Source organism: Coturnix japonica, unplaced genomic scaffold (assembly GCF_054131305.1).
Source record: "Coturnix japonica strain WE unplaced genomic scaffold, WE-NBRP24 Scf040, whole genome shotgun sequence".
In the NCBI taxonomy this organism is placed as follows: Eukaryota; Metazoa; Chordata; class Aves; order Galliformes; family Phasianidae; genus Coturnix; species Coturnix japonica.
The window spans coordinates 2,081,584-2,219,002 of record NW_028188943.1 but is presented as its reverse complement, the minus strand read 5'-3'; the positions used below and the strand labels follow the sequence as shown (position 1 = coordinate 2,219,002).

Genomic DNA, 137,419 nt, shown 5'->3' with positions numbered 1-137,419 from the left:
GATAGAAACCAGAAAACAGATCTTAACGCCAGGTTCTGTGAATGCAGCCAGCTGAATTTCACAGATATTGAATTTCAATGACCATTTCTTGTGTTATTTTACCCTCCAGCTCCACCCTGAACATGAACATGTCAGTGACAAGCATTACTCCTCCAGGCTTGACCTGACAGAGCTTTACTTGTACTATGAGCTAATGCCAGGAAGAGCAGGAAAAGAGTTTCATCCACGTGCCTTCTCCTTCCTTAGTAAAACCAGTGTGAAACTGCAGCCACGTCAGGCTGAAGGAGACGTCTCAGATGTCCTGCCTGGATGCAGGAGGTCACGTGTCAGAGGATGTCTGGCACGTCAAGTCTCATGGCAGTGCAGTGCATGACAACCTGCAACAACACTTTCCTGTGGGCTCCTTTGGGCACGAGGCCCAGCGGGTGACACACCTCTGGCTGCAGCTCTTCAGAGCCTCCCAGCAGCCACGTGATGCCCATGGGAGAGACACAGCTGACCCGCACAGCAGACGATTTACCAGCTAGCTCTGGTTTACAGCAAGAGAAGATACAAGTGGCGATGCTGAATGGTGAAATACTGCGAGTGTGTGGCATGGGTATAAGATTTGTGAGCCTGAGGATGTTCAAAGTCAGGCTGGACAGGGCTCAGAGCACCTGATGGAGCTGCGGTGCCCCTGTTCATTGCGGGGGAGTCCAACTAGCTGACCCTTCAGGGTCTCTTCCCTATCTATGAGATACACGAAAGCTGATTCTGCAGTAACCAAGCTACCAACAGCAGTTGTTTGTCTTACAGCTTGCCAACACAGGTTTTAAAATAACAGCATTGATTACTCATTTGATAGTCACATTACAGTGCAAAGCACATGGAAACGTCCATCAGCTAATTCAGTTAATTCTGGGGGCAGACCTGCCAGTATGAAATATTATGCTAACATGACTGAGAGAAGAAAAGCAAAATTAAGACTAGCTGACAAGCCTTGGCAGGAAGTTCTGCTCTCCATCAATTTAGTCCCATTATTCAGTTCTGTTTGGAGCTGTCTCCATGTCTCTCTGGAGTTTGTTCTTTGAGAAGAAGCAATTAAGTAAGCTCTCCAATGCCAAAGTGCATACACTACTCTAGGGCTTTGTTGTTTCTCCATGGATCAACAAGGGTGACAAGCCAGCAGAATATGATGAAGAGCCTCATGCATACTCAGTGTGAAAAAAAAAAGGCAATTGTTGCTGGGAAGAAGGTGCATTTGCATTTGTGTCATCTGCAGAGGGTACTGCAGAAATGGAAAGTCTTCCACTGGAGAAAACAAAGGGCTCTCATTTATTGCAATCAAGGCCCAGCGTGTGGATCTCAGAGATCAGACCTACACCCTGCAGCAAAACAGAGACCTGCGTGGGAAAGTTAAGTTTCTCTCTACATCTGTGCAAGAAAAAGCCCACCATGGAATGACAGCTAAGTAAACATCCCTGTGACTCTTCACAGGTCTCTTCTACATTTGGGATCACTGCTACAAAAAGAGCTGTTTACATCATCTCTCGTGGCCACCCTGGGAGAAGAACAGGAAGACTGGGATGCTCTTTTTCCTATCTTTCCCTTGATTTCCTCTATATCTTAGGGACGAATCACAGGACAGAACACAGAAATCAAATGGCTCTACAAAGCAGATTGGCCAGTTCAAGTCAAAACAGCCACTGAAAACACCCCAGATGCTGTCTGACAACAGCTGGACTGTCGGGGAGTCAGGTGAATGCAGTCTGCTGGCCCTGGGCAGGAAGAGGACAGCCCAGACTGTCACATACCTTTCACTGAAAGCTGATAGAGCATTTTATCCCCCTCACAGATGCACTGATAACTTGCAGCATCATCCATGGAGACGCTGTGAATTTTCAGGGTGTGTTTCTTCCCCACAATGTGCAGTTCCTATTTTTCACTGGCCTTGAGCTCCTTCCCATCCTTCATCCACTCCACAGTAGCACCTGTGTCTGAAAGCTCAGCCTGCAGTTTGGCTTCCTCACGCAGCGGAGCAGAGATCTTTTCTACATCTTTGCTCTTCTAGGTAAATCTCACTGCAGCACCTGTCAGGAGCAAAGGCCTCGTTATTTCAATTTATATCAGGCTAACGTGGTCAATGTTTGCTGCAAGATCTCTGAAAAAGTATCACCTTCTGTTCCTGCACTCATCATTGTGTAGGTGCTGAGCAATTCAAGATATTTAATTTGTTCTTCTTGCCGGATTTACTAAGTAAAAATCAACCAAACATCTCCTTCTACTGATTAATAATGCTCTAAACATGCTTCTGCGGAGGTTTCCACCCAATGACAAACAGCTCCTCCCATAATGAATCTTTATTTGTTTTATTTTGTCATGCAAAGCTGATTGATAGAGATATTATTGGAATGATTGCTCCCCTACTTCTAAACTATTCCAGTGCAATCAGAAAGGCTGTCTGAACCTGGAGCTGAAAGTACTGCTCTATGGTGATGCAGTGGTAAACCTGCTGACTGAATGCACTGGCCAGTAGCTGTGAACTGCAGACATTCATCAGCTGGCATGGAGCAATCTGGTTCACATACCAAGCAGCTGGGTAGATTGGCTTACCCTACACTCAGTGCTATCATGTTTAGGTCATTACCAGGACTCACGTCAGTCCATGGGATGCAATTTCAGGTATTTGGTACAGTCCGTGAATGCCTGCAGCCCCAGTTCTAATCATCAGATCACAGCAACTATGCCTTGACTGTAAGAGGAAAGGAGAAGGATCAAAGCAAATACCTCTCACTCTCATCTTGGTGCTGACATCAACATTTTTGGCAACAAATTTCACTTCTGCTCCATCCTCGTTCTTGGTGACGTTCTTTATGATTAGGCTGTGAGTAGTTTGGGTTCTCTTGATGATCCAGGTCTCGCTTTCCTGTAAGACTTTACCACTGAGGTACCAAGTGCCGCAACACGTTGTTGTAAGGTCAATAGTAAACATGGCATCCCCTCCAGGTACAGCTTCACCAGTTGTTAGGGGGGATTTCACAACCAGGACTGGTTCTGAGGAAGAACAACATGTATGTCTTAATGCTCTTTAGATGCAAGTCTGGTATCTCATTTAGAGATGGAAGATTAAATCATAGGGACATTTCTACTTCTCCCTTTGCATGAGTGCTGGAAGAAGCACTTCTATGCTTAAGATCTGTTACAGATCTTGCACATATGAGATATCAAAAGATAAGGATATTCATGTCCCTGTCAGAGAAACATAACTTGTATCACTTTAGTGGTAGCTGGAGGTTGATAGGAGATAGGAGAACTAGGAATAAGGGAAAGCCTTTGGTGTGTTAATGCACTGCTATCCTTAAAGTCAAAGGAAGCATCTTTAGGGAACCAACACAGCTGCTCAGCACACACTGACCCATTTCCACTGGGGTTTTTGTGCTTACCAAGGTGCACGCTCCCTGGGAATTCCAGAGACGGGCTCTGTCCATGCGCATTGACTGCAGACACTCGGAACTGATCATCAGCCTCTTCAGACAGATTGCCCACCGTGAACTCTGGGACGGGGACATGAGACTCGTGGCACCTCACCCAGGTGAAGCCAGTTAGTTTCTTGCATTCCACGACGTAGCCATTGATTGGAATGGGGCGGTGCATCTTCGGAGGGGTCCATGCCAGCATCACTGAGGTTTCTGTTTTATTTTCCACCACGGGGTCAGCTGGGGGCTGGGTGGGAGGTTTTCTGGGAGCTGAACAGAAATAAATACAGAAATATTAGCATAAGGTCATGTAGGCTGGAAAAGACCTTCAAGATCAGCAGACTCAACTTTCAGCATGACCTACTGAGTCCCACCATTAACTACTGTGCTACCTGAGGACATACATGACAAGCTTATTCCTGCAGGTATTTGCATAGTGAATATATTCACCCTCTGGTTGCTTTGGAACATTTTAGAGGTTAAAATCCCATCAGACTTTTTCACTGTGTGCAGCCACTGATACAGGCAGGAGGCTGGGAATTACCTGATGGGCTCTAGTTACAGACTACTGACACAGTCAAGGATTGATTTCATTTCATTTTGGCCATCAGAAAGTTTGGTGTCTGGTTTAAGTCACCCAATTATAATTTAAGACTCCAAATATAATCATATGGAGAACAGTGCATTTAGGAGAACTCATCTCATCTTAATAAACCTGAGTGAAATCACAGAATCATAGGATCATGGGAGGGCTTGGGTTGGAAGAAACCTTCAAGATCATTAAGTGCTAGATGCCAAAGGTCCCACTAACATAGCATGAAGCCGAAAGCTAGACGCTGGTATCAGATCTCCTGACCTTACCATCAGAAATTGAGATGTCATATTTTGCTCAGAGGTGCCTGCTTGTAGGAGGGACAGCTTCCGAGCTTTTTCTGCTCCAGGAAACAGCTCGAGCTTCAGAATTTAAACAGCAGTCAGAAATTAAACTGAGCTTTGTCACCTTCATCAAATAGAAGGAGTGGTTGGGTGGTACAGCTTTCCAAATAACTTAGAAACTGTCACAACAATCAGATGCCTACCTTTTCTTTTTTAACTTGTTAATACATAGAGCTTAATAGCATCAGAATGCCCCAAGCACTTCAGATAACAGGACAGCTGTAAACCCTTCTTTAAGGATTCCTTTGTTTAATCACTGAGTAACTGTAATTCAGTGGTGCTGGTGGGAGAAGTGAAGTCTTAATCTTCCCAGATGGAGAGTAGAGTTGATGTTCACATGCAGACTGGTGCTGCAGCAGAGCCAGAAACCACTCATTTGGGAAACACAGCACCAAGAAAATAATGTGAATAGCTTCATAAAATCAGGCAGCTTCACCCAAATTTCATGGCAGGTCCATTATTCTTCCTATTTTCAGGAAGAAATGTTTTCCCTGTTTCTTGTAGTTTTATTTTCTCTTCCTTTCCAGCAAGCATCTTTGTAGCTTACAAATTGTTTTCTAATCACCTCCTGGTGTGGACAAATCACACAGGTTTTACTCCATGTTTTACATAGTTAGCATTTTATATTTGTTCCAGTATGGAACTGTACAGTCATAGAATGGCCTGGGTTGAAAAGGATCTCAAAGATCACAGAATCACACAGAATCACAGAATCCTTCTGCAAAAGAAAACACAAAAGCTACAGGGACTTGGAACTACTTTGTATATCGAGATCAGAAGGAACTGAGAAGTTTTCAAGTACAAAGAACTTACTTTTCCAGATTGCCTTTTCCAGACTGCTGTTCCAGCAGTGACAACAAGCGCAGGCAGCCCGGAGGACATGGCAGACATCGATGATCGGCTGGCATGGATCAGCGAGGATGAGTTTGGGCACAGCACAGCTGGCAAGGGATGCTGGGGTGGCTGCAGCAAGACAAGAGCTCCTCCAGCCTGAAGATCTCCATCACCAGAAGAAAAAGGACAGGGTGAAAGTAAGGAAGACGCGCAGACGAGAAGAGCAGAAAGGGAGATGAGGAGGGAACTTGGTGCGGTGGCAATTCTGGGGGAGAAATTGTACTCTGATAATGTTACACTTGAAATTCAGTGTTGCAATTTGGAGGAAGGAATTATTGGGGTGGGAATCTGGGGGGCCGTTGTAATACCAGAAGAATTTTACAGAGCAGCAGCCATGCATCAAGAGAAGGGCTTCACACAGCAGCAGCTGTGGAGGGAGAAACAGCATGAGAACCAAGGACACCTCTAGGAAAAGAATGAGTAGCTCGGGGCTTTCAACGGGGGTTTTAGGGTTGTTATTGCGGTAGCTTTCCTCCAATTGGTGTCTGTGGTTTTTAAATGCCCTCGTCTGTCTGCTATAAAAGCATGGCTTTTCGGGCAGTCGATGGACGCAGCCATATTTAACCATACTGCTGTCTGGCTGTTTGTCCTAGCGGTCTGACCTTTTGCCTTCAGGTTCGCCAACTACTGTCTCAGGAACCAGAGTTATCAGGCATTATCCAGGTTATCTTGTGCTTCTACTATGTTAATAGATTGGATGTGAATCCAATGGGGTCTGATGTTACAAATGGTGCTGGAATCTGCGGCAATAATCATTGAATGTATTAGTAATGCTCGGTTATGATGCTATTACCTCTCTTATATCCAACTAATTTGGATTTTTCAAATATGACCACGCATCACTTGAGAGGAAGGCACACGCTCATAGAACTGAATGGGGGAGTTGATTTCATTTTCCAAGCAGGTGTTCCACTTGGGCTCTGTATCACGCACTGGCCATGCGGATATGGAGTACAACTGGAAGAAATCCCTCAGACCCTGAATGCAGGAGAGAATGTGTGGTGGGTGAGAGAGGAAAGGTGCACTTTGAAGCAGGGGACGCCCTGCTGGCACTGCCTGCCGCATCCACCACCAACACGGTTTGCTCTTTATCCTGCTCCACAGCTGCTGCTCTGTCAAGTCCTTCTCTTGATCCATGGCTGCTGCCATTCTTCTTGGATTACAACAGGGGGCTGGGAGGTTTTTGGCAGAGGGAGGGAAGTTGATTGGGGGTGGGAGTTTGAGGGGGTGGGATCAGAACGGATTGTTAGGATGGGAAATGGTTGGGAATACTGTCATTTCTTGACTGTTTGCTACGTTCAATGATTACATGTCTTTGCCATATTTCTGCCTGCCTGCGGCCGTTCCTTCAGTTACAAAGCCCACCTCCCCAGGCCCCCGGGCCCACCTTCAGGGCAATGTGAAAGGGCAGCAGAAAGGGCAGTGTCCCAGATCTGCCACCACCATTGGACCCATCCCTCCCCTCCTCAGTCAGTTCTGCGTGGGAATGGAGGGATGAGAAAGGGGGATGGACGGGGATTCTGGGAGAGCTGAGTGGCTCAGCCTGGAGTGGAGGAGGCTCACTGCCATCCCAGACACAGCCATCAGTCCCCAGGTGCAGAGAGGACTGAGCCAGGCTGCACCCTGCAGCACCCAGCAGCAGGATCCCAGTCTGAGGCCTGCCTAGGTCGTGTGGCTGCGCTGCAGGCTGAGCTGTAGAGAAAGCCCCACTTGGAGATTTCTTCGCTCCCTGAATGTTCCCCCCTTTCTCCATCTTGCTCTGCTCCATCCCCAGCCGCAGCCCGGCGTCCCCGACATGTTGCTGTGCTTGCCGAGCTGGACTTGGCCCTTGACCTGTACAGGCCCCTGTCCCCACCTGTCGGATATCCACCTTGCCTTCTCACCCCTCTCTCTAGATCCAGTTCATGCCCCATCTATCTCACCTCCATGTCCCACCTACGTCCTCTCTACGTCTTTTGGTCTCCCCCAAACCACCCTCACGGTGCCTTACCTCCTGGCAGGCTCAGGGAAGGAGCACCCGGTGCCCTGAGCCCACAGGCCCAGCCCTGCACAGCACTGCACACAGCACTGTCATGGCGGCGCCCGGTGCTGCCGCACAGCATCCTGGGAGTGGTAGTTCCTGCGGGGCCTGCAGCTCCCAGCAGGCCCTGCAGCTCCCAGCAGGCCCGGGCGAGGGCAGAGGGGAGCAGTGCTGTCAGCCGGGAGCTCGCCCAGAGAGCCCGATGTTCGGAGCACTTCACACCAGGAACTTTGGACTCGGCTGCTTCTGTCCACAACGTCCCTGAGCTGCTCAGGAAGCACAACTGTCTCACCCTCTGAGAGCTGGGCTGTGCAAAGGAGGCTGCAGTTGCAGGCTCAGCTCTGCCCTGTTCCAGCAATGCACTTCCTTACAACTGGAGCACTGTCACGCTTGCTTCTTGCTTCAACGGAGCAATCGCCCACCGCTTTGCACACCTCTGTGCTCGTGCAAATGGCCACCACCCCATCCCTGCACACACACACACACACACACACACACACACGTACCACCCCATCCCTGCACACACACACACACACACACACGTACCACCCCATCCCTGCACACACACACACACACACACACACACACACACACACATACCACCCCATCCCTGCACACACACACACACACACACACACGTACCACCCCATCCCTGCACACACACACACACACACACACACACACACGTACCACCCCATCCCTGCACACACACACACACACACACACACACACACACACACACACATACCACCCCATCCCTGCACACACACACACACACACACACACGTACCACCCCATCCCTGCACACACACACACACACACACACACACACACGTACCACCCCATCCTTGCACACACACACACACACACACACACACACACACGTACCACCTCGTCCTTGCACACCCTCCCACATGCGTGCACAAATCTCTGCAGTGCGTGGACACACCTGTGCACACCCACGTGTGTGCAGCCCCAGCACTGCCCACAGCTCTGTGCACGCTCATTTGTGCATGAAGAGGAACGTCTCAGTGGAAGCGTGGCTGTTCCTCCCCTCTGACGGGGCTGCTGTGGGACAGAAGAGGAAAGCAGAATGCGGCCACATTTTCCTCGTGGCTCCTAGTTCCTGTCTTACCATGGGAGACAAGATGAGCAACTCTCCCTCTCTGTGATGCTTAGCTCTGTACCTCTGCCATCATCTCTATACTCAGATGCTCCTGCATGTATTGCTGCACACAGTGAACCTGCAGGTCCCAAAGGAATCCTTGGCTGCTCTCCCTCACCTGGAGGTTGCAGGGTGCTGGGCCTCCTGCCTGTACCTCCTTCCAGGTGTCATTTGCCAGACCCTGTATGTCCAGCTGGTTGGAACTGCAGTCAACTAACACAAACAAGGTGTATGAAAGTAGTCTTTCCGTTTCCCAGGCATTCATCTTTATAAAAACACGTTGTGCTGTGAAGCACAGCAGGAAGCAACTCAACTGTGCAACAAATACTTGGAGCCTTGTTTCATCCCTCCCTGACCTCATTGAAAGGCTGACTGACACCTGCTTGCCAGCGGTGACTGTGGGTCTTTCCTCAGAGTCCAGAGCACATTAATCTCTTTTGAAACTCACACTCATTCGTGTTTCTTTTGTAGTTGCTGTTGCATTCATCAGGAAGGAAATGCACTGCACTTATTCTGCTGCATGTGCAGGCTCACTCTGCAGTGCCCAAGATGCCTTCATGAGGAGGAAAGGCAGCAAAGCCCTCTGCCAGCAGGGCCATGGAATCGTATGTCTACAGCATCATATCTCGGCAGAGCACTCACTGCGCCTGCTCCTCCCTGCTGAAATACATGGCCATCTCCACAAAGCTCGAGTCTCCTGCAAGCAAGCAAGAAACTCCAGTGCCAGTGGCTTTTCTGTCCCCGGCACACAAATGATGGCTGAGAGCATCTCGCTGTCTCCCTGCGCTCCCATCTCTTGCCCCTTGCCTTCTCCAAAACCTTCCCTGGAGAACCAGGTTGATCAAGTCCATGCTCATCAGCAGCTCCCACAGGTACTGTTCCAGCTCTTGCTGTCTTTTTGGCCTTCTCATCCACCGGCATCCCTCTGTCTGAGTCTCACCAGCTTTGTCACCAGAAGAGATTTCAACACTCGAGAATGAAGAACGCACATCTGGCTCCAAGGAATGTAACTCTCCTATCTCCCAGAGATCCACACCCTCTGTGTGCCATCTCACCTGGTCGTGAGCGTCCCTCACAGCCAGCCAGAAAAGCAAGCAGAGGCTGAGACCAAGGAACCCCTCCCTGATGTGCAGCTCTCTGACAGTTTCTCTTTACACAGAGTGCTGGCCGCAGCCGTGTGCATTATCACACACACTTGTATGGGCAGTTGGTGTCTAGACGTGAAGGAGACTTGCTAAGTGCTCTGCTGACATGTAGGGACAGAAAGAAAATTTGAATGGGGAGCTGGAGCATGTATATAAAGGATGTACGGACCTACAGTTAAGGATGTGGATTTGCATCTGAGTCCGTGCCTGCAGACGATGCAAGCGCTATGCATTGTCACCCAATGGAAATGATCAAACAGCTGCTTTGGGACAGACTGTTTGTAGGGCTCAGGAAGTGTGGCCTTCCAAGGTACTTCAGGTGTCCCAAAGAACAGAGGCAAGCAGTGATGATTCCTTTCTCTCTTGATTCTAATACTTGTAGGTAGAGCGCTTGAGAAAGACTTTGGAGGCTTTCCTCAGCCTCTACCTTTCCTTGTACCTTTACAAGAGCAGACTGTCTAAAAACAAGAAGACTGGACACAGATTTTGGGTTTGGTTATTTTTATTAGTTTTTTAAAAAATATTATAATATATACAATATAATATTACTTATTATTATATTATATATATTATGTATATAATGTATATTATGTATATTATAATATATATTATATAATCATATATTATAATATATATAATATATAAATAATATATAGATTTTTAAAAGTTGTTTTGGTGTTTTTGGTGGTTTTTGTTCTTTTAGTCCAGTCCAATGTAATAAATTCTCAGTCTTACAAGGGATGAATTTTTAAGGCCTTCCTGCTGATGGACCACACTCCACTTGAACGTCAAGTGGAGCATGAGGTAGCCTTCATCCAGAAAGGTAGAATCTTGATGGGATGTTGCTGTCTTATGGAGAGGAATCTCGGCGTCCCCCAGGCTGAGCCAACACACGGACACAGATTTCTGGATGGTGACCATCACTTTCTGCCCCTGCTCCTGCTGCCTGGTCTCTCTTCATCATCGGTATCCAGGAGGAGATAGGAAGCCCTGGAGGCACGGTGGTATCCAGGACATCATCTGAAACTTCTTCCACCAGATTGGAAGGTACCAGTCCTCTTGTGCCGTCCGTCAGCTCTCCCAGAAACCAGCCATCCTCATCCATGTCTCCACAGATGTAAACGTATTGTCCAGCTGTCAGTGGAAGCTCGTTTTCTGGGTCCTCATTAGGGCCCTCATAAGGATTTTGTAGCTGTGACGAGCTAAGAATCTTCGTTTTGGTGGTGATGGTCTGCGAAAATGTAGATGCAGACTGCCACTGCCCACTCTTTTGACTCCCCCGGCTTTTCCTGGGGATTGGGGCATTCCTGTTTGGGATTTCTGTGTGGCCTCAGCTTTTTCCCCATCTCCTGGAGCTGTGTGCATTTTTCCTCCAGACGCTTGCTGAGCGCTCCAAGCTTGATGTCAGCCTGCTGGAGGTCTCTCAGCAGGTGGTTCTGGGCCTTCAGGGCCTGGCAGTGACTCTCCAGGTTGCTCAGGGCTTGTTGAAGGTAGCTGCACTGCTCCAGCAGCTTGCTGCTTGTGCTGCCTGGGAACCCTGGGTCTTCCTTGGCCGTCTCATTCTCCTTTTCCAGATGCTGTCCCTGCAGCTGGTTGATGTCCTCTGCCTTCTCTGTGGCCTCTTTGGATGTGGAAGAGGCCTCCTTGAGCTGCCGGACTCTTTCCAACAGCTGCTGGGTACGGAGGCAGAGCGTACGCATCTTGTCCTTGAGCTGCTCTACCTTCTCCCACATCTGCTGAGAGCTGCTGCTCCTCAGCAGGCAGCACTTCTCTCCAAGGAGGCTGCACTGTCTATGCAGCTCCTTCAGCGTACTCAGCAGGTGGGTGTTCTGCTCCTGCTGCTCTCTGTGCTCAGGTGGGCAGGCCTCTTGTTGCTCTGCAGCCTCCTTTTCCAAATGCTGTCCCTGCAGATGGTTGACCTCCTCTGCCTTCTCTGTGGTGTCTTTGGATGCGGAAGAGGCCTCCTTGAGCTGCCAGACTATTTCCAGCAGCTGCTGGGTACGGAGGCAGAGCGTACGCATCTTGTCCTTGAGCCACTCCACCTCCTCCCACATCTGCTGAGAGCTTCTGCTCTTCTCTTCAAGGAGGCTGCACCGTCTCTGCAGCTCCTTCAGCTTACTCAGCAGATGGGTGTTCTGCTCCTGCTGCTCCCTGCGCTCAGGTGGGCAGGCCTCTTGTTGCTCTGTAGCCTGAACACCCACCTCTGCTACAGCCCGATGGCAGGCCCTGGCCCTGTTGAAGAAGACGCGTGGCTGCCCCTCCACGTGCTCCAGGATGTACTGCAGGAAGCGTCTTCTCTGCTCCTGCAGCTCACACTGGAGGCGCTTGCTCTCCACGGCCTGCTCTGCACGGGACTTCCAGCAGAGCTGCCGCTGGACTTCCTGCTGCATTCTGCGGCCCGCTCTGCTGCTGTCGCACCTCAGCAGCGCCTCCGCCAGCTGCCGCTGCAGTTGCCATGCCTGGCGGATGGTGTCATTGCGCTGCTTCTGCAGCAGCTCCTGCATCTGGTGCAGCTGGGCCTCCTTCTCCTGCAGCAGTTGGCAGATCTCTGCTTGCCACTGCCTCAGGCTCTGCTCCCGCAGGCGCTGCAGCTTTGACACCCGCACCCGCTCCCACTTGGAGCGCAGTTTGTCGGCCAGCAGCTGCCGCTCCTGCTCTGCCGCCTCCTGCCGCTCACGTCTCTCAGCAGCGCAGCGGCGCTGCAGCTCCTGGGAGCGGAGCCGCTCGCCCTCCAGCTGGGCCTGCAGTGCCTTCAGCTCCTGCCTCTTCTCCTCCCGCTGCGCAGGGCAGGTGGGGGGCTGTGCCGGGCCCCAGTGGGGAGAGGGTCGGCTGCCCGGGAGCCCCAGGTCTTCCTTGGCTGTGTCTGGCACCTAGAACCAGAAAATCATAGAATAACAGAATGGTTTGTGTAGGAAGGGGCCTTCCAGACTCTCCTGTTCCAAGCCCATGCCAAGGGCAAGGACAGCTTCCACTAGGTCAGGTGGCCCAAAGGTGCCTCCAGCCTGGCCTGGGGCACTGCCAGGCATGTGACAACCACAGCCTCTCTAGGCAGCCTGTGCCAGCGCCTCTGCCCCCTCATGGTGCCCCATCTTTTTTCTTATATCTCATCCAGACAAACAGTCCCTCTCCAGCTTTCCCCTCTTCTCCTTCAGGCACTGGAGGGCCACTCTGTGGTTTCCCCAGAGCCCCCCCTCCCCAGGCTGAACAATCCCCACTCTCTCAGTGTGTCATCTTACCTGGACGTGAGCGTCCTTCATGGCCGGTTGACTGGAGCCCTGCTCTGCACGGTGGCGGCGCAGAGCTCCCTCTCTGTCCTGGGAGCAGGACATTGCGTTACGGAGCACGTCTGCCCAGCTCCCCACGATGTAAAAGGTGAAGAGCCTCCTCTCCAGCTCCAGCTGACGCTGGAGGTGGCGGATGCAGGCGGGCTGCTCACCATCCGTCTCCCAGCGCAGCTTGCTGAGGACGTCCTGCAGCTGGGCATGGGCCGCCTCGCTGCTGGGGGGGTTCCTCAGCACCTTGGCCAGCTGCTGCTGCAGCTCCCGAGCCTGGCGCAGGGCTGCATCGCAATCACGCTGCAGCAGCTCCTTTGTCGCGCGCAGCTCGGCCTCCTTCCAGAGCAGCAGCTGCCGGGTCCCCGTCACCCGCTGCCGCTGCACCCACTCCTTCAGCTGCTGCTCTTCCTGGGCCTGCTGCTTCTCCCAGGCACAGCGCAGTTGGTCGGTCAGCAGCTGCCGCTCCCGCTCTGCCGCCTTCTGCAGTTCACATCTCTCGGCAGCCCAGCGGCGCTGCAGCTCCTGGCAGTGGAGCCGCTCGCCCTCCAGCTGGGCCTGCAGCACCTCCAGCTCCCAGCTGTTCTCCTCCTGCTGCGCAGCGCAGGCTGGGGGCTGTGCCGGGCCCCGGCGGGGAGAGGGCCGGCTGCACTTGGCTTGTCCCCGTCCCGCAATGCCTCGCAGCACAGCCATGGGAATCTGAATAGACCTTCGGCTTCCAAAAGCTGTAGCCAAAGGCCACCAACAATCACTCTCACTCTCACTCGTGGGATCTGCAAGGACAGATGCCCCTGACCCCGTAGCGCCCACTGCCTCTCGTCCCTGTCGCAAGGGTGTGCAGACAGTGAATGCCTTGGGGGTGCTGCGCCAGCACCTTCTGTGCTGTGTGCTGGCCCAGCTCATAATGGAGGGCGGGGCAGTGACCTTCAGTGCTATTGGACAGTGGGGCCTTCTGGCCCAGCTCATAATGGAGGGCGGGTCAGTGGTCTTGAACGCTATGGGGCAGTGAGACCCTGTGCCCCCTGCACATCATGGAGGGTGGGGCAGTGGCCTTCTGCGCTGTGGGGCAGTGCGGCCTTCTGGCCCCAGCACAAAATGGAGGCTGGGCAAAGTGGATTGAAGCGGTGTTGGGAGGAACCGCCTCCCACAGTGCTGGGCTACGTGGACTTCTCTGGCACTGGAGAAGAACAGCAGCAAGCCACCCGTCTCATTGTGATTTCCATTTAGATGGCAATAAAGGAAACATCTCACCATACCTACGAGCTAGTTAAGTTAAAAGAACCTGGTTGCCGGTGTACCCTGCTCAAGGAGCTGCTGGAGCAGATGGCCAGGCTGCTGCAAGAAATCAGCAGCCTGAGGAGCTTTTGGGAATCTCTGAAGGAGACAGGTAGGGGGAGGTGTGAGCCTACTTCCACCGCAGACAAACAGCCTCATCCTAAGTCCCCGCGAGTGGGAGGAGCCAATCCAGCTGCTCAGCTGCAGGTCAGAGACCTAGACAGCCCACGAGAGGAAGGGGGCTGGGCCCTCGTATCTGCTCAGAGCAGAAGGAAGCGTCTGCCCCCAAGCTCCACACAATACTGCCAACCTGTGCAGCGTCCCCTACAGCGTCCCTGAGTAATAGATTCCAGGTGTGAGAGGTAGGTTGTGTTTTTGCAGCATAAATTGTCAGTATTTCTGTATGTAGCATAGGAAAAGTTGCCTTTCACAAAGAAAGCTTCTGAACAGAGTAAACTTGAGACTAGGGCATTCTGACCACAGTAAAATTGGCATAGGCACCAGGTGAGGTAATTATGCAGGGCAGGGGCAAAAAGACAAAAAATGGACACAAAATGTACACAAATCGGACAAAGGATTAGACAAAAAATAGAGAAAATAATTGTATTAAGAAAGTAAAAAGGAAAAGAATTGGACAAAAAAATTGGAATAAGAAACTTAAAAGGACAAAGAATTGGACAAAAATGGGAGAAAGAACTTGAAAGGAAGAGAACTGGATCTGCAGCTTCATCACAGAATCACAGAATTGTAGGGGTTGGAAGGGACCTCTAGAGATCATCGAGTCCAACCCCCCTGCCAAAGCAGGCTCCCTACACCATGTTGCACAGCTCGGCGTCCAGGCGGGTCTTGAATAGCTCCAGAGAAGGAGACTCCACCACCTCCCTGGCAGCCTGTTCCAGTGCTCCGTCACCCTCACCGTAAAGAAGTTCTTGCACACATTAATGCGGAACTTCCTATGCTGAAGTTTCAGCCCGTTACTCCTAGTCCTGTCCCCACGCACTACTGAAAAGAGACCAGCCTCACCACTATGGCTCCCACACCTCAGGTATTTATAAACCTGGATCAAGTCCCTCTCAGCCTTCTTTTTTCAAGGCTAAACAGACCCAGTTCACTTAGTCTCTCCTCATAGGGGAGATGCTCCAGGCCCTTCACCATCTTTGTGGCCCTCTGCTGGACTCTTTCCAAGAGATCCCTGTCTTTTTTGTACTGGGGAGCCATGAACTGGACACAATATTCCAGATGAGGCCTCACCAGGGCAGAGTAGAGGGGGAGGATCACCTCCTTCGACCTGCTGGACACGCTCTTTTTAATACACCCCAGTATGCCATTGGCTTTTTTGGCTACAAGGGCACACTGCTGGCTCATGGTCAATCTGTCGTCCACCAGGACGCCCAGGTCCCTCTCAGCAGAGCTCCTCTCCAGCAGCTCTTCCCCCAGCCTGCACCGGTGCATGCAATTATTTCTCCCTAGGTGCAAGACTCTACACTTGCTTTTGTTGACCCTCATCTGGTTTCTTACTGCCCAGCTCTCCAGCCTGTCCAGGTCTCACTGAATGGCAGCACAGCCTTCAGGCGTGTCAGCCAATCCTCCCAACTTCGTGTCATCAGCAAACTTGCTGAGGGTGGTCACTATCCCCTCATCAAGGTCATTGATGAAGCCGTTGAACAAGACTGGAGCCAGTACAAACCCCTCGGGGATGCCGCTAGTTACAGGCCTCCAGCCAGACACCCTACCACCAAGGACAACTCTCTGCACTCTGCCAGTCAGCCAATTCTCGACCCACTTCACTTTCCGCTCATCTATCCCATATTTCCTCAGCTTTGTTATAAGGATGTCATGGGGAACAGTATCAAAAGCCTTACTGAAATCAAGGTAGACTACATCTACTGCTCTCCCCCCGTCCACCCAGCTAGTGACATCTTCATAAAAGGCCACCAGGTTGGTCGAGCACGACCTACCCTTGGTGAACCCATGCTGGGTACTCCTGATAACCTCCTTATCACCCAGTATTAAACCCAATACTACTCAATAGTAAAGTCTTACAGGAAAGCGAGACCTGCAGCATCAAGAGAACCCAAACTACTCACAGCCTAATCATAAAGAACGTCACTAAGAACGATGATGGAGCAGGAGTGAAATTTGCAGCCATCCCCTGCCATCATGGCAATGAATCTCAGTTTGGCCCCAGTGCACACCCGTCACTCACAACAACCAAAAATGGCCTTACTGGGAATGGCAACCACTGTCACCAAACCAGACCAATGCATTTCTTTCAGAAATACAAGGTCTGGTATCCTAACAGTTTTATGATCTTGTATCTTTCCCAGTTTTTATTTAAAAAAACAAATAAATTGTATTACTCATATAAACCATATATAATGTTGTATATGATGATTTGTTCCCCCTCTGCCCCCTCAACATAAACTACCTGTAACTACCCTTTGCTTTGGTTTCTATGAGGCCCCCTTTCCCTTTCAGTAGCAAAGTGCTCCCTTTACATTTATTATGGGGTCCTTTCGGCTCTTCATTGTGGCCCATGACAATTCATCTTCACACAGTGCAAACCAGATATGCCATAAGGTTGAACAGCTCTGTTGCACTAGAAAGCAAAGCACTGGCTTGCAACCACCCTGTTCACCCATCTGCAGGGCTTACACCAAGACACCCATCATCTCTCCTCCCTACTTTGACGACTTGCCACTGCTGTGAGGTACAACGACATTTAATTGCAAATGATAAACAAACATACTGAAAAGATCTGTCATGCTGCTTAGGCTGACCCCTGCTTTGTGATGCAACTCCATCCAGTCAGATCCACCACCGTGACTTTGACGGCTAGGAACAGAACAGCCTAAGACTGTCAAAAAGAAAATGATTCAGACACCCAGGTGCCACAGCTTTTCAGCACTTTACTCCCAGAACACTGAGACTCCAAACCCTCAGATGGATAACACCGAACTGGGTGCCAGCACTCTATGTAAAATGGCCTGCGTGGAGTTAGTTATTCTCAGCACCATCAGACCATCAGACTCAACTCCTCCAATAGGAACCCTTCCCTGGTGCCCATCTCTCCCCTATGCCCAGAGCCCCCATGTTGGGTGCCAGCTCTGCCTGCAGTTGCCCTGTTGGGGCTGCTGCTGCAAGCAGGGCAGTGTGGGGCTGCCAGGGAGGTGGACTTGGCACGGCCAGAGCAGAGGCTGCCACAGGAGCCCGATAAGACTGAACGTGCACGAGTCTACGGGGCGCCACAGACAACAGGCATCCCAGGGTCCCTTCCAACCCAAGTCAGTCGGCAGCTCCCAGCAATTCCAGTGTTTTGTTCAATGCCACATCTCATAAGCCAAAGCGTCAGCGAGGATGGAAGCAGCACATTTGGTAATGGACATTAAGCTGGATGACAACAGGTGACACCCAGCTACAACACAAATGATCAGATTCAACTTCAAGCACACTTTTTGGTTTCTACAACACTTCCCCTGTGCAACCAAATGAGGCCGGGTGGCCGGAGCTCCCACCAGAGGCAGGCTGCAGTGGGATTGGTTTGCCAGGCCTCAACTTTTCTAATCGGCTCCAGACAGGAAGTAAATACAGCTGCTCTTGAATTAAATACACACACTGAAATGGCACAGTGAAGCACCATGCTGAAGACAGAGCGGGTTTGGTGTGCACATGGTTTTGTGCAGCAGCACATGGAAAATTCAGTGACAGTAACTCCCACCATCGCTGTAAACAGCTTCCCTTTTGCATTGCAACCCACAGCCACACAGCCCAGCCCATCCTGCAGCCATCCCCTGCCATCATGGCAGTGACTCTGCCCCAACAAGCGGCTCATTACTGCCTGTAAGGCTCACCTGCCCATATGCTTACAAGCAAATCTCACACCTCTTGGTTCTGGATTCTAAATCAACCAGCACTTAAAAGGAGCCTAACAGGAGGGAGAGCAACATTTACCACTGTCAGGACAAGTGGAAAGAGTTTTAAGCAAAACAAGGGACAATCAGGTTCCACACAAAGGGAAATTTCTTTACTCAGAGGGCGGTGAGGCCCTGGCACTGCTGCCCAGAGAAGTGTGGGCGCCCCAACCCCAAAGGCTCCCAAGGCCAAGTTGGATGGAGCTCGTGATGCCTGAGCAGCTGCACGGAAACCCTGGCCATGGCAAAGGGCTGGAAGTGAGTGGGCTTTAAGGTCCTTTCCAACCTAAGCCATGACATGAGCCCAAGAATACAGAGAGATGCAGTTGTGCTTAGAATTGTTACCAGGAAAAAGTCTGTTGGGATTGGAAATATTAAAGCCTCAAGCAGTTAATACGTAGCAATTCACAAGATCAGGCCATGGGAGTGAAACATGAGTTTGTGACATGAGGCCGGATCCTGACCAAGGGAAACGAAGCTCAGAGACAGGGCTGCAAGCTGAGCGACCACACTCAGATGGCAGTATGGGATGTTTACATGCTAGCAGTGCCATCAGCAAGTGCAGGCGTTAGGGTGACAATTGTAACTGTGCCATGAAACAACTTCACCTGCACCTGGAAAATGACTCAGGGCAACATGCAGACAATGAAAAGCAGAGGCACCTGTTTCTCCTCATAACTCTACACCTCTGCTGCTCTGCCTGAATGTGGGAGAATTGCAGCCACCCTGCAGGATCATTGCAGGGGACAAAAGTGGGTCCAGACCCATAGAAGAGCCCCAAGGATGCTTTGGGTGATGGAACACAGCGTACCCTCACAGGGCAACGCAGGATCCCAAATTGGGAGCAGCGGCTGATGCAGCAGAAGGCCGTGCAGCCAGAAACAGCTTGAGGGAAATCTCAAGATTGCACCAAGGGAAAGGGCAAAGTTCCTCCCTTGGGGAGGACCTAAATAAGGCACCAGGGAATGTGGGGAGTGACCAGCTGGAAAGCAACCCTGTAGAAAAGCCCCGGGGAAGCAACGTTGGCAAGGGACACGGAGACAAACAGAGGCTACCAAAGTACATTGGCCAGAAAAGGGAGAGGACAGAAAATATTCAACCCACATCCCACCAACAAACAAGACAGGGGGACTGATGGCTAACAAATGACATGCAGGAGGCAGAAGTGTAATATTAAAGAGCAAAGCCCTGAGTAGGATCACACAATCCATAAGAACATGCTATAAACATGAGGCTGATGTTCACAACTCTCCATCCAAGTCATGTTAAACATCACCCAAAAAGGGAAGAGAGAAGGCTGGGATGTGAGGGATAGTACAGGAGGGTGCAGAGGAGGGGCGGGATGAGAGATTAAGTAGAGGAGAGAAACCAAGAAGCTGGGCTGCGCTTTCCTAACCAAGACAGGGATCCCTTCTTGGTAAGCACTGCCCCTTCACTTCCTGCTGAAAAACACCCAGGATAGCATTTGCTTTGCTAGCACTGCTACCAAATACCAGCACAGTCACAGCCACAGCACTGAGCAACAGCATCCACAAATCTGTTACATTTCTAGCTTCAATAGATCATTTATTCTCACTGTTAGTGAAACTGTCCCAGTTAAAGCCCTAGGGTGGACTCTGGCTGGAAAATGCCACAAATATCAACGCCACAACCACCGGACAGCAAACCTCCACCTATCTGTGCAGTCTGTGATGGCAGCGCAGGGTCACAATTGCCCCGTGACCTCACAGTGGGCCGGGTGCCTACCCATAGCCAGCGGGCCCAGCCCGCATTGAGTCTTGCTGGCGACTCTCGAGGTGTGAACGTCTCCTGTGGGAGCACGAGACACTGAGACCTTGCCAGTGCGAGAGACATCAGAGTCCTGCGAGAGGACTGCGAGTCACTGAGGATCCCATTGGAGGATCCCCAGAGCTCAGAGCTTCTGCCGGTGGCACACGAGCTGTCTGCCACAGGTAGGACGCCTGACAGGCGCTGAGGCCCGGAGGCTGCCGACTGCTCTGCAAGAGGCAGCTTCACCCAAATCCATCCTTGGAGCCACACAGCGCCAGGGCAGCCGCAGCCATGAGCCGGGAGGCGGCTTCCAACCGGAGGAGGAGGGAGACATGGACGTGGCCGGCAGAGGCCCACGAGGAGCCATGCCCCATCTGCCTGGGCCCCATGGAGGACGCCGTCCGCGCTCTGCCCTGCAGGCACATCTTCTGCAGGGAGTGCATCCAGCACTGGACGGCCAACACGCCCAACTGCCCCCTGTGCCGGGGGTTAATCACCGGCATGCTGCGCCTCAGCTGGCGCCCCTCGGGTCGCCCCCCGACCCGCCGGCCCCGGGGAAGGCTGCAGCGCACCAGGGAGCGGCGGCAGACAAGATCAAGATCTGCCCATCGCTCCCGCAGCGTCCCAGCACGGCGCACGCAGCGCAGCCCCTCCAGGCCCCCCCGCCCGCTGGTGCGCAGCAACTCCTGGCACGGGGACCCCAACCAGCGCAGCCGCTTCGAGGAGCCACCCCGCGAAGAAGAGGACGGGGAATGGCTGAGGCGGGTGGCCCAGGAGCAGCGGATGGCCGCCGGAGACCACGCGCGGCGCCACGATGGGCCCCAGGTGTGAGCGGGCGGCCCAACCTCAGCCGGGAACAGCAACACCCAGAGCTCAGAGCTGCAGCTGAGAGCTGGAAGAACAGAACATCATCACCACGACCATAGGGCTGGGATGGCCCTCCTGTGACACACAGGGTGCACGGGGAGCGGGACACTGTCAAGAAATTAGAGTGCACCTGAAATGGGACATAAAGCTCCCCTCGATTTTTGCCACCAGAATCTAAAAAAAAAAAATCGCCATCTCTTGCATTAATCCCATCCCTGCTGTTGATGCAACACCTGGAAGATGTATATAGCAAGTGCCACCCTACACATGCTATGGACTGAGCAAATCTTCCTGGATTTTATTGGCAACAAGAAATCCTACAGCTCTGCCAACTTCTCATGCTGCATTCAGTGACAGTCATTCCCACCGTCACTGTAAGCAGCTTCCCTTTCCTATCCCAACCCGCAGACAAACAACCCACCCCATCCTGCAGCCATCCCCTGCCATCATGGCAGTGAATCTCAGTTTGGCCCCAGTGCACACCCGTCACTCACAACAACCAAACATGGCCTCACTGAGAATGGCAGCCACTGTCACCAAACCAGACAGATGCATTTGTTTCAGAAAAACAAGGTCTGGTATCCCAACAGTTTTATGGCCTTGTATCTTTCCCAATTGTTTTTTTTTTTTTTTTTCTTTTCTTTAAATATATACTAAATAAATTATATTACTTATATAAACCATATATAATGTTGTACATGTTGATGTGTTCCCCCTCAACATAAACTACCTGTAACTACCCTTTGCTTTGGTTTCTATGAGGCCCCCTTTCCCTTTCAGTAGCAAAGTGCTCCCTTTTCATTTATTATGGGGTCCTTTCTGCTCTTCAATGTGGCCCAAGACAATTCATCTTCACACAGTGCAGACCAGATAAGCCACAAGGTTGAACAACTCGGTTGCATTAGAAAGCAAAGCACTGGCTTGCAACCACCATGTTCACCCATCTGCAGGGCTCACACCAAGACACCCATCATCTCTCCTTCCTACTTTGTTCCACTGGGCACAGACTGTTGGCTGCCCATCCTTCTGCTTTTCGCTCCAAGTCCTTACAGAGTCAGCTTCAACTTTAATTGCAACCAGTCAAAAGTAGCCACGAGTGGTACAAGAAGGAACCACAAGAAGTCCTACGGCTGGGACGAGCACATCTGCAGCTCGGGGCCTGTGTGAGCCCTGAATGCAGAGCCCTACATCTTTGCAAAGCCTCTGCCAGGAGCTGAGGGCAACAGCAGTGACTTGCAGATACAGGTGTGAGGGTGATCTTACCCGTCAGTAACAGCTTAGGTTAAGACTCTCTCATGCTGATTTACGTTTGACAGAGTAGTGATAAATAAGAAGCATGTAAATTTATCTGTTTGCTGCAAGTAGAAGGCATTTACACTTTTACTGATTATTAGAAATAGATAAGATGTGCTGAGGAGGGCATTGCTCCCTACCCTGTGAACGTACCGCCTCACCTCCAAATACCTGTGCTGACAGCATGTATAGCTTATCCTGCAGTCCATGGAGATAAAGGTAGCATCTGCTGTAACACAACACCTGACCCTTTTAGGGGGCAGGTTTGCTTTCTAACACACTACAAGGAGTTCCACCAGCAATTGTGCTACACAACTCCTTACATTATGGAGCCACTGATGTTTTTAAAGAAGTCAGGTTGCAGTTTCACAACTCCTCTTGCAGACCTTTCCATGGCACCATCGCAGCCACACACATTGACCATTTTCCACCGCCCGGCTGACGCGGTGTTGGATTCCCTTCTGCCTACAGCCTCATAACAGAGAGGGCAAGTAGGGAAGATGACTTCAAGGAGAAGAAACTGCTGAAACTGTCACTGAGGTCCCCATAAATATTCCCCATGGACCTCATTACACATTTGAGCAAACATTATTCACTCACACAGCTAAATTTCCTGTTTGCTTGGCTGATCAATTCCTCATCAAATTTTAATGCGGGGTTCAGGCCGTCTGCGGCGTTTTAATTAGGCCTAAGATTGCACAGCGTTGGAGGCAAGCTCAGAGCCACCCAAACCCCCTCTGCCTGTGTATTCAGGGGGAGGGGAAAGGGGACAGGAGGAAATGAAGAGGCCAAGAACTAATTAACTCCTGTTACTAGGCTAAGTCTGCTCTCTAGTGGTCACATCGCTCAAAACACAGTGCATGAAAAGGTTATGCTAAAGAAAACGTATCCAAAAGTAATCGAACTCCTCTCCATCGAATAGAGGGAAAAGGAAAAAAGCAAAATCTATCGTGCTTATTGCAAATGGGAACATTTACTTCCCCTGCAAAGTCTTATCTTTCCCCCCACTCCAGAATTCATACTCCTATAGGCACAAGAGCAACATGAGATTGTGACCATGTTCAAGGAAACTCTTCTCTCTACATAGTTGGAAACTGTTCCTGATGCTCAGAGCACTCTATACGTCCAGCTATCCATAACCATGAGCAGCTGCCTTCTGTCCCTTCGATCCAGAACACACGGACTGTGGCACCTCCAGCCTCAGGTTTGAGGAGTTTGCCAGTAGCATCCAGCCAAATTCCTTCCAAGTCCACCAGAATGATTAAGTTGTTAAAATCTCTATCTATTCATTGAAAGAAAATGGGCTGGAAAGAAGCGAAAACAAATCAAACACCTTATTTTCCTTTGCAGTTTGGGAGTGGTTGTTTAAAGCATTACTCCGCAGGGTGCAAAAGCATCATATGTATTTAAAACAGCTGTTTATTTCACAGACTCTACTCAACTTGGATTTTCTTAAAATCACAGTTTCTTTGAGAAGACATTAATAATATCAGCATCTGCAAGAGCACCAATTCACTGCTGAGTGGCATTGCAGCACGTATAGCAGTTGGTGCCTTAAGGAATGCAGTACTGTGTGCAGAACAGATCCCAAAAGTCACCAGGCAAGCATATTTTCAGGCACAAAATCTGATTCTTAACTGTATCTCTCTCTTAATAGATGTCAAGATGGCTGTCTTAAATCTGACAGACACGAGATCTAAATTTCTTCACAGCAAAGACCAAAATCAATAGTTAACCTGAGTGTAACCTCTCTGCTTGAAACCCATGTGCACTTAATTTAGGAATTACAAATTAATTAGTATGAATTATTATAATACAAATGATCAAAACACCATTTAGCATGAAGAACAAGCATAGCACAGGGCTTAAAAAAACAGCACAGCTTGTCAGTGAAGTATCACAAGGCTTGAACCATCCAATGTTTTTTTCCTGCACCAGGAGCTACATCATATTGTAGGTCTGCAAAAACCAACAGTGCAGGATCTTACTCCAGAATGTTGAGGGGTCTGAGCAAGGACAGACTTGCATCCTACATTTAGCATGAAATCACATCAGTTTAGAAGAATACTAACCGTGATCCGAAATTGTAGTAATTAAAGGAATAATGTCCAAATTTAATTATTGGGCCCCTCACACAAGTAAATGGAATTATCTTCAATGGTGTTCCAGTTACACTGCATAGCTGCAGCATTCATTGACTGGCACTGAGAGCAAATATCTGTGTACTTGTAAACGTGGCAGCATCTACAGCAGCTTTTTGGGGAATAAATTAGTGGGAGGAAGAAGTAACTTCCTTGGCTGTGCAGAATAGTATTGCCTTGGTGCAGAGCTTGTACCCCTTGAGCATCTTGGACAGGATCCCTGCGCTGCAGAAGGGCAATATTAGCTGCCCAAAGAGTCAGAATGATAGAGAAATCAGCAGCTCTTCTCAGCTCATAGGCTGGGCAATGGGGAAGAGGTTTGGTCTCACACACAAGGTCTTCAGGAGGGCTGTGGCAAAGCTGGGAGTGGGCTTCCTGTTGGCAAATCACAGTGCAAGCGTTAATTGCAAAACTGTCTATTTTAGGATTGTACACAGATTTTATTTGACAAGCCAAATTCTGACAGTTCACTCTTCATCAGCAGAGTTCCTGCTCTAAATTACCAAGTGCCAATGGCACTCAAGGTAAAGCAGTGCGATAGTAACCACAGATTGTTTGAAGGTCCTGCCTCACAACGTCTATTGAAAATTGAGCATATAGGGCAAGGAGAAAAAAAAAACTGCATCCGTAGGAATCATTTTGAGCTGACACAATGCACTGTTGTGGCTTTTTCCCTTCACAGCTTGCGTGCAGCAGTTCAGCTCGTTCTGTTTTCCCTACCAGCTGCTGTATGAACAGTGCCCCTGTCAGCAGGAAGTTACAAAGAAATGAATGAAGACTGATGATTAACGAAGAAAGAGGGTGAATATTAATCATGGAGTCAACATTTGATGGGAGCACTGATGGAATAGTGGTCCCACTGGAAGTTGTTAGGAGTTGATTTTTATGCCCCTGGGCAGTAGCTTTAAACCACGACTCATGATGGAAGAGAGGTAGCTCATAATGTTTTAAACAGGCCATGGTGGAAAACATACCTTCTCCCTCCCCTCCCCAGCTCCTCTCTTTTGTTGTGCTACAATGAGAACAGAGTTCCACCGTGCATCCTACATTTGCCCAGAGCACCCAAACTGTACAGATCAAACCCTTAAGCAGGCTCAAACAGGGACAGGACATTTCCATTTTTCCTTGCTGTTCTACCAGAAGTCTACAAAGTCGTCTTTGACAACACACTTCTATAGCGAAATAACTGAAGTATGAATTTTGGTTGTTTGCAACCTGATTCAAACCTCTTTGAAGGCAATAGGAGTCACAGCTCCACTACAGAGCAAAGCTCTCCTAACCTTGGCTGGAATTTCCTGTACCACACAAATTAATGAGCGTACTTGCAATCAATACTGCGTATGAAGTGCACAGCTGATACTCTCTTTCTTTGATATTATACAAAATCATTCATTATACCAGACCATTCATTTTTCTGATGAAAAAAAACAACTTGCAGATGCTGCCTTTAGGCAAGCTTCATCCACTTCCCAGACCCAACCACTGATCCAAAATGGAGATATCAAATACTGTTTGGATACTGCAGATTTACTGCACGCATCAGCTTTAATTGGACAGTCAGAAAAGACTTGCAAAGTCACTCGAGTATGGCTGCAGCCCAAAACTGAAGTTAATGTGAGTTGGATGCACACCAACATGCAGCTCTTCTAACAGTCCCATCATACAAAATAAGCTGTTACATGTGTTTTACAATTTCTCCTGCAAGTGTTTCAGGGGGTGTTTTGGAGGGGTGGAGAAACAGCAAGGAAGGAAGAGCTGATATCAAATGCTGTAATTCTGTTGAAGCTAACAGGATACTGATGTGTCACTACGACAGTTTTCCAATGTTTCTGTGGTCCTCATTAATCTGATCAGCACTCAGAAGGATGCATAAATCACTGCACATGGGCTCTTCCATGAACCCTGCTCTACAACTTAATCTGTGCCATAGGATGTTGTGTCCTCATTTGGCCATGCAACAGCAAGTGTGTTATTTGTCCAGAGAAAGTTCTGGATTTCAAAACACAGGCAGCTTTCCTATTGCCTTTCCTATTTCCTACTTGGAGCACAATGTCAGGCAGATGACAATAGAAACCTGATAGGGTTTGCATGCATTTTTCTGGAGATTTAGGCTGCGATCTCTTGCCATTCAGCAACTATTCATCTCCCAGAATGAAGTGACTGTTCACAGGATGGTTACAGTTCCACTTATGTGTCCTACAGGAAGAAGGACAAAGCCAGAAGTGTCCCTTTAATTTCAGCAACAGTAAAGACAGAAGGGAGCCACAGCACAACTACTCACAAAGAGTCTGAGATTCAACAGAGAAAGTCTTACAAGTGCACTGAGGCCATAAAGAGCTGAACAGTAGAAATCATTTAATCCTCAGTGCTGCATTTTATCCACAACATTGGCCCTTCAACAGCCCAGAACCCTTCAGGTGCATTTCCAGAGCTGATTACTGCTGTTCCAGGCAAGTAATCTGCAGACACGCAGGTGGGAAGCTGTCTGCTGCTGCTGCTCTCAGACCCTGCTCCCTTTTTTGCCTTTCAGTTTCCAGAGCATCCTCTGTGCACTAAAAAACGCTCCGTGCTTCTCCTCTTGCTTTCACAGCAGCTGCTTACAGAAAGCCAGCAGTATAAGAGGCAGCAGACACAGAGGCAGCCTTTATTCTAATACTCTTGCAAAACTGGGTGCTACCTTGCAAAGGGTACAATGCATCGCAGCTCCCCTACATAAATAACTTTTTAATGCACCTGTCATTTCAGATGTCACACCAGAGACAAGGTCAGGCTCGGAGAGAAATCAGCCTGCTCCATCCTTGACCCGTCATTCATCATGGCATTTGTCCACAGCCAAGCAGCCCAGCTGGTTAACAGGGAAAAAACCTTATCTGAGCTCTAAAAGGGTCCCATTTCTGATAGGAAGAACTTATTAATAATACTCTCTGGAAAGCAGCGGGAGTTCTGATGGACAGCTTTGCAGGGACATTTTTCAATAGAGAAGCTTAAAATCCTATATCTATGCACCAGATCAGCAGGCTGGAGGAGATGAGAGGTTAATTTTGCAGACAGCAAATGGTGACTGTTTGTAAGTTATTAGAGAGGGAAATATGCCTTCAGTGTTATGGGGATATACGAGCCTTGCCTTCACCTTTCCCCATGTATCATGCTGCGTGTCATCATAGGCACGTTAGCACGTTGTGCAGGTCCCCTCAAATCACCGGGCAATAATTAGCATTGCCAACTGCTGGTTCTTACCTCTTTTACAGGACCCAGCTCAGTTCTTAAAACACGCACCCCCTGAATTCACATTAACTTCAGGAAAAGATTCCTGGGTCCTGTGGAGTTAAGAATAAAAAGTATAAAAGCTTTAAAAATGGCAGCTTTATTCCTAATGCAGATAACTGCAGGCTTACGACAGCCTCAGAGGCTTCTGGCATTGGTGTCAGGGTTTGTGATTTGGGGGTGTGTGAGAGCAAGGAGAGAATGAGAAAAGGGAAAAGAGAAAGCAGGGGTAGATTCACAGTAGCTTAAAGAGCACTGACTGTGTGCTCGACAGCTCACTGACCTCGTTGGAGCGCCGAATGCAGGGCACAGGAGCCACATGGATTGGGTACGGACTCAGGCTGACCTCTGAAATCTGCACTCACAGCATTTTATGAGCTGATTGTTGTTAGACCCACAGACTAAGGCAGTTCATGGGCTCAAGAACACAGAAGCAAGTTCCCACGGCCTAAAGTTTCCAAATTGCATAGTAAAGGCTCATGTATGAGCAATTAAGCCATCGCAGCTCTAGAGTTTTCCACTTAGTTCAGCTTTATTTTGTTGCAAGCTGAATTAAACTGCTATATTACATTAGCAGATGTACCCCTAAGGAGCACTGCAGACCCTACCTACGGCTCAAAGAACAACACTGGGCTGGTTGGTGTCTGCTCTATCTGCCTTCTATCAGCTCTAGCATGGCTTCTGATATAGATATAGAAACTGTATTTTGAGATACAGCACGACCATCTTTACTTAATGTCTACTTAATCTCTACCATGTCTACTTAAGACACCCTGGTATGGGGATGTCACCTGAACTGGTGTTGCTCATATGCCTTCTGTTCTCCTTACTTAAACAAATTCTCACCTTGCCAATGCAGTGCAGTTATTCAGACTACAGCTGGGATTTTCAGATCCCAAACTCCTCATGGATGGTGCTGGCTGTACATACAGTCTCCTTTGAAACCCAGGGCCATGCACAAAGCCCTGCCTCACTTTCAGCAGAGCCACCCTCGCCCTCCAGCTCTTGCTATCCCCAATCTTTCCCCATTCCTCAGCTCAGCTCCCATCATCGCTCTCCCTGTGCCGACTCAGCGTCTCCCTTAGAACTCATTTGTTTGCTCCGAAATGCTTTGCTTCCTCTGCTTTGTTTCCCTGGATCTAACATTTTTATTTTATTTTATTTAATTTAATTTAATTTTATTTTATTTTATTTTATTTTATTTTATTTGCCTCCTTTCTCCCTCCACAGGGTGACAGCTATTTTATCACCTACAACAAGAAATGCTGAGCCTGTTGTGCAGGCAAAACATTTGCAAAGGGGCAGGGGGTACACAGAAAGCAGTAGGAAATTGATAAGGGTTGTAAAGTACCTTTATAGAAATGCCGACAAGCCTGCTCAGGGCACAGAGCACCTGCACCTCTGCCCCCGGCAGCGCTTCCTTCAGATGCTCCTATTGTTTTCATTACTATTTGTGACTTGATCATTAATAAATTACTATTACTTTTTTTTTTTTTTTTTTTCCTGTTGGCTCCAGCCACCAAGGGAGCCAGCAGGTGCACCACTTTTACAATTAGCCCTCTGTAATGCATGGTTGGCAAGAAAAGTTGTCCGCAAGCTGCAGACTTTACCAACTGCTCGATGGCAGCAACTAGAGGACAGTGTGCAGCAAAGCACCTTCATGTGGCAGCTCACACAGCCAGAGGGGTTCAGTCTCAAACTTGGGGTCCTGCTTGTGAAGGTGAGTGGTAGAGGCAGGGGAAGAATGTACACAGGCCATCTATGGGGTAATGAGATCACAGTAAGTCTTACTGAAACCATTATTTCCATCATCTAAGATAATGTCCTGGTTAGAGGCAGCAGTGCAACTCATTAAACAGGAATCTGACTGATTAAACTGTTTTGGTTTGAGGAGGGGAAGTTTAGCAGTGAAATCAGAAAGTTGCTTCTCTCCATCTGCAGATTGTGCTCACTCACAGGCAGGGCTCTGGCTTTTCAAGATCAGTGCTGTTCTCTGCGTTTGTGTTGGTAAAATTATGGTTGTAACAAATTCCCTTTGTGATAGAATATCATTCCCTCAAATACCACCATCACTGCATTGTCCTGTCCAGCAGCAGCTAAGTGGCACAGGCTGGGTGTTGTTTCAGTTCAGCCACATCAGGGATTATCAGCACAAGGAGTGTGCAGAGCTGTTGTGTAGTTTTTCCCCCAAAAAAGACAGTGCAAAGCAGAAAGCATAAACCATTTGGTGATACCTATACAAGGCAAATGAAAAGTGAAAAATCCATTGCAAAGTAAATGACCACAGACCTCAGATCAGGCACGTAGCCAGCAATCCAGGGAAGCTGTGTATCTTTGTCTCTGAGACAGTTTTCTTCCAGTCCCAATGAACTCAGGTGTTTCACGTAGTTCTGATGGGAAAGCATGTTCCTCTCTTGGAGGAAGTCAGCTGGAACATGAAACTAATAAAGAAAGAGAAAAGAAAAAATATATATATTTAAGATGACATGCTGCTGAAAATCACCAGACTCAGAGCTTGCATTGAGCAGAGCAGGTTCCATTGATGCTGCTCTTCTGCCTTTGATAGCAGCTGTACAGGGTGCTCCAGAGAAGAACAAAGCAGCAACCCTGTGACAATCTGCCCCTTTTACTGCTGCAGGCACAGATCCAATCTGGGGACTGATTCATGCTTTGAATCATAAGATTAGAAGTCTTCTCCAGTATTTCCTTCCATAGAAGGAAATCGAACATCTCATAAGTGGCTTCCAAACAAGCATCCAGATTCCTTGCATCCTGCTAATGTGAACTGGACGTTAAACCAGCAGCCAAACAAAAAGACTGATTTGCTTTTCTCACACTACTTAATACCAGAATCAAAATGCATAAAATCAAAAACATTTCATAAGAACGTCTTCATTTGCAGACTCAAGTCACTATGAATTGATCATAACAAATACAGGAGACATTGAAAGCTCCTCTCCTGTGGCTCTCAAGGTCCAAACCTCTAATCTTGGTCACTGCATTTTCAGGCCACTGCAACCCAACAGGCACTTCTAAAAGAGCAGAAAAAAACCTAACAGGAGAATGCTGTCATGTCAATAGCTTTTCTAGTGAGTGTAATGAATGCAGACAACACAAGAGTACTTTGATAGAGGAATCCCATCTGTGTCTAACCAGTAAATCCATGCCGTGCAGTTTGCGTTCAGTGCAACCTGTTTCCTTCCTGAGAAAACAGAACACCAGGAGACTTTGAGGTAGAGAATTTAAGGCAGAACCAGTTGGTACAGCCTTATTCAGGATAAATATGAAAGCTCAAGGCAGATTCTCTTGCCCCTACTGTAATATATGCTATAAGTTAAGATCTACATGTATATCCAATCGCATTTGTGAAGGTAGGGAGGGGAAAAAAATCACCGTGTAGTTAGACACAATTAAATGAGTTACATAAAGGGCACATCTTTAAAAAAAAAAAGTCTGAAAACTTTGAAACTGAAGTGGAATGGAATAGCAGCATGAAATGTCAGAGCTGAGTTAAATCCCAGCTTCAGAATCAGTCCTCGATCCAGCCAGAATAGGTCACCCAGCCTTCATCCTGCCAAATTTACACTGTTTGTTGAAGTATGCAACTCAAAAAGTTAGAACCAAAAGCTGTCCCTCTCCACTGCAGCTCAAACACACCATTCTCCCTACTGAAAAACTGCCAGCGTTTTATGTTTTCTCTTGTTCCCTTCCAGATTTATTCTTGCCATGCCCAGCTGTGAGCAGGGCAGTGAGCAGGGGGTCGGGGCTGTGCAGGCTTCATGGGGCAGCCCGGGCACTAGCTCCTGTATGCCTTGTGCAGACCCCATACCATGAAGCCATTAGAATTCCTCCTGCAAGCAGCATGCTGAGTCCCTTAGCTCCTTCCTTTCACTTGACCTGAACTATAGGTTCTGCTGGTTGTGAGCTCAATCACTGTCCTCCCCAGGTCTGCTATTAAACCTTGGCTCTAAGAAACCAAGAAATTAATCTCTGGTGCCCGACTTTTCGCAGCCCAGCGTGCTCTACAGCAGCTATGCACAACCTCTGATCCCCAACTGCACGGCCTCATCCATAAACAAAGGTACCTTGTGGAGTCTGGTGAACCCAGCTGATCCCTCACTAATATCTCCTGGAGCAAGCAGAGCACAAAGCCTTTCAGCTTGGAAGTTTTGCATTCTCTTACTCTTGGATTAAGAAATAAAACAAATTAAACGAGACCCTCACATCCCTATGGTCTTCATTTTCTACAGCACACCCATTGCAACGGGTGAAAAGCATTGCTTTTGCCAGTTACCAGACAGAGTGTTAGTGGGTGAGACAATGCCATGCATCCCTCTGCACTGCAGACCCAGCGTGGCACTGGGGCAGCACAGTGAGGAACAAAGCCACTGTGCATTTGTTAATCTGTCATTCACACTGACAGCTGTGGGTACAGGCTGAGAGCCACGGGCAGGGGACAGCCACCAAACCACAGCCAGCAGCACTATCAGAGCAGAGCTGAAGCACCGGCACCTCAGGCCTGTCTGCAGTAATTTTCTTTTGCTGATAGTTACAAGGATCGCTGCAATATAAATTCCGCATGGAGTGCTGAGAAAGGAACGAGGCCCCGCTGCACCAAGCGCGGTGTTAGATAGGAAGAGATGACCATGTAAATAAATGGGGCACAAAGGAAGTATTTTTCCCAATTTTACAGGTGAGGAACCATGGCTAAAAGCCATAAATCAGTTTTATTGAGGGGATACAGGGTATTTACAGGAGAAATAAGAACTGAGCCTCAAATCCTTATCCACTGCTCAGTCCCATTTTGTTCCTTTTCTGCTTTGAGGGCTAACAAAGCCCACCAGAACCAACCTTGTGTCTGCCCATACAGGATGAAAACTACCTGTGCTCCTCCAAACTACCCACCATTTGCATGGGCAGTTCACCTGCAATAAGCACTAACCCTGAGCACTGATGCAGGCTGCTTTGGCACAGCAAACTACACACTGTGTGATCAACGCAGGCAAATATTTACTATCCCTTTATTTTTTTTTCCTAAGTGCAAACAATAGAAGAGCTCCCTCCATTCTGCAACGCTCACTTCTCCATATAAGCCATTCAGCATTCACCAATGCAATATTTTGTCATTTCAATAATCACCAGTTTATCTTTCCCCATTTTCATGGTTTCTCTGGAGACCTCTCCCCTCTCACCAGGCATTAAAGCACAAGCGGTAGATTTGGCATTTGCCACAAGTAAGGAAACAAAAGCCTTCACGATAGGAGAGAAAGAAAGCATTGGGAACCCTGCTGGGACAGCTCCACTCCCATGTGCTTCTTTCCCCTCCAAGTTTCTGCCTCCCCTCTTGCTCTGAACCAACTGCTTATATGGCAGTGCTCTGACCCGAGGGTGCAGCGGCAGAAACAATAACCCAAGTTATACTTTTTTTCAAGTCAAACATCAATTGTGCTTACAAGGCAAAAATCAGCAGTCCATTTTCCTTCTGCCTTTATACTCAGAAATTCCAGACAGAGAACTCACTGCCTTCCCTTGTCACCCCTGTACTGCACAGCGGTGCTTCTCACAGTGGGGCTGCAGGTCTCCAGCAAAGACTGAATTCCAGCAATGAGATGCCAGCCTCAAAGGGCAGTTGCAAACCCAGAAGGGAAAAGAGACATGAGATCACCAGCAGAACTACTTGTGCAGTGCTGTGGTTTCACCATCTAAAGAGCGGCCCCTCAGTAAACTCATTCCTTTTGAGGTCTTTGTCCTACGAGTCTCCCTCCTTGTAGCTCCCAGCCAAAAGCGCATGGAGCCATGACTGTCTCCATTGCAGAACCACTGTCTGCAATATTCCCACTCAATAATCTTTGTCGCAGACTTGAGACTATTTTTGGAAGCTTTAAAAATATCTAAGGGGCACCTTTTCTTTTTATTCAGATACAGCATCTTTTTATGTTTAATAGAGATTTGAAGAAGAAGAAAAAAAAATCTGCTTAGCAACATGCCTTTCTATTAAAAATAAAACAGCTGAGTAAGCAAGATGACTTGGACAGGAGAAAATTCTATTTATAGAAATGTTTACTATGGTTATCACAGGGCGATAGGGATGACTGTGAACCACAGGCTCTGCTGACAAGTGGTGATGAACCAGTCACAGGAGGAGGCAACACAACAGAGATGGAATCAACAGCTTCTAGGTCACACATAGATAGGGACATTGGTGTGTGCACGATAAGGATGAGCCCTGAAGGAACCCAAGGAGGTTGTGGCAATCAAGGCCAGGCTGGATGTGGCTCTGGGCAGCCTGGTCTGGTGCTTGGCGACCCTGCACATAGCAGGGGGGTTAAAACTAGATGAGCATTTTGGGCCTTTTCAACCCCAGCCCATTCTGTGATTCTGTGAACACACTCAGAATCACCACATGCTCTTCTCCAAATTCAGAAAGCTCAGGAGCTGCAAGAAGGAGTATGAATTCCTGAATAATACTGCCTCTCTCTTGTATTTTAAGCAGCCAACTAACAGAAAACTATTTGTGCTGCTTTACCTGCAGGTATGGCTATGGCAGGGAAGGACAACTGAGGAGCTCTGCAAGGAACTCACTTTCTTGGGAGCATCCACTGTTCCTGTGCAGCAGACTAAGCCTTCTCCATTCTGCATCCAAAATTAGGGATGTCGGAGGAGAACTGAGTCAGATCAGTTGGATTCTCTTCCAGGCCCTGCCACCAGCTCACTATGTGACCTTGCACAAGTCACTTCATCTGTTTGTGCTGAAAGCGTCTCATCTGCAAAACTGTATTTACCTTTGTTAGAAAATGCACTCATTTATAGATATAGAACGATGAACATGAGCCAAATACTGCTGCCATCTTGCTCCTCCTGGCTCTCCATCTTTTTCTGACTGCATCATTAGGTGGTTTTCCCACCCTTAATAATCAGGGCTGCTTTTAATGGCCTGAGTGTTTTTTCTCCAGGTGTTTTTTTTATGGCATCTATATAAGACAATCCAAGGAAACTACAGAATCATCTCTCCAAATTTCTCATCATGTCATTCTGCCAAAAACAACAGAAATATTTGCAAGCAGGTTGGATTCAGAGCCTTCCAGAAAGGTCCCCGTGTCTCACCTGCACCACCACGTCCGTCCTCTGCTGCTCAGGAGTTCTTACACGCAGCCACATTGCTCTCCATGGAGTTCTTGAAATGGTCCTCCTATATTTCTCTGAAAAATGACCATTCCCTTAAAATACGGCACCTCCTCTCATGGCACACTGCGATGTGACTCAACAGCACCAGAGTCGCAACTCATATTTCCACAGGGTGCCAGCATCTCAGCATCAAAGTGCTGCTGGCTCTGGACTATCATCTGCGCTGTAATTAAACTGAATCCACTCCTTGGCTTGGCTTTATCCCTGAACAATACCAGCGTTTGAGTAATACATTCTCAGGGCACTAATACATCACCTGGGCGATCCCTGTCCATGATGTATTGGCGCAATACATCAGAGTGCACTCCCGCTATAAGGATCTATGGGCATCATACATCAAGGTGAGGCTGAGTAGTGATGTATGGCTCAGAAGATGGTACCGTGCAGCAGTGGACCAGGCCAGGACCAAGAGGATAAAGGTTGGCATGGCCGTTAGCCGATTTCCCTGTGTTATAATGCTGGCACTGACCCAGCGTCTAACTTTAGCCCCTTATTTATTTATCCCAAAGCAACCTACCATTGGAAGCGCCTATCCTCGGATGCATCATTCTCACAGAGGTCTCAGGGGACTGCTGGTACACAATTAGCAGGAGTGTATTCTCAGCTTGATGTGGGGGGTTTTTAGCCCATTAACACTAATGGCGGCTGCAGCACCAGAGCTCCGTATATCACAGAAAACACGGACACATGCACACGCTTAGCTCTGTGCAAATCTCACCCATTCAAGAGGCACCTGAAGATTATTGGGAATAAAATAACCACAGAAAATTGATGGAAGCAACCACTTCATTGTTTTCCAATAATTACTTTCAAATATATAAAAATTAAACATATAAAATGTAGAAACACAAACCCACCCCAGCACACGGAGGCAAAGCCTTGGCCAGCCTGTAGGACATGAGGGGCATTGCAGAGCTCATAGCAAAGCATTGCTGGAATGCCTGAAGGCATTATCAGCTGGGGGAATGCTGCTTTAACCCACTGAGGCAGGAAGGAGGCAAAGAAGCATTTGCTGACAAAGTCCTTCCCTTCACCCCTCATTTTACAAACAGCAAAATAAAATTAAAGTATAGAGCAATATAAGCCTCAGTGGAGACAGTTGGAGATGTTTGCTCAGGAGAAAAATGGCAGAGAATAACCCTAAATGAGCCCCAAACACAGCTCTTAGTAAGAACCCAAGGGAGATGCCCTTGCCATGGCTATATGCCATGCATCACTGGAGCCTGCACCTGGGCACAGTCTTCCAGTGCTTTGGACAGCAATGTCCTGGGGAGCAAAGGTGGCTAAAACCAATCTCTGTGCTCCATACAGAGTCACTCGAGGTCTCACGTAAAGCAGACTTATTGCCCCCATGAAAGAAATAATAGATCTAATAAAATACTTATATCCTGGCCAACATCTCTGCCCAGCCTGGTGAGCCCCCAGGGGCAGCGAGTGGACAAAGCCAACTTACAATGTGTCCTCCTATCCCTCCAGCCCTGCAGCATGCAACTGCTGCCCCCAGAGACCACCACAAGGAGACCATCCTCACAACACACAGGCGTGAGGCTGTCATGGCCAGGGCTGATGCAATTTGGGCACATCCCTCCCCTGCCCTGTCACCCAGCTGCCTGGTTGGCAGCACGTGAACCCATGCTTTGCATCTGCATGAAGAGTTCAAGGCTGGCAGTCCTTAATAATATAAGCACAGCTGCTTCCCTCCACAACTCCCCTCAAATCAAGCAGCCAAGATAGCTTTCTGAATGAACGAGCTATCTTAAGGCACTGAGTGAAATAATTTCTCAGATGCTCAATCTAGTTTTTGAAACAATCTGGAAATGACATTCTCATTAATTACACACCACGTATCTGGAAAATGACAGCACTACTGAGCTGACAGTGACAAGGAATCAGAAAATAGCTTGTGCAGGTGGAACAAGTCATGGACAAACCTTCGCGTCTATATGGAGGGGATGCACAGAGCTGTGAGGGGCAGCACTGCAGGTGCCCAGAGACCATTTGTGCAGCAGAGCCACAGTGAGCAGTGGGTGATTTCACCCTCCTGGCACTCACAGAGGGAACTTCAAGCAGAGTTTCCCCTTTAAAAACCAAGACAAGCTCAGCCTGGACAACCATTCATATTTGCTTACTCCTTGAGCTTTGGTGCAGTGATTGCTTGCTGGGCTGGGAGCCTCCCAGCCATGTCACAGACCAAGAGGAAAGTCAGAGGTCTTCCCTGGGCTGAGTCCTGAGCAAGTCAATGGGAAGTAAATATAAACCATAAGCACTGAAGTAAGTGAAAATAAACTGTTTGGTGCATGCTTATACAATGACAGAAGTCTTTGCAAATTCATAAAATGGAGAACATGAAAAGCAGCAAATCCTTTTTAAAACAGGAAGGAAGTCAGGTAGGTGAGCAGGAAAAACAGCCCAGTAGTTAATGTGCTAATGTAGGACCTGGAAAACCTGAGTTTACAGGCCTGCAGTGGGCCCATAAACTTGTACATGCTATCACTGAAACTGGAGAACCACACTCCATTACCCCCAAAACTCAGGAACTGCTTATAAGAACTTCAGGAATTGGGTTAAATCTCACCAAAAAGGGAAAACATGCCTGTTCGACGGAAGCCAACAGCAGAAGGCAGGAAAGCTCACATCACTTGAAACCACAGCTTGCAAGGAACCCAAACTGCCCAGGAGAACTGAGCCCACAGCTCCATGCAAGGCAACTGATCCCCTTCTCAGTGCACAAGAGAACAATACTCTGACCTTTAAGTAACAATTTTAGTTGTATCAAAAAACTGAAGTGACTTGAGAGCCATTTCTCTTCCTCCCTGGAATCATTTACAAGGGGATTTTTGCACCCAGGCAGAGCATGCAGGCAGGTGGCTGCACCCAGGAGCAGTCCACGCAGCCAGAGTTTGTCTTGGCAGGGAGCTGATGGCTTCCTTTGCATACAGGGAGCAACCCGGTTCTGCTCAAGAACTGCCTGGTTTAGGAACACACACCTCAGCAGGTTGGAGCCCTGCAGACAGGCTGCTTTCGTGAGAGAGGGCGTGAAAACAGATCAAAGTCTCAGAAGAAGTTTATTTTAAAGTATTTCCTACAGCCCGATCAGATTATGTTTTTAAAAGTTCAATTATCTTCTGATAAACTCAGCGGCCAAATTAGGAAACTAAATACAATTATTAAAGCATAAGAGAATAATTTCAGATCTGCTACAAGTGCCAATTCAAACTTAACAAGCCCACAGATCCTGGCAAGTAACTCCACACAGATCACTCAGCTTCATTTCAAACTAGAAGACCAGATGAATGCCTGGGATATGACTTACATTGATTCTCATGTTTTTAATCAAAACTTACACAGTCCTTTTAGCTGGCCAAACCCAGAACCAAGATTTTGTAGAAAGGTATTCAATTTCTCTATGGAATTGGGGGATTTGAGCAACCCCGTGCTGAGCTATCAAAGCAGTGCACAGAACTTACCTCCGGCGTGCAATGCAAAGCCTGAAAACTTGGAAGAAATATTTCACATAGTGCAGCATTTTGCAGAGCAATCTTTAATCCAGATGCTATCCCAGCAGCTGGGCTGATCTCCTCAACAACTTCAGTACAGTTCTGTTGTGGTCTTTTTTTCCTGAAGAGAACTTCTAAACTCACATCTTGTTGGCCAGTAATTCTGAATTCCCATTCACCAAGTGACCAGCAATGCACCCTGCCATTATACCATATAGCCACGCTCACTTGGGAGCATGGCAGCTGATGTCCCACAGCACACACACATTCATCAGAAGGGAGATGCCCACAGCTGAGGTTATCAAGAGTGGAAACTTCAGTACAGCTGAGGTTATCAAGAGTGGAAACTTCAGTATGCAACAGTGCTGCAGGTGAAGTTTCATCAGACACATTTAACCTTACATATTGTTGCATTTTCTCTCTTCCTGTAGGCAGCATGGGCTCCTGGGCATCACACATCAGTGGCACTAATGAGGAGAAGTGCTGACCACCAGTCAAGAGAAAACGATACCTAACACACCATCTCAGTCTGTAGATTACTGATACCATCATGCTTAAAGGGCAAAGGCCAAAAAGCACGAGCACAGGACCCTTGCCTTTAATAGGGTTGCCATATATACCCAAAACAAAACATACTTTTAAGCTGCCTGCATTTATAAACTCTTGAGGCCCATATTTGAAGGAAAGGGAAAACCTTCCATGCTGACAACTCCTCCCAGCAAGTTACAGAAAGGAGGTATTTAGGGGAGAACATGAATTCCAGCCCCTGATGGAAAAACACACTCCTCTTGCAGTGATTTCTGTTGTTGTATTTTTGTATGGGGGTTAAAAAAGGTTTGATTTTGCAGTTTAGCATGTTGAGGCCTCTCAGTGCTCGCTGTCGGAGGGTGCCGATTACCCAGCTTCATTCATCAAAGTGTCACTTTTCTGACAGCCATTAATAAATATACTGCCAGAGCCCCTCACACCTGGCAGCCATGGCACACTGCAACACACCGCTAACCTAATTTGCTAATTGCTGCTTTCCCCATTAATTTTAGTCCTGTCTTGTTTGGTGTTGACATGGAGGGAAAAAGAAAGAAGAGTGGGGAAAAAGAAGCAGGCAAGAAAGTAAGCTTTGGGAGTTTTCTGATTATTTCTTCACTTGTTCTTCCCCCTCCATCACCATTTACTTGGGAGTATCAGCTTCCTTTTTATCCTTGCCCTTTCTGAGAGGGCTGGCAGCAATGGCAATTTGGGCATGTGGTGTGAGGGTTTAACAAGCTGCACACCATGTGTTACCCACATACAAGCCCAGACTCTGGCACTGTGTTTCTCTCAGCCCCCCACCCTGAGCTCCCAGCCTATGGCTGCACAACAGTGGGGCTTGGGGTGCTCTGTCCCCCAGACATCATCGGTCTCAGCACTTCACACCTGCCAAAATCCCTACTCTGTTAATTCAATTCCCATCCACTCTCAAGCGAACATCACTCAGTTCCATTAATCATATGATTTTTCTGATAAATATCCTCTTTAAGGCCCAGGTACAGACCAAGTCCTTTGTGACTAAGCTGGACTGAAACGCAGGTCTCCAGCCGAGGTCAATTAAGACAAGGAGTACCAGACCCATCAAGCCTTCAGGCAGTGATGAATTATTGTTGCAGCACTAGTAAAAGTCTCCCTGCAGGACACTCACCAAGCTGTTGTACTTGGACCACACATTGGGGTCCATATGCTCCAAAGCTTTTCCTTGCCTGATTAGGTCTAGTGATGGCTGCCCGCACCCACTGCTCCAGCTCCTCTGCCTCCCCTTCTCAGGAACAGTGCTCAATCACTGGGGGCACAGAGGCTCCTTGGGCTCTGCACAGCCATCACTTGGCCACCAATGCTTGGTTAAGGACACAGACACCTGTGTTCTGCAGAGCTTTCCAGATCATTAATTCTTTTCTCCAATTAATGCAAGAAAAGGGTGCACTTACCCCACAGGTAAGGCCTGTGTGCATGCTCCTGTCCCCTCAGCCAGGCAGCTTGGGTCCATCTTTCTTGGCAAACAGAGCTTCCCACTGCCAAGACACTCAGACCACAACCACACAACATGAGGAATGGTCCTCTCAGTCTGGGACAGCATCCACTGCCAACCTGTGCCAAATACAAGAATTTTGGATGCCTCCTTAGCATTGGGAGGAAAGGAATGAAGGTGGCCAAGTTCCACCTTAAGTGGGTGATTGCAGTCTGCTAAACCCACAACAAATAACCGAGTCTCAAACACAATCCAAACACAGGGCATGTTTTAAAATTGCTTGCAACGAGACACTAGTAGATATGAGCATGAGAGGTTTTGCTGCTTCTGAGCAGACTTTGGTGCAAAACACATGTTTTTCCCTAAAAGAAGCAGAAGGTTTAAACAGTTTTAAATTGGATAATACTACAAGAAGGCTCAGACTGTTTTGAAATGATGAGCTGGTAAGAAAACCCTTCTTTGAATCAGAATTACTACGATGATATTAGAGGATTAGCACAGGTCTGGGAGCAGGATTCAAGCAAACCTGCCAATTCTGGACATTGGACATTTTGACTGCCTTTGAACCCTTTAGCTATTCTGACAGTTAAAACTGTGCTGCCATGGCACAGCCCTGCTCCCAGCACTTACACCCACAGCTCTCCCTAAGCCACAGGTGAGATCTGTTTGTATTTCCTTTAGCACAGAAGGGCCAGGCTGGCACACACTCACCTTTATGGCTCGTTGCTACTCTGCCAGGAGCAGGACACACAGGCCAAGCCTTCCAGGAGCCTTATAAGTCAAACACACTGTCCTGTTCCAAGTGGAGTTAAACAGGCCCAGTAAAAAGTAACAGCACTTCAGCTTTTAGCCAAAAGCCTCCATTCACGGCCCTTTAAAGTTAAATTTACTGCCTCCATTTAGCAACATCCCTGTGAAACTCCCTCCTGGTTCAGAACAAAACCTCTGTGCAGTTCAGCTGCGCTGTGGCAAACAAAACATTTCATCCTAGGGATCCAGCCATGCATCTGTCTGCCTTTATTCAGATCTCTGTGTCTCTTTATTCCCTTCGGTTTTCAACAGCTCCAAGCAACCAGATAGCACAGCTCGTCCTGCTCCCCACTGCTCACCTTTCTGCTATGGCTGAAGAGCTGATCACAAGGAGGAAAGCCACCAACATGTCTTTTTCCCCTGTGACAGAAGTGGATGCAGCTTTACTGAGCTTCTTGGGCTGCGTCTTCCACCACAGGCAGATCAAGAAAAACTACACAGGGCAGAGAATGAGTAAAATGATCAATGCTCTGCCCTGGAGTATGATAACTCCCATTTTTCAGGAGTCAAGGTTAGCTCAGGGCTTTAGCTGCTCTGCAGGATCAGCCCTGCCCTTTGAAGAACCAATTCGTTCCCTTGCACGAGGCTCACTGTGCCCTGACCCACCACACCACTGCACGTGCCACATGCTTTCTGCACACACACAGCCTTCGTGCTGAAGCCAAAAAGCAAGAAAGCAAGAAAAAAGTTTAGAGCATTTCCTAACAAAAGAGAAAATAAGGGAAAACATTCTGTTGAAAAATACCAGGTCAAATGGAGAAGGGAGTCCTTTCATCTTCCATGCTCTGGGTTGGTTTTCTGAGGAGGAAGGTATGGCTCTAAACTAATGTTTCACCCAGACTGGCTGTTTTTGAGTAAGGTCCAAAAATGTCAAAAGGAAGGTAACCCACAAGAACACAGCATCTTAATGAGCAAGTCTGTAACATTTTGGCAGAGAAAACTATCATCTGCTACTAGTAGTGCAAAGATTCAAAGCTCTGCATGACCCGCGGAGCCAAAGAAAGCAAGCATAGGTTACATTAAAGACTTTAAACTGAATGTAAAAGAATAACACTTCAAATCAGATATATTCCAGTGGACTGCCTTCCTGAAGTAAATCCAGCAGCTCTTTGGACATCAGTGGGTTACTCCTTGTTGAACTGGAAGAAAAGTTTTGCCTGATGCTCTTAACAGTTGTAGCAGAACACAAACATCTGGGTCCAATTCCCCACTGATAGGAGCCCTTCGTTACCACAACTGTAAAATACCTATTGCACAAGAAAGTTAGAAAGCCAGCATGAAGTGCCTTTTTGTGCTGACAAATGCCATTACAATGAAGTATCACCTAAACTCAAGTCTCGCCAATTCCCTTTGTTTCCAATTTTCACACACACCAAAGACTTAAGCAAAACAAGTCAGTAATGTGACAATGGAAGATAAATGTATAATTCATGAACACCAGAGGAAGAGAGTTAGAAAGCAATTGCAAGTACAATGAATAGGTCCGTTCCAGAATGGGAATAATTAGCCCTTTAATTAAACTTATCTTGCTGCTAGACAAGAGCAATGCTCAGCAACACCTGGCCTGGAATGTTCCCGTCTCTGCAGGCAGCAGATGGAGCACACAGACATGATCCACCTCCCTCCTACCAGGGACACGGTTGCCTGTGCCAGCAATTAAGGTCTGGGACAATGTCTGAATTATTGTGAACTCTGCCAGATATTTCCTAGTCCGATTTGTTCTCGGTAGGTGAAGCAGGACTTTTCTTGCTGCTGACAGTCCCCTCTTCCTTACCTTCCTCTCTGCCATTCTGAGACATGCTCCCCTTTTCATCCTTGGCAATGCAGAAATGAACTCAGATTTTGCAGCGACTTGCATGCAAGTATTTCTCAAAGACCTCAGCGGGGCTTTGCTGAAACAAACTCATCCAGGTGGCAGCAAGTGCAGTCCTGAAGGTGTTAACCTCCAAGATAACTGCTTCTTGGACCCTTTGGTACACTGATGGGGAAATCAATGAGATGTCAGGCCTTGGGGGATCCTTTTCACATCCCTCCTGAAATCATTACAATTAATGACAGAAATGGGGCAGCTAAAAGCCCATCTGATTCTGTGACCTTCCTCCAACCAGCAGCCAGCCTGGGAAAAACAAAAAGTAGGAGCAAGTCAAGCAGCCTTAGCAAGATACGTAACAACATATTCAGTATCTAGTGGTAACATTATTCCCATGTATCAGGATACCGGAACCCAGGCAAACTTCCATCTCCCATTACTGCATGGCAAACAGCTCCTTAATGTAACCATATGTCATATGAAAAAGTATCATCTTTTGTTTATATTAAATTTGCAACCTGATAAATCATTATGATGTCTTTCATTTTCTCTTGTGAGAAACGCAATGATCAGGTTCTCCCTACGTGTTTCCTCCTGGCAGCTCAGGCTTTTATTCACTTCTATCACAGCAGAGATTCCTTTTCCAAGCTGAAGAATCCAAAGTTCGCATCTCCATAGAGTGTGACTAATTATTTTGTATTTTTACATCACCTTTGTTCCCCTTTGCTCTACCTTTCCGATTCCCAACATGTATTTGAGATAAGAGGACAAAAACATCACTGTCTATTCAAACTGTATACACACCAAAGGGCAAAACCAATGCATGTTTCACTCCCCTAAAACATTCAACTCGGAAAGGCTTCCTGGTTGGTTTGCAGCGAAAATGTGCATGAATTTTCCACCCAACAGATTCAGTTTTAATGAGTAATGTTCTTCATCTGAGCATTTAAGAACCAAATAAAAGATTCATCCAGCGCTCTTAGTGTAATTATTTTGCCTATCCTGCATATCTACATTAAGATTAAATGGCACAAGGAAAGCAGTTTCTGCCATAGCACCATCAGCACAAAGGGGACTGTTAAAAGTCCTGAAAAGCCAAAAGTTACTGCCTTTAAAATCTGGATTGCAAAACCAATGAGAAGAAAAAAAGTTCTGTAAGGATAAGGATAGAAACACTGGGAAATATAAGGCTCACACTGAGGCATTAGAGTTGGTTGAATAATAATAAAACTAGACTAATTAATATGTTCACAAATAAGCATGCCAGATTTCTGGGGTGACATTAATCATGGCTCGCAATTATTCACTTGAAAAATCAGCATGAGAAAATGAAACATGATGTTTCATCCATTTTAGTACGCTTTCATTCTGTGAAAATTCACACCAGAATTTAGTGACTATTATTCTCTTGTTAGGAAAGGTTCTCTCATCCTATGCAGTAACATTGATTTGGAGTCTATTAGAACTAAACGAAAGAGAAAAACAGTGTTCTAGGGTGAGCTCATCCAATTCCAAGAAGGAAAAAAAAGGCATTTTATTAATAAATTAGAATATTTACCACTAGGCAGAACGAAGCGACTGAGTTTCTAACTGACTCTTCACAGGAAGCATTTTATTTGGAGCACTACTTATTTTTCAAGTGTAAGGCAATCATTGACCATAAACAAGAGCATAATGGCTAATAAAGTGATCTTTAAGTCAGCTGTATCCATTTGTTGGAATATTCTGCTTTGTTTCATCCCCTGTTTAAAAGGAGGAGGAGACAGATAAAGTAAAAGTAGAGAAAGGCTCTACACACAAACCAGGCAGCTGGAGGGAGGTGGCTGATTGCTTTACTGAACTATATTCACCATTTTGTTACTGGGATGGAGATATTTGCAGTTCAGTTAACATCTGTGCATCAGCAGCTGCTAATATTGCACCCCAAAGCCCACAGTCCCCAGTACTTTCAACTCTCCAACACAAACATCTGCAAACACAGTGTAGTTGAGGTCAGAAGATGTCAAAACCTACATCTTTCTTCCAAGTATTTCTGGCAACATCCTTGAACCACGATCCCTGTCAATGTATGACCAGCGTTCCTCAGGGCACAAAAGGAGAGGCAGCTCCATACTCCAGAAGTATTACATCCAAAATGCCAGTTGTGCTTCTGGATAGCCAGGAGACGAAAGCTGATTCTGATCACCAAGCAATAAGGAGACCATGGGGTGGAGGTAAGCAGACAGTCCTATCTGAGAAAAGGACACAGCCTCACAAAAGCATCTGTTGGATCATGGATCCATTCGCAGCTCAGACCTTGCTTCTAACCCCTGTCCCCTTGCCACATCTCCCTTCCTTTGGCTGCAAAAGCCTGCAGCAGAACCCAGCAGCCCAAGGAGACACTCTGCTCATAGCATACGCAGTCTGAGCACAATTAGAAACACAAATTGACCATTACGTCCTTTATTAATCTACTCTAATTTTTATGGTGTGAAAACACCCAATTCCACTGCTTTGGCTACTGGCCCCGAACATAACAAGTTACATGGGGCTTGTCTCATCAAAATATCATCATGTCTAAATGGAGGATCTGTCTGAACCACAGTGAAAATGAGTAATGATCACAATTATGGGCCGTATAACAGTCCAATAAAATCTAATTAAAATGATCCACATCCCATCTGCCAACAGCACATAAGCAACACCATCCATTGGGGGGGACAAAGGGGGAAGTAAATAACACTGTCTTCTTTTTTAAAATACCAAATATTTCAAGATGAAAAAGCTACGTGTATTTTATCACCAGCACCAAACTGTGCTGCTGAAGAACTTCTGTGATGACTTAGAGCAATTCCTTGCCCTAAAATTATGAGATATTTTGGGGGTTGCTCCATGAGAGAGCATCCCACGAAGAAGTTCCCTCAAAACAAACTTCTCAGCAAGTCTGTGCAGTTTGAGTCCCTAGGCATATTTTCAATTGAATTTAAGCACTGAAAATCCAGGCTTTTAGTAGATCTTAACAACATAAGTACATCTGTACCAGAAATGACTTTGGGGCATCATTCCACTGGTTGTTCTATTCTCAGGACAGCAGGCAAATAAAAATAGCATCATGTCTTACTTCCCATCTCCAAATTTGGAACCTTCCTGGGCTTTCTACAGCCGGTAATAAAAACAGTTCAAGTGACTTTCCACCTCCCTTTCTCAGGCATCTGTTCTCTGCTTTGAGTCTGTGAAGCTAATACTATGCTTTCTGATTACACAAACTATGAGGTTGCCAATAAGACAAGTTGTCAGTGGGCAAAACTGTATCACCTTACTACCCAAGAGCAGAAAACATTTAGACTGACAACATGTTCCACTTATCTTCCTATATGTTTAAGGGAACCCAAGAACCAAAACAGAAAAAAACTGAAGTTTAGGGGGGAAAAAAGGGTGATGAAGTCAGATTTAGGATGGAAGCTAGAATACATTTTCTCACTCGGAGGTGCTATGAAGTGCAGTACAAAGCCATGACTGGAGAGAAGCCAGGATGAGAGTAAAGAGGGAGCAAGCTGGAGACCAGGAAGTGTAGGTGCTTCAATGCACTTGAGATGTCTTTAGGAATGGTGAAGATTACCCTCAAAGCAACACTCAGAGTTTGAATACTTTTCCATATATTAAAGAGAAGTGAAACTGGAGACAGCCCACCCCAAACTGCAGGCAGCAAAGCTCATACTAGGTTTATATACGTTTGTCTGACTGTAGCTTGAGCTTTGTTACAAGGAACCAACCAGTTTTGGATCCAGATGCTGTCTAGAACCCACCTCGTGGCAAACCTACGTAATAACAGCAAATGTGCAGTGCTTTAGCTGAGCTATTTACCAATGACAAAAGTTAGGATCACTCTTTTAATACTTACTTTAATTGCATTTGTGTTCTGTAACTGATAGCTTGATGAAAGGATGAAAACTCCTCCTTTTCTCCATAGCGCAGCTGTTCTTTATGGTTGGCTTTGGCCTTGCAGAGTAGATGGTTGCTGGTGATTTGATCCGCATCCTTGACCAGCATTCATCCAAGCATGGATAACAGTCTGCAGCATTGGTTCCTTGATGTTAAACCATTCTGAGCAGTTCTTTCTGCATTTACAAAAACAGATGCAAAGAAATAGATGCAATTCAGTCTAGAAGCTGTGGGACCCATTCCTTAGTTCAGTGGGAACTCAGCTTTCACTCCAGCTCTGGTGTTTTCATTCAAAAGAAATGTTCCTTGTTTGCATGATATCATCCTAAATGTATCTTGCAACCTCATCCTGTTATCACTGACTTGAGAACCACAGCCTTGGCGAGCTCCTTGAGTGCTTGTCCCAGGAGCACACATGCTGCTGCCCATCCTCTGTTCTTCCTTCACATCAACTACAACTGCACTCTGTGTGCTAAGTCCAAAAATATTGCTTTTATACTTGAAGTTAAGAATGCTATCTCTTGAAATTTTATTCAACAATCAATTTGTATATAAAATCCTATGAATGTCTCTATGTCAAGATACCAAAGCCATCAGCGAAAATGAATTTTCTTCTACCTGAATACCCCGAAGATGGAGTCTGTTTTGGCATGATCTACTATTATTCACCATCCATCTGCAAAATGTTTCTGTCACAGCTGCTCTACTACTGCAGACTTTCAGCACCTTACTGCTTATTTACATAATTCTGGGCCAAGCTGAAGTAGTGCAATTCTCTTTTAAAGGATGCTGAAGCCTTCACAGCTTTGCTTTTACTGTGCTTGCTCAAACCTCTATAACCCCTAATTGACAAAGAAGTTCAGGAATGCAGAGACACAACAGTGGTCTCCAGCATAAGTGTTTTGATAAAATGAAAGAGGAAAAGTACATATTATACACATCACCTCTGGGAAACAGTAATCACAAAAGTTATTAAACATTCTGCCAAAGGCTCTGCAGACTCCTTTTCTCTTTTGGTTTTGTTAGCAATAAAGGCAGCTTGCTAATATTTGTCACTTTCAAATTTATAATTTACTACTCAAAAGGCAGCAAAGATACATTATATTTTCATAAAAGACTATGAAGTTGTCCAATTTTCCAGAGCTGCAGGAGGACTGAAACACTGTGCGGTGGCACAGGTCCTTTCATGCATTATGAATAGGGTGATTTTACAATTCAAAACAACAGTTCTCACCTTTCCCACTGCCTGGCACAGCTGGGCAGTGCTTTAGGAGACTCTGCATCTTTCAGGATCAAGAAATGCACACCCCTTATGAAGGCAAAGGGATTGATAAGAGACTGAAGGAGGCACTCAAAATACAATTACTGTGTTTGGGGATGGGATTTGGTGCTTTTGTCCACAAACCTCCTCAAGTAGGAATAATAGTACTTCAATGGTCTGAAAAACTGTGCTGGAAATTACTGGGATCCAAGTTTTCATTGCTTCCTCTGAGTCGGTAACCTACAGCAGAGGCAGGTGAATTTTAGAACCTCTCTTGGTGTACATTGATGGCATTGATGTTAGAGGATTTGGCTACCCTAATTCCCATGGCCACGGCATATTATCTTCAAGTTGCTCCATTAGTTACCATACTTTACAGATTAATATAATATCTTTGGATCTCCTCGTTACAACAGGCTTTAATTGGCTTCTGGTGAGGACATTCCTTTTGGCTTGATCTCATGGAGCCTCTGCTGTAAAACTGGGAGTTGCATTCACAGTACAGCTCTTTCTGCAGCTAGAACCCAGAACTCACCAGGCACCCCACTGCCATAAAATTCTTATCAACTTAATATCCTTCAGACCTACACACATCATATGCTTAAAACAAACTGAAAAGGGTTGCTGGTTTGCCTACTGCCTGCAGTCAAGCCTCAGTCTTTTCCAGTTCTTGAAGCAAAATCTCACATCTGCACACTCACTGAAGCCAGCTTTGCCTGACACATCAGAGAAAAATTCCATTTTTTCCAAGCTCCATATAGACACAGAGCACATTTTCTTACTGTACTGTTAGCTCGGATTGGCTTGAGAAAGATTTATTTAAATTCTTTTGGGTAAATTGGAGCCCATAGACACCGAGTTTGCTATCCGTATACATTCCAAGAGACACGCCAGCCCTCATCGCATCCTGCAAGAAAAGCTCCCATGTGAAAATTAAAGACAGGTTCTGAAAGCTCCCTCTTCCTGAAGCACTGATTTTGCTACACAGTTAATTCTGCAAGATTTGAAACTCTACTCTCTGCTTTAACGTCCTCCTTTTCCTACAGCCTTGAAAATGTCCACTGACAACCATTCGTGATGCACTTTTCCACTACAGATTAAATCCTTTCCCTCGTTTTCTTCCCTCCCATTTTGAGAGAGCTTATTTCCAAACCTGTATTTCGTACACTAAAAAAAACCCTGAAATAATTCCAGATCTTAAGTCTGCTCAATAGAAATATTTATTGATGAAAAAGTTCACTGTAAATGGGTCCACCTATGGAGAACAACAGCAAGCAAATAGCAAACATATAAAATGGGCCATATGACATACGTGCATAATGGGGGGGAAGAAGGAGCTGTATTTGCAAAACAAACATCTGCATTTCCTATAGCACATGTAGGTCCCCATGTTGCCACAGAGAGGGCAGTGAATTATGCATCCTTCTATGGTCAGAACTATGGGGGGGGCTACAACCATATGAAAAGGACTGGAAAGACCAAGCGGGTAAGGGAGAAGGAAGGTTTATTACATCAAATGAGATTCAATACTAACACAGCTCACTGCTATAGATCCTGAATCCAATATCCTACATGAGACGGATAATGATATAGTCAGTGGGAGGTCCTTCTAAGAAGGGGAAATCTGCAGTTATATTTTTATACAAATTTTTTTTTATCCCTTTCTATCTTGAGCCTTTGCAGAAGAAATGGGACGTTTGTCTCATCTCTGCTTTTATCACACACACAAGAGACCAAAGTAGTCTTTGTACTAGATAGCTACTACTATTTAAAGCACACTGTAACAGCATCATGGGGCTGAGATGTAGCTGGATGGAGGGCACCTTGCACATGGCATGGCAGCATTTTGTTGAGCTTCAGGAGGGCAGCCTACCCACAGCATGGCAGTTTTGAGTTGAGCTGCAGCTGGAAAGCACCCTGAATATGGCATGGCAACATTGAGTTGAGCTGCAGAAGGGAGGGCACACTGCACATGGTATGGCAGCATTAGACTGACCTGCAGCTTGATGGAAGGCACCCTGCACATGGCATAAAAGCCTTGGTTTGAGCTGCATCTGGATGAAGTTCATGATGTCCATGGCATGGCAACAGTAGGTTGAGCAGCATCTGGAGGGCACTCTGCACATGGCATAGCAGCATTGGATTGAGCTGCACCTGGAGGGCACCCTGCCCATCACATGGCAGCATTGGGTTGAGCTTGAGCTGTATCGATGGCACCCTGAACATGGCACGGCAGCTTTAGGAAGAACTGCTGGATGGAGGGCAAATTGCACATGGCATAATAGCCTTGGTTTGAGCTGCATCTGGATGCAGTTCACAATGACCATGGAATGGAAACAGTAGGTTGAGCAGCATCTGGAGAGCACCCTGCACATGGCACGGCAGCATTGGGTTGAGGTGCAGAGGTAGGGCACCCTGCACATGGCATGGCATCATTGGGCAGAGCTGCAACTGGAAGGCACCCTGCAAATGGCATAGCAGTATTAGGCTGAGCAGCAGCTGCATGGAGTTCACCCTGCACATGGCATAGTAGCATTGGGCTGAGCTCCAAAGGGAGGTCACCCTGCACATGGCATGGCAGCATTGGGTTGAGCTGCATCTGGAGGTCACCCTGCACATGGCATGGCAGCATTGGGTTGAGCTGCATGTTGATGGAGGGAATCCTACACAAGAAATGGCAGCATTGGGTTGAGCTGCAACTGGAGGGCACAGTGCACATGGCATGGCAGCCTTAGGCTGAGCTGAAGCTGGATGGAGGGCACCCCGCACATGGCATGGCAGCATTGGGATGAGATGCACCTGGGTGTGGCACCCTGCATATGGCAAAGCAGCATTGGGTGGAGCTGCAGCTGGAGGGCACCCTGCACATGGCATGACAGCATTGGATTGAGCATCAGCTGGATCTATGGCACCCTGAACATGGCATGGCAGCTTTATGAAGAACTGCTGGATGGAGGGCATCCTGCACATGGAATGGCATCACTGGTAAGAGCTGCACCTGGAGGGCACACTGCACATGGCATGGCAGCATTGGGTTGGGCTGAACCTGAATTGAGGGCTACCTGCCCATTGCATGGCAGCATTGGGTTGAGCTGCAGCTGGAGTGCACCCTACACATGGCATGGCAGCATTGGTTTGAGCTGCATCTTGATGGAGGGCACCCTAGACATGGCATTCCATCATTGGGTTGAGCTGTAGCTGGATGGAGGGCACTCGGCACATGGCATGGCAACATTGGTTAGAACTGCATCTGGATTGAGGGCTCCCTGCCCATGGCATGGCAGCACTGGATTGAGCTGCAGTTGGATGGAGGGTGCTCTGCACATGGCATGGCAGAATTTGCCTGAGCTGGAAAGGGAGGGCACCCTGCACATGGCATGGCAGCATTTGATTGAGCTGCATCTGGAGGACACCCTGCACATGGCCTGGTAGCATTGGGTTGAGCTGTAGAAGGAGGGAGGGCACCCTGCACATGGCATGGCAGCTTTGGGCTGAGCTGCAGCTGGATGGAGGTCACCCGGCACAAGGCATGGCAGCATTGGGTTGAGCTACAATGGGAGGGCACCCTTCACATGGCATAGCAGCATTGGGTAGAGCATCAGCTGGTTTGAGGGCACACTTCACATGGCATGGCAGCATTGGGTAGAGCTGCAGCTGGATGGAGGCCACCTGGCACAAGTCATTGCAGCATTGGGTTGAGCTGCAGCTGAATTGAGGGCTCCCTGCCCATGGCATGGCAGCATTTGATTGAGCTGCATCTGGAGGACACCCTGCACATGACCTGGTAGCATTGGGTTGAGCTGTAGAAGGAGGGAGGGTACCCTGAACGTGGCATGGAAGCATTGGATTGAGCTGCAGCTGGATGGAAGGCACCCTGCACATGGCATGGCAGCATTGGGTTGTTCTGCCACTGGAGGGCTCCCTGCACATGGCATGGGAGCGTTTGGTTGAGCTGCAGCTGGATGGAGGGCACCCTGCAAATGACATGGCATCATTGGTTTTGCTGCAGACGGAGGGCACCCTGTACATGCCATGGCAGTATTGGGTTAATCTGCAGAGGTAGGGCACCCTGCACATGCTATGGCAGCATTGGATTGAGCTTCAAAGGGAGGGCACCCTGCTCTAGTCACGGCAGCATTGTGTTGACCTGTATCTGGAGGGCACCCTTCGCTTGGCATGGCAGCATTGGACTGACCTGCAGCTTGATGGAAGGCACCCTGCACATGGCATAAAAGCCCTGGTTTGAGCTGCATCTGGGTGGAGTTCATAATGTCCATGGCATGGCAACAGTAGGTTGAGCAACATCCGGAGGGCACCCTGCACATGGCATAGCAGCATTGGATTGAGCTGCAGCTTGATGGCACCATACACATGGCACGGCAGCATTGGGTTGAGCTGCAAAGGGCGGGTACCCTGCACACAGCATGGTAGCATTACGCCGAGCTGCAGCTGGATGGAGGGCACCCTGCGCATGGCATGGCAGCATTGGATTGAGCTGCATGTGCATGGCACCCTGCACTATTTATGGCAGCATTGTGTTGACCTGAATCTGGAGGGCACCCTGAACATGGCATGGCAGCATTGGGTTGAGCTGCCTCTGGATGACACCCTGAACAAGGCAAGACAGCATTGGGTCGATCTGCATCTGGAGAGCATCCTGCAAATGGCATGGCAGCATTGGACTGACCTGCAGTTTGATGGAAGGCATCTTGCACATGTCATGGCAGCCTTAGTTTGAGCTGCATCTGGATGGAGTTCACAATGCCCATGGCATGACAATATTGGGTTGAGCAGCATCTGGAGGGCACCCGGCATATGGCATGGCAGCATTGGGTTTTGCTGCATCTGGATGGAGATCACCCTGCACATGACATGGCACTATTGGGTTGATCTGCAGCTGGAAGGAGGGCACCATGCCAATGGCATGGCAGCATTGGTTTGAGCTGCAGCTGGAGTGCACCCTACACATGGCATGGCAGCATTGGGTTGACCTGTATCTGGAGGGTACCCTTCACACGACATGGCACATTTTTGTTGAGCTGCAGCTGCAATGCACCTTGCACATGGCATGGCAGCATTGAGTTGAGCTGCATCTGGAGTGTGCCCTACGCATGGTTTGACAGCATTGGACTGAGATGCAGATGGATGGAGGGCATCCTGCACAAGTCATGGCAGCATTGGGTTCAGCTGCATCTGGATGGTACATTGAATATGGTATGGCAGCATTTGTCTGAGCTGCAGACCGAAGTCACCTTGCACAAGTTATGGCTGCATTCGGTCTAGATGCAGCTGAATGGGGGGCACCCTGCACATGGCATGGCAGCATTGGCTGGGCTGTAGAGGGTGGGAACATGGCAAATGGCAAGGCAGCATTGGGTTGATCTGCAGAATGAGGGCACCCTGCACTAGTCATGGCAGCATTGTGTTGAGCTGCAGCTGGATGGGTCACGTCACTCCCATATATAAGAAGGGGAGCAGAGAGGACCCAAGGAACTACAGGCTGGTGAGTCTCACCTCTGTGCCTGGGAAGATCATGAAACAGATCCTGCTGGACAACATGCTTGATCACATAAAGAATGAGCATGTGATCCGAGACAGCCAGCACGGCTTCACCAGGGGAAGGTCATACTTACCTAATATTGTGGCCTTCTATGAAAGAGTGACAATGTTGGTGGACAAAGGGAAGGTGACTGATGTCAGTTACCTGACCTGAGCAAGGCCTTTGACATGGTCTCCCACCACATCCTCATCTCCAAATTGGAGGGAGGTGGATGTGATGGGTGGACAACTCCATGGATAAGCAATTGGTTGAAAGGCCGCAGACAGAGGGTGGTGGTCAATGGCTCTATGTCCAGGTGGAGGCCGGTAACGAGCGGTGTCCCTCATGGGTCTGTCTTGGGACTGGTGCTCCTTAACATCTATATTAATGACATCGATGAGGGAATGGAGTGCACCCTCAGCAAGTTTGCTGACGACACCAATCTGAGTGGTGTGGTTGATACGGTGGAAGGAATGGATGCCATTCAGAGGGACCTCGACAGGCTGGAAAGCTGGGCTCGGGTGAACCTAATGAGGTTCAACACGGCAAAGTGCAAGGTTTTGCACTTGGGCCGGAAGAACCCCAGGCACCTGTGCAGGCTGGGAGGAGTGGTCCTTGAGAGCAGCTCGGCAGAGAAGGACCTGGGGGTCCTGATAGATGAGAAACTTAACATGAGCCAGCAGTGCGCTCTGGCAGCCCAGAAAGCAAATGGGATCCTGGGCTCCATCAGGAGAGGGGTGGTCAGCAGGGATAGGGAGGTGATTGTCCCTCTCTACTCTGCTCTTGTGAGGCCCCATCTGTTGTACTGTGTCCAGGTGTGGAGCCCTCAGTACAAAAAAGACATGGAGATTTTGGAAAGGGTCCAGAGGAGGGCCACAAAGATGATCAGGGGGCTGGAGCACCTCCCCTATGAGGACAGGCTGAGGGAGTTGGGTTTGTTCAGCCTGAAGAAGAGAAGGTTGCGGGGTGACCTCATTGCAGCCTTTCAGTACCTGAAGGGAAATTGTTTAGTTTGTGGAAGATTGTGGAATTTTAGTTTGTGGAAACTGAAAAATTGTACTGTTTGATACGTGGGTTTTGAAGGGAATGGGACAAACTGCTTTGATGGTATAAGAAAGTGTAATTGCTATTGGTATACAGAAGTATAATTGAGGGTGTGTGGAAGTGTAACAGAAGGTACAAATAGAGAAATCGTGTACAAAGGAAAAAGAGTTAAAGAGAAAGTGAGTTTATGTGTGCTGGTATGAGAGCAACCCCCTGTATTGTTTCCCCCCCCCTTGCAAGAACTCTTGGAGTGAGAGAGAGCCGGGTACGGTGACTGTTGCTGTAAGCAGCAAAGGGGGGAGGTGGGGGGGAGGGGGCAATGGAAGTGAGAATAGCCTTCATGTGCAGAGATGTAGGAAACCTGAAATCCCAGTGTTAGCACTGGACACCTGGAGAGAAGGAGGTGAAACTGAAATAGGATGTTAGTAGTTTATGTAATGATGAGAGTTTGGAAAGTGAGAGAGTTTGGGACAGACACAGGTTGGAGGAGTAAGGACTGGCAAGGTATAACAGGGATGTCAGGACTGAAAAGAGGTGAACGATATGAAAACAAAACAAAACTGATTGACAAACAGATAGTAAGGGAATTGGTGATAATAACAGCTGTTACTGTTGTGGTGCCAGAATAGGGCCGTAGGACCCAGAGATCCCCTCAGGGAGAGGTGGGGGGAGTGGGGGCTTGAAGTGCCCAGGGAGGGCTCCGCCCCACTGAAAGGAAAGCAGTGTGCAAACTGCAACGGGAAATTGCATCTAGGGAAGCAGGATAAAGAGATTTATTTTCTGGTGGATATGGGTGCTTCTTACTACTCATAGATGGTTTTGTAACAGTAATAGAAGCTACTGCCCAACAGGAAAAGGTTTACGTTTTTTTTTTGGATTAATTAAATATAAACTAAGTAGGAATATAGAAATTCTTGTACCTGCCAGGTTGCTCTGGCAAGAAATTTAATAAAACTGGAGCTAAGGGTCCAACAATATTGACTGTTTAAAAACTGTAAGTCTGACATTAGCACAAATGGGGAAAAACAATGTTGTACCCCAGGAGTCACAGCAATATCAAACATGATGCACTTAGGGGTGTGGGCATCAGGGCCAAACATGAAGCCCTGAATAGAAGTTAAAAGCAAGAGATTGCCCAGTCAGGGTAAAGTGGTACCCTATAAGGATACATAACTGTAGAAGGATAGAAGACTTTCTGGAGTTTGGACTCCAATTTTGCAAAAATTTTTGATAGCAAGTGCTGTAGTTTGGTACAACACTTGAAGGCAAGTAATAGAATTGTTGAATGCATACACTCAGTGGTGGCAAATCCATGCACTTTATTAACCCAGTTAAGGAATGAATAGGTGGAGTTTACCTTCTGGATTTGAAGGATGTTTCTTCTGCCTGCTTTCTGTATCACGGCTTTACAAGTCGGTGTGCAGGTTTGGAGGAGCTCTCCCCCTTGCACCTGGCGCTGCGCAACACTGGAGTAAACATACCTGCTTTACAACCCATCTCTGGATTATAGAGTTTGATTCCGCAAGTCAGCTAAACATTTGTGGTTGGTTTTTCTTTTCCCTAAACAAAGCAACCTGTTTTCTGCACTTGCTGTGCCTTACGAAAATGCACAGAAATTAGGCAAGCCTGAGACTCACCAAACACCACATGTGACATTTTGTAAAAGGTCAGTTTTGCAGCAGAGAACCACATATAATTATACCAAGTGTGCAACTACTTTTCCCATGCAGCAGCAGGCAGCAATGAGGCTGTTCTCATAATAAAAATACCATTTGAAAAGCAGTGTAATTAAGTGTATATCATGATGTACCCAGTAGCAACGAGAGCTCTATTAACAGCTTCTGGAACAAGTAGATCACTCCCATCCCCTGCAATGACTTTGCCTCCAATATCGCATGGCTGATAAATTGCAGTCTTCTGGATATGAAATATTTGCAAGTAATTTGCAAACTGCAGCTAATCAGAACCGTCTTCCATATTGTCACCAACCACTTCAGGCAGCATTGTTCCATTTTGACATCTGGCTATGAGGCATTCATGCACGGCATTCACATACATAGGTCAATAAATAGGAGGGAGGGTGATTTCAAGTACTTATGCTTCCATCAGTTTCTTCTGTGTACCTGTGCAGTAGCTGCCCATCTCACCTGGTAGGTACGAATGCTGTTTTCTACTCCAGGTCAATAAAAGCCTTCATGTTGACATCCACATGCAGATTTGTCCAGCTAACACCATGGAGAAAAGCTTCTAAAAGTCAGTTCAAGTTTTTAATGAGATTGCTGAGCATAAAACCACATGATTCCCATGATTTTTCACAGATTGTTTTCTGCAAACCTGGATCTCACAAGCCTACAAGCAAGGAGAAAGCTTATCGGCACAGCAACAAATAGTACGATTGTGGGTTTTTTTAAATACAATCAGTATATTGTTCTATCACCAGCTGCTTTTAAGGCAATTCACTCCCATCAAACTCTCAAATATTCACCCAAGTCGGCTTTCATCCATGTTTTTACCTCCTGAGCAATTAAATCTATAGGAACTATTGGACTTGGAGACAACACAAGGACATACTGCCAGCTGAGAACCTTTCAGCTAATTCATCCAACAGCATCTAAAGGTTCGAAGCTCACTGAGGGGGAGAACAGTATTTGGGATATTAGAATTCCCCCCAAATGTATTGGGTTTATTTTTCTAAGTTTATTAAGTTAAAGCTGAATTTGCACAAGTGAGGGAAAGCACCTTTCTTCCACACTGAGGAATTGGCACCATCTTCTCTCCAAAGAAAATTCTTTAAAAAGGCCCAAAAATTAAGTATACATAAATATTAATGTGTATTCATGCTCTTCTCTTTGCCAGAGTTCTGCTAAGTACACCAGTCACGTGAAAAAAGCAAGCGAGGCCATCCTGAACAAGTACAGTTATTACTGCACAATGGGTAAATAGCAATCAGTCCTAGAGATACTGTTCCTATACAGGGGAGGCAAGACAAAAATAAATAAACCCTTAACCACAATAAAATCCAAGCCCAGTTTAAGAAAGCTTGTATTTATTTCAGCCTCAGTGGAGTCAGTTTGAAACTGTCAGAGAGACACTGTACACCTATATACAAATTTAAGAACACAACGGAGTAACTGTTACTGTTTATTAACAACCAGTTTTAATAATACGATAAAAGTATGTCCTGAGAAAGGGGAACAAACACGCTTCTTCAAGGTTTTTTAGCTGTTCTGGATCTCAGCCGTCGCTTGATGATCAGATGATCACTTTCCTTCTTTTGTTCCTCAGATTCCTGAAGAAAACATTTCAAAAGTTACTCATCTTTTCGCACAAGACTGACAAGCTCTTCTTGACCCACGCAAACATATTTCTTCCCCTAAATGGATTTCAGAATGGCATTTGCTTATTATATTTTATTCAGAAAACTATGGGATACCGAGATCATTTTAATGCAGCTTAATCAGAAGGAACAAATATGGAGAATGTACAAAATCCTGTTTATCTTAAAAAAGCACACACATCTGAGGAAAGCCTGAAGGCAGCTTTCATTTTGAAATACTTGTTTTCAAAAGAGTATTATAATACTTGTTTTGTGAAACATGAAGCGTTCAGAAAACATTTTTAGCCTCAATCCCTGTAGCTATGACTTGCCCAGAATTTCAGTTCTTGGTTCAGTTCCATGTTCTCAGAACTACAGTGAGAGAAGAAATTGTCTCATCTTCTTCATCCTCTAACAAAAAAAATAACATTTTGGTTTCTGCCCCTATCATTCATCAAATCATCAAAAAATTCAGAGGGATATTACAGTATGGGCAAATGATCACTATGCTGAACAGAAAAAGGACTCTAATATAATTAAAAGATGCAGTTCCAACAGAGCAAGAATGTTCTTAGCACAATAGCTGCCGACAGAGTCATGAAACTGGCACATCAGATCCTTTGCAAGTTGGCTTAGACAGGAGATCATAGTTTAAGCATACCTAAAAAGCTGTCTAAGTTGTGCTCTAGAAAAGCGTGTAGTAGAATAATCCCACTCCGACACACTGAAATTATCTATGATTCCAAATTAGAAGACATCTCCGTGATTGCTACATCACCTACTTAGTAAACTGTAAGCCAGCCAAACACAGAGATCTTTGAGGACAAAATAAAACAGAACAGCAGGAAGACCAACAAGAATGACTTGATAGAATAAAGAAATACCTCAGTACTTTCAACCTCCTCCTGCAAATAGATGAAACCTCCAGTCTGTTTGGACTCCTTAGTAGTTTATTTTAAGCCAAGACTACAGTATAATCGCTTACCGAAGAAGCAGGTATATCTAGAGGGCCACAAACGACAGTTGAATACAGCTTCCTTTTGCATCGTTTTGGCTTGGTCTCTCCTTCTACGAGACTTTCAGGTTCGTTTGATTTAGGAGAACTTACTGCTGACATCAGCTTCTTGGCTAGAAGAAATTTGTTTTGATACATAAACCAATCAACTTACTGGTTTTGTGAGTCTTTAAATCACTGAATGCAAAAAAAGCTTCGTAACAAACTTGGTTTATAAATGACACGTAAAATTTAAGTGAAAATACTCAGAAATTGTATTTGTTCATCGAGGTTCTTTATTGCTTCTATAGCTGAAACAGTTTATAGCTTCAGGTACGGCAGCTTAAAGCACGCATTAAAATGGAGTATGAAAGACAATCATGGCTCAGAAGTCGCTGGAAGTCAGAAACTTCAGCAGGAGTTAAACAACAGGCCTAACTTTCGTGCTGACAGAAGCACAAGACAGAACCAACTTTCTCTGTATACTTGTAGGTTTTCACAAATGTAATAATGAATCTCTGAAGAGACGAATAAATGCATTTACTTCATAAATCAAAGGACAACTTAACATGGCAGACAAGTTCTCTAAGAACACATACATTAATAGCCTACAGCAGAAACAAGCCATTCTACAATGTCTAGAAAACATGGAATAAAACTTATTCTACACCAACCTTTAGAGTGTATAATAGAAGGAGAGCTTTGAATAAAATCTCCAACTTTTTGCAGTGTTTCATCCTTCTTTTTAGTCAGTCTTGAAGCATGTACTCGCTTTCTCAGGAAGTAGTCTTTTCCGGATTTCTGTTCAACAGAGATGTGAACATGTGAAACAAGAGCATTGTTTAAACTTCATTTTAGTTCAACGTTATTTTAAGTTGACATTTTGAGCTTTACTACTGACACCTCTGTTCATTATGCTGATGATACCACAACGGCAAGTAATGTAGACAATTTTATACCCTTTAGGGAGTTGTCAAAATCTCAGCTATTTCAAGGCATACGTTTCTTACAGTTTCTTAATAAGGCAGTAGTTTCTTTAAAAGTAGCTCCCAAGCTGTGGAGTTGTTTCTTACATAAGCTGTTCTAATTACATAAAACAAACAAACATACAAAACAGAAGACAACAGATGGGAAAAATCTACTACTCATACTCTGACCATGCCAAGGATACTGCTATCACATGTGAACATCTGTTTTTAATAACTGCCATGCATATTAATGATATGAACCTTAGTTTAATACAAGGGCTTCACTTACAAAAGCACACGATAATACACTAAAGCTTCTCTTCCCAACTATTCAGTGTGCAATATCCTTCCCTCCAAATCATTACACAGTACAGCCATTACACGCTCTGGGGACAGACTGACTTGCCCTTTGGTTAGCTTATGGAATTTAATAGGAAGAGCTCATAAGCATGTAAGATTCCCGTTCAGGTATACACATAAGGATAAGACACTGCTTCTTTCGTGTGACCACACAATTACAGGAAGTCCCAAGCTAGCTTCAAAACTAGAACAAAAACCAACCATTTTCTCGTCACTTGCAGAGGGTGAATTAAAAGCCATGACAGATTTTGTATTTTTCGTGTTCTCACTTTTCACAAAATCCTGGGAAAATAAGACAAGTTTCAGCCATGATTCTTTTGGAAAGAACAATTGATGTCACAAAAGTGAACACTTTAAACACTTTTGCTAATAGTAGGGAAGTATCTGCTAGTGGTAACTATTCCACTGTAAATCAAATAATAAATAAGCATTCAATTATAAAAACAGGACATTAAGATATCAGTATTAGACATCTCATGATGTCTAAAAAGCTGATTTATGTCTACAGGTTTCAAAGAAAATACACAATGGAGTTAAGAGAAATTCCCTTCTCTTAAACCATTATCACTGAGCTTGGCTATTAGTTTTGTTCATTAAAGCAGTTCATTGATTAAATTCTTCAACTACTTTACTGAGGTAGAAATAGCATTTTTTTAATGCTTAAATGAGAATGGTAAAAAGGCATCAGATATTTTGTTTTCTGTTGGGTCTAGGTCATACCTCATCCATGTCATCACTTCTTTTCTTTTTTGCCTTAAGTCATTTTCACTCCTAAAGGTATCATGCTGCCGTGCTGCTTTATCTCCATCTTATCAGGTTGCAGAGGTGTCAGTGGGATTTCCAGCTCCGGTTTTGGGAACCGGCTAGTTTTGCCATTTTCTGCGGACACTCCAGAAGAGTCGAGGACAGTTTCCAAATGCTCCTGATAGCACAGAAGAATTTTAAGTGCAAGTGTTAAGGTAGCCATGAGATTAAAAAGCTATAAAGCATCTGGAAAAGGATATGTAAGCATTCGATTTTCCTGCTGTAAGAACACTTGTAACAGAAGGAGTCTATTTCAGTTACAGCAGAGTTTTACCCTTCTTTCCTAGAACTTGTTACATTTAAAATTATTTCCAATCTATGATCACAAAAAGAGTTCTCCATGTTAAACTGAGCCTGATACTTTACAAGTCATTTTTTCTCAAGGGCACAGACAACTACACTTTTTTTTAATAGAGAATGGTGGTAGAACTGACACAATTTTCTTCATCTCAACTCTGCTGCATCAGAACTGGGCAGGAACAGGAGCATTTGATTCAAGTGTTCGATTAACTTCCAGCTTAATCTTAGGGAATTTGCCCTTCCTCTTCTACACTAGAGATGTTATTTACATAAGTAAGGTCCAGCTGGCAAGGTGCAAGCCCAGTACAAGTCATTAAAGAACTCCATTGCTATCTTTTCCCTGGAGAGAATACAGACATTCAAGCAATGACACCGTACTTAAGCTGAAGGCTATCATGTACCTGCTCATGGTCAAATGGCAGCAAATGCACAGCTAAGTGACAGGGAAATGTCAGTATGCATTTCCCCAGCAGCACTTACTGTCCACAATCCACGCAATCCTGTTTTTCTCAACAGGAACAACAAAGTCAGAACTGAGATCACCTGGACTCCTCCTTCTCTATGGCAGGAATTCAGCTAGCATATCAAAAATGAGTTCAGATGCTGGTAGAACACATGGAAGACAGGCTGCTGGGGACATCAGAAAATGGTAGATGGCTGCTTCTACTGCTGCTAGTAACTAGCAAACTCCAGTGTCCCAAACACAGACTAGCAGCTTTTACTACTTACACTGTTCCGACCCCCTGAGGGGAGTCTTCTTCCTCTCAAAAAGTTACCAAAGATTGTAGAAAGACAAAAAGTAGTCAGAGCCACTTTATCAGGCTCTGCTAAGAATCTGAATGGAGTATCACCACCCACTGTATTTCCAAGAATTAAGTTGGTTAATAAATCCTTTGTTTTTAAAATATATGTAACTGCTATTTTATGAAAGTTAGCAATTAAAAACTTATATAGGAATGATTAGCATCATCTGCTAACAAAACAATATCCAGAAATCCTGCAGAGGAAGAAAATAAGTTCAATTTGCTGTGCCCGTTTCAGTGGCTCCATGAATTTTTTCCAAGTAACTTATCTAATCATGAGCCACTTCATAAGCATTAACATGAGGAGAGTTTTCAACAGCACCTGACAAAAATTCATCACACAATTGTTTCAACGGCTTTTATTCCTATCAAAGGCTATAAAAACAGGTGATCTGATCACCTTGAAAGGGATAAATAAATTAAAACTTGGGAATTGTTTAGAGAACATGAGATATTTTCCTACTCATTCCTTATCAAAAGCAATACAATCACAACATTTTCAGATCTGAAGTTTCATACTAACCTCAGATTCATTTAATGAAGTGAGGCTCCTAGTACATGGACGTGACAAATAATTGTCTTCAGCTTTGCATCTTAATGGAATACTTTCTCCAGTTTTAGTTTTGCTTTGTTGTTTCCTAGGCTGTAAATATTTAAAAGGAGTAAAGATTAGGCTATGCATTAGACCTCCAAAATATCTCGAGTTTTCTAAAGTTACAGTGTAAAACCTCAAGCTCAGACGCCACATGAACACATAAGCTGAAACACAGCACAAGTGTGGGAAGGTAGTAACATCTATTCATTGTGTGATCTTCATATACACCCTACTGGGTCTCACTAACAGTCTCAGGCAGTATTCTGCCTCCAAAAGAGAGAAAGCGAGACATTATTTCGGGACAAAATCTGTATCGCTGGTCAGTGACTGATTGGAGACATATGGGGAGTGCTCCCAGAGTTCGTTTGATGAAACAATAAGGGCACCCAGACAAGGAAGGCGAGGTTTGGACTTGCCCTGTGCAGGACAGTGATCCAGCTGAGGCAGTGCAGGAGTCTCATCCCTTGACAGAAATCCTGGAGCTGAAATGGGATTCAGCTCCCTACACACCCACAGGAGCTGGGATTCCTCTGGTTCAGTTCAGAAGTGCACAAGGAGTTGCCTGCATGTGAGCTCCTGCTCTGAGTCCTTGGTCCTTCAGCTGGGAGGCAGCTGCTCACACACAGACACTGGGTGATGCCCAAGGTGCCTGGGCTGCTCCTGATGTGTGCCAGTGCTTGTAAACTGTGTGGGAAATCCCTGAGATAGACACCTCCTTCCTGGGCATCAGCTGAGGGCCAGAGAGGGGATAGCACCGGCTGTCTGGTGAATTCACTCGCAGCTGCAATTGCAGCACAGGGCCTTCAGCAAAGCCATGACCTAGGAGTGTCCGTGTTGCTTTGTCAACTCCAAGACCCATGATCCGTCTAACATCTTTGTGCCACCTTCTGCACACTGATATCATAGATAAGCTATCCAGTCAGGCTATGTCCAGTGATGCTTTTCAATTAGGATGTTTACTTCTGTGCTTTTGCACTAATGCAAACACCAACACACAAGAAGCTAGAAATCTTGGTAGAGCTGCTGGCCTGAGCTCCTGTTTGGACCACAGGGACACAGTTGAATGGCTTCCACAACTGCACTGTAGCACAAGGGGGATACAGAGTCTTTAGGATGGATGGGCGAGGAGATAAAGAAGGGTGAATGCCCTCTGTGAGAGTGCACTGAGCTCTGCCTGGGGATGGAAGAGCAGACAGGTCAGAGCTAATGGAAATGGCCAACAGAGGAGACCATCAGTGTCTTTTCCTGTCTTCCTGATCAGGGAGAGTAAGTGGAAGGTGCCCTCTGCAGACAGATGGGAATCTGATGTTGTCTGTCCCTTGTCCCATTTGGTGGCCTTTGTCACTCCATTATCTGCAGCAGGGACAGCACAGCAGGGCATGTGGCATCCAGCAGATCCCTGGAGAGAACAGATGGCAGCTTCTTGACCAAGCCATGGAGGAACCAAAGAGGAGAGGTGCTCTGCTGGATCTCATACTCTCCGGCATGGAAGGACTTGTGGGAACTGTGAAGGTCAAAGGGGCATCAGGCCATGTGCAAGATGCAAATGTATATCTTTTAATTAATTTATTTATTTTGAGGCTGTAAGCTTAATAGTTGATCATAAATGTCAATAAAACTGAAACAAATAATTGAAGACAAAGATGGAAATCAATGAAAATGTGTTAACCCTTCTCAACATGAAAAATTCTCATGAGTCTTGTTCCATTTTAAGTTGTATATATGAATCTTTGAGGTGATTTGATGTCTTTTTTTTTCTTTTACTGAAACTACAATGTTTTCCAGAACTGTGTTCGCTGGACACAAATGCCTTCAGGTTCAGAGACACAGACAGCGGTGCTAGTGCCAATGCCCTGTGACTATAGCCCGGTGCCCAGCACTACTCTTCCCTGCTGCCTATTTGATGTGCCTCATCCTCCAAGTTTTTTCAGCTCTCCTAAATAAATGGCCATGGTTAAGGGCATGTTTTCAGCAGGCCATTTGGGCACACACTATTCCCACTGCCCTCCAGATTTCTCCATCCCTTGCTCTTTGTTCAGTCAGATACCTCCCAATTATCTGTCTGATTTCTGACTTTCAGGGGGATTACTGGAATTTGTTCCATCTCCCCAAAGTCTGATGGAATGTGTTGTCAACTCCTTCACTGTGATTTGATCTATCCCTTCCTATCTATTCTTTTTCTTTTTCTTCTTATACTTTTTTTTTTTCTCAATCACTGTCTCTTTTTTATTAAGGCACAAAGTCTGAAAGATGTTCATTAATGTCAGTAAAAGTGAAAAACAGAGTTGGAGACAAAGATAGAAATCAATGAGAATGTGTTAACCCATCTCAATGTGTGAAATACTCACAAGTCCTGATCAATTTTAAGTTGATACCTCTCAACTACCTGGCTGATCTATCCCAGGAAGATTACTGGAATTTGCTCCATCTCCCAGAGTCTGATGGCCTCTGTTGTCAACTACTTCACTGTGATTCAATCTATCCTATGCTACCTCAGTCTAAATCATTTCTTTTAAAAGTATTCCATATGAAAGACAAACATCAATAGATGCCGCTTGAACATGGCATGCAGTTGATCACTGTGTTTTACTGTTCATTCAATTGCATCACCTTTCCTTCCATTTGCTGGCCAGATAAAAAAGAGAAATCTTTCATTTTTCCATGTGCAGCTGGTTCTCTGAGGAAAGCCAGTGGGAGTTGGTGCAAAGCAGTTTTAACACTGAGCGGATGAATGCAGAGGAGAAGAGTGATGTGAAGAAAAGTGATGCAAGTCCCATAGGTCCATGAGGTTGAGAAGGACCTTTGTCAACACAGTAACAGTACAGAACTCATTGGGACATCCTGGATTGGTATCAGTTGCACAGTGCTGCTTTAATGTCTTCTTTAAACCCAACTATAAATAAATAGACAATAAATTTATAGTGGATTCTTAAAGCTCTCTCCAGATATCCCTCCTTTTTGCTGAACAAGTTCTGATAACCTGACGAAGATAACAAGATGGCATAAGGCACAGGAGATTCTTTAGGTTATAATGGCCCCAGGGCGCATTTGATGCTGAGTTCATCAGCCTCCAGTGCAGTGAGAAGTTTGCACAAAGTGCTCAACAAGACAAAGTCAGAAGTAACAGTGAAGTTTCTTGGAGTATTAATGGGCCCAGTGAGGAACATTAACAAGCAAGCTTCCCAAGGGACTTGTTAGAGAAGATAACTGGAAGCCATGACTACAGGCAGGCAAAGGCACTGGCATGCTAAGAAACCTCTCCTTTGCCTTACAAAGCAGACAGGTCAAGCCCTGATTGCAAGACCAGTGGTAGAGAGGTCCTGTATCTCATGTTGGCTCAGGGCATTTCCTGGGGCAATGGGTTGGAGGTATGTATGATGTTAAATGAAAGACACGGGGACAGAAGATCCCAGGCTCTACATGTGGTGCAAGGACGCTGTGAGGTTCATGTCCCATATGAGACCTATGTTTCATTGCAGGATGTGAGCAAGGATGTGAGAAGGGCCCAGTGTGAACAAGCAGTCAATCCCTGTAAAACTCTGAACTTCAGATCTCTCAGTTCCAGTGCCCTCCTTTGCACATTCTCCCAGAGTTTGAAGTCCTTTATGTTCTGCGGTGCCCAGAAGTGCACCTAGTGCTGCTAGTGAGGCAGTAGCAATGCAGAGCAGAGAGGGATGATCCTTTCCCTCACCCAGCTGGCAATAAGTTGCTTCATGCACTCCAGGGGACTGTTGTCTTTCCTGGCTGCCTTGGCACACTGCTGACTCACATTCAGTGTGATGCTGACCAGCACCCCAACCCTTTCCAGTCAGACTCCTCTCCAGTGTCCCATATCCAGTCAGTGTGTATGTCCAGCGTTGCCCCTACCCAGGTGCACAATCAGGCACTTGTTCTTGTTATACTTTATGCACTTGGTGCTTAGTACCAACTGGTACCCAGTTCTCTGACTTGTCCACATCTCTCTGCAAGTCCTCTCCACCCTCAGTGGAGGCAACAGCACCTCCTCATCTGGTCTTATCAGCAAACTTGCTCAGAACGTCTTCTAGTCCTGCATTCAAGTCATCTGCATAAACATGAAAGGAAAGTGGCCCCAAAATGGAACCCTGGGGACCCCGACAGTGACCATCTACCAGCCTGATGGAACCCACTGATTATAATCCATTGGGACTGACCTACTGGCCAACTGCTCACCCACCACATTGTGTTTCTGTCTAGCCATATGCAGAACATTCTGTCCAGAAGGTTGTTGTGAGAAACAGTATCAAAATTTCCACTGAAATCCTCAAGGATTACATCAACTGGCTTCCCTTGGTCAACTAAACGGACAACTGTGTCACAGAATGAGCTTAAATTTAACAGGACCTTCGCCTCACAAACTTGTGTTGGCTGCGACCAATGACAGAATTGTCCTTCAGCTGTTTTTCCATAACTCCCACCATCACTTTCTCCATAATTTTACCAGGCACTGGACTAACAGGTCCGTAATTGCCCATGTCATCTTTCTTGCTCTTCCTTACAATGAGACAACATTTGCCAGCTTCCTGTCAGCTGGCATGACCCTAGACTTCTTTAGATGCAATTGAAATGAGAGCCCAGAGCATACTAAGGTGTCATCATTGAAAGAAAGTAGATGTGCCATAGCTTTGCAATGCCTTGAACTCCAGAGTATGCCACAGATGGAGCAGAGGGGAAGATTTGCCTCTTCTGTAGTGAACTCATTCATTTGGTAAGCAGAATAACACAACCTGATACACGGGGACTGTGTCTCCACTATTCTCTGCTCAGCTCACAGGGCAGCGGTGCAGGGTGTTGCTCTCATGTCAGTGCAGGTAAACTCACTTTAACCCTTTTTCCTCTGTAAATGCATCCTCTATTTCTATGCTCAGATACACTTCCACATTCCCTCAAGTACACTTTCATACATAATTAACAATTACACTTTCTTATACCATCAAAACAGTTTGTCAAACAGTACAGTTCTTCAGTTCACATAAACTCCCTTAATACAGTCTGTATTCTTCAGTTATAAACACTGTGCCACAGAACCAGCACTGATTGAACCACCTCCCTCACACACTTCCTCGCAAGCAGTACATAGTATTACATAAATGGGTTGACACTCATTGGTCGGGTGGAATGTACACCTCTCCTCAGGACAATCTTACTAATCTACAGAGTACAAACTCCCGTCTTTTACATACAAGCAGAAAGTACATATGAGTGGACAGACAACACAGTCTTTCACTTTGTCCGTGTCTGGCCATTTCCCTCACAGGAGGAAGGAAACACGGGTCGGGACTCGGCACTCACCCTGCAGCTGTTCTGTGTCTCACTCACACCACACTCACTCTGACATTTAGATCAAAAACCATGGTTTATTCATACTACACAATGCTGACAATGTTTTCTAGATGGAATCTTAATAACACTCATACTCTGGTCGACCAGTAGCAAACAATGTTTTTCCCAGAGTCGGCTTGACACACGGTACCAGACACTTAAAGCAGATGATAATATTGAACATACAACCTATAAGCCCCATGATTACACCTTTGAGAACCCAGGCTACCATTTGACAGGCTATCCACTATATCCCATACCCATAGGAGAGACCAACCTAGGTCCCTCCTATTGCCAACCACCTGGGAGAGAGTATTTGTTCTTGTTTCCATTCATATGACATACAGTTCCCTTTCATAGGAACTCACCCAAGGAGTCTTCCTACCCCAGCTGGCAACCAAAGCCATGAGCTCACCTCCCTGGGAGCAGCACGTATGGCTGTAAACTGTGTAGGATGTCTCCTCAAGACATATGGGCTCCACTTACCATACACATACCTGGTCCACCTATGGGTGGTCCTTTCTGTCCCTGCAGTGATCAGGTGAGGAAGGGAGTCCTTCAGAGAAATCTCAGGGTGCGCCAAAAGTGTCTCCCTCTCAGCTGGTCCTGCAGCGAACAGAGCTGGTCCCACCTGGGCCGCCAAATTGACTACAGGAATTGAACTCTATAACCTCTATAACTGATACAGTCTCCCATGACATACTTATACCAAAGCTGAGGAAGTATGGGATAGGTGAGTGGACAGTGAAGTGGGTTGAGAATTGGCTGACTGGCAGAGTGCAGAGGGTTGTCGCTGGCGGTGCAGTGTCTGGCTGCAGGGCTGTAACTAGCGGCGTCCCCCAGGGGTCTGTGCTGGGTCCGGTCTTGTTCAACATCTTCATCAATGACCACCCTCAGCAAGTTTGCTGATGACACGAAGTTGGGAGGATTGGCTGACACACCTGAAGGCTGTGATGCCATTCAGCGAGACCTGGACAGGCTGGAGAGCTGGGCAGTAAGAAACCAGATGAGGTTTAACAAAAGCAAGTGTAGAGTCTTGCACCTGGGTAGAAATAATTGCATGCACCAGTACAGGCTGGGGGAAGAGCTGCTGGAGAGGAGCTCTGCTGAGAGGGACCTGGGCGTCCTGGTGGATGACAGATTAACCATGAGCCAGCAGTGTGCCCTTGTAGCCAAAAAAGCCAATGGCATACTGGGGTGTATTAAAAAGAGCGTGTCCAGCAGGTCGAAGGAGGTGATCCTCCCCCTCTACTCTGCCCTGGTGAGGCCTCATCTGGAATATTGTGTCCAGTTCTGGGCTCCCCAGTACAAAAAAGACAGGGATCTCTTGGAAAGAGTCCAGCAGAGGGCCACAAAGATGGTGAAGGGCCTGGAGCATCTCACCTATGAGGAGAGACTAAGTGAACTGGGTCTGTTTAGCCTTGAGAAAAGAAGGCTGAGAGGGGACCTGATCCAGGTCTATAAATATTTGAGGTGTGGGGGGCAAAGTGGTGAGGCCAGACTCTTTTCAGCATTGTGTGGAGGAGGGACAAGGGGAAAGAGACAGAAACTGGACCATAGGAAGTTCTGCACTAATGTGTGCAATAACTTCTTTATGGTGAGAGTGACAGAGCACTGGAACAGGCTGCCCAGGGTGGTTGTGGAATCTCCTTCTCTGGAGATATTCAAGACCTGCCTGGATGCCGAGCTGTGCGACGTGGTGTAGGGAACCTGCTTTGGCAGGGGGGTTGGACTCAATGGTCTCTGGAGGTCCCTTCCAACCCCTACAATTCTGTGATTCTGTGAATATCATGGGGTGGTTTGGATGGGGAAAGACTACCCCTTTGAATGACCTTTTGTCAGGGCATGTCCTGGGATTCCTAGGATCCTCAAAATGCAGCATTGCTTCTGTCACTGAAAAATGGGGCCCTGTGTGGGACGGAGGGAGGGTCCATGAGTCCCTGGCCCACCTGACTGAGTATTTCCATGGTCTTAGCAAAGACATACTTACAACTTGAGAATGACAGTTAGCTGCGTTCATGGTGGCATGGCCACTGCTGATGGCCTTGAACTGTCTGAACATAACTGAAGAGGCTCAAACTGATGCAAATCAGCTATTGAATGACAGTGTTGAAAAACTGGAAAGACAGGTGGTAGTTTTGATGGGGAAAGAACCTAATTCAATCATTCTCCTATGGAAGATCAGGAACATCTCTCTGGAAGACCATGGGGACCCTGTACAAGGGAATCTGTATAAAATGGACTCTGTAAATGAAGGCACTAAAAGGTCAGATTTTGAGGTTCCATTTGGACTAGATCTATTTGAGATCTGACTGATTGTAACCCAAAAATGAAAAAAATAAATAAATAAATGCAGGATAGGCTGGTGGGAGTGCCCTGACCAGTGTCCAACCCCCCAAACCCTGCTGCCCATAATACAGCAGATGAACTGATGGATATAGTACAGTGGTTTAGACAGAAACCAAGAGAGCATGCCAGCATAGCTGCTCTGGTTATGGGACATGGAGGCAGAAAGCGCTGTGGTGAATGGACTGGAAATTTCAAAACTGACATCCATTACTACTCACCCTGCCCTCAGGCAAAGACTGTATGCTCTGTCCAACATAATGAGGATAGCCATTTGATCAGTGAATGATTTATGGCTGTGTGTCATATAACATGGCCAAATAAGAATGACATACCATTAAATATGAGCCTGTGGTCCTCTATGGAGGACTAACAAAATTATATTAGAGAATTAGGCATGAAAGAGGCAATCTATGAAGATGATTTTGAGAGCCCAGTCAATAAATTTTTCATCAGGAATGAGGGATCTCATCCTACAGCCATCACCTTTACATCAGGATGGGTCTATGTTATCCATACTGAACCCCCCAGTGGCCCTCAGGTGCTGTAATACAACAGGCTGCCCAATTGATGGGGAGACAAGAGTGCCTACGGCCAGATGCAGGCTCTGAATGGTGGTGAAAAGGTCAGAGAACCATCTGCTGCCATGACTTAGGCGTCCAGCCCCTAAGGTAATCCAGTCTGGACCCATTAGGGTCTTGAGACAACAAATGTTTAAAGACCGGATTAGAGCAGGAGTTCAGTTTTAAAAGATTGATGGACAGCATAATCAGGAAAAAATATCTGTTAAACAGGCCCAAGCACTGAGTATTTTCAGTCCAACCTTTTCAGCCAAACTAGATGTGAATGTAACTCACGAAGGGTCTGGATGGGGGCTCTGGCAGAGCCAGAGTTCTTTGTGAACCCCTATGAGGTTTTGGTCACAGGTTTGGCATGGAGCAGAATAAAGATACATCACAGTTGAAAAGCATTTATTGGCTACCTATTCTACACTACAGGTGGTAGAACCAGTAACTCAGATTTCAGAGGTTATCGTTAAACAACAAGGCCAGTCCAGGGGTAGGTAAAAGATCTAACACACATCTCTATGATGGGGGTGGCCCAATCACAAGCAGTGGTGCGCTCAGTTGTTCTGCTTGCCTGCTCCTCAAGGAGTTAGGAGAAATCTGTGCCTGCTGCGTGTTCGAGTGCATGCGCAATGCCATGTGGAGGGCTTATCACAATAAAGATTGGCGGATTTGCTGCGTAGACCGGTCAGAACTCAGATCTGCGTTGTGCTTCCTCCGGCACCAAACACCCAACAGTGGCAGTTCCGTGTATTGGCCAGCAGGTGGCAGCAGAGACCACGGAAAGAACCTCTGCGGGACAGACCCTGGGGATCCTTTCTCTTTTGATTATAGGGGAAGAACACAAAGATGGAAGAGGAGGGAAGGGGGGAAAAAAAAAAAAAAAAAGAAAAAACCAAACCACAGCAAACAAATAAAAACTTCTCCAAACGTAGCAAACGTGAATGTCTGTCAATAAATAAATGAGTAATTGAATTGATTTCTGTTTCCCCTCTCCCCCGCCCCCCTCAACTTCCGAGATGAAGAAACACCTGGTATCAATTGGACAAATGCACACAGTGAAGCCAGGGATGGTCTGAAACGCAAAGCAGCTGAGCAGCTTTTAGAAGAAAACAGAGTAGTAACAACTTCTGTACCTACATTCACCACTCTGAGATCCTGTCTGGGTCACCCAAGGCTTGTAAATAACCACTGGGTCGGTTCTGATGTCGAGTGATTTGTTGTCAGTTCTCTCATGGTTCTCCGGTCAGTTCTCCGGTGCCAGGATCTGCCACAGGGCATTCTGACCACGGGCATCATGTTTCTACGCTGCTGCCTGCATTTAACAGGCAATGGGACTGCCCAGCATGTGCAAGGCAGCACCTCTTTCACACCACCAGAATGTTTAAGGCTGTTGGGATTGTTGTTAGCGTCCCATTAACACTGGGGCTAGAGATACCCTTAGGATTGACATTACTATTAGCATTACTTTGATGGTGCCCTATCTGGGTCATTTCCAGGGGATGTCAGGAGTAAGGCACAGTGTCAGGAGAAAAAGAACAGACTCTGTTAGTTTTTAAATGTGATAATAGAGAGAGTTCATTGGAAAAAATACAACTCTTAAATAATACAAAGCATGCTTCTGATTGGATGCAGGCATCATCTGGGCTCTGATTAATATTACTTTTAAGGTAAAGATTATTGTTACCATAATGATTTTTTTTTTTGGATTATGATCAGGGTTAAGGTTCCTTTTGCTACAAACTTCTAGCATCATTTTTGTTGTTACATTTGGAGTTAGGGACGATTTTAGAATCAGGGTAAGGGTTAGGATTAGAGTTACATTGCGGGTTAATGCTGTTATCTTTACAGCTCCTGTGAGGGTTGGGGTCTGGGTCAGGTGTTTAAAAAATGAAATGAAAAAAGCATAAAAAAAATATATTGAAAGCTTCAGATTTCATTAATCTTTGTGGGAATCATATAATGTGCAACTCAGATCTACCTCTTCGTGCAGTGACTGCCTGTAAATTTGCTAGAGCCTAATACAATATGGCCTTGTGCTTTCCGCTAACTCACCTTCATTAAATTTGCTAACTCATTTTCATTAAATTTGCTTGGTAGTCAGATTTTGGTGTGTGGATATTTTAAAACAGTCTAACTGACGTTGGCAAAAAATTAAAAATAAATAAATAAATGCACGACAGCATCAATTGTATCAATTTTTATAGATAAGATAAAGAAGAGCAGTTTCCCTTAGTTTTCTGTGCTTCTTTACTTTCTTACCCTCTCCCCTTGTGTGAGAAACTCTCAAAGTCAAAGATTTCTAGTTAGGCAAAGATGGCAGCGATAGCAGCAGTGCTTATTCATTATTGCAATACTGCGCGCACATCCCCTGTTGGCAAGGGAGAAACTGCACACCAGTCAGTGAAATCAATTCTGTTCTATGCCCTAAACCCAATGCAGGTGATGCTCTCATGGCTCTCATTGGTTGAGCATCACAGGCTCACAGACTCCTCAAGACTGTTGCTAGGATTCATTTCCATATAAGGTCAATTACCAACCTCTTGTTTTTAGGTCTGCCTTGTACTTTTCTGCGGAGAGAGAAGGGCAATGTTTCCAAAAGTCAGTACATTCATTCTGTCCTGTGCTGGGCTCTACCCACCCTGTGTATTTATCTTGTGCTTGTCTCAATTCTCCCCATGTCAGAATGCCCCCAGTCTGAACTTAACTCTGTTCAGCAACTTTCTTGGTGGAAAAACTACTTATACAGCTGTTTTACAAGAGGGTTATACATTCAGTTAGGGCCTACACTATGTACTGAAAATACTGGAAACTTCCACTGCAAAAACACAATCTACCTCTCCCATCTGAGCAGCCTTGCAGACCCAGAGCATGCCAGGTTATTTCTGCTTTCATAGCATTTGCATGCTGTAGGGTGAGCAAAAGGTTCTGCTGCTTGATTCTTCTGCAAGAGCTGCCTACCGGCAAATGGTTGCAGGGATGGAGGATGTGACAGAAAGCATTTGTCTCCACAAGAGCAGAGTTACATTCAGTGCAGAGTGTGAGAGTCAGGTTGGTGTGGAAAAGCACTGACACGCTGGGGATGATGCAGTGCTCACATGTCTAACACTCACAGACATTACTGTCAGAAGGATGGTGCTGTGTTGTGCTTCTACCTTTGGCAGCCCCTGGAGAAATGCTGTGGCACACAGAACACCTTTGTATTGCACTGACTGCTGCCATGCAGCATGGATTTAACACACCAAATCCAGAGCAGCATGACTGCATCTAACTGCCCTGAGAAAAACTACTGTAGCTGAAGAGATGAGGAGGCAGCTGCTCATCTGCAGAACAAGCAGTACTGCCAGACATTGGGCCAGGTGAGCACCTCCTGCTGCAGCGTGATGATGACAGGGCTGGAGATGATCTGCAAAGCCAGCTTAAAAGTGGGAGACGTGAGTCAACGTGGCAGGAGGACAGAGGTGTTAGGGAGCAGCCAAGGCATCAAAGAGTATCAAAAGGCTTTGAAAAGTATCACAAAGCAACAGCCAGGAAGACTGGGATTATCATGAGCAGCAACCTGGATGCTAGAGATTATTTGCTCCCATACAAAATGGTAGAGATCTTGCTGCAGACATCCCAAAGCCAGGCAAAATGGGAACCCAGAGCTCTGCCTGCACGAACCCCACAGCCAGAGTGTTGCAAGCTGAGCTGCCTTGCTGTTTGTTGCATTCATCCCAATCCCTGTGAATGAAGACTCGGAATGCAGCCAAGGCGATGACTGAGCATGAGAGTGACTTTATTCAATAAAAGACAGGAGGGCTTGAGAGGTCAGGGGTGAAGATGGGACTCCTCTTGTCAAGATGAGAGTGGCTCAGAGCTTGTGCTGCTGCCTGGTGCCTGGGACTGGCAGCCTGACTCTAAGTCCCCATCTAAGATGCTCAGCTTCACCTCACTGATGCTGACCTGCTCCTGCATGGTGCTGCTGCTGTTGGGGCACTCGGGCTGTGCTTGGGATGGGCAGCACTGCAAAGGCGCTGGGTCACAATCCAGGCAGGTGACTGCTGTGTCTGGCAGGCTAAGGTCAGCATCTTCAGCAGAGCCAGGAGATATGAGAGCATGAACGTGGATGAGCCCCTTGTGTCCATCACTGTTACCATGTGGAAGGCTGTCATCCGAATTGCAGCGATTCGTGCTTAATAAGAACTCTCCATTGATGGAAACTGTCATGGTTTAATAATGTTGTAATTTTGCTATCAGTATTCCACATCATAACATCATATAAAGCATGAATAATTTTACTGAATCTGCAACTTACAGAAGAAGACTACATCTCCCAGGGAACAACACGATAGGTCACGGGATGTAGATGCTCATGTGCCTAAAAGTAAGGCTACTGAAGAACATAAAAATAACCATCAGGTTGATCGAGCTGCCAAAATTGAGGTGGCTCAAATAGACTTGGACTGGCAGAACAAGGGTGAATTATTCCTAGCTCGGTGGGCCCATGAGACTTCAGGTCATCAAGGAAGGGATGCAACATATAAGTGGGCCAGAGACCGAGGGGTGGACTTAACTATGGACGCTATTGCTCAGGTTATTCATGATTGTGAAACATGCGCCATAATTAAACAAGCCAAGAGGATGAAACCTCTTTGGGGGGAAGGGCGATGGCAAAAGTATAAATATGGAGAGGCATGGCAGGTTGATTATATCACCTTGCCACGATCTCGCAATGGTAAGCGTTATGTACTCACCATGGTGGAGGCAACCACTGGGTGGCTCGAAACATACGCAGTACCCCATGCTACCGCCCGAAACACCATATTAGGGTTGGAAAAGCAAATCCTGTGGCGGCATGGCACTCCAGAAAGAATTGAATCAGATAATGGGACCCATTTTAAAAATTCCCTTGTAACCACTTGGGCCAAAAATCATGGCATTGAGTGGATTTACCATATTCCCTATCATGCACCAGCTTCTGGTAAGATTGAACGATTCAATGGGTTGTTGAAAACTATGTTGAAAGCAATGGGTGGCGGAACGTATAAAAATTGGGAGAACCATTTAGCAGAAGCCACCTGGTTGGTCAACACTCGAGGATCTAGTAATCGCAATGGTCCTAACCAATCCAGCTCCCTACGTACCGTGGAGGGAGATAAGGTTCCTGTAGTACACATAAAGAGCGTGTTGGGAAAGACGGTTTGGGTCCTTCCAGCGTCTGGAAAGGGCAAACCTCTCCGGGGTACTGTCTTTGCCCAGGGACCTGGGTGCACATGGTGGGTGATGGACAAAAATGGGAATGTTCAATGTGTACCACAAGGGAATTTGATGTTGGGGGAGTGCAGCCAATGATTTCTTGTTGATATATAGGTAGAGTCTCAGAAAATATTTCAATTAGGTACAGAATAGTTCAATTAGGTATAGGACTTAAGATAGAGTGGATTAATGTTAAGGAAACACTTTTTCTCTATATACCTTAATTAGGCATTCTGTAAGCAAGTTTTCCATCTGGACTCTATATCCTGCAATGGCCATGCATGTGTAGAGCACACATGGAAAGAAGTATAAGTCAAAAGGAAATCTGCTGTGGTGGCTGGGAAAGGATGAGTGCACCTTGATGTGGGGGACGCCCTACTAGCGCTGCCTTTCCCCTCTACCGCTGACATGTTTTCCTTTTTCTGGCAGTTTTGCCATTTTCTCAAAATTAATAAATAGTAGGTTAGGTTATAGAGTTTTGTTCTCAACTTAGGGATTTGTATGGAATAAATATAAATTGTTGAGAAAAATAAGGTTGCTGATTATTCACAATTATACATATGAGTGTGTATGTATGTATAAACATAATGTAACGATGTAGAATAAGGGGTGGAATGTCATGGTTTAATAATGTTGTAATTTTGCTATCAGTATTCCACATCATAACATCATATAAAGCATGAATAATTTTACTGAATCTGCAACTTACAGAAGAAGACTACATCTCCCAGGGAACAACATGATAGGTCACGGGACCTGGACTCTATATTAACTCTGTCGCAGAAAAAACTGACGTCTTTCGAGTTCTGGCGTTCAGGGCAGTGTGTGGGAGCCTTCAGCCGTTCGCCTAGATTCACAGTAGGCCTCTCGGTTACGGGACTCATTCTCTCTCCTATTTTGCTTGATTCGTTAGCTCAATTTTCAATTTTCAATTATATTGTATTATATTGTGTTATCCTGTATTTCGATATAGTATTTAGTATAGTATAGTAAGTGTGCCTCCTTAGATCGTTGCCGCTGTTTTCTTTTCCTAATTAATTTTTTCCTTTCGGCCTAGGGCCCCTCCGGGGCCCACGGCCCCTGTCACGGGCGCAGGTGGATTTTTAGTTCAAACCGTGACAGAAACACACTGCACATCACTACTTGGTTTGGATCTCTGGGGTTGACAAGGGCTCGAATCACCTAGGAAGGCATAGAAAGACAAGGGTTAGTGTCAAACATTTGCAAGTTGAATCATGAAAGGTTGTTGATACTTGGTAATAGAGTGGCAGCAGGAAGAAGCAAATAGGCTTCAAGCAACAGAGCCACTGTCTTGAAAGTGATCCTCATTCAGGTCCAGCTCGTGTGCTGTTTCACTGTAATCTGCTTCTTTGGGTCTACCTAGTGGGCAGCAGCACTCGAGCTGTTACTGATATCACTGAAAAGAAATGGAGACAATTGTTCTGTTCCTAAGAGCTTCAAGGTGCCTAGAAGCACAAATAGAAACCAGCAGTATTTCATCACTTCACCAAAAGGAAGGTCAAACACCTGAGCTGTGAAGAGCAGTTACAGAACCTATGCATAAGATCACACCAGACATACTTTGTTCTAACAACAGTTATGGCACATAGTCCATTTCCTTCAATATTCCCAAAATGAAATGATGTGGAGCATTACAGGGAAAGAAACACTGCACACAGACACTATGACCCTGATTATACTCAAGCAGCAGACTTAAAACAAGTCAGAGTTTTAGATTCCAGGATATTGCAGGACCTATCATGTGTGAAATTCAGTTACACAACAGTGCCTAGGTGCCTGCGTTTCAAGCAACTTTCAGATCACAGCCATGTAAAATAAAAACAAATTCAGTGCAGAAATAGCAATCCTGTACCTTAATACTCATGAGATTATCCATTTTTTACAGCACTCTGACTAAGTTCTAAAACTTGCTCATCCCAGTTCACTTCAACAAGTTCCACCAGTTCAAGCAATGCAGTTCTGAGATCCTATGTATGTTAGGCAGATAGAATTGAACAGTGCAGAAATAATCTCTGACAGCTTTAAGAGCTCCGTTCTGCTTACAAACTCTCAGTCCAAAATTATTCGCAGTTTTAAGGAAATGAACACCTGAAGCAGTTGGATCATCTGCCATTTGCCGCATTCTGCTTCTTGGCATCATGATTAGCACAAAGGGTTTTCTGCTGTCCTGCAGAGATGGACGAAGTCCTGCTTACAAATGGACCAAGTTCCAGTGTACAGCAGAGATTTTACCAGACTAACAAACCACGTCATTCAATTCATTTGCTCAGGTTGTTATGCACTCAGAAAGGAAACAGAACTAACTGTTGAATTCTGAAGGTAATCTGTGGGGTCCTGTAGAGAGTGTTTTTTACAGCTAGTTAGCTGAGAAGGGTCGTAAACACGGTGCGGTTAATCAAGCAGCCATAACACCTGCAAGGACAGTGAGAACATCAGTATGCCTTATGATGGTGAGAAACTAGCCATGGTTCTGGGAACTCAGCAAGGGAGTAGCTTTCAGGATGATAACAACAAGCTGTTAAGATACTCGGGGATGGTATGTAATTGGGAACCAATGATGAGCTCCACTTTTGCAATATGTATGAGCTAATTATCCGTATTATAAAGGTACACGCAGCCAAGGAATAAACGAGATTCACTGATCATGTCAATGACAGGTGTGGTCGTCTGCTTTTCTCCCGCCGTTCTGCAACATCGTTGTTGTTTAGTGTCACTGGGTTCGTTAAACTGCTGTTCATTCTCAGATCGTTGGTTTTTTTCATTTTTTCCCTCCTAGACCCACTCGCAATCTTACTTCCCTTCCCCTCTCAGCCGCGCCGCGCCGCGCTGTTAGAGAGGGGAGGTTCTTTGTTCCTTCTCTCCCTGGGTTTGTTCCCACTGTCACCGAGTGAGCTCTAGAGAGAACTCCGTGACACAAACTCATTGCAAAGTCTAAGCTAGAAGAAGCGTCACCTCAGTGTATCCCAGAAAAAGAACAGCGTTGAGATTTTAATTGGTTTTGGTTTTTTTTTTATTGGGGGTGGGTTGTTTTTTGTTGGTTTTTTAGGGTTTTTTTTTTTTTTTTTTGTCTTTTTTTTGGGGGGGAGGGGGGTTGGGGGGGGAGGGGTGTAGGGGTGCGAGGGGAAGGGAGAGGGAGGGGACAGTTGTTTGGTTGTTTTTAATATACAATAAAGTTATGCAGTTCTGCTGTCAGTCGCCTCAGAGAGTTCCCGAAGGAGCTCAACCACGTTCTGCTCAACATCGAGTTGTTCCATTGAGTGGAGCAATGGTAGTCTTGCAGATGGAGCAATGCAGGAATTCTGACAGGATCTCCAGGTGTATCCAGTTCATCAACTGAAAGCTCCGCAACCAAATTGGAAGGGACCAGTCCTCTTGTGCCATCTGTCAGCTCTCCCTGAAACCAGCCATTCTCACCCACATCTCCAAAGACATTACGTTTTGTCCAGCAGTCAGAGGCAGCTCGTTTTCTGGGTCCTCATGAGGACCCTCAACAGGAATGTAGCTGTGTCGAGCTAAGAATCTTCAAACTGCTGGTGATACCTGTCCTGGAGTATGCAGGATGAAGGACAAAAGCTCTGCTCTCACATTCAGGGCCATCCTCTGACAGAAGGCAGCACTCAGGACTGTTCCCAAGGATCTCTTTCATGACTTTGAGTTCAAGCTCCTGGTTTTCCAGATGACCTTGAAGACTTCGGGCCTCTTCAATGGCAGAATGGAACGGACTGGAGCTATTACGGAGATTCTTGTTTGACTGGGTCAGAGTCTGTCTCGTTGCCTTCCCCAGCTCCATCTGCTGCTTCTGCTGCTCTCTTTTCCCTCTTGCGTGCTCTGTGAGAATGAGTTTCAGAAAGCACTACTCACTGACAGGAAATAAGGGGAAACTTGAAAGACTTTGCAACCTAAGTCCTGGCAGTGTACTGCCAGCGGCTGATTTGGCCGTCCAGGATCCTGGCACCACAAATGCTTCATTGCCAAATGCAGCAATAAGGTGTTCTGGGGAAAAGCCAACTCACAGGTAGTTTTTGAGCACCCATATCACAGTACCAACAGCCAGCACCAGCGCAGGCAGCAGCATCACTGAGACTGTCATCGGAATGCGGCGCTTCCGCACAGATCTGTGAGCAGCAGCCTCTGTGCTTTTGCCTGTGTTCATCCCTGGAAGAAATGAGACAATGTCCCACGTTACCTTCAGCTGCACTACAGATAATCTCTCAGTGTGCTTCATGGACCCAAGAGGTCATTTTGTCAGTGGGTGCCTCCGTCTCTGGTGCCGAATCACCGGAGGACAAGAAGGATTGCTTCCACCTCTCGTTGGGTATGGAGAGGCTGCACAGGCACTACCCGTGTCCTCCTCTGGGCCGAGAGCTGGGGCTGTACTCTGGGGTCTGGGCTTGGTCCGTGGGGAGAGCTACAGAGCAGAATCCCTCACGCTTTTCCCGGCATGCGTGTCCTGAGCTCCCCCTGTGGGACGCCCCCCAGGCTGAAGGTCAGGCTTCAGCCAGCACAGGGCACATCCAGAGCCATCCCAGGGGAGAAACACTCCTGCAGGCTCCTACCACACAAGACCCTGCTCATCACCCTCAGGTGGCTTCGTTCCAAAAGGGCAAACTCTGCGATCTGGGAGCGGTGGGAGCTGAGCAGGGTCACAGAGGTCTGCAAGTACCTTCCCTGGCACATTGCTGGAACAACTCTCCACACCCCACGAAGGCCAGCCATTTTCAGAGAGCCACCCCTGGCTTCTTTTACATGTGCTCTATGCTCACACGCTCAGGTCTGGCTGCTGACCTGGTGTGCAAGAGCTGGCAGCAAGAGCCTGCAGGCACGCAGTGACTCTGGTTCGTGACACCGTATGATCATAGGACAGAAATTACCTGGCATGCCGGTTGGTGCTGCCTGCATTCCTCTGTCTGGGACGGGCAGTGTGGGATATCCGCCTTCCTGCAGCACATCCGGGACCGGCAGTGTAGGATATCCGCCTTCCTGGAGTGCATCCCTCTCACTTTGTTGGTCCGTTCCTTTAGAAAGAAAGCAGGGCAGTAGGATTGGGATGTCACGTGCCCTCATCGAAAACTGAGCTTCTCCAATCCCGAGCTCAGGTAAAGTCCAGGCCCCCCCCCAAGTACACTGTGAGCCCCTCTGTTACCCAAGGGCATTTGGGCCCTCCCAGCTATTGGACAATGCTGACTCCCTCACACCTCTTGAGAAATCAGCTCCTGTGCAAGGCCCTCACATACTGTGCTGTCACCAGCCCGTCACAGCCAGGTAGCTGCAGGCTGAAATCCAAGATCTAACACACAGTCCAAGCCCTCAGAATTAGCATCTCCACCTCATTTCCAGCATTAGCAAAGGCAGCCAACCCTGCTTAGGACGCTCCTCCTGCCTTGAACTTGCTCAGCTGCACGGAGGGCTTTGGATGAACAGAAGCACAGCACTTGCCACTTTGCCACTTGCTGCCATCTGGGTGCCAATGACTGCACAAAGCAGCTCTGACAAGTAATGGTTGTGCTGGGGGAGCAGCTGCCTCTGGGTCTTGGCTGGATGCAGACCATCTGGCAGCAGACCAGCTCTGGTGCTTGACAGCACCTGCAAGGTGATACATGGAACACGGCTGCAGCACGGCTCTGACCCATCCCTTCCTGCTGTGCAGGCTACAGCCTGCCCACACCTGTATATCACACCTCAGCTTCCCAGGTCCCACAGTGAACAGACTGAAGTATACCCACCACGCTCTGCCTTCTCCATTTCCTTCAGCAGTCGCTTCAGGAGACGGGATGAGCCCTGAGAGTATTTTCCTCGATTGGATTCATCCTCTTCTCTTTCCGGACCTTAACAGAATGTATGAAGTTAAATATCATGTGCATGAAGATCTGAAGATCAGCGGCGAGTCAGCCAAGTCAGTGAAGACAGAGTACTCACTGCTGGGATTCCAGTTGGGCTCCAGCACAGGAGGAAACCGATGACCGGGCAAGGCCCACACTGGGGGCACTTCTGCAACCAAAGACCCATGAAAAGTTTTAGTCACACACTACAGCATCAACTGAGTAGCAGAGCATACAGGGGACAGGGCCTGCAGACACAAGTGTGATCAGACACAGGTGAGGAGAGCTTCCGGCACATGTGGGGGCCTCCTTTTCCCTGAGTGACCTGTAGGGTCTGGCGGTGGTTGGGGAATGCCACAGCCCAAATACAAAGGTCTGGGCTCCCTCAGCTGCAGAGGGGCAGCGGTAACCTTCCCACTGAAATGTTGCAGCTCTCCGAGAGAAAAGATACTCATGGCTCATCTGTGCAAACCCTTCCAGGCACAAACAGGCTTGGAAGACCTGGAGAGGATCTCCAGTAAAATTGCACCCAGGTAAACCATGAGAGCATGAACGTTTCAGCCTCCAAGGAAACAGACACTCACAACTTACCCCTGGGTTGTCCCCCAGGCACAGGCATGAAGTCCGGATCCAAAGGAGCATCCGGAAAGGGAGCATGAAGCTCATCATCTAGAATCAAGAACAGATGAGAGAAGTTCCCACTTATATGCACTATATGGTGTGATCTCCTTCTCCCTCAGTAACTGGATGTGGGGCATGGGAGAATAACTCAGGTCATGATTTCCAAAGTTGCAGGGTGGACGGGATGACCCGTAGGCTGGCACCTGGCAGCGTATGCAGTGCTCTCTCCGGGCCACGTGCCACATCTCTCACAGATTACGTGGAAGAAGATGCCCATCACCCCCTACCCAGCAACACCCCCATGGAAGGCAGGCCCCAGGCAAGTGTACTACAGGGCCGTGGGGACACAGCCTGACTTCTTGCTCCCAGCGCTGCTCAGTTTGGGTCCCATCTCTACCCACTCACCTGCTCCCCGTGCTCGCCACGGAGCAGCACAGCTCTCCTGAAAACTCATGGCCACCAATAGGAGGAAGAGGACAAGGCGGGCAGGGTCCATGGCCGCCCCCACACTTGCACCACGCTTCCAACACCACCGCTGCAGCCACAGTGAGTGTCGCACTGAGCCAAGCCTGCGGCCAGGCCTTGTGAGCTCATGACGCAGCTCAGCACAGTCATAGGATGGGGCATTGTGACCTCACATCTCTGTGATTCCGGGTGGTGGCTCCCCGCAGGCTGCTGCTCTTGTGATGCACTGCACCAGGGCTGTGTGGGGCTGGTGCTTACATCATAGAAATGCAGAATCATAGAATGGCTTGGCTTGCAAGGGACAGTGAAGAACTCAGAACCCCAGCCCCACTGCCTCGGGCAGAGATGCCACCCACAGAGTCTTGCTGCCCAGAGTTCCATCCAGCCTGACCTTGAACACCTCCAGGGATGGAGCATCCACAACTTTGCTTGGCAAACTTTTGCAGAGCTTCAACAACCCCAAGAAGGCATTATTTCCAGCCTGGTGCAACACCTCAGGCCACAGGGGTAGTGACGCAATATGCACAGGTTATCCACGCGTGTGAAACGTGCTGCAATTAAGCAAGCCAAGCGGATAAATCCTCTCCAGTGTGGAGGATGATGGCTGAAATACAAGCTGGACTGCTGAACCCGGCACCAATGGGGCTTATGTGTTTGCGTCAAAAGACAAAATACCAAGCAGAGAGCATGGGAATCAAATGTTGTTTCTGAAGCAGAATTAAGAAAAAAAAAATTGATTTCACAGTCTGACAACAACCCTCCTCCTCTGCCCCCTTTCCCCCAGCGCACCCCTCCCTTCCTTCCCTCTTTGTTTAACAAAGACTTTGAATAAAATCATCATATCAATACTACAATTGCTGGCCTGGGATTATTATCACCTCTTTGGGGTTCCTGGACAGGAGAGGTGCACCCCACTGATTTCAGCGGTCCTACCTGGGTGGTGAGGTGACTTCTTGGGATGGCTGATAGGAAACTGTTACATAAAGGATGGGCTCTATGAAAGCTAAGGCACAGGTGTTGACTCCTGCTGTCCCGGTAATTTCGTGCACAGACAGAGGCAAGGGAATTTAATTCTTGCTTTGGGGGGTCTCTTGAGTCTCAGGTGAGTCTTGGGACTCAGGTGAGTCTGGGAGCGCGCTGTTGCTGTATGGTACCCTGTGCACTTGATGAAGTGCCAGCAGCACACCCCTAATAATCTGAGTATCAGAGCGAGGTACTCCAGAGGGAATGGGCCCTAAATCCAAGAATCGTGTGAGCTGAGTAGTTCGCAGCATCATTCTGGAGATAAGGGGAATAGGAGCTCCCAAGTACAAGGGAAAAGCATCCCCAGAATTGTGCCTGAAGATAAGCCCCTTGGGGAGAAGCTTCAGAATTGGAAAAATAATCCCAAAACTGGGGATAACGAAAAAGATGTTTAAATACTGTATACAAAAAGCCTAGAGAGCCACTATAGGGAAAATCATTATTTTGACCAAAATAGGGGTCTGACAAAGATTGGGCTTGTCAGACTTTGAATTTATATGTAAACAGTAATACTCCTTTCTCTGAAAAAGAATTGGCTTATGACATTGAATGGGTGCAAGAAGTAACAGTTCCTCACAAGGAGTCAAAGTTCAAAAGAAAAAAAAAGCAGAAAGATCATAAATGAGATCCCTTAGATACATTCCCTCCCTTCCCCCCTCAACTCCCACAATTTCTAGATCAATGCAAGCAGCAGCAACCCCTCCAGAGAAGGGGGCTGGCTGAGCTGCTGATCCCATGCAGGGCCCTAGAGGGAGGATGCACTCCCAATTACCGAGGAAACTGGAACAGTGTAAACAGGACCTGGACAGTTCTCCTTTCTCTAAAACTAACCTTACAAATACTTCACATTATCCTCTTAGGGAAGTCTCCTTAGGTCAAAGGAAAATAGGGCATGCTAAGCTGCCATTTTTACTAGCAGAGAAGTCAGGAGATTCAAGGAGGAAATTGATTCCTTAACTGGGGATCCCGTAAGAATAGCAGAGCAATTAAATCAATTACTAGGACCTAATTTCTAATCATGGACAGAAATGATGCTTATCATGTGTAGAGAGTGGTTTTTTACAGTTAGTTAGCTGAGAAGGGTCGTAAACACGGTGCAGTTAATCTAACAGTCATGCCACCTGCAAGGGCAGTGAGAATAACAAGATGCTCTGGGATGGTGAGAAACTAGCCATGTGTCATGGTTTAATAATTTTGTAATTTTGCTATCAGTATTCCACATCATAACATCATATAAAGCATGAATAATTTTACTGAATCTGCAACTTACAGAAGAAGACTACATCTCCCAGAGAACAACACGATGGGTCACGGGACCTGGACTCTATATTAACTCTGTCGCAGAACAGACTGACGTCTTTCGAGTTCTGGCGTTCAGGGCAGTGTGTGGGAGCCTTCAGCCGTTCGCCCAGATTCACAGTAGGCCTCTCGGTTACGGGACTCATTCTCTCTCCTATTTTGCTTGATTCGTTAGCTCAATTTTCAATTATATTGTATTATATTGTGTTATCCTGTATTTCGATATAGTATTTAGTAAATAAGTGTGCCTCCTTACATCGTTGCCGCTGTTTTCTTTTCCTAATTAACTTTTTTTCCTTTCGGCCTAGGGCCCCTGCGGGGCCCACGGCCCCTGTCACGGACGCAGGTGGACTTTTCGTTCAAACCGTGACAAGGAGCAGCCCGGCAGCACTGGCGGGAGCCGCTGACGCAGCTCGTGGCCGTTGCCTGGCAACAGCGGGAGATTTAAATGGGCATGGGGAGGGCAGTGTCAAGTACTGAGCAACGTCTCCCAGTACTAAAAAGTCCTTTTTGTCAGGGAATAACTCGTTTAAAAAACACAGTGTTTAAAAAAATACAGAATCACGGAATTGTAGGGGTTGGAAAGGACCTCTAGAGATCATCGAGTCCCGCCGCCCATGCCAAAGCAGGCTCCCTGCACCACATCACACAGCTCGGCGTCCAGGCAGGTCTTGAATATCTCCACAGAAGGAGACTCCACCACCTCCCTGGGCAGCCTGTTCCAGCGCTCCATCACCCTCACTGTAAAGAAGTTCTTCTGCACATTCGTGTGGAACTTCCTATGCTGTACTTTTATCCCATTACCCCTAGTCCTATCCCCACGCACTACTGAAAAGAGACCAGCCTCACCACTATGGCCCCCACACCTCAGGTATTTATAAACCTGGATCAAGTCCCCTCTCAGCCTTCTTTTCTCAAGGCTAAACAGACCCAGTTCCCTCAGTCTCTCCTCATAGGGGAGATGCTCCAGGCCCTTCACCATCTTTGTGGCCCTCCGCTGGACTCTTTCCAAGAGATCCCTGTCTTTTTTGTACTGGGGAGCCCAGAACTGGACACAGTATTCCAGATGAGGCCTCACCAGGGCAGAGTAGAGGGGGAGGATCACCTCCCTCGACCTGCTGGACACGCTCTTTTTAATGCACCCCAGGATGCCATTGGCCTTTTTGGCTACAAGGGCACACTGCTGGCTCATGGTCAATCTGTCATCCACCAGGACGCCCAGGTCCCTCTCAGCAGAGCCCCTCTCCAGCAGCTCTTCCCCCAGCCTGTACTGGTGCATGCAATTATTTCTCCCTAGGTGCAAGACTCTACACTTGCTTTTGTTAAACCTCATCCAGTTTCTTGCTTCCCAGCTCTCCAGCCTGTCCAGGTCTCGCTGAATGGCAGCACAGCCTTCAGGCGTGTCAGCCAATCCTCCCAACTTTGTGTCATCAGCAAACTTGCTGAGGGTGGTCACTATCCCCTCATCAAGGTCGTTGATGAAGATGTTGAGCAAGACCGGACCCAGTACAGACCCCTGGGGGACGCCGCTAGTTACAGGCCTTCAGCCAGACACCGCACCGCCAACGACAACCCTCTGCGCTCTGCCAGTCAGCCAATTCTCAACCCACTTCACTGTCCACTCATCTATCCCATACTTCCTCAGCTTTGTTATAAGGATGTCATGGGGGACAGTATCAAAAGCCTTACTGAAATCAAGGTAGACTACATCTACCGCCCCCCCCCCCCCCCGTCCACCCAGCTAGTGACATCTTCATAAAAGGCCACCAGGTTGGTCGAGCATGACCTCCCCTTGGTGAACCCATGCTGAGTACTCCTGATAACCACCTTATCACCCAGCTGTCTGGAGATGGCATCCAGAACAAGCTGTTCAATCACCTTCCCTGGGACAGAGGTGAGGCTGACCGGCCTATAATTACCCGGGTCTTCCTTCTTGCCCTTTTTGAAGACTGGACTGACACTGGCCGTCCTCCAGTCTTCAGGCACCTCCCCAGTTCTCCAAGACCTCTGATACATTACAGAGAGCGGCTCAGCAACGACCTCCGCCAGCTCCCTCAGCACCCGCGGATGCACCCCATCAGGTCCCATGGATTTATGGACCTTAATGTTTCCTAGGCACTCACAGACCACCTCTTCCCCGACTAAAGGGAAATCTCCCATTCCCCGGACTCTCTCATCAACCTCCAGGGTCTGGGATTGCTATTGCTGAGGGAGAGTCCTTTCACTAAAGACAGAAGCAGATGATCCTGCGGGGTAAAAGCCCACAAAAGGCAAACCACAATTAGTATCGAGACCCTGTTGCTTTTGTTGTAGAAAATACTGCGGTTTAAATGTGATAATGATCCAGATTAGAGAAACAGTAGGGTTGTGTTACCTCCGCTTTAACATGTTAACTTTACGAAATTTGTTTTTGAACCATTGCTCCCCCTCCTCATGTGTGTAGGAACATAAGGGAAAGAGATACCTAAGAAAATCTCTTAGGATGTATATTGGCATATCGGAGGGATATTGCTGGGGAACTGGGAGGGACTCTAAGCAAGAACACCCTCATCAAATAATGTAATCATTGGTGGTTAGTATATAAGTTGGAGGACGAGTTAAAATGATCCCAAAACCAGGAAAAAGGATAGGGAAAAGATGTTTAAATATTGTGTTAGATATGGCCTAGAGAGCCACTACAGGGAAAATCAATATTTGGCCAAAATACAGATCTGGTGAAGGTTGGGTTTGTCAGATCTCGAATTTATATGTAAAGAACAAAACCCCTTTTCAAAGGAGGAATCAGAATATGCTGCCTGTTGGATACAAGAAATCAGCCTGTTATTAGTAAAAAGAAAAAGGCCCGGACCAGGAAGGAGAGGAATTAGAAAAAGGAACTAATCAATGGGACCCTCCTGAGAATCTCCCCCCCATATAACCCCAATGTAGCACAAAGGGAGACAGGCGCTGCCCCAGTAAGAGGAAATGGTAAAGCACACAGGGACATTTCACAGAAAAGAGGGGCATGCTGGGCTCAGGAGAGAATTAAAACAATGTAAAAGGGACATAAAAATTTCTCCTTTCCCAGACACTAGCTGTACCAGCACCTCAGTGTACCCCTTATGGGAGGTCCCATTGGGACAAGGACAAATATGCTATGTAAACTCCCCACTCACTAGTGGAGAAATTAGAAATTTTAAGAAGGAAATGAAATCTTTAATTGAAGATTCTATAAGAGTAGCAGAACAATTAGATCAATTTCTGGGGCTTTCAAAACTTTGGTCCCATCAGGACCCCCTGGTAAATATAAAAGTGGGACCTGAGGGGGAAGAAGTTGTGGTTTTAGTTGATACTGGGACAGCTCGTTCATCACTGGCCCGTAAGGTGTCAGGACTCAAATTAACAAATGAGGCCTTAAAGATAACAGGGGTAGAGAGAACCGGGATGACAGTACCACTTTTTGAGAATACTGTATTAAAACTAGGGGATAAAGATGAAATTGGGAATCAAGAAAAACATGAAATAAGGCCATGAAGATAAGGGTGGAACAGCCCAAGGAACTGAATGATATGGATTGCTAAGGGAAAGTTATATGGTATTAAGGGTGTTTGTGGAAACTGAAAAATTGTACTGTTTGATCTGTGGGTTTTGAAGGGAATGGGACAAACTGCTTTGATGGTATAAGAAAGTGTAATTGCTATTGGTATACAGAAGTATAATTGAGGGTGTGTCAAAGTGTAACTGAAGGTACAAATAATGAAATTGTGTACAAAGGAAAAAGGGTTAAAGAGAAAGTGAGTTTATGTGTGCTGGTATGAGAGCAACCCCCTGTATTGTTTCCCCCCCCTTGCAAGAACTCTTGGAGTGAGAGAGAGCCGGGTACAGAGACTGTTGCTGTAAGCAGCAAAGGGGGGAGGTGGGGAGGAGGGGGCAATGGAAGTGAGAATAGCCTTCATGTGCAGAGATGTAGGAAACCTGAAATCCCAGTGTTAGCACTGGACACCTGGAGAGAAGGAGGTGAAACTGAAATAGGATGTTAGTAGTTTTTGTAATGATGAGAGTTTGGAAAGTGAGAGAGTTTGGGACAGACACAGGTTGGAGGAGTAAGGACTGGCAAGGTATAACAGGGATGTCAGGACTGAAAAGAGGTGAACGATACGAAAACAAAACAAAACTGATTGACAAACAGATAGTAAGGGAATTGGTGATAATAACAGCTGTTACTGTTGTGGTGCCAGAATAGGGCCGTAGGACCCAGAGATCCCCTCAGGGAGAGGTGGGGGGAGTGGGGGCTTGAAGTGCCCAGGGAGGGCTCCGCCCCACTGAAAGGAAAGCAGTGTGCAAACTGCAACGGGAAATTGCATCTAGGGAAGCAGGATAAAGAGATTTATTTTCTGGTGGATATGGGTGCTTCTTACTACTCATAGATGGCTTTGTAACAGTAATAGAAGCTACTGCCCAACAAGAAAAGGTTTACGGTTTTTTTGGATTAATTAAATATAAACTAAGTAGGAATACAGAAATTCTTGTACCTGCCAGGTTGCTCTGGCAAGAAATTTAATAAAACTGGAGCTAAGGGTCCAACAATATTGACTGTTTAAAAACTGTAAGTCTGACATTAGCACAAATGGGGAAAAACAATGTTGTACCCCAGGAGTCACAGCAATATCAAACATGATGCACTTAGGGGTGTGGGCATCAGGGCCAAACATGAAGCCCTGAATAGAAGTTAAAAGCAAGAGATTGCCCAGTCAGGGTAAAGTGGTACCCTATAAGGATACATAACTGTAGAAGGATAGAAGACTTTCTGGAGTTTGGACTCCAATTTTGCAAAAATTTTTGATAGCAAGTGCTGTAGTTTGGTACAACACTTGAAGGCAAATAATAGAATTGTTGAATGCATACACTCAGTGGTAAATCCATGCACTTTATTAACCCAGTTAAGGAATGAATAGGTGGAGTTTACCTTCTGGATTTGAAGGATGCTTCTTCTGCCTGCTTTCTGTATCACGGCTTTACAAGTCGGTGTGCAGGTTTGGAGGAGCTATCCCCCTTGCACCCGGCGCTGCGCAACGCTGGAATAAACATACCTGCTTTACAACCCATCTCTGGATTATAGAGTTTGATTCCGCAAGTCAGCTAAACATTTGTGGTTGGTTTTTCTTTTCCCTAAACAAAGCAACCTGTTTTCTGCACTTGCTGTGCCTTACGAAAATGCACAGAAATTAGGCAAGCCTGAGACTCACCAAACACCACATGTGACGTTTTGTAAAAGGTCAGTTTTGCAGCAGAGAACCACATATAATTATACCAAGTGTGCAACTACTTTTCCCATGCAGCAGCAGGCAGCAATGAGGCTGTTCTCATAATAAAAATACCATTTGAAAAGTAGTGTAATTAAGTGTATATCATGATGTACCCAGTAGCAACGAGAGCTCTGTTAACAGCTTCTGGAACAAGTAGATCACTCCCATCCCCTGCAATGACTTTGCCTCCAATATCGCATGGCTGATAAATTGCAGTCTTCTGGATATGAAATATTTGCAAGTAATTTGCAAACTGCAGCTAATCAGAACCGTCTTCCATATTGTCACCAACCACTTCAGGCAGCATTGTTCCATTTTGACATCTGGCTATGAGGCATTCATGCACGGCATTCACATACATAGGTCAATAAATAGGAGGGAGGGTGATTTCAAGTACTTATGCTTCCATCAGTTTCTTCTGTGTACCTGTGCAGTAGCTGCCCATCTCACCTGGTAGGTACGAATGCTGTTTTCTACTCCAGGTCAGTAAAAGCCTCCATGTTGACATCCACATGCAGATTTGTCCAGATAACACCATGGAGAAAAGTCAGTTCAAGTTTTTAATGAGATTGCTGAGCATAAAACCACATGATTCCCATGATTTTTCACAGATTGTTTTCTGCAAACCTGGATCTCACAAGCCTACAAGCAAGGAGAAAGCTTATCGGCACAGCAACAAATAGTACGATTGTGGGTTTTTTTAAATACAATCAGTATATTGTTCTATCACCAGCTGCTTTTAAGGCAATTCACTCCCATCAAACTCCCATTCACTCTCAAATATTCACCCAAGTCGGCTTTCATCCATGTTTTTACCTCCTGAGCAATTGAATCTATAGGAACTATTGGACTTGGAGACAACACAAGGACATACTGCCAGCTGAGAACCTTTCAGCTAATTCATCCAACAGCATCTAAAGGTTCGAAGCTCACTGAGGGGGAGAACAGTATTTGGGATATTAGAATTCCCCCCAAATGTATTGGGTTTATTTTTCTAAGTTTATTAAGTTAAAGCTGAATTTGCACAAGTGAGGGAAAGCACCTTTCTTCCACACTGAGGAATTGGCACCATCTTCTCTCCAAAGAAAATTCTTTTAAAAGGCCCAAAAATTAAGTATACATAAATATTAATGTGTATTCATGCTCTTCTCTCTGCCAGAGTTCTGCTAAGTACACCAGTCACGTGAAAAAAGCAAGCCAGGCCATCCTGAACAAGTACAGTTATTACTGCACAATGGGTAAATAGCAATCAGTCCTAGAGATACTGTTCCTATACAGGGGAGGCAAGACAAAAATAAATAAACCCTTAACCACAATAAAATCCAAACACAGTTTAAGAAAGCTTGTATTTATTTCAGCCTCAATGGAGTCAGTTTGAAACTGTCAGAGACACTGTACACCTATATACAAATTTAAGAACACAACGGAGTAACTGTTACTGTTTATTAACAACCAGTTTTAATAATACAATAAAAGTATGTCCTGAGAAAGGGGAACAAACATGCTTCTTCAAGGTTTTTTAGCTGTTCTGGATCTCAGCCGTCGCTTGATGATCAGATGATCACTTTCCTTCTTTTGTTCCTCAGATTCCTGAAGAAAACATTTCAAAAGTTACTCATCTTTTCACACAAGACTGACAAGCTCTTCTTGACCCACGCAAACATATTTCTTCCCCTAAATGGATTTCAGAATGGCATTTGCTTATTATATTTTATTCAGAAAACTATGGGATACCGAGATCATTTTAATGCAGCTTAATCAGAAGGAACAAATATGGAGAATGTACAAAATCCTGTTTATCTTAAAAAAGCACACACATCTGAGGAAAGCCTGAAGGCAGCTTTCATTTTGAAATACTTGTTTTCAAAAGAGTATTATAATACTTGTTTTGTGAAACATGAAGCGCTCAGAAAACATTTTTAGCCTCAATCCCTGTAGCTATGACTTGCCCAGAATTTCAGTTCTCGGTTCAGTTCCATGTTCTCAGAACTACAGTGAGAAAAGAAATTGTCTCATCTTCTTCATCCTCTAACAAAAAAAATATAACATTTTGGTTTCTGCCCCTATCATTCGTCAAATCATCAAAAAATTCAGAGGGATATTACAGTATGGGCAAATGATCACTATGCTGAACAGAAAAAGGACTCTAATATAATTAAAAGATGCAGTTCCAACAGAGCAAGAATGTTCTTAGCACAATAGCTGCCGACAGAGTCATGAAACTGGCACATCAGATCCTTTGCAAGTTGGCTTAGACAGGAGATCATAGTTTAAGCATACCTAAAAAGCTGTCTAAGTTGTGCTCTAGAAAAGCGTGTAGTAGAATAATCCCACTCCGACACACTGAAATTATCTATGATTCCAAATTAGAAGACATCTCCGTGATTGCTACATCACCTAATTAGTAAACTGTAAGCCAGCCAAACACAGAGATCTTTGAGGACAAACTAAAACAGAACAGCAGGAAGACCAACAAGAATGACTTGGTAGAATAAAGAAATACCTCAGTACTTTCAACCTCCTCCTGCAAATAGATGAAACCTCCAGTCTGTTTGGACTCCTTAGTAGTTTATTTTAAGCCAAGACTACAGTATAATCGCTTACCGAAGAAGCAGGTATATCTAGAGGGCCAGAAACGACAGTTGAATACAGCTTCCTTTTGCATCGTTTTGGCTTGGTCTCTCCTTCTTCGAGACTTTCAGGTTCGTTTGATTTAGGAGAACTTACTGCTGACATCAGCTTCTTGGCTAGAAGAAATTTGTTTTTATACATAAACCAATCAACTTACTGGTTTTGTGAGTCTTTAAATCACTGAATGCAAAAAAAGCTTCGTAACAAACTTGGTTTATAAATGACACGTAAAATTTAAGTGAAAATACTCAGAAATTTTATTTGTTCATTGAGGTTCTTTATTGCTTCTATAGCTGAAACAGTTTATAGGTTCAGGTACGGCAGCTTAAAGCACGCATTAAAATGGAGTATGAAAGACAATCATGGCTCAGAAGTCGCTGGAAGTCAGAAACTTCAGCAGGAGTTAAACAACAGGCCTAACTTTCGTGCTGACAGAAGCACAAGACAGAACCAACTTTCTCTGTATACTTGTAGGTTTTCACAAATGTAATAATGAATCTCTGAAGAGACGAATAAATGCATTTACTTCATAAATCAAAGGACAACTTAACATGGCAGACAAGTCTAAGAACACATACATTAATAGCCTACAGCAGAAACAAGCCATTCTACAATGTCTAGAAAACATGGAATAAAACTTATTCTACACCAACCTTTAGAGTGTATAATAGAAGGAGAGCTTTGAATAAAATCTCCAACTTTTTGCAGTGTTTCATCCTTCTTTTTAGTCAGTCTTGAAGCATGTACTCGCTTTCTCAGGAAGTAGTCTTTTCCGGATTTCTGTTCAACAGAGATGTGAACATGTGAAACAAGAGCATTGTTTAAACTTCATTTTAGTTCAACGTTATTTTAAGTTGACATTTTGAGCTTTACTACTGACACCTCTGTTCATTATGCTGATGATACCACAACGGCAAGTAATGTAGACAATTTTATACCCTTTAGGGAGTTGTCAAAATCTCAGCTATTTCAAGGCATACGTTTCTTACAGTTTCTTAATAAGGCAGTAGTTTCTTTAAAAGTAGCTCCCAAGCTGTGGAGTTGTTTCTTACATAAGCTGTTCTAATTACATAAAACAAACAAACATACAAAACAGAAGACAACAGATGGGAAAAATCTACTACTCATACTCTGACCATGCCAAGGATACTGCTATCACATGTGAACATCTGTTTTTAATAACTGCCATGCATATTAATGATATGAACCTTAGTTTAATACAAGGGCTTCACTTACAAAAGCACACGATAATACACTAAAGCTTCTCTTCCCAACTATTCAGTGTGCAATATCCTTCCCTCCAAATCATTACACAGTACAGCCATTACACGCTCTGGGGACAGACTGACTTGCCCTTTGGTTAGCTTATGGAATTTAATAGGAAGAGCTCATAAGCATGTAAGATTCCCGTTCAGGTATACACATAAGGATAAGACACTGCTTCTTTCGTGTGACCACACAATTACAGGAAGTCCCAAGCTAGCTTCAAAACTAGAACAAAAACCAACCATTTTCTCGTCACTTGCAGAGGGTGAATTAAAAGCCATGACAGATTTTGTATTTTTCGTGTTCTCACTTTTCACAAAATCCTGGGAAAATAAGACAAGTTTCAGCCATGATTCTTTTGGAAAGAACAATTGATGTCACAAAAGTGAACACTTTAAACACTTTTGCTAATAGTAGGGAAGTATCTGCTAGTGGTAACTATTCCACTGTAAATCAAATAATAAATAAGCATTCAATTATAAAAACAGGACATTAAGATATCAGTATTAGACATCTCATGATGTCTAAAAAGCTGATTTATGTCTACAGGTTTCAAAGAAAATACACAATGGAGTTAAGAGAAATTCCCTTCTCTTAAACCATTATCACTGAGCTTGGCTATTAGTTTTGTTCATTAAAGCAGTTCATTGATTAAATTCTTCAACTACTTTACTGAGGTAGAAATAGCATTTTTTTAATGCTTAAATGAGAATGGTAAAAAGGCATCAGATATTTTGTTTTCTGTTGGGTCTAGGTCATACCTCATCCATGTCATCACTTCTTTTCTTTTTTGCCTTAAGTCATTTTCACTCCTAAAGGTATCATGCTGCCGTGCTGCTTTATCTCCATCTTATCAGGTTGCAGAGGTGTCAGTGGGATTTCCAGCTCCGGTTTTGGGAACCGACTAGTTTTGCCATTTTCTGCGGACACTCCAGAAGAGTCGAGGACAGTTTCCAAATGCTCCTGATAGCACAGAAGAATTTTAAGTGCAAGTGTTAAGGTAGCCATGAGATTAAAAAGCTATAAAGCATCTGGAAAAGGATATGTAAGCATTCGATTTTCCTGCTGTAAGAACACTTGTAACAGAAGGAGTCTATTTCAGTTACAGCAGAGTTTTACCCTTCTTTCCTAGAACTTGTTACATTTAAAATTATTTCCAATCTATGATCACAAAAAGAGTTCTCCATGTTAAACTGAGCCTGATACTTTACAAGTCATTTTTTCTCAAGGGCACAGACAACTACACTTTTTTTTAATAGAGAATGGTGGTAGAACTGACACAATTTTCTTCATCTCAACTCTGCTGCATCAGAACTGGGCAGGAACAGGAGCATTTGATTCAAGTGTTCGATTAACTTCCAGCTTAATCTTAGGGAATTTGCCCTTCCTCTTCTACACTAGAGATGTTATTTACATAAGTAAGGTCCAGCTGGCAAGGTGCAAGCCCAGTACAAGTCATTGAAGAACTCCATTGCTATCTTTTCCCTGGAGAGAATACAGACATTCAAGCAATGACACCGTACTTAAGCTGAAGGCTATCATGTACCTGCTCATGGTCAAATGGCAGCAAATGCACAGCTAAGTGACAGGGAAATGTCAGTATGCATTTCCCCAGCAGCACTTACTGTCCACAATCCACCCAATCCTGTTTTTCTCAACAGGAACAACAAAGTCAGAACTGAGATCACCTGGACTCCTCCTTCTCTATGGCAGGAATTCAGCTAGCATATCAAAAATGAGTTCAGATGCTGGTTGAACACATGGAAGACAGGCTGTTGGGGACATCAGAAAATGGGAGATGGCTGCTTCTACTGCTGCTAGTAACTAGCAAACTCCAGTGTCCCAAACACAGACTAGCAGCTTTTACTACTTACACTGTTCCGACCCCCTGAGGGGAGTCTTCTTCCTCTCAAAAAGTTACCAAAGATTGTAGAAAGAGAAAAAGTAGTCAGAGCCACTTTATCAGGCTCTGCTAAGAATCTGAATGGAGTATCACCACCCACTGTATTTCCAAGAATTAAGTTGGTTAATAAATACTTTGTTTTTAAAATATATGTAACTGCTATTTTATGAAAGTTAGCAATTAAAAACTTATATAGGAATGATTAACATCATCTGCTAACAAAACAATATCCAGAAATCCTGCAGAGGAAGAAAATAAGTTCAATTTGCTGTGCCCGTTTCAGTGGCTCCATGAATTTTTTCCAAGTAACTTATCTAATCATGAGCCACTTCATAAGCATTAACATGAGGAGAGTTTTCAACAGCACCTGACAAAAATTCATCACACAATTGTTTCAACAGCTTTTATTCCTATCAAAGGCTATAAAAACAGGTGATCTGATCACCTTGAAAGGGATAAATAAATTAAAACTTGGGAATTGTTTAGAGAACATGAGATCTTTTCCTACTCATTCCTTATCAAAAGCAATACAATCACAACATTTTCAGATCTGAAGTTTCATACTAACCTCAGATTCATTTAATGAAGTGAGGCTCCTAGTACATCGACGTGACAAATAATTGTCTTCAGCTTTGCATCTTAATGGAATACTTTCTCCAGTTTTAGTTTTGCTTTGTTGTTTCCTAGGCTGTAAATATTTAAAAGGAGTAAAGATTAGGCTATGCATTAGACCTCCAAAATATCTCGAGTTTTCTAAAGTTACAGTGTAAAACCTCAAGCTCAGACGCCACATGAACACGTAAGCTGAAACACAGCACAAGTGTGGGAAGGTAGTAACTTCTATTCATTGTGTGATCTTCATATACACCCTACTGGGTCTCACTAACAGTCTCAGGCAGTATTCTGCCTCCAAAAGAGAGAAAGCGAGACATTAGTTAGGGACAAAATCTGTAACGCTGGTCGTTTTGTCATCCATTCCCCCCATACTCTGCACGCTCACAGCTGCTATGTTAGAACACCAAAGGCTAAACCTCTGCCTAATCTTCAGCATCCACATACGAATACATGGAAAACTGCATGGAAAAGTTCCATAATGTACACAGAGAGATGGTGTTCTAGTAAATAAAATAGTTTTGAGAAGATGAGAGCTCATGTTTGAGTGGAAGACAAAAAGAACCAACAAGTCCTCATCACTGAATATGTAGTTAAAGGACTGTATGCTAAGAAAAATGATTCCAGCTCCAGTATCTCCTAGGAAAACAGAAGAACAAAAAGGGGTTAACAAGATGTTAAGTACTGACTTTCTATAAATATAATCATACCTTTTCATTTACAGAGTCATTCCTTCTACTTTGTCTTTTTCAAGTAAAGGTATTTCTGGCAAACACTGAGGGCTACTGTGGTTAATGCGTTGTTTTAATTCCTTTATAAAGTCATCTTTGTCAGCCAGTTCTTTTCTTAACTCTTCTATCACAGTTGCATTATCCTAATAAACAGTAAAAACTGCTGAGTTGTGGGATTGGCAAAAGGAATTAACACACACAAGCAGTATTGCAATTACTTAGTAGCATCAGTTTTAGAATTGCAGGCTAGAACACTTAACTATTCAAGAACAGTAACATTTCACGGATTTGTACAGTCACTGTTACAAGTGCAGTAGTCACAGAATTGCCTGGGAAGTTGTAATACAATATATTTTGATTCTTCTATTTTACTTATGTGCTTCAGCCTTCATCTCCCTTAAGATATAATAACCCGAGCTTTTATTTGTTCCCAAATCCTCGGTACTGTGAGAAAGTCGGCAGTTGTAGGGGAAGTTTTGCTATGAGAACATCTTTCTTCTCAGAGAAAGTGAATCCAAACATTCTCAAAAGAGCACAACTCATTTAGTCTTCTGTTTAGCTTCTGAAATTCTATGCTACGGCTTAGATTGGCTATCCTGATTAAAAGCTGGATGTTGAAATAAGAAATGCAACTTCCAGAGATCATCCCCCCTCTGCTTTTTGATGCTTCCCTTAATCTCTCTCCACGTCCCCTTCTGTCTTTTCATGCCATTGTAGATACTACCTCAGAGAAAGCAAAGAAAGTAAGAAACCTGAGACAGAACTACTGTCTGAGTATTGAGCCTAGCTTGGGATCCGGAAATGCTGAGAATTATCGGAAAAAGCTACAGATGTCCAGTATGACTGTAGGATCATAAGCATCAAACTGACATCTGCTTATCTGAACTACTGAAAAATTTGAAATTTTAGTAATTAACAGAAATTCTGTTTCTGAAGAACAAAAATAAAATCTGGTGCTTTTTTTGGTTAGTTGCACATCATGTCAATACGACAGTGTTCAAGAACAGAACCACACCCAGAATACAAAGAGCAGGTACAGGAGTTTTACAGAATTTATGGGTAGCTAATCAGGTAGGAGGAAAGGAGAGCTGACCTTGCTTGAATCCTTTAAGGCAGATTGTCTCAGTTCTGCTATTTCTGTCTCTTTTTGTATGGCATTAGAAGCCAAAGTTTTGAGCTGTTCTTCCAAATCTTCTACTAACTGATCTCTCTCCTCACGCCACTTTTGAAGATTATGGTCCTTTTCCTCCAGCTCCTATATTTCATGTTGAAAGAAAAGCATACACAGTAGAAACAAGCAGAATCTTTAAGACAGCCTAGAATTAATAAGTTTTTCATATAGCATAAATAAGGACTCAAGCTGATAAAAAGAGTTTATGGTAAGACATTTCAATTAACATATCGTGATGTCACTCAACAAGATCAGGTTATATGCATGTATTACATATGTATTTACTATGCAGATTATTGTATTTAAAGCAATCTGCCAGTGCTCTGTAGTGACTAATTATTTGAATATCTTTCATGGTCTACCACTAATTTCAGTTGGCCACTTTCATTTTGCTCCAATGTTTATTTTTTCTTTTGACCTTTTTCCTGTTGCTTGGAAAACCTGCATCATTCATTTAATAAAAATTAAGAGCAAGAAAAATACCTGTTTAAGTTGTTGGATAGTATAGTCTTTATAATCCAGCTCATCCTTAAACTCGTTATTAATCCTTTCAAGTTCATCCATCCTGTTCCTGAGGGATTCCTCCACAGAACGCATCGTGGACACCTGTAATGTAAGCACAGCTCACGGTTCATTAAAAGACTTCTGTAATCCAACCTGGCCAAATACTTCTTTGTTAAATAAAGAGGAATTCACAAACAAGTGCTGAGTAGGAAAACGACAGCAAGTGCAAGGTTACCAAGGAAGACATGAATTCATTTTTAAGCTTCAATTTTCCACCCCAAGCACACCCAATAAACTTTCAGACCATGATCCTGCAAAATGGGTTTTAAGATATCTTCTTGTTTAATAATTAAATTTTAACTATTAACATCACTGAAGCTGAAATTGAAGAAAAAAAATATACATGCTTATATTAAAGAGCCTCTGGAAATTAGTCTATTTCTCTTCAAGTAAATAGCATTCTTCTTCCCAGTTATCAGCATTTTTTCACAAGACTTAGGTTTTAGGCTTTGGAGTTACCACGGATACCAATGGCAAGTCACCAGTAACGTAGAGATAATAACAAGTCCCCTCCAGAGGCAGAGTAGCTATTCTCTTCACAAACCTTATTCCAGACTACCAACCCTCTTTACTTTCCTCTCTTCATTATCTATGCGAAACCATGTTTTAACTTCTGGTCCCCTCTAGAGCTTCAATGGCAACTTTACCTAAGATTTGCTGCTAGCCACACTAGTGTGAAATTTCCAGCTTCATAGTTAAAGTTTGAGAAGTTTTAACAGCAGAAAGCCAAGCATAATCTTACAGCAAAAAATATCTCAGTTGACTACAAACCTCGCTTTGTACTTGCTGAATTTGTTTCTCGGCATCAGAATGTTTGTCTTTTAGATCTGCATACTCTTCTTCTTTCCTCTGCAAATCTTTTTTCAAATTCAGTACAAGGGCAGAACTCTCAGAAAGAATATTTTCTAGCCTATGTTAAAAATAAAGAGACAAAGAACATTACTGTTACACATCTCATGGAAACAGCAATTACAGCTTCATCCATGCCCTGCCTGTTGGTTTCTATTTGTAAATAGACTCTTAAATCTATCTAGGCCAGTGACAAGATTTAAACAATTACTTTTGAATTTCAGCTTGCTTCTCATAATCAGATGCTGAAGCAATAAATTATTCAGATGCTATTCTGAGGGATATACAACAAAACCACCAGAAATCCCCATATTATTCTTCAATTCCTTGCACACTCCTGTTTTCCCTTGGAACTCAAGTAGCATACCAAAGCATCCTAAAGTAGTAGTTTGGCCATTGATAAGCATGCAGATGCATTAAGTCGAAGGGATGTTCCCATTAACTATTTTTAACTCTAGTTCATTCTCAAAGGGCTCTAAGTTAACTCAGTGGTTACTTACGATTCTATACGTTGCACTTTCTCCATTTCACTCTTTTCCTTTTCCCGAAGAGAGTGTTTCATCTGCTCCAAGCTGTTTTTCAGCTGCATAACTTCTTGAATCAGATTTGCTTCTTTGCTACTTAACTCTTCAACCTTTTTGTCTGCAATTTTTAAATGAGAGCTTTGATCATATGATTATAACAAACCCACTACTATTTGGAGTATGGAGGAGTCCACATCCCTCCCTCAGTCTCTGGTAAGATGCTTATATGTGATGCCATTTAGGATGTCACATTAGGATTCAATATTTATGCCAAATAAAGGCAGCAGGGACAAATCATCCAAGAACAGCATCTCATCCAAAGAAGGCCTTGACTTTCTCCCTTGCACATATTTTGCAAGAGGAATACAAGAAAGGAAGGGAATACAGCTAAGTTTTAGATTTTCCCTTCTACATTGTATATGCCTTCCGTAATTCTAGGAACACTGATGCTCAGCTGTGCCCAGAAGTGAAGTTAAATGCATCAGAGCTTATCCAAACCATTTTGCTCAAATATTGCCCATGAGCGAGCAATTAGCAGGTCGTCAACAATTTTGATAGTTGCTTCAGGAAAAACAAAACAAACAAACAAACAAAAAGCACTTGAGCAGCTGATGCTACTCAGAAGATCAGCAACAGCAGTTGAAACAATCCTAAAGAAACTGCTTTAAAACTATTACCAAATCTGCAAGTGCATCAACAGATGAGGAAAAAGCAGCAAAAAGGAAAAAAATAGTGCAAAAAACTTTTATTCTTAAGCATTCAAAAATGAACAGCATAGGACCTTCTGAAAAAGGGATATTTACATAACAGTTACTTCTATTTACAGTTTAACACAGTGGCTTTTCTCCTTATACCATAAGGTACGTGCTTCACAGCCTTTTGCTTCCTATCCGGAATAGGAAGCAATTTATTGTTTTGGAAGACACCCTGTTCAACGATGGAAGAAACTGTACCTTTCTTTGAAGGTGGCTCTTCCACAGTAGGCTTATCCTCGTCACTACTGTGCTTTCTTCCCACTTCCAACTCAGTTTTCTCTTGTTTCAGTGCTTTAACTGAAAGCACTGAAAATTGGCTGCTTTCAGTTCCTTTATTAGTGTTCTCTTCTGCCGGTTCTGCTTTAATGGTAGTTAAATGGTAGGCAGTCTTTTCCTGTATTGATATAAGATCTGTTACATTGAAGCTTAACAAAAGGAGCACTTAAGTCTCAGTAATCTTCTGTAGGGAAATATTTACACAAAACCATACAGCTAAAATATTTACCCGGTGACTCTATAGACATCAGTTACAAATCTCAATAGCAGACAGAACAAGTACACCTTCAGATAATGACAAGCGCAATACTCGGTAGAGTATACAAGGGAAAGCAAGAGCCTAGCAGGTTACAAAGTAAAAGACTTGCACACAATCAAGAGTTTACCAGTTTATCAAAGAATTTCCTGTTTCCAAGAAGTCAACAAAATTACAAACATGGTCAAAGAGCAAATGGTCAGCTCTCATACAAGTTCATCACATCACACTTCTGCTAAGCTGCCATAATCACTTTCATCGTGACAGATATAATCCAACCTTAATGCTTAGTCAGCTCTGTCACGCATATTTTAGATTGTGTCCTTGACCACAAGTGAAGCTTCCTTACTTACAAGATGACGATTGTTAAGCCATGCTGGCACTGCCAAGGACTGATTATTCATCTTTAGTAGCTTATGAAAAGAAAAGCCTCAGAAGTGTTCAGGCCACACAATCTCACAGATAGAGTTGGAGCCTTGTTCTTGGAAGAAGTAATAGGTGAGGACATGACTACTCATCACAGTCAGCTTTAATACCATGGAAATACTAAGTTGCAGTGATGCAGACAGTCAAAGACTAAGAAGGGTCAAGTTGCTAAGCTTACAAGGTTAGAGATCTGAGTGACAGAATTAACTATAAATGTTTTCAGAGCTACTTCAGGCTACCAAACATCAAAAAATGAACAAAAACCACCAGAAGTGGTATGCACACATACTTAATCAAGCTAGTCTTCACATATTCAGTAGCTCACAGTACATTAGTCAGGATAAAGTTTTATGGACTGCATAGAACGTGGAGATATCCTGACCATTCATACTCGTACTTCCAACTCTACTCAACATACTTTTACTGTTGCTCTTCCTCTGATGTAGGAGTGTGAGGCAGGAGATAGTGGAACACACTGATATTTTTGTTGTTTGTGTTAACAACAACTACCTTCAGATAAATTTGAATTGTTTACAATTTCAAGCGAGTACCAGCTACATACAGAAAATCAGTTTTCCAAAAATGTGTTGATTACAAGCATAGAATTAGTGTTTTTCTGTTTTTGTATAAGGATACGGAGATGTGTAAAACTCACATAATCTTTTACTTTTTCTTCTAAATGAGATTTTAAGTCTTGTAGCTCTGTAATAATGTCATCTTTCTGCACCTTGATTGAGATTGGAAATAAAAAATAAAAAAAATTCAGTCATCAGTTTCTAATGTAGTGTTAAGTAGCTGAATTACACAATGCATTAAAGGCAAATTGAGTTAAGCTAAGCTCAGTAAGAAATCTATTAATTGAGCCTACTGGAATAGCATTTTAAGCTACCACAAGTTGGTATTAATTAATTAATTAATTAAAACAATTTTACACAACATCTTGATAAAGTTACCTCAGTTGCTTCTTTAAGTTGCTCCAAAGACTCATCCAATTTAATCATCTGCATTTCAAAGTCTGTAACACACAGAAAAGGTTGTATTACATAAGTAGCCAATAGATAGTTTATTAAGTAATCAATTTTTCCAGATATTCTAATGTTTAGGTAGCTTTTGAACAGATTAATTAATTTGCATGTGGTCTTCACTTATTGGGAGTGATTCAAAAGTTTTCTATATTTCTTGGAATGAAAACATTGCATCAACAAGACATAAAGAAGAGTAGAGATTACAATATAAAAGTAAAAATCAAGATATAGACATTTAACCCCATACTTACGAAAGCGTAAATCTGCTAGTTGCAGTTTAAAGGAGAGGGGAAAAAAAAAAAAGAAATAACCAAAAACCGTGGAATTGCTGAACCTGAATATACACAAGGAACAAACTATCATTTATCTACAGGCTATGGTTCCAAAGGTAGAACATCTCCTCTAATTCCTACTCAAACTGGTTATTTCTATTTTAGATTAATGAACTATTTCTGTCTTCTACCTTTCACATTGCATAACTCACCTTTGTTCTTCTGCATCAGCTCTTCTTCAGTTTTAAGTAGTTTGCTGTTTTTCTCTGTTAGCTCTTCTTTGGTCTCCATCAGTTCAAAGTTAGTTTTCTCCAGCTGCTTTTCAAACCAGCCAATATCTTCCTTCGGGTCCTCCAGGGATACAATGGAACTATGTGCTGCCTCAGCTTGCTCTTTAATATCCATGACATCATAATGCACAGAATCAAGAATGCCCTCAGGATCAACACAGGTGTCAGGCACTATGCTATGTTCTCCACCCTGAAACGTAATTTATAATCAGTTAAAACTGCTGAATAGCTGACTACATAATAGCTGTTATTTCTACAGATAGTCTGGATAGCCACTATGAAGACAACCATACAAGAAGTTTTTAATTTCAGCTTCAAAACCCACCTCACAAATTCACATACAACATGACAGTGATTCATATGGGGGGAAGATAAGTGGCATTCTAGTAACAGCTAATATATTTTATAGTATTTGATGTTTGGTCACTACTTAAACCAGTTTTCAAGAAATTACAAAAGAGTTATTGCAGACTCCAATCCTGCTTTTAACCTCAAGAGTTTCACTAGGCAAACAATGTACAAGAACTGCCACTTCATGCAGCCATAGATTTCTGCTTTTTTTATGTTTTGACTTTCCAGTTGCATTCAATGCAACTGATCATCATCTTTTCAGTTCTTTGTCTTGCAGCGCCACATCACCCTCATAGGCTGCTCCCTCTACTTTCACACTTAACCTCTTTCAGATAAGGCCACAATCCAAGGGCACACATCCATCAATTGTGCTTCAAACACAAACTCTCAGCACTTCAAAGTTTTCCATCAAGACTGTAGCACTGATCTGACAGCTTAACTTCTTCAGTGTTATATCATAGCACTCACTCCTACCCATTCCGCTTAACCCCCACTTTCCCACTGAAGCATCTGATGGCCATAACACAGCTTTTCAAACTCTTTGCTGCTCCACTTCTTTTGTCAACACTTGAACTGGACAATATTCAAAATTACAACAGCAGCAACATATGGTGTAGCTGGATTTGCTTTCCTACATGGGATCATATTTTGAGAAGAGAGAAAAATTAAGTAAATAGCATAAAATCTCCTCCAGATGTAACAAGTTGCTTCTTGTTAGGTTGAATACTTTTTAGGAATGAGATTCTCAGAAGATGCTTCTGCCCTCACACCCCAAAGAAACACAAAGACCCCAGTAGAGATTTTTAGAAAACTCTGTAGGAAAATTAAGCTCAACTAAAACACTAAATTAAAAAACCTGACTGCTGTATGGAGACAAACACCCAGATTCACTACAGATACTACACAAATAGATTCATATTCTTAGAAGAACAGAATTTTTTCTTTAAATGCAAATCATAAGTACTGATCAACAAAATAGACTACAACATACTCACTTTTTGTGCAATAGCTGAGAATCTTAGCACATTGAGTGTTTCTTCATAGGTTGAAGCACACTGGCTGATGTTTGCTAACATGTGTATCTTCCCTTTTCCACTGAAGAATCCCTGAAGAAAGTGTGTTAACTTACTTTCACTAAACGGTATGTGCTGCTGCACCCTTTGAAGACAAAACCACAACAAATCCCATTAGCAGAAGTTAACAGCTTCATTTCAATGTGAGAGCTATCCAAGTGGAAGACAACACATTAATAACTGCACTAGTCTTTAAATCATTTTGAGTTGTGGGTTGTTTTGAATTTAATCTTTTTGCTAGTTTGCAGACAGGTTGTATGATTGTTCCAGCTACTATGCAGCCATTATCTTCTTAGACAACCCACGAGAACATTTAAAACAAAAAGTACATTCAACATCCAGCCTAAGATAGGTCATACAGCCTCACGTTAGCTTAAATTCTCTCACACCTTTCTCTTTCCCTTACCACATCTGGCAAACTGACCTATCTACTTCTAAGAAAACAGTACCCAACAAAATCAGAGATAACCACTCTCTCAGTATATTGTCTCTAGGAAAGGACAATAGTAAAAACTTTGGAAATAAAGAAGCATATATTTATCACAACATTTCTGCTGTTTCCTAAACCAAGGTTAAGCCACTGAATCAAACAGCTGGTGATGTACAGAAAATTAGGAGAGAACTCCTAAAGCGTGACTAAACACACTGTTCTCTAGTGAGGTTACCTGCTGGACTCTTTACAGCTACTGAATTCTGCCAACAGAGCTAAAAGCTTCACATAGCTACGCTCCTGTCACAACACACGTGACCCATAAGTAGCTTTAGTGCAGGAGTGGTAAATGAGTTCTTATTTTAAAGAAAATTACTATCAAAGTCATCACTACATTTCCCCCATATTGTTAAAATTTCAAGTGATCAGGACCAACAAAAATAAAACAGTTCTGAATAAATCAAAGCACTTTAAGCAGCAGCTAATTTTAAGGAATCCTTCTTCCCTAGAAAGGACAGACAGATAAGAGACTAATCCAGTAGCAAGGCCTATTTTCATCTACTTTTAAGCATAACAGAATTTGAATAGGCTACCAGGCACAGTGTGGCATTTCATGAACACAGAGCTCACCTAATCTTTGGGACAGAAAGACACCTTCAAATGAGAATCAGCAGAGAATTCTGCAATTATATCCAGCTGTGACTGTAAATAAATACTACATTGTTTAAAATACAGAAAGCTCTGTCTGCACTCATTTAGAGCACAACCTCAGACAGAAGTAGCAAGCAGGCTTTCTTCTCTCTGAATTTGGTTAGCTAGATCAGAAAGAATGATGAAGTTGCATCAAGGTTTGGAAAAAAATATATATATATGTATATATGTAATTATATATATCTATATGTATATATGTAATTATATATATCTATATATAATTTTTCTTTTCCAAATTATATATATATAATATATATATTCTGACCATGTCTCTTGGCTAGGACAAAGCACAGCAATATCCCTGAGGAAAACTGTTACAGCAGAACTAAATGATAAATGCAACTAACTAACAAAGGAGGAAAAGGTCTAACATTTCACACATTTAAAGTGAAAATAGTGAAAACAAATTTTATAATCTGCCCCAGGACTTGTTTGAGAAGGCAAGGCCAGAAAAAAAAAAACAAAAAAACCACAACGCTAATTTGCTTAAGTCTATGATAACACATTCAGAAATTTAGAACTAGAATGGTTTTATTTGAAAAAACAAACAAACAAACAAAAAACAACAACAAAAAGAAGGCAAGTTTATAGATCACTTTCTTAGATCATTAAGTCTTCACACATCTGCAGAAGCCTACAGATAGTTTTCACTCATAACATAGTTTCGTACTCTGCATTTTAAACAATAGTTTAAACATTGTACATGATATCTGAAATCTACAACTAGTTTACAGTTTGTACAAGGACTTACTTTGACTGCTGACTGATCTTGAGTGCACTAATACACTTGCTTAGAGTTAGGAGAGATGCATTGATATTTCCACTCTCTTTCAGTCTGTCACCTTCATTGCACGTCTTGGTATTCCTTTCTGAACCAGCAAGATCACACAGTGATAATCTGAAGGCAGATAAGGAAAATTAAGTTTTCTTGCCTTTGAATGTACATTGATTATTTATCATTTCCAACACAACCACTCCTCCTAGAGGAACAATTTCTTGAACCCTTTCATGCTTTTTAATGTTGCTTTCCTAGTGAAGTTGCACACTACTTCCTGCCAAACTCTTTTCCAACACAGCTTCCATTTTTCTGCCATATTCTTCCTTCTGAGGATTTACATTAGTTCAGAAGTTGAGTGAGAAGGATAAAGCAACACTGTGTGGAACAGTGGGCACAAGATATAGAACAGCATTACAACTTGATGGTTTAGTACTGCATAATGACAGGAAATGGGGAACCACCACTCATACAGGAGGCTGTATCAGGGAACCTAGTGTCCGTAGCCCAATATCAATACATCAATACTGAAAGTAACTGACAATTTCATCCTAAAAGAAGAAGGGAACTCTGCTCTGAACTTACTCATTGACTCGTGTCACTCGTGGCATTTCAAGGTCTTCAATTCTTAGTACCTTAATTGTAAATATACTGTGGCTAAAAGGAGAAATGAAGCAAGGTCAATAGCCAGAAATACACACATTTTCTAAAATCTGTAACATCTGTTCAAAACACTGCTGGATTTATTCCAGATTCAATTAACAATAATTCTACTAGATGCATTAAACCTTTTAAAGAGACATTCCGTCTTGGTTTATTTTGCTTTTCTTCCCCCTCATGAACCACCATTACTTACATGGAAGAAGGCTTAGTTATTTTGTTGAGAGTTTTTGATAAAACACTTAGCTTTTGTATGTACTTATCTGCTTGAAGGACTAATCCTTCTAGTTCAAAGCACTAGAATCACAAACTGTCACAAAATATCACATGGAACACTAGATATCAAGCCTTTTTAAAGCCTCTTCCCCGAAAAAAAGCCATAAACAATATTTTCATTCATCCCTCTTCCCCACACTATGTTACACCCAGTGTTAGTGAAAGTTCCCACCTTCAGCTGGAGCAACTATTTAGCTTTGTGCTTGCAAAACTCCGGTGTTTCTGTCCCAGTTTAAAAAGTCTGAAAGCTTCTTTAGAATCAGAAATCTGAACCCACTGCAAACCTTTCAAAAGAAGGAAAAGTGATTTTTGCAAGCTTCATTAGCAAAAGAGAAAGTGAACAAGAAATAAGGTATACAAACTAAGAACATTTAGTTAAGACAATAAAATACTTTATTAACTCTGCCTCAAACATACGACAAGCTGATGGCAGATAAGACTAGGATTCTTCCTCCCACAGAAAAGGGCAAGGTATAGTATAGCACAACAGTTTATCCTACCAGTATACTAAAGTATGCTCCATCCAAATTAAGCAAGCAGCCTTAGTACTGAAAGTACAAAAGCTAAGTTCTTAAACTACAGAAGCCCAAAGTTTGTATTCACTGGTGCAGAAGTCAATCTGAGAAGTTTTTTGTTTTAGCTTGTAGTTTTTATTGGGGATGGGTTATCTGGATTTTGTCTGCATTATAACGACTGTATGGCTCTCATTTTCAAGGATGATGAAGGCAGTGGAGTTCACACAGGCCTTATGGGCAAAGTACAGGAATAAGGAGAATACTGTACATGTAGCTTGTTGCCTTCGCATTCAGGCAGACACTTCTAGAGCTACACTGAACACATTTAAGAGTTTTCTATCTCAGAAGAAACATGTTACACTATTCCATGACAAGCTTGGCAGTTTGCAAAGTATTCTAGTTACCTTTTACGTAAGAATATCCCTTGATGTCTTGAGCAAGGCGAAGTGTCCTTTTTTTTCTGTCATTTGATAAAGGAGCCAGTAAATCATAAAAACATTCATTGTAAATCTCAAAAAATGAAACCCAGAGAACTTCACAAAATCATCTATAGATAATCTGCTAAGTTGGTCTGATCCTTCTGAGAGATTTTCTGCACCTGCAAAGTAGAAAATATTACAAGTCAATGTAGAGACAGCAAAACTAGCTGCATTTAAAAATAAGTAATAGTTAAGCTTACAGCTTAAAACTTTTCCCAGAACATAAACACAGAGAATCCCCACCTCTCATACAAACACCAAGTATCTGGAAATCAAGATGCTTGCCCTACACATTTTCAAAGACACGCCTGCTATAAAGCTTGCTTTTTCACTTCCAAAACCCAATCTAACATCTATAGTTGGGTTAGAATTAGAACTCTTCAGTCTTTACAATATAGAGAACTGAACTAGTAAGGACACTTCGTTCTGACTTTTTAGGGAAAAAAAAGTATTTAGTGAGTTCTTAAGTGCCCTAAAGGCCTGTCGGAAAACCACTAGGGATCTTATCACAAATCATACTCTTTTTCTTTGTTTTACTTTCACCTCATAAAACCAGGTTATGATAGATGTCCCAGTAGTCTCCTAGCCATTTTATTCCTTCTGTTTTCTGCCCAGATGTCCTGCCCATTATTCCGTTCTGTTACAAATAAAAGCTAAATAATCCTTTTATTATCAGCATTAGCCAAAAAAGCCAGTCGTTGACCTTACAGAAGCTTTTCTAATTGCTACTGTTTAATATAAAACATACCCTTAGAATCAGCTGGGGATTTGTCATTAGTGCTGTTGTGATGGTCTACCTACGAAAGAAAACAGAGACTTTAGGATTTATTATTGATGTACAGCACCAATACACCACTGGTTGCTTTTATTTATTTATTTATTTATTTATTTATTTATTTTAAAAGCAGCTGTATTGCTCTACCACAAAACAATACAGTATTGTTCCAAGGTGCCAACACAAAAATCCTGGCTACACATTTTGACTGGTTTCACCTTACTACTCATTTCTGACAATTCCTTTACTATAAGATCTGATGCATTTCAGCTTCCTGATTCAGAAAGAAAAAGAACAAATAGGGAGAGAATCCCCAACAGGAAAAGGAGTTATTTAATAAGATGATTTTCAATAGCCCATTTATAATCTGCATTTTACCCTTCATGAATCTTGGACTCCTGAAATATTTTTCTTATTGGGATTTTCTTAATTCAGGACTTCCATATCCTATGGCTTATTAGGTCAACTCTCAGAAAAGGAAGTTAAGGTGGAATACTCGATCACTTAATGTAGATAAGCAGCTTATTATTTCTTAACTCAGGCTATCAAAGTGTTACACAAATGAAGTTATGACTAAATTTTGTAAATATAATATTTTTAAGTAGTTTGGTCATAGAAAATACAGAATAGCTCCCAACATGTAGATCTCATGATGTTCATAGATGTATACTCAGTTCCCAGGCTTCAGGTTGTGTTGCTTTTTTATAGAGCACAAAAGTAGAAAGAAATTCTCATCTACTGAAGAGGAGGAATCTCACCTACCAGATACAGTATGCTTAGAAGTAAAACTTTTAACATAGAAGTTTTCATCTACATGACACTCACCCAGATCTGGCTTTGTATAGTCAGCAAAGCTTGTACCTACTTAGCTTATAAGATCAAGTATTTTACCTAGGAACACGGGTCTTGAAACTAGAGGAGGCACCTATATCGCACGTTCGCATCTTAACTCTCTAATGGAGTAGGATGAGATCAGCATATAGCTGTCCACTGCATTTTCTTTCCACATACTCACTAAACCTAAAACAGTTTTACACATCTTTGGTTCATGTAGAAGACAGGTGTTGTTTTTCCCCGAAATACTTAAAGATCATTGGAGCCAGACTTCATACTCAGCTGTGCTCTTGAAATAATTCAGAAGGAATTTTACTGCCACCTGCCTTTCACACTGTGAAGTCCACACTTAACCAACTCATCAGTAAGATCAAGTTAACATACTCCACAACTAAAATACCCCAGTGCAGTGTAGCACACCACTAATAAGATGCTTCATTCTTTTTCAGCAGGAACAGAAAGACAAATAGAAAACTGTGTGTAAATACAGAACCCTCTTTCATTACAGAATGGAAAGGATAACACTGAACTATCACAAGATGCATGTACTCATCATTTCTTTATAAAGTAGTTTCCTACCTCTTTTGTCAGACGAAGCAACGAATTTTTAAGAGCAATTTCTTCTCTCACTTTGTCATTAGTCAGTTTTACGTAATCTCTCCACCGAATAGGTTTCAGATCCATTTTTGTGTATAGCCTTCCTCCAACAGTTTTAAACAACATATCCATCGTCCTTGGCAAAATACCAACATCATCTTCTGTCCCTGTAAGCAATACACAAAAGAAGGGCCAGGTTACTATTGTAAGCAACATATAAACATAAATGAAGACAAAGATAACTGATTCTAATCTCAAAGTATACACAAAGAATTTAGAGGCCAGTTACGGTCTGAAGCAATGTTTGCAGTGTTACTAGACTGTTCCCTGAAAAATACTGGCTTTAAGCAACAGCTCACATCCCATTCCTTAGACATTACAGGGCATCACTTTAAAACAGCCAGAATATTCTGCATAAGCTTAGCCTTAAGAAGAAAAAATAACCAACAGCAAACTCCCACATTTAACAGACGTGCAGATTTTCAACTGTTTACCAGGCTCCCTTCCCGCTCTGAAACAACCCTGAAATAACAACCAGAGTGATGTCTCTGCTACAACATTCCGTTCGTCCCACAAACCCTATTTATAAATATCTACAAGTCTCATAAAAACTGTTAAAGTAACTCAGCTCCTTTCCCATTGCCTTTTCTTGGAGCACACAACTACCTCCACATCTTGCCTACTTCACGCCTTAGTTTTTCCACTGTCACTAAATACCAAGCAAGCTTCAGTGTTTTAAAGTCAGTCATGAACACAAGAGAGGACAATACGCAGAAGAATTTCTATAGTGCTGTGTGGAAGGTGCATATAAAGATAATTTTTGAACATACTACCCTGTTGATTCTTAAGTCCTAAAAAGGTATTACTATGGGAAAGTCTTCAGCTCCACGCATATAAAACTATTGGAAATACATAGTAACAGAACACTAAATAACAGAAATAAGGGGAATTTGTTTCCTGTGAACCCAATCGTTTCATTTGTTATGACAATATTAAACATAAAAAACAACTGCTCCCAGCCAGAAAGGACATTGATGTATTATTTCTGTACTACTAAAGCTCATGGAACACAATCTTCTATGCTGCTGTTATTACTAAAATCAGAAATTTGAAAAAAGATTGAAATACCTTGATCAAATGTTTCAGAATGTTTAATTTCTGCCTACAATAAATCAAACAAACTCAGACATACTTTGCCTTCAAATAAAGAACAGCATTTAAGATGCACGCATTTATAGTAGGAACAAAAACCAAAGTTATTGTAGTGTATGCTGTCTTACACACTTGTAAATTTAGTAATATTTGTTATGGAAGAAGACGACTTTTCAAGGCTACTAGTATTCAAAAGAAGGCAACGTACAAGGCCTGTTGAGTAACTAGGTAAGAAGTCATAACATCTCTCTCTTCTAGAAGTAGTTCTCACTTTAAGAAATTAATTCAAGGAAAAAGCATTTCTGCTCATACCTTGGAATGTGTAAGTTTTCCCAGCATTTGTAACGCCATACGTAAAAACAAGGCAATTACATCCTTCTAAGAACTCTTTCACTGGTTGCTTCACAGTACCTTCAAAGAATTCTTCTTGAGTTGCTTCAGGTCCAAACACCTGAATGTTACCAAGAAGCTGGTTAATCTCTTTATTTTGTTTAAGCAATATTTAAGTACTTGTAAGGAGTCAGATACACGTTGATAATTCTAAAGACAGTTAAGAAAAACTTGTTTGCTTTATATGAAGTAACAGAAGACAAGCAACTTTTTCCACAAATAACTTAATATCATTTAAAGACAATTAATTTACCCGTGAAAAGGTGAACTTCTGTGTTGTCTGTCCTAAAGTTTTATTGCTCATTCTTCCCAATGAGCTCTTAGGGGACTTCAGTATGATGCTTGTTGAGTCCTCAAGTGAAACACATCCCTATTACAAGGAAGCACAAGTAATGCAGGCATGAAAAAAGTTTTAAAAGGTCATCTTACAGGAAAGAAAACATATATACTTTAAGGGTTGTTTTTTTGTTTATGATTAAATAAATGCCTTACCTGCGATCCATTTGCTCTCTCCCGTGCCGTAAAGGGTTTAATACGCAGGCAAACTTGTATGCGTCCCCTAGGCTCCAAACTAGACCTCTAAAATTAAAGAGCTGGAAGTTAGAAATCTGACTAGATCCTCTGTTTGATGATTAGCACATTAAAGCAGTATTATTTTCATCATCCTATTGTAACAGACTCATTTGTTAACACAGGAAGTAATAATATTTTACTGTTTTCACAAGTGCTTTGGACCCTGCTAAACTTCTTAGTCAGAGCCTAGAATTTCAGAACAAGTACTGCTGCAACACACTCCTGTACTGCATTCAGGCCAACTATGAACAAAAGTACTCCATTATTGTGCTTCTGAGACAATGTTAGCTTCATCCACTGATACCGGTGCTCCTCATAAGGTATCAAAGCAACACCACACATCTTGGTCTAGTCTATGTACAGTCTAAAAGCATAGTGAAGATGATTTTCATCTCCTCTGTAAGATTCTAATGCTTCTTATAAAGAAAAGAATTAAGTTTATTTATTTTTGGAGAAACAAGCTGCCTTTGTGGTCCTGAGGGCCCCTTTTTGTCACCTGTTGGGCATAGCAAGAGAGCTTTTCTTGTACAAATCTATGTCCCGTGTACCTTTCTCCATCCCAAAACCTAGAGTTGTGGTGCAGACACTGGATGCTGACCAGAGCAGTAAAAGAACAGAAGAGGGGAAAAGCAGATACAGGTAAGACACCTAAAAGAAAGGAAAAGAGCAGAAGAGAAGGAAGGATACGGTTAAGAACAAAGGACAGAAGATGGAAAGTGCTATAGAGGATTGGACTGGACATGAGCAGATCAGAGCTACACCAAGGTGTGGCTTCTCCCTGTGTCCCTGTCCACCACTGGCAACATCCCCCAATGACAGGGATGATGCTGCCCCAGCAGCTGATGGGGTTGTGGTCTGGGGTTCCGTTCTATGCAGAGCCTCCAGAACCTGCTACAGACCTCCAGTTCCCTGCCACTTCTTTTTTTCAGGTGTCTGCACACAAGGAACAGGTGTTCTCTATGCCCTGCATGCTGGTAATTAGTGTGGGCAATTACTGTGTGGGAAATGGGGGAAGGAAATTCAGGGGTGGGATAGTGAGGAGGAATTGGAGGGGGCTGGGAAATTGTTTGGGTGGGATTGTAGAGATCAGATATGACTGCTAGGATGGGGGATATTTGGTTGGAAATATTGTCATTTCTATTACTCATTGCTTTGTATAAGTTATTAAATGCTTTATGTTCCCTCTGCTACATCTCTGCTTGCAGTCATTTGTGCAGTGACAAAGGTCCTCAGCTCTACATGCCCACCTCCAAGGTAGGATGGAGCACCACAGATGGCAGTGTTCCACAGCTGCCACCAGCAGCCCCAGCTCATCCCTCCACACCTGAGGTGTGAGTGGCTGTGAGAGGAATGTCTCTGTGGAAGTGCAGCTCATTCCTCCCCTCTGATGGGGGCAGAAGGCATCTGCATTTCCCTCATGGCTCTTATTTCCTGTGTTACTGTGGGAAATGAGCTGAGCCACTGTGCCTCCCTACTATGGCAAGCTCTGCAGCTCTGCCACTGTCTTTAGACTCAGCTGTTCCTGTGTGTAAAGCTCCACACTTGGACCCTGCAGAGCCCAAAGGCCTCCTTGGCTGCTGTTACTCACCTGGACATTGAGGGTGCTGTGTCTCCAGTCTGTACCTGCTTCCAGGTGTCACTTGCAAGACACTGCGATTCCACCTGGTTGGAACTGCAGTCAACAAACACAAATGTGAAAGAAATAAGAAAGGATTCTTTCATTTCACAGGCTTTCATCTCCATTGAAAGATGTTCTGCTGTGCAGCACAGCTGGGAGCATTTCATATGTGCAAAAAAGGGGGATAGGCCCTGGCTGTGCCCGGCCCCCTTCCGGCCCAGGCCCCAAAGCAGCCCCGACTGTGCTGGGTTCCCCTCTCACCTGGGCCCTGCAGTGGCCTCAGCTGTGCCTGGTCCCCCTCTGCTCTGGGCCCTGAGCTGGCCCCAGCTGTGCCTGGTCCTCCTCCATCCTGGGCCCCAAGGCCCTGCCTCTGCCTGCTCCCCCTCTGCTCTGGGCCCTGAGCTGGCCCTAACTGTGCCAGGCCCCCCTCTGGCACAGGCCCTGCCTCAAGCCCCGCCCCCTGTGGGCAGCAGTGCTAGTGCCTGTTGGTTTTGCTCTCTTCCCTCTTCTTTCCCTGTTCTCTTCACAAATGCTTTCAGATCCCCCAGGATGACGTGCACTGACACTGCTGCCTTCTTCCTGCACAAACTTTCTGGGCAGCTCAGCTTTTTCTACAGAGCAGCGTGCCTTTGGAAGTGCTTGGAGGATGTAAACGAACAGCAAGAGAACACTGAGCTCTTCTGGGTCTTTCTAGGCATGGCAAAGAGACAGGAGAATGTGCCCAGCCTCGTGTGGTTGCTTGTATGCAGAAATCACAGTTGTCAACATCTGTGCTGTTTTGCTGTAGGCAGTAGTGTGTGACAAGAAGCCTACAATTATCAATTTAGTGAACGTAATTAATTGTAACAGTTCCCCTTTCTTCTTCCCTTGACACTTGGGTTATGGAGTTCTCCTATGCTATGTGCTGGTGCAATACCTCTGAGCCACAGCACTGTTGCGTTTAGCAAAGCTCATGGCAACAGGCTTTGGCCAACCTCAGAGCTACGTAGATGATGAGAAGATATCCGATGATAGGAGAGAAAATGAACAAGCTCCAAGGTAAGTGTTGTTTTTTCCTTCTAGTCAGCACGCCATCGCTAAATCTTCCATGCTGTGACTTTTATCGTGACAGTGATGATCCCTTAACCTCACACCTTTAGCGCAGCACTTTCTGTGGAGATTCCCACCAATGACAAAGTATTAGTGCCGCTTTTCTGCCTGTTTCTTTTTTGTCTGTATTTTCCAGAATGTGGGTATTTCTTTCATTGCCCACAAACACTGCCCAGTGCAGGAGGAGGCAGGGACAAGAGTCAGGAGCAAGGGCAGAATAGTTTCTCTGTTAGTGAATGGAATGCCAGTGTTTTCTGCATATGGACTTGCCATAGTGCTTCTTACAAGGCCTAACAGTGGGATGAAATGTGCCCTGAAGCAGGTGTGCTTGCAGGAAGGCAAAAGAGAATTGCAAATATTGCTAAGGGGGGCCAGTAAGATGATCAGAGGGCTGGAGCACCTTTCCTATGAGGACAGGTTGAGGGAACTGGGCTTGTGCTTGGAGAAGAGAAGGTTCCAGGGAAACCTCACTGTTGGCTTCTAGTATTTGAAAGGAGCATATAAACAGGCAGGGGAATGGCTGTTTACAAGGGTGGACAGTGATAGGACAAGGGGAATGGTTTTAAAGTGATACGGGGAAGTTTAGGTTGGATATTAGGTTGATGTTTTTCACACAGAGGGTGGTGACGCACTGGAACAGGTTGCCCAGGGAGGTTGTGGATGCTCCATCCCTGGAGGCATTTCAGGCCAGGCTGGATGTGGCTCTGGGCAGCCTGGTCTGCTGGTTGGAAACCCTGCACACTGTGGTCCTTTTCAACCCAGGCTATTCTATGAGTCTATGGCTGTTTTTAACACCAAAATGCATCTTGGCTTGTAATTGTTTCTAAAATGATCTGGTTCGTCCTGTTTTGAATGTGATATTTCTACAGCAGAAGGATGCAGAAGTGAAAAGGCTCGAAACGCTACTGAAGGAAATTGCCGAATGTCAGGACAACCTCGAGGAAGCAAATGAATCCATAAGAAAACAATTGAGATGAATTATTTCCTATGGCCAGACCGCGGGGGGGCAACGAGGCGGCCGCCACCCACCCCCCATCTCCTTCCCCTTCATCCAACACGAAGGGGGTGATGGCGGTGGGGGGCCGAGCCCCTTCCCACACCAACCGGCTTTCAGGTCCCACCCCCAGCGTTTCCCACATGGTGAGTGGGGGGGGGGGGGGGGGGGGGGGGGGAAAGCGGGAGGGGCGCAGGGTGAGCCTTAATTCTGCTCCCCCCGACTCCAACCGCACCGATCAGCCCTGAGCCCCCCCCCCCCCACCTGCAGCAGCAGCGCCAGGATGTGGAGGCGATGAGGGGGGGTCGCGTCGTCGGGCTCCAAACGGAGGCAAAGCCGTAACCCCCCTCCGGGGCTCCCCATCGTGCCAAAGCCCTCCCGTAACCCCCCCAGGCTCCGGGCGGCCAAACGCCGCAGGTAGCGGCTGCACGCTTTGGGCCGGGGGGGGCCGGGCGCCTGAGCCAATACTCTCAGGTATCCCCGCAGCCCCCCTTCGTTTTGGGTGGTGGTGGTGGGGGCGCCCACGGGGGTACACGAGCAGCAGCAGCAGCAGCTCCACCTGTAGGGGGGGGACACACAGCCCTCCGTGGAGACACAGCTGACACGTCCCCACCCCTCTGAGGACACCCCCCCCCCCTCCCCGGGATCGCCTTCCTCCGGCTCTGTAGACCGTAGGAACCAAAGCGAGGGCGGAACGCCAGTGAAGCAGATCGCGTTTCCCAGGGGACTCATTTCCGCAGAGCACGCGTTCCCTCCGGGGGAGCGGGTTACGGCACGGACCCATTGGGGATAATGGGGGGAAGGGGGAGTGGAGACCGGAGAGGCCTGACCTGGTTGCGTGGGGCGGAGGGGGGGGAACGGCAGAGGGAGCGGAAGAGGTTTGTGGGCTGAGGGCCGCCAACAGCCGCCCCCAAGGCCCCAGCATGGTTTAAGGGGGTATTTTGGGGCTAAGGGGTGGATTTGGGGTCCATAGGGTGGGTTTTGGGGGTATTTGGGGGCTGAGGGGTGGATTTGGGGTCCATAGGGTGGGTTTGGGGGGTATCTGGGGGTTATGGGGTGGCCTTTGGGGGTTTTAAGGTGGGCTTGGGGGGGTTTTTGGGGGCTGTGGGGTGGGATTAGGGTGCAGTGGGGTGGGTTTGGGGTCTATAGGGTGGGTTGGGGGAGGTATTTGGAGTCAGTGGGGGCACTCTAAGACCCCAGTTTAATGCGGGGGGCGGGGGGGTCTCTTTGGAACCAAATTGGGTTGAAGGGGAAGGGGCGTGGGGGGCAATCTTAATGCCTACGGTGCCCCCTAGTGGTCACCCACAGCCACGACAGGGGAACTTTGTGTCCTTCCGTGCAGGGGGGCAGAGCTTAGGGGCGGGCCGATATGAGTGTATATGGCCCGGCCCCCTCCCATCATCAGCGCTTCCTGCCCCGGGGCTGTGCCGCACCCAACGCTGCGTTCTGAGTTTCTATATAAAGGGTGTGTGTGTGTGTGTTATTAATGAGTATATATTGAAGGGGGGGGGGGGCTTTATTTTGGGGGGTTTGCGATGGCTTCGGTGTGGAAACGGCTGCAGCGTGTGGGGAAACGGGCGGCCAAAGTGCGATTCAAAGCGGAGCTGGAGGAAGTGCTGCTCGGGGGGGTGGGGGGGGGGAGTGGTGAGTGAAGACCCCCACCCCCCCATTAAATAACATCAACATATACACAAAAGAAGGGTGGGGGGTTATGGGGGGTGTATAACCCTATATTGTGCTACAGGTGACCACCCCTGTCATACACTTGTGACCTCCCTGACTCCAGCCCTGCTGCATGCAGGCACCACCTCCCCAATATCCAACAGGGTTGTGAGCCCCAAAACCTTGGGGGGACACTTGGGGTTCTATGGGGACATGAGACCCCAAATCCTTGTGGACACATTGGGGACACCCGGTGGGGATGTGGACCCCAAAACCTTGGGGTGAAGCTGAGGATGTGGACCCCAAAAACCTCACGGGGTGAAGCTGAGGATGTTGGGGATGTGGGCATAGGACCATCCTCCTACAGGACCAGCAGCAGCAGCTCCATTGTGTGACCTGCAGGGAGCTGGAATGGGATGGGGTTGGGGGGGTCACAGGGGTTATGGGATGGGGTTGGGGGGGAGGGGCTCACAGGGGATGTGAGCAGACCCCCGTCCCATAATCAACAACAACCCCCAACCCAAAGCGGGACTGCCCCCGCCATGAGCCCTAAAGGGGCTTTCATCTGACCTGATCCCCCTTTTCCCTACAGACCGCCGCAGACACAGCAAAGGGGCTGCAGCAACAACATCAACAGATTGGACACGTCTGAACAGATTGAACAGATTGGATACGTCCACCCATCCTGTTGGGCCCAGCTCTTCTTGGCTCTCTGTTCCCTCCTGGCCTTGCAGCTGGCAGCTCATCGGCTGCTTTGGGGCTTCAAGCACAGCCCTGATGGGTGGCAGAAGACTGAAAGGACAGAGCGGGAGGGGTCTGCCTGAGTGGCTGATGGCTTTGGGGCCGCATCCCGCCAGCCTGAGCCAGGAGCCTGGGCTGTAATGCAGCCTTCCCCACAGACAGCTGATGGGCTGTCCCATGGCTCTCTGGAGACGTGGAGAGGGACCAGCCCTGTGAACTGGGGGGCTCCTGGCCTCCCCATCCCTCTCTCGGGCAGCCACAAACAAGCAGCGACCCTTTGGCGTTAGGGAATGGGCTCTCGTTGGGTCACCCCCATGCACATCCCAGCCCACAGCCTCCAGCCTCACCTGTAGGCAATGCTCTCCCTCTGCAGAGAGCTCCGTCTCCTTTGCAACTGCCCGCTGTCAACACTTGCAGTGCTCAGGCTTCTGGTGTAGGTTGGAGTCATGTCAAATCTCACTGCAGTTGGGAAGGAAGAGGAGATTCGCCATCAAGCCTTTGGCTCGCTCACTAGCAGCAATCAGGCCTGTTCCCAGAGCCAGCCCTGAAACCATCTCTGTCCCCACTCCTGAGGGTGGATAGTGATAGGACCAGGCCAGGGAGGATGTGACTCTGAGCAGCCTGGTCTGGTGGTTTATGACCCTGCACGCTGTGGTCCTTTTCAACCCAGGCTATTCTATGAATCTATGACTGTATCAGATGAGTCTATGATTGTATCAGACCTCAGGGAAGTCACATGGAAGAGGCAAGCCTTTGAAATTAAGCTTGATTTGCTTTGCCCCTCATACACCTGATCACTGCATCCCTTACTTGGCAAATGGTCTTTCTGTGGGGTGTAGATGAGGAAAGGGAAAGAGGAAAATAAAGCAGCTGCTTTGTCCTAGAGCTCTTGTTTCACTGGGGTCTGGCCCTATTTTCTGAAACTAAAAGACGATGTGTGAAAGAAGGACGGGAAAGGTGCAAGGAGGTTTTGGTTTTGGTGCTGACTCCAGCCTGGTGCTTGCTGCTGGGAAAGGCACACTTGGCTCCAAGGAAGGATGCATGGGTGGAAAGCCAGTGGCCAGGGGTCAGGGATCCCCAGCAATAGAGGGCAACAGCCCAACCAAGAGCTGGGGTGATTTGCTTTTAAACTGCATCCAGTGAAGTCCTGTCCCATTGGTTCTGACATACGTCTCCCCATTCCCTTCCAGTTTGTGCAGAGGTGGCATGAAACAGAGGGCATTGCTTTCTGCCAGACTGCAGGAGCAGAAGCATTTCAGGTGCCTAAATGGTTTGCTTTCCACATTGTGGTTGAAAGGAGTACATATAGAAGGAGGACTTCCATTCTTGGGGTGGATATGCACATGGGAGGCTGCACAGGGAAGGCTCCATCCTGGCCAGTTCAGCCAGCAGCTGTATCCAACTGGCAGAAGCCCCACTCAGTGAGGCCAGCAATGGTCCAAGGGCCTCAAACCCCAGCCCATGAGGCCGGCACTGGCCCTGGGCCATAAAGCCACAGTAAGGGAAGTCAACATCGGCTCTGGAGCCTAAAGCCACAATCAGAGAGGTGAGCACCAGCCTCGGGGCATACAGATGTGCACCCCTATTCCTTCCCACGATCTCCCCTGGGACTCCATTGAGCACTATGAGGCCACATTAGTCTTGACTGGTTTTTAATGAAAATTACAAAACCATGACAGCTGCGCAAGAGTCACCTTCACTTCCCTGTTGTTTGACTTCAGATCACCCCATGGGCTGACCCTGGCGTTGGTTTCCTTAAATTCGGATCTAGGAGGCGTCCACTTCCATTATGATGAAAGCGCAGAAGTCATGCGAGCATTGCTGAGGTCTCAATGGTTGGCACGGTGGGAGGAGCACGTGTCCCACAGGTGGTGAGCAGAGCTGGTGCTCTGGCGAGCGTGCTGCACGCGGAGACTGAGCTCTGTGCATTTCGTGGAACAGATCACCCTGGCAGAGCCTGTCCGAAGGACTGCTGTGCTGTGTTGGTGAGCTGAGCGCAGCTTAGGCTGAACAGGCCCAACAGGTGAGCTGGGTTTGGTGCTGGCTGGCTGCTGGGAGGTGTCTCTACAGACATGAAATGCTAGGCCGGGGAGAAGTCCCCAGCTCCAGCAGTGCCCCTCCACATGGCTGTTCCCAGGGGAAAGAGGTTCTTGTGGAGATTCCAACCCGTGTTTTGGTGAGGATGATGAAACACCATTCATAAGGAAACAGAGCGCAACTTGTGCCTCACTACCACACGGATGGCTGGGTGCAGAGCTCCTGAGGAGATGGAGAAGAGCACTTGCTGACACAAGCCATGGCAGTCAGACACAAGCTGCAGCTAGCGTTGGGACGTTCTTGCAGCCAGCTGATTCCCAGACCTTTTCCTCCACAAGAGACTCAATTGCATGGCAGAACAAAGCTGGGAATATACTTCTCCCATTGACTTTTCTCTTGTGGATGATTTCTGCAGGGTTCCTGTTTGCAGGGAGATTTGGAGGATCGAGGCAGTCTTAGGAAGAGTGAAGCCAGCTCTTTCCAAGAGCAGGGAAAGTTCCTGTGGAGAGAGCTTGTGAGAGAACTTGTGCTTCCTCTGACACTTGAGCGATCATGTCTCAGCAAGGAGACAAGTGCGGATCCGATGCCTGCTCTGTGAGCGGAAAGGTATGGCTGGGTTCCTTTGGCTTGACTTTTCTTCTTTGTTCCCATTTGTAAAGGGAAGGAGTGGAGCAGGGGGAGCCCTGCTGGTCCTTTGGGACCTCAGTAAGCGGTTGGATCCTGAGCTCACTGCTGACAGCCTGGGCTAATGGCACGGGCAGGGCTCAGGCTGTATTTTCCCTTAGAGATCAATGATGTCTCAGCACTCTGATATCCCATCTCTGGCACGATCTGGAAGCTCTCAGCTGCCCGTTCCGACCTGAGTTTCTTCCTTTCTCTCTTCAGAGGCGGCGCAGCTGCCAGACATCCAGCTGCACCTTTCAGCGCGCAGAGGGACGCAATGGGGATGGACTGTCTTTACTGCCACGCAAAAGTGAGTTTCTCTTCTGTCTGTAAAACAGGGTCTTTCTTTAGTGGGGGGTGGACACGGGCTAACAGGACAATACTGCTACTGTCATCTGTGAAATCAACACACGATCTCTTCTTTTAGGGACAGAGCCCGTGCGTCCATGCAATGGTGCTGGGCAAGGTGGGAAACGGAAAGCCCATGCAGGTAAGAGCTGTGGTGTGGGTACCTGCCACTAAATAGGGCTGCATGAAGGGGTGCATGTGTGATGGAAGAGTGAAGAAAGCCCACTGCAGATCTGTGCTGACTGCAGAAATGGCACCATGCTGTAGCAGCAAAAAGGAAAATGGTAGGAACTACACTTGGAGAGTTGAAGTTGGTGGTTGGCTGTGCTCAAATCTTCCTCCCAAGAGATGCTCTTCAAGTATTTCTTGTTTCTTTCTGCCAGAAGATGACGCAAGCGGCCTTCCAGCAAAGCGCAGCCTTGCGGCAGGTCTGGGTAGGACTGCAGCCTGTGACGTGGCACCCAAGAGAGGTACAGAGGCACAACAGGCATCGGGGTTTGATTCAATGTCGTTCTAGTCAGGCTTTCTGTCTGTTCTTTCCTGGGAGTGTTGTTGCTGCATGTTGCTTGAGGTCTTTGTCCCTGGGATTTACAAGTACCTTCCCTGTCCAGATTTGAAATGCAAACCCACACTTCACCCAAGATCTGCTGCTGTGAACACTCAAGATGAGATTTCCTAGTATTGTGGCCCATTCTGCAGACTGAAAGTAGCCTTGGGCTCCCTTGAAGTCTAACTGCTTCTCCTTTCTTGATTATAACAGATGTACAATGTGAGCCAAATGGAATGATCTACGTGAAAGCAGTGCAGGAAGTGCTTTCTGGGAGAGATCATCTCCAGGATGGAGGGCTTCCAGTAACAGCAGGTCCCAGCTCAGGGAGAAGACCTTCCCTGGCTGTGTGCCCCCGCTCTGTCTCCAAGACCCTGGCTGGAGGGAAACGCAAGGGCTTGGACGAAGAGCAACAGGCAGCAGCGCAGTTGCCTGCTAACAAAAGAGCCAGGGGCCAGAGCACCGGCAGTGTGCCGGCCCCAACCCCACCACGGAGCTCCAAGCAAAGAGGTAAGAAGGTGCTGTGGCACTGTCCCGGTGAAGTGCTGTCCTTATCAAACACATTGAGTTTGCTTAGGGCTTGCTTTACCTTTTCCTTCTCTGTGGAGGGGAAAGGAGTTGAAGGCTACAAAGTCCAAAGGCAGCGAGGTGCCAGAATACCTAAACGCATCTCTTTCCATTAACATCATTATGCTCTTCCGTATTTCCCCCTGGAAATGTTACTCACTGAGAGGCTTCCTAGTCCCATTTGCTTTGTCTTTGGACTGCCATTTGTTTTCTCGGCACCCATATTTCTGCAGCTTTGCTGTAGACAAAATGAATTCATTGGTATTCTTGCTTTCCAGCAAGAAGACAACAACAAAAAGAAAGGAAAAGGGAAATGAGAAAGGCTTCTTTGAGAGCTGCACGTGCAGAGGTGAGTCCTTGGTGAACACAGACACGCATTCTCTTGTTGGTCTCAGTGCCTCCATCTGTCAGACATAAAAGAGATGGCAAAATCCTGAGAGAAGCGATGGAATAGAAAAATTGTGTGTTTGAGGAAATGACACTGTCAGTGAGAGCTGCCATGGGGAGCTTGGACGCCTTCCTCTGGCTTGAGAACAATGTGGTTGGTAACAGCCAGAAGGTTTTGCTGTGATAAAGAAGCTTGCCATGTTGGGCACTGCAACCTTTGAAACGACCTTCCCATGACAGAGCATGAATCTTACCATAGACAACGTGTCATGGGAAGTAGTGTCAGTGACCTGAATGAAAGGAACATGCTGTTCCACACGGGGCCATTCTGGATGTTTACTGGTCAGGCTTTCTTCATGAGATCTCCCTAGATTGTTTCTGTCCTACTTCTACGCTTGCTTTGTTTCTTTCCAGTTCTTCGCAGAGATGAACAGCCTTGCAGAGATGATGCAGAAGGTGCACATGAAGGACTGAGAGGAAAAGCGTCACAAGGCAGCGGCTGCAGTGCACAGCATTTCAGTTGCAGCCCAACTCAGCATTCCATGTTTTACTACATTCTGGGATTTCTTTTATTTATTTATTTATTTATTTATTTTTATTTTTTTATTTTTTTTTCCTTTTTTTTTTTCTTTAATGCATTCAATCAATAAACTATCATAATTACATATTCACAAAGACTGCACAGCCTGATTTGTCCAGTGGCATTCCATGAGCAGCTGCCCGACATTTGGTCCAGAGTAGCATCTACGCATCTTCGGTCCACTATGCATCTTCGGCGCCCACCACAGCCCATCCCAGCACCGTTCTTCCAGGCAGTGCTCCAAGTGCTCCTGCTGTTGCTAGCACTCATAGAGGTTTCCCATGGAGCTCCATGGCACACAGGACCTGGCCCCCGCACACAGCTGTACAACCCCACTCCATTGCACAGCCCTGCACACAAACATGGGCAGCTCCTCTCTTGCACACAGCCACATGCCTGCTCATACTTGTATGACCCCAGCCATTTGAATAACACTGTGCACACACATTGATGTGCAACCCTGTCCTTCTGTCTACCCATGTGCATGGGCATCTATGTGTGCCACCATGCCTCCTTTGCACACCCAGGTGCCCACACAACATTCCATGCCCTTGTACTGATACTTGCTGCTACTCCTTCCCAGGCTGAAGATTCTGCACTTGCTTTTGTTAAACCTCTTCACGTTTATTGGTGCCCAGCTCTCCAGTCTGTCCAGGTCTTGCTGAATGGCAGCACAGACTTCAGGTGTGCCAGCCATTCTTCCCAGCTTTGTATCATAGGCGTACTTACAGAGCATGGACACTATCCCCTCCTCAAGGTCATCAGTGAAGATACTGAACAAGATCAGACACAGCACCAAGCCCTGGGGAACACTGCAGGCCACAGGTCTCCAAATGGACTCTGTGCTGTGATGCCATTATAGAAGGCTGCAGGGTTGGTTGAGCATGACTTTTCCTCGGTGAATCCAAGCTGCATACTGCTGATAAACTTCTTCCTTTCCAATTGCTCGCAGAAGGCATCCAGACCAAACTGTTCCAGCACCTTTCCAGGGACAGAGGTGAAACTGACTGCCGTGCAGTTTACCAGATCCTCCTCCTGCTCCTTTCTGAAGACTGCAGAGTCACAGGCTCTCCTCCAGCTTTCAGGCACTTCTCTTCTCCAAGACCTGTCAAAGATGACAGAGTTTGGCAATTACCTCTGCCAGCTCCCTCCGCACATGTGGATGCATCCCATCAGAGTCTATGGATTTGTGCACACTGATCCCACCCAGATGCTCCCAGATCACCCCGTCCTCACCCAGAGGAAAGCTCTCCATTTCCCAGGCTTTCTCTCTTCCCTCCAGGGTCCAGGAGTCCCAAGGGGCAGTCTTTGAAGTGAAAACCAAAGTAAAGAAGGCGTTCAGCATCTCCACCATCTCAGCATCACCCATTTCCAGGACACCCCCCTTCCCTATTTCCTACCTTTAGGGATGAACCAATCCTGAGCTCCAAAGAAGCGCTATTTAAATACTGCCCAGTTCTCATGGCTAGGAATGGATTTCAAGTAAGACTCATAGTCATAACGTGGTGTTGAGTGACCTGCAGTAAGCATTGTTACTGCTAGAAATGACCTGCAGTCTCAAGGAAAGGTAAACAAACCCATGCTAGGTATTACACTGAATCGCATCAGTGCAAAGGGCTTTATGACAGATTGCTTTTGTGTCAGCATCTATCAGATATCAGATGGGTCCCTTGGCTCATTTCCCACTTTGTTAGGAATTTGGAAGCACCGTGGAGGAGCTACATGCAAATCACAGTCAGTTTGACTAAATGGGGTGACAGAAGAGATGGTGTCACTGTGCAGGGAGCACCAGAAAGCCAGGATGACCTGAAAAAACTCTGAACGCAATTGTGAAGTGTAACAGATCCAAGGACTGATATCAGTCACAACCCACAGCTGCAACAAACCATATAGATGTTCTGCTTCTGCCTTTGTAGCTCTACGGACAGACAGACCGTACAAATGTGTGGTGCTCACGGGTACGTCTCAGAAAACCAGTGGTGGAGGAGCACATTTGGCTGCAACATCCATCCTGCTTCCCTCGAGATGTCGGTCTCCAGCAGGCGGCGCTGTGATTCAACTTTTGCCACCGGAGGAACTTTTTCCTGGGTGCTTTATTTTAATGTGCTCCAAGTGATCAGTGCTATTCCAAGAGACTGAGAGAGATTTCTCATCAGGAAATTAAGGACTGGTTAGATTGGTTCCCTTGATCCACAGTCTTTGCACCATTCAGTGCACTGCAGAACTAATGAATGGCTGCATGAAGTAGATGCAGTGAAAGCTAAATTACAGCTTTAGATGGAAAAGAATGGGAGTAGGTGCTGTCCCCAAAGTTGTGGCCCTTATTCAAGTGCATGAGCCCTTTTCTCCTTTAATAACAGAGGCTTCCCAGATGTTGAAGCCTATGTGATCTGAAACGACCTGGTAGTCGAGCAGTAGTCATTTTGAGATGCTAGATGCCTTGGTTTGAAAGGATTGATACATTGTGAAAGGTTCACATTTTGTCCTGTTGCATTTCATAGAGGATCCTCCTTGGGGAAGGAGCAGTGATGCTTAACTGAACTGACATAGGGCTGGGAACTGATTTCTCTGCAGGTGGAGGTAAGGCTTCCTGCAGTGCTTTTCTCTTTGTTAGAATCAATTGCCCATACAGAAGTCACTGTCTGCTTCTGTTCTGTAGCACTAACTGACCAAAGTATCAGACAGTTCAGACAAAACATACCTCTAAGTGCTAGACATAAAGTGGACTGCAAACCTACAGCATGCTTTCTGTCACTCTGTCTCCTTAGTTGCAGACTGTGGTCTCTGGGGAATTATTGATGGGCAGGCAGGTGTTCATTCTCTGTGCATCCCACCACTGATGTATGGCCATCTGCCTCCTGCTGTGGTGCTGGCAGCAATGTGCAGCAACAGGGCAAAATCTCCAGAGAGCCCTCTCCATCCTACTTGCCAGTCCCTGTGACCAAGTCACAAGCCTGGAAATCAAAATACATACTGTCTGCCACTCAACTTCAAATGTGTTGGGCTTGAATCGCCCAGCAGAGACCTCACCTCACAAAATCCCCCCTGAGTGCCACCAGCCAAGCAGGACAGTGAAGAGGCACATGCACAGAGCTCTGAGTCCATCTACTGCTGACTTTGGCCAAAAATGAGGCAGGCACTCTGGACACTGGCAAGGTAGGCCTGCTGGTTCCTCCCAGCAAATGAAATGACAGATCCCTCCTGGCTGAGTCCCACAGCTTCTTTTCAGCATCCAGGTCACGGGGACAGGAGCCCAAGTGGCTCTCTGCTCGAGTGAGGATGCCAGTCAGGAAGTCAGCCATTCCATCTGAAGCAAGATGAAACAAACAGTCGGGTTGTGTGGCACAAAACTCTCTAAAATAATTGCAGATGGACCTCAGTGTTCACATTAAGCTGATACTGCACCGAGTTCTGTCAAATGAAAGAGAAATGTGATGGTTTCTCCCAAAGAATTGCTTGCTTCCCCAGGCAGGCGCACTGGAAGACCCAGAACACTGAACTTTATTTTAAGTACCCAAGCACGAAGCTTACTTCTCTCCTCTGCCAAGGGAACAACCACTTCAAAGCACCTCTGGAGAGATCACTCAGGTCAACCAGTACTGGCAGCAAGGTTATCACTTGTGATTTCAGCACGTGTTTGTTTCTTTGTTTAATAGGTACAAAGTGTAAAAGGAAGATTTCTGCCTTTACCTGGAAATGGTTGGGAATATTGTCATTTCTTTACTGTTTAGACTGTTAATGTGTTAAATGTTTGGTGCTCACTTGGGTACATCTCTGCCTGCAGTCATTCCTGCAGCACCAAAGGCCACCCAGACCTCCATGCCCACCTCTGGGGATGCTGGAGTGGTTGCAGTGAACCAAGAGCTGCAGCTCCTCCAGACTGAATGTCTCCAGCACCATCGTTGCTGTCAACGTCTCTGTGGCCTTGTGTTGTTCTCGTGGAAGGAGATGGTCATGTACTGTACAATGGCTGTGTTAACTGGGGGCACTGGGCAGTACTGGTGCCACTGGGAGGCTATTGAAGGACGCAGACAGCACTGTGGTGGCTCCAGGCAGTACTGGGGGATACAGAGTTTGCACAAAGAGAGTCTAGACAATACTGGGAAGCAATGGGAGCTTACTGGGGAACTGCAAGGAGCACGAGCGGACACTGGAGAGCTCTGGACAGCACTTGTGGTGTTGGAGGACGTTCAGGAAGTACCCAGGTGGCACATATTAAGCTCATTCATTTCCTGTTCTCCAGCATCTCACGCAAGGTATTAAATGACCCACTTTTTTCACGGGGGAGACTTTCCCCTTGGGGCTGACTTCCCCCCACCCCAGCGCTGCTCTGCTCTCCCCTGGCTCTATGTTGATGCATTCCCACCTGATGCTGTCACTCAGTGACACACTGGCCACCAACAGACTCACTGTGGGTCCTGAGGATGGCTGGGGGTGGCACCACTGCACGTCGCACGAGGGGAAACAGAGGCAACAAGGTGAGCCAAGCGCTGCAGGGCAGAAGTTTGGCAGGATGTCACAGCGGGCACGGGGATGGCTTTTGCTCTGAGTGCTGCTGAGTCAAAGCCAAGCGTTTCTTTCCTGGAATGAAAGGCTTTTTGTCAAACTCAAAGTGTCCTCATTTCCCCCCTCATCTTCCACTTCTCCCTCTCCTTTCCTCCCCCTCCAGCTTCTGGGGGCAGACAGCTGAGGGGGTCCCACTCTGCAACCCTTTAGCCCCTTTTCTTACCCCAAATGGGGACAGGAGCAAAGGCCTCCCATGCCTCTCCCACACTTCCCAAGCTTCTGCTTTTTGCTGCCTTTTTAGCCCCAAATGAGTCACTCGGGGATTTTTTTTTTGGGGGGGGGGGGGCTATTTCTTCACTGAGCAAGTAGAGGGGGTCTCCTATGTGATGCTGAGGGGTTGGATGCACATGGGTGCTGCAGCAGCCCCCAGTCCTGCTGCTGTCCCTATTATCCCTTATTTACAGGTGATTCCATACGGGTGGACCCCAGCCAAGCTGAGGACAGGGGACAGACCCTAGAAACTGGTTCTCATCAGCAGAGTGATGCTGGGTACTCAGGACAATCCCCAGGCCTACAAGGCGGGGAGACACCAGTGGCTCTGTCCCTATTTGTCCTAAAGAGTCACCAGGAAGAGGATGGAACAAGGCATCAAGCTAGGGATCAATTCTAGGGATGGCAGCGGTGGGGGGTAAAGGGACAGCAATGAACTGAGACCCACCAGCAGCCAGGGCACAGCAACATGGTGGCAGTAATGTCCCCAAAGCCCTGGGGGCTCTGGAAAACCCAGCACAGTCATTCAGTGCTGTGCCTCAAAACTCCTGTGTGTTCCGGTAAGGAAAGAGTCCATGGCACACGCATGAGACCAGCCACACACAGCACTTCCCTTGAGTGGGGATGAGTCATCCTCAGCCTTCATCCCCAGCCCAGTAACACTGCACAGCACTGCACTCTTCCTTCCGGGGCCTCCACAAGACCTGAGTTTGGGTTGCGGAAAAGCAGGAATTGTCCCTGCATCCCAGTGGCATCCCGCTGCATCATGTCAGTGCTCCCACAGCCCAGGGCTACTGAGCAGTGCTGCATCCAAAAAGCCATAGCCAAATGAATGCATTTCATCCTGACTTGCGGAATAAAACTCTATAATCCAGAGATGGGTTATAAAGCAGGTATGTTTATTCCAGTGCCGGGTGCAAGGGGGATAGCTCCACCAAACTTGCACACCAACTTGTAAAATCGTGACACAGATATAGGTACATCTAATACATAGTCAATGATTTCTCAGAATTCTAATACATAGTCAGTAGTTCTCGGAATTCTGATACATATTCAGTAGGTCTTTAGCATGAAGACCCCCTCTTGTTCTTATCAGGGGGATGAAACTCCTCTTCTGGTAGTTTACAAGTAGTTATTCTCCTCCTTGCCTGATGTCGTCCGTGAGGTCTCACTCCTTAGCTGCATCCTCTTTGCTCTCCTATGCCCCTTGTTTCTTTTACTTGTAAAATTTAACTATCCTTTACTTGTTTCTATAAACTAGCTTTAAGTTTCCCTCTTTTAGTCCCCCTTTATTCCATATTCCAACAGAGCATCAGTTTCCTGCTTCACTGTACAATCCCCACTTGGTATGTTATTCCTTATTTTGCATGGCAGAGTTCCTTCTTATTTCCCCTGATGGAGGTGGGACCTTCCTCCGTCAGCTCCACCAAAGAGCTCCCTGGCTCCAAGGAGCTTTGAAACCTCCCCAGCCACTGCATTGACAAGGAGGGAAGGTTTGGACCTGGCTGCTCCTCACGCAACCTGTGAAACCCCACTTATTGTATGCCATAGAGAGGCTATGTGAAAGCAGGGGGAAGGCAGCCTTGTTCCCAATTCAGTCAATAGCCATTTCAGCACAGACCACAGTGGGATAAGGACATGGGTCACTGCAGTTAAATTCTTCTTTCCTTTTTGAAGGTTGGGCTGCAATTTATTTAACAAGGAGAACCAGAGAAAGAAGCAGAAGAGGCAGGACAGCAGCAGAAGAATCAGGGCAAGCTGGAAAGGGACGAGGAAAGCAGAGATGCTCTTATCTAACTACATGTCTACAAGACGAACTGCAAATGCGAGCAGTAGGAAAGGCTCCAAGGAAGTGACGGGGGAGTAAGACGGGAAGCAGTTTGTTTTCCCCAACCAAAATCAAACCCCGTGCATTTAGTACAGATGTTTTCAGAGTATCTTGTAGAAAAGGAACCACTCCTTTTCCCTAGCAACAACAAAGATGCAACATGGGGAGGTGTAACCCCAGGCTGACTGGTTCCAAACCTGAACGTGACACGGGGAAAAGAACTGCAGGCTATAAATTAGGCTAAGTGATAACGAGATAAAATTCAGAGATTAAGAGAAATGAAAAAAACAGCATAAGTAAAAAACAACAACAACAAAATAACAATTCAACAACAACTGAAACAAACAAAGGAATACAGATCAAACAAAGGATAAGGAAAAGAATGCACTCCCATGGTGATGCAGAGATGACAACAGAGCCAGAAAAAGGCTAAGATATCACCAACAATACAAGGGAAGAGGAATAGGTAGCTACAGGGCATGCTGCTACCTCCACCAGAGAAGGTAAGGCTAGATACTGGGAAATGAATCTCAGAAGTGACAAGAGGAAAAGAAAAAGAAAAGAGAGAAAGAAAGAAAGAAAAAAAAAAAACAGACTGGAAGGAGAGGAACACAGGCAGGAAACATAAAGTAGCAGGACACAAGCACTGGCAGGAGACACGAACTGACCGGAGGCATACACTGGCAGGTAACAAACACAAACAAAAAAAAAAAGAAAAAATAAAATAAAAAAAACACAACAGTACGGAAAAACAATAAGCAACAACACTAAGAAAAATCAATGAGGAAAAACTCTGAGGAAATGTACGAAGGGAAAGCACTAGGGAAAAGTAGTATCAAAGACAGAATGCAGACATGCAAACAGAGTCTCGAGGACACAAAAAGTAATACATCCATGCCAGGGAGGAGGAATGGGTAGCTACAGGGCATGCTGCTGCCTCAACCAGAGATGCTACATCAGGGTGACAAGCCCAGATTGGGTCTCCGGATGACATTTAGAACAAAACATATCTTTGTAGGAATGCAAAGCATCTGCAGTCATGCCAAGAAGGAGGTAAGGGATGGATTTAAGCAGCCATGAGAGTAAACAGAGAAGTATTATAAGACAGAAAGAAAAAACACACTGGCAGGAGACAAACACGCAATAGCAGGAAACACATACTGGCAGGAGACAGAATGGCAGGACACACAAAGAGGAAACGAAAGAAAAACAATATCAAAAATCACTAAGGAAAATAAAGGAACAGGAAAGACAAAGAGGCAACAATAATGAAACAAGGACCATGGAAAGTAAAGTAAAAGGAGCACTATAAAAAATCAAACAGGGGAAAACGAAACATGGAAGGAAAACAGAGCAAAGCAAAAAAAGGTCTAGAAATGCAAGAGTAAAGCAAATCACCTGAACACAAGATCATGTCAAAGCAAAGAGTCCATATCAAAGAAACAATAAAAAAGCTCACCAGTGCTGAGCACTGGAAAGAAACAAAGAACACTCAAAAACAAGGGCAGGTAAAGATTCAAAAGAAAAACTAAAGAGCAAAGATAAAACAAAAAAGAGAAATGAAAGCTGAAGAACTAAGAAGCCAAGGTAAAGAAAGCAAAATGGCTTGAAATACTGAGTAACAAAAAGGAATACCGCATAGTGAAGGATAAAAGAATGCCAAGACTGGAAAAGGAAAAAAAAATAAAGGAATCCACAGATATGAAAAAAAAAAACCAAAACTCAAAAGCAATCCATGGCAACATAGACGGAGCAGCAAAGCAAGACATGAAAAATAAAAAGGGCAAAAGGCAACGGTAAAGGCAATGGCAAAACAAAATGGCATAGGACACAAGGCAAAGGCAAAGGCAAAAGCAAAAGCAAACTGCCAAAGGCAAAGGCAACAGGCAAATGCAACAGGCCAAAGCAAATGGCAGAGGGAAAAGACAAAATGCAACGGCAAAGCTATAAGGCAAAGGCAAAAGAAAAAGGCAACGGGCAAACGGAAGGTCAAAAGCCAAGGGCTGAGGCAAAAGGCAAAGGGAAAATACAAAACACAAGGGCAGATGCACCCACCAAGGCCAACGGGAAAATGTAATATGTATGCAAAAGGCAAAGACAAATGTAAAATGCAATAGGTAAAAGGCAATAAACAAAAGGAAAATGGTACGTGGCATAGATCAAAAGGCCAAGGCAATAGGGAAATGAAAAAGGAAAATTGAAAGAGTAAAGGAAAAGGCAAATTGCATACGACAGAAGGCAACGGGAAATGACAAAATAAAAACTGAAAATGCAAAGACAACGGGTAAAAGCTAATGGAAAGAGCAAAAGACAAAGCATAAAGGAAAAGGCGAAAGGCAAAAGAAAAATGCACAGACAAAAGGTAAGTGGCAGATTCCAAAAGGCAAAGGCAAAAGCTAAGTGGGACAGTTAGTACAAAAGGCAAAGGCAAAAGGGAACTGAAAATGGCAAAATGACAAAGCAAAGGAAAAAGGCAAATGGCACAGGAGAGAAGGCAAAGGCAAAAGCCAAAAGGAAAACTGAAAATGCAAAGGCAACTTGTCAATGCAAATGGCTATGGCTAAAGACAGTGCATAACAACAAAGGCAAAAGAAAAAGCAAAAGGCAAAGGCAAAAGGAAAATTGCAGAGGACAAAAGACAAAGGCAAAAGGGAAATGCAAAAGGTAAAGTGAAAAAGCTAATGCCAAAGGTAAAGGAAAACGGCAAATGACATAGGACAAAAGGAAAACACCAAAAGCAAAATGCAAATTTCAAAGGCAAAGGGCAAAAGCAAATGGCAGTGCGAAAAGCAAAAACCTGAGGGCAAATTCAACAGAAGAAAGGCAAAAGGTAAGTGACATAGAAGAAAAGGCAAAGGTAAAAGGGGTATGCAAAAGGTATCATCAAAATCATTTTGATGGGGTGCTCAGAGACAAAGTGTAGTGGAGGGCTGTTAGAGTTAGGCTAGTACGGTTAGGTTGTGGGTGGACTTGATGATCCTTAATGCCTTTTCCAACCTGAGCAATTCTATGATTCTATGAGATTTAACACCACAGTCCTTGTGGCAGCTGTGATGGAACTTGCAGTGTCTCTGGCTTCCCCACAATCACTTTCTCCAGGCAGATTCTTAGGCCCTGCAACTTCTTGAAAACCAAGTACACACCTCTGTCCAGCTTCCGCACCAGCTCCTGCAGTGACATCTCTGACAGCTTGCTCCTCAAAGGAAAAACCAAGCAGGTGGTTGAGTCACCACCCCTGCATGTGTTTAAGAACCATTTGGATGTGGTGCTCAGGGACATGATTTGGCAGCAGGTTGTCAGGTTTAGGGTACGTTTGGTCAGGTTATGGTTGGACTTGACCATCTTTAAGGTCTTTTCCAACCTGAGCAATTCTATGACTCTATGATCCCTATCAAAGCTGACCTTCTGCAGTTTCTATAATCACTCTGCACTCTGCAAAATGTTACTCTCTGCATCCTTCTGCCTTCCAAGGCTAAGTACAGAAGCCTATCTGCCAACCAGTAGTCTTTGCTGGGCTGGTTGCTGAAATTACCCACCAACAATGAAGAGCCAAAAATACAAAGAGAAGTACATCAGCTGAATTAGTCACACTTTAGACTACCAGATGCTACTAAGATCTAAACTACCTGAGCCGCCACGGGAACACTTCTTCAAGCTACACTATCATCTACTGCAGCTAGGAATTATGCTCTGTGTTCCTAAGCCTATTTCTTCAGCTGATTGGAAAGAATGCTTTAATCACCAGCACAATATCAAGAGCTTGGTGTTCCAGTTACGTGTAGTAAAACTCGCTCTTAACAGAGACATCTTGAACTATTCTGGAAGCCACCCATTGGTTCCTGTCGTCAGGAAAGATCAAATGAAATCCAATAAGCCTGCACTCTCAGCCTGTGCTTTCAAGTCACATGACAGGATCCACTAAAGTGGGATGCGAGAATGACACGAGTCCTCCGGCAGTCAGAAGCTTCATTTTAAAAATAACCACATTTCTCTGAGGCTGTAACAGCAAGTGAAATGGGCTCCCCCCCACGCCCCTGCTCACACAAGTAACCTGCTGCTGGTCGGGGTCCTGATTGGCAGGGAGCTGCAAAAAGTGCTGCCCCACACCACTCCGAGGCTGCCTTCATCAGCACAGGGCAGCACTAAGCCCAGCACCAGGCAGGGCAACTTGCACAGCACGCACCAGGCTGTGGCTGGCTCAGCTTCCATGCCGCTGTGCCTGCAGTCCCACTGACCCCAGGCTGCAGCGGGCGCTGTGTCATCACAAGACTGAGTGACACAGAGGCATATTCCCTGTGGGCTCTGCCCCATAAATGCCATCACACAACCTGGTACTCTGAAGTTTACATGGGTTAATACCTTGGGAGCCCTCTCTTCAAAGAGCTAGTTCTACAAGTCTGAGTCCCACAAAGGGTGGGCGACGATGACAATCAGCAGTGTGGAAGATACCCTATCCTAAGCACGATCATTCCCCTAAGACGTTCAAATTAGTGCTGCACAACCCTACTTAATTTTCTGTATTCATCTCTGTATTGATCTCACGTGGGTCAAGATAACACAGTGAGCACCTGCAACGAGTCTAGACCGAGCAAAACTTTTGATGGAGGGAGCAAAGAGGTCAAGACAAGATGATGTAGTGCGATGCATTCAAAGCAGCTGGCCAAGCAAAAGCTATGTGCATGCATTTCCAAGCTGAGCACGCACCTGGAGCTGGGACTGTATCACTCATTGTCAGAAAAGAATTCCTGAGTACCCTCCTAAAGAAAGCTATACACCGACATGACTGGAGTCTGTTTACATTAATTAGCCCTCTTTACATTTTGATATGCACCATTTACTACTCCAAAGTTGCACATCCCTTTGCCTTTCCATCTGAAGGGCTTTGAAAAAGTCTCTGAAATAGAAATTCCATGACTGCTGTAATACACTTGGGCAGGTACCTGGACTTCCATCCTGAGACATCCAATGCCTTTTACGGAAATAACGATTACTCAAGGACTTACCCCACTAAATTCACACTCAGTTTTACACCACTGGTTTTTAGTCTGATAGGTAGGAGGCAGCAAAAGGCAGCGAGAGGCAGCTATTCAGCAATCCCAGGAAGTCAGCTGGGCTCTAGGGAGACAAGAAGGGCAGTAAGGTGACAAACAACCATTGCCATTCATCCTTCTTCACAGATCTTAACATCTTTATTTCCTCCTCTCCTTCACACTCTCCCTTTGTCCAGAGGCCAGCAAGTCCTCTCTGATGGCCTGAACTGCTCAGCAAAATGGAAATCAGACAAACTGTTCTCTACTCTGGGAGAGTTCCAAATCTTTTAATCTGGGGCGAAACACGGGTGCTTCACAATATTTTTCCAACCCTTAAAACCACTATCATTCTTTATGTGTGTATTACCCATCTTTACGTTTATCAACAGTTCCTGAAGATCCTAGAGAAAAGAACCAAGAGACATTCCTCCTTATTTCTCCTATCTCCTGGCCACTACTTTGTGCTCCTCCATAACAATCAAACACTACTGGCATATTCATTATCCTTTCTATTCTTAAAATAACAAGTACTTCTACTTGAGGGTTTTGGTTTTTATCTTCATTTCCCCATGCAATTCATTTGAAAATTAGCGATGGACAATCCTCAAGCTTTTGAGAGGTTTGAGCTGGTTATGAGAAGCATCCAGAAGCTCAGAGGCTTAGCCAAAGCTAATCTGGGCATTTCCAAAGCACAAAGCTCCACACAGAGGCACAGAAACTAGGTGGCTCAGGACTCCTACCACCACTTGGCTCGCCCCTCTCAACACTGCTCC

General features: G+C 45.5%; 4 protein-coding genes, 3 long non-coding RNA genes and 1 pseudogene across 14 annotated transcripts; 2 read left to right on the top strand and 6 right to left on the bottom strand.

The window, feature by feature from the left end:
• Nucleotides 1-3,407: 3,407 nt before the first annotated feature.
• On the bottom strand, nucleotides 3,408-7,373 carry LOC146752965 (uncharacterized). The gene is made up of 3 exons (XR_014940265.1): nucleotides 7,276-7,373; nucleotides 5,205-5,389; nucleotides 3,408-3,725 (listed from the first exon to the last, which is right to left on the bottom strand). It is a non-coding gene; the product is annotated as an uncharacterized LOC146752965 (long non-coding RNA).
• Nucleotides 7,374-19,700: 12,327 nt separating this feature from the next.
• Nucleotides 19,701-20,776, top strand: LOC146752964 (uncharacterized; annotated as a pseudogene).
• Nucleotides 20,777-24,305: 3,529 nt separating this feature from the next.
• Nucleotides 24,306-40,152, bottom strand: LOC146752963 (uncharacterized). 2 transcript variants are annotated; one of them, XR_014940331.1, is made up of 4 exons: nucleotides 40,049-40,152; nucleotides 29,698-29,849; nucleotides 27,382-27,461; nucleotides 24,306-24,519 (listed from the first exon to the last, which is right to left on the bottom strand). It is a non-coding gene; the product is annotated as an uncharacterized LOC146752963 (long non-coding RNA). The 2 variants fall into 2 exon arrangements; XR_014940332.1 differs by lacking the exon at nucleotides 24,306-24,519 and adding an exon at nucleotides 26,028-26,340.
• An 18,632-nt stretch (nucleotides 40,153-58,784) lies between these two features.
• On the bottom strand, nucleotides 58,785-62,672 carry LOC146752962 (uncharacterized). Its single transcript, XR_014940338.1, has 4 exons — nucleotides 62,543-62,672; nucleotides 60,833-61,034; nucleotides 59,459-59,585; nucleotides 58,785-58,918 (listed from the first exon to the last, which is right to left on the bottom strand). It is a non-coding gene; the product is annotated as an uncharacterized LOC146752962 (long non-coding RNA).
• A 16,553-nt stretch (nucleotides 62,673-79,225) lies between these two features.
• Nucleotides 79,226-82,571, bottom strand: LOC146752961 (uncharacterized). Its single transcript, XM_085531025.1, has 6 exons — nucleotides 82,536-82,571; nucleotides 82,042-82,113; nucleotides 81,849-81,950; nucleotides 80,997-81,140; nucleotides 80,139-80,280; nucleotides 79,226-79,953 (listed from the first exon to the last, which is right to left on the bottom strand). The coding sequence occupies exons 1-6, from the start codon at nucleotides 82,561-82,563 to the stop codon at nucleotides 79,857-79,859; spliced, it is 585 nt and encodes a 194-aa protein (XP_085387151.1). The 5' UTR covers nucleotides 82,564-82,571; the 3' UTR covers nucleotides 79,226-79,856.
• Nucleotides 82,572-94,776: 12,205 nt separating this feature from the next.
• Nucleotides 94,777-101,005, bottom strand: LOC146752960 (uncharacterized). The gene is made up of 7 exons (XM_085531116.1): nucleotides 100,865-101,005; nucleotides 100,287-100,425; nucleotides 99,435-99,557; nucleotides 98,874-99,035; nucleotides 97,006-97,125; nucleotides 95,296-95,497; nucleotides 94,777-94,857 (listed from the first exon to the last, which is right to left on the bottom strand). Exons 1-6 carry the CDS (start codon nucleotides 100,951-100,953, stop codon nucleotides 95,330-95,332), a joined length of 801 nt encoding a protein of 266 aa, XP_085387242.1. The 5' UTR covers nucleotides 100,954-101,005; the 3' UTR covers nucleotides 94,777-94,857; nucleotides 95,296-95,329.
• Nucleotides 101,006-104,526: 3,521 nt separating this feature from the next.
• On the bottom strand, nucleotides 104,527-115,782 carry LOC146752959 (kinesin-like protein KIF20B). The gene is made up of 10 exons (XM_085531149.1): nucleotides 115,659-115,782; nucleotides 115,368-115,451; nucleotides 113,699-113,785; nucleotides 113,460-113,576; nucleotides 113,129-113,267; nucleotides 111,647-111,831; nucleotides 108,637-108,748; nucleotides 108,114-108,185; nucleotides 107,505-107,651; nucleotides 104,527-105,697 (listed from the first exon to the last, which is right to left on the bottom strand). Exons 4-7 carry the CDS (start codon nucleotides 113,508-113,510, stop codon nucleotides 108,656-108,658), a joined length of 468 nt encoding a protein of 155 aa, XP_085387275.1. The 5' UTR covers nucleotides 113,511-113,576; nucleotides 113,699-113,785; nucleotides 115,368-115,451; nucleotides 115,659-115,782; the 3' UTR covers nucleotides 104,527-105,697; nucleotides 107,505-107,651; nucleotides 108,114-108,185; nucleotides 108,637-108,655.
• Nucleotides 115,783-117,287: 1,505 nt separating this feature from the next.
• Nucleotides 117,288-125,107, top strand: LOC146752958 (uncharacterized). Of its 7 annotated transcripts, none has more exons than XM_085531145.1 (7): nucleotides 118,821-118,945; nucleotides 119,735-121,142; nucleotides 121,605-122,893; nucleotides 123,011-123,401; nucleotides 123,692-123,988; nucleotides 124,324-124,394; nucleotides 124,847-125,107. In XM_085531145.1, the coding sequence occupies exons 4-7, from the start codon at nucleotides 123,116-123,118 to the stop codon at nucleotides 124,904-124,906; spliced, it is 714 nt and encodes a 237-aa protein (XP_085387271.1). In that variant the 5' UTR covers nucleotides 118,821-118,945; nucleotides 119,735-121,142; nucleotides 121,605-122,893; nucleotides 123,011-123,115; the 3' UTR covers nucleotides 124,907-125,107. The 7 variants fall into 7 exon arrangements, with proteins under 7 accessions (XP_085387269.1, XP_085387271.1, XP_085387270.1 ...); XM_085531144.1 differs by having other exon boundaries at nucleotides 119,735-121,429; XM_085531147.1 differs by having other exon boundaries at nucleotides 119,735-121,906; nucleotides 122,336-122,893.
• The last annotated feature ends 12,312 nt before the right edge of the window (nucleotides 125,108-137,419 follow it).

What these genes read in the sequence shown, in the direction of transcription:
- LOC146752959 (XM_085531149.1), bottom strand. Translation starts at nt 113,510, where the DNA reads ATGAGCAATAAAACTTTAGGACAGACAACACAGAAGTTCACCTTTTCA. An exon ending in AGAAGTTCACCTTTTCACGG is followed by an intron (nt 113,268 to 113,459) that starts GTAAATTAATTG and finishes GGTAACATTCAG; the next exon opens with GTGTTTGGACCTGAAGCAAC. An exon ending in GAAAACTTACACATTCCAAG is followed by an intron (nt 111,832 to 113,128) that starts GTATGAGCAGAA and finishes TATTGCTTACAG; the next exon opens with GGACAGAAGATGATGTTGGT.
- LOC146752960 (XM_085531116.1), bottom strand. Translation starts at nt 100,953, where the DNA reads ATGCAGCTGAAAAACAGCTTGGAGCAGATGAAACACTCTCTTCGGGAA. An exon ending in CTATCCAACAACTTAAACAG is followed by an intron (nt 99,036 to 99,434) that starts GTATTTTTCTTG and finishes CATGAAATATAG; the next exon opens with GAGCTGGAGGAAAAGGACCA. An exon ending in CCTTAAAGGATTCAAGCAAG is followed by an intron (nt 97,126 to 98,873) that starts GTCAGCTCTCCT and finishes AAATATTTACAG; the next exon opens with CCTAGGAAACAACAAAGCAA.
- LOC146752961 (XM_085531025.1), bottom strand. Translation starts at nt 82,563, where the DNA reads ATGCCTGTGCCTGGGGGACAACCCAGGG. An exon ending in GCCCAACTGGAATCCCAGCA is followed by an intron (nt 81,951 to 82,041) that starts GTGAGTACTCTG and finishes CATTCTGTTAAG; the next exon opens with GTCCGGAAAGAGAAGAGGAT. An exon ending in TGGGTGCTCAAAAACTACCT is followed by an intron (nt 79,954 to 80,138) that starts GTGAGTTGGCTT and finishes TCATTCTCACAG; the next exon opens with AGCACGCAAGAGGGAAAAGA.
- LOC146752958 (XM_085531143.1), top strand. Translation starts at nt 123,116, where the DNA reads ATGAAGGGGTGCATGTGTGATGGAAGAGTGAAGAAAGCCCACTGCAGA. An exon ending in TGACGTGGCACCCAAGAGAG is followed by an intron (nt 123,402 to 123,691) that starts GTACAGAGGCAC and finishes TGATTATAACAG; the next exon opens with ATGTACAATGTGAGCCAAAT. An exon ending in TGAGAGCTGCACGTGCAGAG is followed by an intron (nt 124,395 to 124,846) that starts GTGAGTCCTTGG and finishes GTTTCTTTCCAG; the next exon opens with TTCTTCGCAGAGATGAACAG.